The 144,179-nt window shown below is 40.1% G+C and overlaps 6 protein-coding genes across 7 annotated transcripts; 2 read left to right on the top strand and 4 right to left on the bottom strand.

Moving 5' to 3' along the window:
- Window positions 1-228: 228 nt before the first annotated feature.
- On the bottom strand, window positions 229-12,806 carry nomo (nodal modulator). Its single transcript, XM_049721275.2, has 31 exons — window positions 12,575-12,806; window positions 12,211-12,300; window positions 12,088-12,133; window positions 11,877-11,977; window positions 11,538-11,644; window positions 10,940-11,012; window positions 10,401-10,553; window positions 10,172-10,309; window positions 9,996-10,085; window positions 9,795-9,900; window positions 9,549-9,699; window positions 9,254-9,428; window positions 8,634-8,775; window positions 8,402-8,533; window positions 8,012-8,148; window positions 7,855-7,942; window positions 7,657-7,720; window positions 7,488-7,583; window positions 6,900-7,121; window positions 6,497-6,579; window positions 5,793-5,952; window positions 5,144-5,270; window positions 4,909-5,022; window positions 4,554-4,681; window positions 4,319-4,460; window positions 3,851-3,934; window positions 2,997-3,107; window positions 2,790-2,891; window positions 2,063-2,182; window positions 1,884-1,976; window positions 229-1,808 (listed from the first exon to the last, which is right to left on the bottom strand). The coding sequence occupies exons 1-31, from the start codon at window positions 12,728-12,730 to the stop codon at window positions 1,677-1,679; spliced, it is 3,663 nt and encodes a 1,220-aa protein (XP_049577232.1). The 5' UTR covers window positions 12,731-12,806; the 3' UTR covers window positions 229-1,676.
- A 101-nt stretch (window positions 12,807-12,907) lies between these two features.
- LOC125969353 (transmembrane channel-like protein 7) lies at window positions 12,908-18,434 on the bottom strand. Of its 2 annotated transcripts, none has more exons than XM_049721282.1 (16): window positions 18,268-18,434; window positions 17,310-17,574; window positions 17,070-17,218; window positions 16,788-16,943; window positions 16,610-16,695; window positions 16,388-16,533; window positions 16,165-16,312; window positions 15,867-16,043; window positions 15,648-15,793; window positions 15,204-15,312; window positions 15,011-15,108; window positions 14,693-14,876; window positions 14,470-14,600; window positions 14,083-14,238; window positions 13,918-13,996; window positions 12,908-13,557 (listed from the first exon to the last, which is right to left on the bottom strand). In XM_049721282.1, exons 1-16 carry the CDS (start codon window positions 18,281-18,283, stop codon window positions 13,363-13,365), a joined length of 2,241 nt encoding a protein of 746 aa, XP_049577239.1. In that variant the 5' UTR covers window positions 18,284-18,434; the 3' UTR covers window positions 12,908-13,362. The 2 variants fall into 2 exon arrangements, with proteins under 2 accessions (XP_049577239.1, XP_049577237.1); XM_049721280.1 differs by having other exon boundaries at window positions 15,861-16,043.
- A 798-nt stretch (window positions 18,435-19,232) lies between these two features.
- On the top strand, window positions 19,233-27,189 carry tmc5 (transmembrane channel like 5). The gene is made up of 21 exons (XM_049721277.2): window positions 19,233-19,386; window positions 19,907-20,042; window positions 20,561-20,760; window positions 20,850-20,921; window positions 21,415-21,528; window positions 21,665-21,767; window positions 21,913-21,988; window positions 22,091-22,351; window positions 22,652-22,794; window positions 22,883-23,027; window positions 23,801-23,953; window positions 24,170-24,336; window positions 24,719-24,794; window positions 24,866-24,963; window positions 25,040-25,135; window positions 25,261-25,336; window positions 25,671-25,804; window positions 25,935-26,108; window positions 26,179-26,257; window positions 26,337-26,429; window positions 26,503-27,189. Exons 2-21 carry the CDS (start codon window positions 19,972-19,974, stop codon window positions 27,010-27,012), a joined length of 2,841 nt encoding a protein of 946 aa, XP_049577234.2. The 5' UTR covers window positions 19,233-19,386; window positions 19,907-19,971; the 3' UTR covers window positions 27,013-27,189.
- A 151-nt stretch (window positions 27,190-27,340) lies between these two features.
- LOC125969356 (germ cell-specific gene 1-like protein) lies at window positions 27,341-31,860 on the bottom strand. The gene is made up of 5 exons (XM_049721286.2): window positions 31,322-31,860; window positions 29,962-30,009; window positions 29,059-29,211; window positions 28,680-28,791; window positions 27,341-28,033 (listed from the first exon to the last, which is right to left on the bottom strand). The coding sequence occupies exons 1-5, from the start codon at window positions 31,608-31,610 to the stop codon at window positions 27,739-27,741; spliced, it is 897 nt and encodes a 298-aa protein (XP_049577243.1). The 5' UTR covers window positions 31,611-31,860; the 3' UTR covers window positions 27,341-27,738.
- Window positions 31,861-34,550: 2,690 nt separating this feature from the next.
- Window positions 34,551-43,087, bottom strand: sec23b (SEC23 homolog B, coat complex II component). The gene is made up of 19 exons (XM_049721279.1): window positions 42,919-43,087; window positions 41,808-42,035; window positions 41,087-41,144; window positions 40,924-41,010; window positions 40,512-40,748; window positions 40,342-40,424; window positions 40,082-40,226; window positions 39,044-39,202; window positions 38,819-38,934; window positions 38,009-38,132; window positions 37,820-37,900; window positions 37,657-37,746; window positions 37,368-37,474; window positions 36,713-36,866; window positions 36,558-36,635; window positions 36,291-36,452; window positions 36,125-36,211; window positions 35,712-35,933; window positions 34,551-35,198 (listed from the first exon to the last, which is right to left on the bottom strand). Exons 2-19 carry the CDS (start codon window positions 42,026-42,028, stop codon window positions 35,109-35,111), a joined length of 2,301 nt encoding a protein of 766 aa, XP_049577236.1. The 5' UTR covers window positions 42,029-42,035; window positions 42,919-43,087; the 3' UTR covers window positions 34,551-35,108.
- Window positions 43,088-43,729: 642 nt separating this feature from the next.
- On the top strand, window positions 43,730-61,713 carry ccdc85al (coiled-coil domain containing 85A, like). The gene is made up of 4 exons (XM_049721285.2): window positions 43,730-44,401; window positions 45,766-46,849; window positions 58,395-58,452; window positions 60,346-61,713. The coding sequence occupies exons 1-4, from the start codon at window positions 44,156-44,158 to the stop codon at window positions 60,362-60,364; spliced, it is 1,407 nt and encodes a 468-aa protein (XP_049577242.1). The 5' UTR covers window positions 43,730-44,155; the 3' UTR covers window positions 60,365-61,713.
- Window positions 61,714-144,179: the final 82,466 nt, after the last annotated feature.

Raw genomic sequence — 144,179 nt, forward strand, 5'->3', positions numbered from 1 at the left:
TTAAAGTATATTTATGCTCTAATTGAACCAAAAAGCCATTTAGCTTTTAAAATAGAGTGTTGGTAAAAGTGAGGCTGGTTGTAATGTGTACAATATTTTGTCACCCACACAAGAAGTGTGACTAGGATTACATCGCCACCTGGAGGCAACAACATAAAACAGCCAAGTAAATTTTCTTCCAGTTCAATTTTATAATAAATATAAAAAGAACAAATACAAACTGGTTGACAGTCCAATCATCATTATATTCTTGAGAATACATTTCACAATTCAATTTCAAATTTTGGCTTTTTCAATTGGCTATCAACAGGTACTACTTGAGTGAGAAAAAACAATCAAGACTTTTCACTAGAAAGATAAACATTAAATTTGAAGTCTTTTTTATTCAAATTTATGACCAGAGCTATGAATTTACTGTTGAGGGTTCTCGACCTCACCATAGCTCAAGAAGCTTGATTTACACTAATAGAGAACACAGTCACATTTAATCAGTCATATTAATAAATTATTAAAATCTCAGTCCCAGTTAATTCCAAGCACTACCCACCCGACCCCTCTCAAAAAAACAAAACAAAAATTCACACAGAAAGCTACTATCTGCATCTTCATTACCCAAACAAAATAAGTGTGTCTGAATTGCCTGACAGTTAAACAGAGTACAGAATATTTCTGTCAAAACTGTAATGTCTCCTATTTGTGACGATAAGGGGCCACGGGACAAGTTTTATGAACACGCAAGTTTCCACTCGCCACTCACTCGGTTTGCCAATTTCCAGAATTTTCAAAGACAGATACTTTCACAGTGTATATTTGCAGTACTTGCAATAATGTGGTATCTGTATATGTACATTGATTTAATTGAACACAGGCAAAGCAAATAAATACAAACAGCAGCTAAATAGTTACATGAAAAATTAGAAAGTGGAAGAAATCAAATTCATTTGTATTGCATGACAGCATGCAAAACACTAAATTGTCATTGTGTTTGTATATTGTTACAATCGGGCGGAAAACACTATTCAAATTTGGTCAATTTCATTATTATTATTATTATTATTATTGCCATAATTATTTTCACAAATTACTGACCAATTTGGTGTGTTGAAAACGTACAGTTTGACGAAGGAATGTTAATGGCATTCCCATTTAACTTTTAACAAGAGTGTATCCAATTGAATAGTTTCACTTCTTCAGAGTAACATTTCTCGTGGAAAGTTTTCAAAAATTTCCCTTTGCAAGCCGCTCACTGAATAGAAAGAGTATTTTGTGACTTGTGTTACAAAAATAGAAAGGGAGAATTTTGTTGTCTAAGTTGTCACATGACATGCTCAAGTACTTAAGAAACTTAGCTTCCCCAATTCTGGCAGACAATACATAATAAAGTGTTTTTAAATAGCAGAAAATGAATTTGAGTTGACCTAATTACATGTAATTCAATTAATCACAAATGTGTAAAACAATGAAGTGGGGGAAAAAAACAATACTCCAGTGAATTTGAGCAATTAATATGGGTGATTTCTTTTTGGGCTTCTTTTAAATAAATCACATTAACCTAGATAATTCACTAACATGTCAAAGAGTTGAATGCATGGATGGGAACTTGATCTTCACCATTAGATGAAGATTTAGTGCACCTAAAGTGACTTGACAAGTAGTGGCCATGAGGGCACTAGGTTTTATGTCCGTCGGGCCTTCTGCCTCTTGGCCTGACGTTTGGCTTCATCCAAGGCAGCGCTGTCGCCGCTGGCTTGGGCCATGCTCCTGACACCTTGAACACGATTCACCAGCTGCAACAGGAAGGGGATGACCTAGAAAACAATTCAGGATAAGAGTATTTTAATGCAGTTGAGCATGTGGTTGCTGGCGTGTGGCGCTTCACATACCTTTTCATGGTTGTATGCTGCTAACAAGAGTAGCAGAGTGAGAGGAAGAGCAATGTACGAGCCCTGGGCGACATCTTGGTCAGGCACTTTGCGCTGCGTAAAAACACACAGATTAGGACAAAAAAAATGGACGCCGCAATTATTAAAAGGGGGAGGGGGTACTATAACATAATGCTTACTGTTGGGTTGAAGGTGAGGGTGATGTGCTTGTGGTAACCAGTGGAAGTAAAGGAGACATGAGGTAGAGTGAAGTCATACTGTGCGCGGGACAGTGTGGAGTACAGCATCAGAATGTAGCCCTGGAAAAAAATGGGGGGAAATAGAACATTACATGATTAATCGCTGAGGGGAAAATAACATCAGATAACAGTTAAGAAGCGAAAGTTGGCAAAACTCGAAATGCAAGACTTATGTAAAAGTCTATGATTGCGTCCAACCAGACAGCAAATTGGAAAAACAAACAACGTAGATTAAAGATTTTTGACTCAGAGTAAGATCTCCATTAGTTAGAAACAAAAAATGTATGTTAAAAAAACTGGGGTGAGTGACTGATTGTAAATAATGTCAACAATTTTGAGTTTGATTTAACAGTGCCTCTGCTGACTGCAACAAGGTTGTGCTTTTGCCTGATCAACTAGTTTCCCATAACCTACCAAATTCGTATCAATTATCCCCACACATTCTGTGACCTAGGGCTTTATCCATGAACGTTAAAAGAGGAGAAAAATATTGCCCTAAGCATCGGATATCTTGATATGTTGAAATTGTTCTGATCAATGCCAAATATGCGATGTAACTGGGGGAGGCATGGCAGTGAAAGAATTTCAATGTTGGTCTGAACTACTTCTTTAAAGTTCATATTTGAGCTCCATCAATACTTTACAAGACATAAGTGTAGGATGATACCTCTCCATCTCGGTCTAGTGGGGGGAAATGGAAGAAGAGCGACTGTCCCAATGAAACACTGTGGAGCGGGTTGTCCAAGTTGTCACTCCTGTATAGCTTTACCTGAGCAGAGGTATAGGGGGGGCAGTGAAACATTGATGATCTCAAGTTTTGGCCATAATAATATTGTCGGTACTTTAGATAATGTTACTTTACAGATAAACTTACCGATAAAGTTGCAAGATGTTCTGGAGATGTAATGACATTCCCACTTAGGTCAAACTGGTTGATTTGTCGGAAGGCAATAATATTGACTCCCTCAACGTCACTGCTGCCAACCTGAAAAAAAGACAATTTGCAGATGCATCATTGACTCCGACGAGAGATAATGCTGCAAGCGAGTCACATGGTGAGAGAGAATAGCAGGGACTTAACAAAAATTAAGGCCTTTTCAGCCTTGCAAGAGTGAAAGAGAGATTAGCCGGGCTGCATGTCTCAAAAAAGGACAAATTACAAAATGACAGGTTTCCAATTTGCCATGGGATTATCTACGCTTTTGTTTCGGTGTTCAGAATGGAGCCATGAGATACATTGTACTCTTGTTCCCACACTACAAATTTTGTAAGGACAAAAGAAGATAACCTCACTATGACCATGTGAAAATGACTTTTCTCATATAAAACCTGGAACATCACTTGACTGCGACAGAAAAGATAGGGGAAGTCCCCCTTCACACCATAGTTTAGGGCAGTTGGTTTTTCACTTCAAAAGAGTACAACAGTCGCTGCATCCCAAAAGTCATATCAGTCGAAAGAAGACTCACTAATCTCGTGGACATCTCATTTTGAATGAGGAAGTAGGCTGTGCAACGAGCTGAATACCTCAATGTGGAATCTCTGGAGGTACACTTAAAAGTCACACACATGCTTTCTACTCAGAATCCAGGTTTGTAAATGATTTTGCCATTGGCAAAGAGTGGTGTAAAAAGTGAGTAGACCTGTCGTGAATCCAGCGGGTACTTTTTAGTGATGATAGGGAAAATATGAAATAAAAAGCACATAAAAAGTCATTTTGTCACCCACCTCGATAGCTCTTTGTTGTGGTAAAGCTCTCTCTATGTGGTCGTTTCCTTCAGCTCGCAGCTGAATCAGGTACTTGCAACCAGGCTGTTGAGAAATAGTGAATAATGGGCTGAATAATCAACAGATGATATTCAGTAGAAAATTACTTCATTACAAACCAAAACGCAACTAGCCAACCAAGATTACAACAGTAAAGTTACGATGCTGATGCTTTCAGGGCTGTGACTTGATGAGTGACATAAGGAGCTGGAATTGCTGACTGGTTATAGTTCAATGTGAGCATCTGGGTGTGAGCTGTGGCCAACAATGTGCCTGTCTATAGCTCCCTTATTACTCAAATTTTGGCTTGTAACACAAAGCAAATGAACTAAATCAAACAGTGGCCCATAGCTTAAAAAAAGTTCAAAGTTAAGGTACCACCCAAATAATATTAGTGCCTATCTGGACCCAGCTCATTGGCATCCTTACCAGCAGACCTCGAAGTCTGAAGCGACCTTCCTCATCAGTGACAGTGTCCTCGCTGTAGAGGCTACATTCTCCTTGACCCACCGCTTCCACAGCAACGTCTCTCTCTGCATCACCACTCAAAGACTGCACTGCTCCGTAGCAGCTGAAAGTTAAACATCAAATGGATTGAACGTTATATTTTTTGGGATCTGCTTCGTGGTGCTTTATAATCAAAGATTAAGACAATTGGCAGTACCTATATGCAGTCTTGATTCCAATTATATCGATGCTGAGGATTTGACCCTCTTCCACAGTTATCATCTGGGATGTCGGCTCAAAGCGGTATTCTTTCATCATGGGCTTGAAGTAGTACTTACCTGGACTCTGCGGAGGATGAGCAACGTCAACATAAAATGAAAAGCAGACCGCACTATGACACAATTATTAAATTATAGTGAGTTAATTGCTTAGCAAGGATGGATTTAAAGTAACAAACAAAATAATACCCAAATTATTAATACTGTGGACGTACGAAAAACTGATGGATTTATTATGATTTGGTATTAGATTATTAAACTGTGTATCAGTGAAATACAAAATGAGTTCCTAACCAGGTTATTGAATGTGAGGAGGCCGGTGTCCTGTGTCAAGAGGTTGGAGCGAAATTGGCCGCCACTTAGCGACAGGAGGACTCCTGACAGCGGATCACCGTCCTCTGACTTTATCTACAATACAGAGGCACAAAAAAGGATCATGTTATTATAAAACTTCATACTTGTTTGAGATGTTGCACTTGTTTGCGGCAAAAACTAGTGCATGAAAATAAAAGTATAGCTATAAGACAACCTTGAATGTGATTCCAGCCAGCGCAAAAGCCTTGAAATCGCCCTGGGTTCCCTCCACGGGACTCAGAACAAAACCCTCTTTACTGGCACTGATGTCATACTGCCTGTCGCTGTGGAGTGGACCCACACTGCCAAGACATGTGAAGAAAGGATGTGGCATTCGTAACATATTTTCTAAAAGGTTATGACATTTGGCGAGAAAATGTCAGTATTGAAATCAGTTTACTATCAATGCTCAGACAAATGGCAGGGTTGCTTCACAAAAGCATCCTGGCTACACCAAAGTGCGACTTGCCATTGTGACACCAGACAGGGAAGAACCAAACGTCTACTACTATCAAAGCCTAGAATGTATTTTGTATGATAATTGTTAACTGTGATTAAATCCCGTCTTGTGAGAAAGTCAACATTTATTGAGCTTCAGACAGAGTGAAAAATCTGATGATGTACTGAAGTCACAATAGCTCAATAGAGAAGGTGAAATGTTTGCAACACATCTAAGAAGTCGTGGCTCATCTAAAATAACAAAATAAATAAACCATTCAATATCAAAAGTGCCTTGAAATAATACTGTGTTTTGGTGCAAACAGTAAGTCCCTCAGAGACTAACCCTTCTGACCTAAAATTTAACAGTTGTGGGTTTCTTGTACCTGTATGCCCCATTCTCATTGGTGGCCACAGTGATGAGGGGTGCAGCAGCATCTTTTTCACTGATTGATATCTCCACACCTTGCAGCTCCGGTGACACTTTGCCCTCTAGGAAGAGCCCTGCACGGCCTATGATGTCCACCATGCGACCAGGACATGACTCTGGACGACAAGAGATTTAAATGAGGAGTTAGAAATGTGATTGTAAAAAAAATAAACAGACAAACAAATGCTTCTTGTGATTCATTTTTGTTTCAAAACATCAGTATGACCAAACCTTCGTATACATAATGAAAATGATCTTGGGGTGTGGGTATGGGGGAACAGCGCATCTTGTACCTCGAATTTTACTTTTTTGAAAGCATCACAAAGTGTGACTGATGTGGTGTCAATTATGTGTCGTGGCTTGATAACGTGGTGATGTTATTTTATTGTGCACAAATGTGCCATTTCATAATCAAGTTATCAATTGCAATTTTGGAGAATGTCTCTCTTGCACGTTTTAGTGAGCTTTGGTCAGCAACTCGGGTGGAAATGGGGTGAAGTGAGGTTACATTCAAATCTTGTTGCCAATTTACATAACATAAACTCGGCCTTCAACGTTTACTGCAGTACAATTTTGAGAGTAGAAAATTCCCAGTATTAAAAATACCCAAACACATTTGTGGGTCGGAGTTTATTTGATTAGAATTGCCAAGAACCATACCTCCTGTGATGGTGGCCTCCACTTCAGGAGGATAAAAGAGCAGCTCCTTGGAGGAGGGAGTCACCGTAATTTTTTCTCCAGCCCTGTAAAGTACCGTCAATATTAATCATTTGAGTCAAGAGTTAACACTGCTCTGTTTGTTTTAATAGAAAAAGGTTTTCTGTATTCGTAAGAAAAAAGCTCACATCCACTTTTTATATGAACAAAAAACGAGCAGCAGCATTTAAGAATGAGTATATACGGTAAAGCAATAGCTTTTTTAAAACAATGCAAAATAAGCTATTTCTATAGATAGTTTTCTAATACTGAAAAGAAACAGTTGAGGGTTAGAGGCAGGCTAGCAGAGCAAGAGTAATTTAATTTAACGGGACAAGCAACAACAAAGATGTTAAAAGCAAATGACCTGGCCCAGTAGGAGAACTCATAATGGAAGGGGCCTGTCAGCTCATCAGCCTTTTCTTGTATGGGAGGACTATCATCCTTGGCAGGCCCTTCCTCTTCAGCGGCTCGCCGTTCTCGTTCTTGGCGTCGCAACTGTATCTCCTGCAGCTGCTGCTCTTGCCACTGCTCCTCCAGACTCCGCAGGGGCCCAAGAACTAGGGCTGGCTCGCTTTCAATGGATGATCTGACGGGCAACAGCGAGACAGCAAAACAGTGTAAGATGGATATTGTAACAAGCAGCTAAGACCGCATCATTCAGCTGATGTGTATAATATTATGACTGAGGCAAGTCAAGGCATTTAGGGGGTCTGATTGAGTGGCCTCAGTATCGCATCTCTGCTTTTTGTAGGTGATGTGTTACTGTTGTCTTATTAGATCCGTGATGTCCAACTCTCACTGGAGCAGTTGGAATGAAAATCAGCACCTCCAAATCTGAGACTATGGTCCATGGTCATAAAAAGGTGTACTGCCCTCTCCGGGTCATGGATGAGAAAGTAAATTTAGTATGACGGGTGAAAGGATGACTCTCCCACTGATTCATGATTCTTACTTGATGGTGACTGTGACGTCTAGGATCTTGTCGGTGGTGATGAGTCCGGTCATGTGATGGCGCACTGCGGTAAGAGTCAGGATGCTGGGTGCTGAGCTGTTAAGACAAGGGACCATACCACATGACCAAAGTGAAAGCGCGTAGAAAGGGTCTCGGTAGTTCAACTTACGTATCGTAGATGTAAAAATCTTGCTCAAACTGGTGGCAGGAGCGGGGGGTGACTTTGTACACGCCTGGATAAGACATTTTTAGAAGGATTACCCCAAATCGGTAAATCCCGTTACTCTTTAATCGCTTAATTTTTTTTTTTAATTACACAGATTGCTAATTCATACTGTGTATTTGTGTTGAAGATAATGAAGCTAACCGGGTTTGGAGAGGCAAAAACGGTTGACTCCCTTGGAGAGATTGTAAATGCCCACATTCTCAGGTTTGCTGCCATCCTGAAAGAACTCCTGGACACAAATAAACAGGGACTGTAAGATGTCATCACATAGGCCCACTGTGAGTTAGTAGCTACTGACCAAAGTGATGGCATGGGAGAGGGAGCAGCGTAGGATGTAGCCAATCTGTCGGAACTCCACCCCCAAGATGTCTGCATCCACAACCTCGACTTCCATGGATTTATGTTTCCAACACCATTCCTCGTGAGAGATGCTTACTAAGGCATGTAAAATAAAGATTAAGAGAATTTTACAAGTGCATGGGAGGTGCACAAGTCCAAAAGATGAGTGCCTCGTCAAGTGTGGAAAGCAATTCAGCCGTATTTCCGTTAAGCAGTGTTGTTCAGTTATCATCTCGTTTAAATTAAAGTTCAGACCGCGTCGTGATGTCACGCTATTTAATTAGGCACTACATCAACTGTCACAGCACTTACATATGGCTTAGTGTTAAGACTGGTTATAGTTCCTGACCTTTATATTTCCCAGGTAGAACATTGTCAAAAGAGAAGCTGAGGATGTCACTGCTTCCTGTCAAAGGCATCGTCCTTCTCTCTCCTTGGCGGCTTACTGGTTGGAGTGTCACTGACAGGTCATCACAAGATGCTGCAGTTCAAACAAGAGAGTATGTTAGTGGGCGAGGGAGGGGTGGGTTTTGCATACAAATATATAGTAAATAGCAAAGATTTTCAAGAGGCAACTTTACCTAAACAGTAGACCTTTCCAGAGACAGATGCCATAAATTGGGTAAAAAGCAGGTCTGTGAGAGGCTGGTCCACTACTGAGAACTCCAGAGCCTGAGGCTGCAGGGCCAGGCCCGCTTTTACATCAACCTCAGGGAGAGACACCTACACACACACACACAGTGGGCTTAATGGTGTGCACAAGGTCTGTTTTCATTGAAGAGTATATAACTGTCGGCAATGGGCGATGATATGGAAGGGATTTTGCCACTGGGGTTTCTTAATAAAATGCATTGTACGTAGTATGAATGCTACAAATAGTCACCCTTCCTTGGGTTGTCACCTTATTCTGGTGAAGGGGTTTGTGTGTTTCAATAATTGGAGCTCTCTGGGGCTTTATGTCCCTGGCATAATCATTCATGACAAATAAATTCTGAGTGAGGGACCACACAAAACTGCTCAAAAGAACCCTGTTTTAGGTTTCCCTCTATAACAAACCTGATCCAAATGATCAGGATCATTATCAGGCAGGTTGCGTGAGCTAGTGGGAGAGGGAAGTCTGCTACCCCCACAATCTAACCCAGGATAATCAGAATAAAATGAATTGATGGGGACTTCCACTTAAAAAGTCTAACTGTCGTACTTGGACACTGTAGTCACCAGGTTTCGCCTGAAAGCAGAAGGCTCCCTGGGTGTCTGAGTCGGTGGTCCGGCCTGAGGTCTTATCTTGGCCCTGGTGTGTCAGGGTGACCTTGTAGCGACCTTGCTTCATGCCCTCAGGCAGGCGGCTGATGGAGATCATTCCACAAACACTGAACCTGCAAAAGAACAACGCAGCTCCTTAATGCATCATGCACATATGATAAATAGGAAGTTGCTGGCTATCACAAAAATGCTTTCTTTCAGCTAGTAGCTGTTGTTAAATCAACCAGACATACCCCGCTGTGATGATGTCAGGAAGTTGTGGCGTGTTGGGGGCAATTTTCACCGTTACTGGCTCAAAGAACATGAGATCCTTGTGGACACGAATGGTGTAAGTACCGGCTGTCATATTCTCCAGCCTGTAAGAACCATCCTCTTTGCTGACAACTATGAGGAGACATGGGCAAAGAAAGCCACAGCATAAACTAGTAACGTAAATACAATGACGACAAATTAAGCATGACGTCATCTCATAAGCTTACCTTTAATCTGATTGTTGATGGAAACTGCGGCATTAACTACACCTTCCCCATCAACACTATTCAGGACCCGACCAGTCACAGAAAAACCCATGACACGAAAGATGGGCTGTGGATGACAATTGATGAAAATAAAGGCCCAACGTTCGCTGAACTGAATGGATTTGAGCCTTAACATGACACTGAAAGAAAATGTCTATATACCTCAAGTGTCAAACTGTTGTGCTCCACCTTGAAATTCATTCTGGACGGTGCAACATCAAAAGTGATCCGGTCCCCTCTGTAAAAGGGCACCTGAGGAAGAACGGGTCTTAATCAGTTAAAAATCAGTTTTAGAAGTAAAATGCTTTGACTGGGATTGGTTTGCAAAGAAGATTTACCACGGTGTAGTCCCCACTAGATAGTGAGGGGAAGATAAAAGTACCATCCTCCCTGGAGATGGCACTACACAGGTAGATGAGGGAGCTATCCCCAGAGTCTGCACCCTCCACTGGAGAAAAGTTGCAGCCTTTCACATTCTGTGAATCACGACAAAAATGCAGTTTCAATGAACTTTGTGACTGCCATTTTATTCATTACGTGACCATGATCAATTCTGCCTCAATTTACCTCTCTTTTGACTATGGCCGAGTAAAGCAGGAAGGTGACATCTTTCATGGGCTCCCCGTCACTGCGGACTTCGCCTGAGACGTCGTAGCCGCCGACCACTAGATCGTCAGCGGCCGGCGCATTGGCAGTGGAGATGTGCACCGTTGTGGAACTCTGCAGGAAGATGGCACAAGTTGCAATGACGTATGTATTATGATACATAGTAAGGCTAAACTTAACCCTCTTTTTGACACTCAGCTGAGATGTTGTCGGCCTACCTTACCTCTCTGAGCTCGGGTCAGCGGATCAGACACTACTGGAGGGTAGTGACTAAGTGCATGCTAAAAAGGGATCAAGCCTATTCTGTTGGCAGTTCCTGTCTTTGGAATGACCTCACGCTAACATTAGACAAGCTAGATGTACTGCTTTACATAGTTGTTGCTGAAAGAGTTTTGCATGTTTGCATCTCCCTATAAATATGCTGCTAAAGTGAAAACACCTAACTGCTTTTTATTGTTTATATAATAATGGCAGTAAAGTTATTTTCTGAAGCTACTGACCTTCTCCAGAATCCAGGAAGGATGGGAAGCAACGATGTCATAGGTACCAGGGAGAACTTTGTGAAAGTTATACCTGCAATATAAGAATTGCACAGGAAAGACAGGTTAGATTCTGTTAGTTCGGGATGTGCAAACTTCAACATACTACTTTACAAGGATGCCTTTTTGCTCTGTTGATTAATGCAGTTCGTTCTTTAAAAATATAAATAAAATAAAATAAGATGCCAGCGGAGTAACTAGTTAGCCCCAAGGACAACAAGGGAGAAGCCCCAGGTCTGTTATGTAGCTCATCACTTAATGGGACATGTTATTTAGTAATAAGAATTAAAACGGAAGCATTTATTTCAGCTTAAAATGGTAATGTTTCTTAATGAACCAAATATTTTATTTTGTTTAAAAATAAAAAAATGTGATCAGTTGAAAAAATTGATGTTTTTTATTTATCCAAATGAATCAAAATACGACATTGAACAGGTGTAATTTTAATATTGCAATACCGTAACATTTTTGCTTACAGTTACCATACGATCAGAATATGATATTGGCCCATGCCGAGTGTAAAAAAAATTGACTAATTAAAAATGTTGATGCTACGTACGCTCCTCCAGGCTGGGTGATAGCAGTCTGGAGTTTCTCATCAGTTCCAGCTCTGCTCAATTTAACTTCTACTCCAGTTGGACCAAGCAGATGGCCTTTACTCAAAACCTGTGCAATGTAAAGAACAGAGAAAGTAAAACATTCCACTGGACTCGTTTCACCAGCTAATTCAAAGTTCGCGCTTCCACATAAAGACTTCAATGATCATTGTTTAGGTTTATTTCTCCAATAATTATAAGTATTTTTTGTTGTTGCAATTATTAGGACAAACAGGTAAACCAACCAAGTAAATACATACATTTCAATAAATAATTCAATCAAATTAAAATAGAATGCTCACCATTCCCGTGATTGAAAAACCAGTGAAAACGAAGTTGATGTCTTCTTCTTTTTTACATATGTCAGTGACGCCATCGACATGCAGGTCTACACTGGTAGGCTCTGGACAATGTAAAAGAAAATATTTTAAAAGAAAAAAAATAATAAGAAGAAAGACAGAAATTGACTATGTAGATATTGTCTACCTAAATAACTAGCAATGCATAACTTACCAAAGCTCCACCCAAGCGGCGGTTCAATTTTCAAAACAAAATCGCCCTTTGAAGAACAAATCAAACGTGTGAATAAGTATTATCAACAAATAATATCGGTGAATACCATTGTGTAGTTCCTACCTTGTCATAAAGAGGTATCGTAAAGTAGCCATTATTTGGTGCACAATCGGTGTGGTATTTCAAAGAGCCTTGTTTGGTGTAGAGTTTAATCTGTTTAAAAAAAAAAACGTTACTATAAAGATATGACGTTTGTGAACGTGGCAGTCAGTTAGGAGCAGTTAATGTCACTAATTAGCCCAACAGATTATTTTAAAGAGGCTGTGAATGAGCCGATCGGGATTAACGATAGTGTGCTCTGCTCCACGTTCTCCTCCTACACAGATACATTGGAGGGTCAAAAACTACTATCTACTGCACTATAGGAATAATTGGTAAGTTGACGCTTGCAAGTGGCTAAATAGCTTCAAGAAACATTTTCACTCACCTCGATCAATGAGTAATTGATTTCAACATCGGACTTCACAAACCCCCCACATGCAACCACTATTTCATCAGAGGACGCGGTCAAAAACTGAGAATATGTGATCCAAAACAAGACCCAAATAGTACTCAGATCGGCCCTAATCGTGATTCTCAGCATTTTTGCCGGATTTATCCTCTATTGCTCCGTTCAACCGTGAAACTGCACGCTGCTTCCGGTTCCGTACCAGCTGACTCACTGACAATCTACTCAAAAATTGTAACAGCAGTGCCTTCTGCTGGCGTGGAGGCCATAAAGGTCACCTTCCAACCTGAACAGGGCAGCGGACCATGCGAATATATTTAAAAGGTTTATTTTCCCTTTAGAGTCACAGCACCCCGTAGTGTAAAAATAACATGATTTTGAAACACTGCATAAAAAAGAAAAAAATAACATTATACAATTACGAACAGCTTTGCATTGTGTTGTAAATGTATCGGGTTTTGCATAACTACAATGCAAAAATACTGTTATTATCCAATACTTAGCCTTAATCCATATTAAGTGCACAATACAGTACAAAGAGGAGGTTAATAAAGAACTGGTGTTCGTAGTGAAGTCCTTCTCAGAAGGAAAAGACAAAAGTAATATGGAAAAAAAAACACAACAAATTATTTTTTTGCTCATACACAGTAAATATAAAAGTTAATAAAAGTATATTATATTAAAACAAACAGTTTTATTCCATCCAACTGTCGCTTGCTTGTCCAGTGTAGTGTTGGTTTGTTATTCCCTAACTCCTAAATCTTGTTTCACACATTTGTGAAACTGTCTGGAGGAGAATGTGCCAGGAACAACCCTTCTGGAAAATTGTTGGAGAAGCTGGTATGGTAACTGGGACTGCTTCTGCTGGATCGCCGCTGACTTCTGGATCCCGGCGATGCGACAGCAGAGATTTTCTGGGCCTGGCACAGTTTCTGGATCAGGAAATGCTTGTCTCGACCCTCCTGAATAACCAACACACACACAAAGTGTATTCCAGTTAAGCCTTTGACAGTACAACATGGGAGCCGAATAAAAAGCTGCATCAAAAACCTAAAATCACAGAGATAATATTCGGCTCGGTTCTTGACTGTTAACCAAGCGTTACTTTAACAATACGTGTACAATAACTACCATGTATTGTAATTTGGCGCACATGGTCACAGTATGTTTGTGGCTCTTCTCAGTATGGATTAGAATGCGTCAATATAGAAAACAACAGCATTATTCAATGAATCTCTTGTTGAAAATGTCAGTCTCTCTGTAAAGTTGACCAAAGAGGGTGAAATTGCACTGACAGCGTTTAAAAGATTCAAAATACCCACCATGACAAGCTGTTCCCGGAGTTGTTTGATCACCCTCTTGTGTGCTCCAGCTAGTGCGATCACGTAAAACATGGCCAAACTACAGCACAGGAGAGAAGAGCTCAAATCATCACCATTATGTAAGTTCTGCCAATTCCTTCTCAATAAGCTTGAAGTCTCACATACCATGTAACAACAAAGAAGGACACAGCAAAAGCCTCGGATGAGATAGTGAAGAAGAGAGTTTGGACTCCACTGGGGAGCTGGGATATGGCAGTTGGCAGAACCTCCCAGGAGGTGGTGTAATTCACAAATGGGCCACACGCTCGGGAACAGTTTATTCTGCATAGACAGTGGTTGGACGGATGAATATGTTCACAAAATGTAAGAAACAACCTTTATGTCATTCACACTGTTTCAATATTTTTTAAATATTGTGTTTGTATATATTGCAGAATTCAACTATTGGTACCATACATTGTTTTTCTTTTTACCAATCGAGTGACATTTCTGGGACAATCAAGGCACTAAAACAGCTAGGAGACAAAATAATGCAAACATAACATTACTTACTGTGCTACACTAACAATAACAGGCACGCAAGCCAAACTCAAGCCAATCAGTAGAACACCCAGGAAGAAAAAGTTGGAACTTGAAGCTCTGAATGGACGTGTGGCTGGACGACAGTTTTTAATAAGTGACACCTGATAAACAATGAAAAAGAATTATCACTCAATGAAAACAGAACTTCTAATCTGGTTTATGTTAGGGGAAAAATTGTGTTGCAATAAATTACCTTTTTGATGTAAAAAATAAAAAAGTACTTTATGGTGCAGATGGCAGGAAGCATTGGGGAGTGGAATGCACCGATCCAGCAAATTGTCTGGCCGTAGACAATCTCAAGAACATTCTGAGGGATAGCAAACTCCTGCTGACCCCACCACTTAGCAAGGCCACAGTGGCAGTACTTGACTATCAGCCTGCTCAAAGGAAGGAAAGAACATTGTGAGGCTTTAAAAGCAGACCATATATGATAAAGAAATGCAGAACATACTGGAATTAATAGAGTAGAACCCAAATTGAGGCAATGTCATTGATTCTGATTTGGACCTACTTTCGAGGAAACTCCACAAAGATGGTGACTGCCACAATGATAATAAAATCAAAGATGGTGAGTTTGTACATTTCCTGGCCAACACGTGTCTCCCAACACTGTTGGAGGAAATCATATTACATTTAGGGCACAGTGATAATTGCATCCCGTTCACATTTGCTACACGTCAAGGTTTGGAAATGAAGTGACTTACTGGGTAGAGCTCATGGTTATAGCCGCATTTGAATGAATCACATTTAGTGATCTGAGTCCAGAGTGAGAAGAGCAAAACTCCAATGCTGGTCAGTCGCATGAATACACATCTGGGTATTTTAAAAAGAAAGAAAATGAAGAAATGAAACCACTTTGTCACACAGGCATGTCACCATTTCACACTTTGATAAGCATCTGCAGCAAAATCAACTCAAAAATAACAATAGTCATATCTTAGATAACTGTGTAGTTAGCAATTTTCTGAAGCTGAATGACTTTTGCTGCTTAACTCATATTCCACAAACGCAATATTAATCAGAATGCCGTGTTTAGACTAATGGGGGCTCATATCACAGATTATTGTAAAGAACATTTTGTGGTTGACTTCCCTTTTAAGTATCACTGACACATACATTTTATTGTAATGACATGACATTGAATGCACCTTATGAGAGTAAACCGAATCTCGAAAGCAGGCGAATAGTCCTCAAAGTTGATGATGACTGAGAAGACGAGGGGAGTGATGAAGTTGGCTAAAGTGATAACAATTGATGGCAGATACTCATGGATGAGATCCACAATAAAATTTTCCTGCAAAACAAGAAAACGGACTCAGAATGGCTTGATACACAAACAGTTTTTATGTTTATGCATTTACCTTTACCTCCTTCCTCTGTGCTTCCTGGGATAAAATGGTGGCAACGTAAATGCAGTAGAAGCAACCAGCTAATACAGCAATGACAAACAGGTTGAGGATGAAGCGTATGAGATAAATGCGACATTTCTCTTTGCGGGTTCGGTCTGCTATTTTCTGTTTGATCCTTTCTTCCTCCAAATCAGTCTAAAAGGTGAAATAAAACAAAAATGGGAGTATAGGTTCAGAACATAATTCAGGATTGCCGTTTCAACAAAAGAAACTGTCTTGGAAAATTCACATACGGTAACTACTAAATAAATATTACCCTAAGTTCATAAAGCAAACTGCTTCTTTTGAGCTTTGCTGCATTGCCATTGGTGATGCAGAAGTCCCAACCAGCAAATATCTTGTTGCAAAAACTCTGGAAACGGTCTTCATCCTGAATCAGGTTACGTTTGAAACCAGTAGCAGACCTGTGAAAAGAAGGCCTCTGTTGTCAGCAACACCCAAAGCATTTCAAAATAACACTTTAAAGACCTTTTCGGCACCTTTTAACAATCCAGATGAGACTGAGGAAGAGGTAGGCAACAGTGACCAGCAGGTAGGCGAGAGGCAAATTATAGGTGGTCCTGGGGAAGTGGATTTTGTCCACTTTGTAGTAGCCATAAAACAGATAGGTCTGTTCAAGAAAGCCCTACAGAAAACACACACAAGTTGAGAGAAGAACCGGCCATACAGTGTTATTGTTTACTGCAGATAGAAATACTTACTCCGCCAGACAAGAGATCTGTGATGTGCTCGTGAAAAATGACAAGACCTCGGCGAGCACTGCTTGGATAAATACTGCAATTACTACCTGTTGTCAACCAAGGGCAAAAAAACACAAGTTCTTACTAATTTTGAGGGAGACAAAGTGATGAATGTGCTCACAAAGAACCGTTTTCTGACTATAATTCAGGTTGTAGGTGATGTTCCCTGAGGCGTGAGGAGCAATGATGATGGGTAACAAGACGAAGCTGAACATGAGGGTGAAGATAATCAGGTTGAGCATGACAAGGAAGCGTAGAAAGGAAAAGTAGGAAAGAATGCCCGTGCCAAACATTCCTAGACAAACGAGAAAGAAAAACGACAATTGTTATAGACAGTCATAATATATCTCACCAGGCTTTTTTTTTCTTTTTTTTTTTTCAGATATTTGAATATGACATCACATTGCAACATCTCCCTCACCCTCTATCAGGTGGATGTCGCCCCTCCAGAGCTGCAGGGCGGTCAGCCACTCGTGGACACCGTCGAGCAGCCTACGGAGATACCTGTGGGTGCTTTGCCTCCACTGTGTCCAGCTACTGAGTTCTGCAACCTCTTGTAGGCGTAACGCTCTGACACCAAGCACAGTCACTACATTACGACGTGTGCTGGGATATTTATTTTCATTGTATAACTACAGGAGTAAGGAATAACGGTTCATACTTATCTCTGCGTTTCTCAGCCATGGTCTGGGCAAGCTCTCTGGTTGGCTTCTGCTCCAGTTGGTTCTTATGTTTCTCATTGTGTCTATTAAAAAAACTCAGCGTCCATTTCCCACTACCGTGGGAGCCAGCACGACCTCGAGAGCTGCTCCTTCTCTTGGTGCCCGTAAGGGATGACTTCCTGCGGTACAGCAAGGACTGGTAGCTGGGGAGCTGGTCGAGCAGGGGGTTACTGGTGACTTTTCCACTTCGATCGGTGTAAAAGACTGCAAAAGGGTGAAAGGTAAAAATGACGACGTGAATGACGTGCTGACACTTGATTAGATGAAATCATCTTAACACAACATTATTTTTGGAGCACTTGAAAAGTATAAAAATCAAACAAAACATTAAATAGTCATAAAATATCCAGCCTTCCATCCATTTCTTGACTGCTTATATAAAAATATAACAATCATTATTTTAATGTGATCAAGGTTTTTAATATGATTGTTAAAGCTTGTTAAACAGATGGCTGAATATCTATAACAACATATAAGAAGCCCTTCCAAAAGGTGAAAAACCGGCACAGTAGACATGAGACCTTTAGTAATATTTTAAATATTTAAAACTTCATTGCTTCGGTGATGTCAACCAAGTATTTAAAACACATTAATTCTATATTTTAATGAAAGGAAGACTTTGTGTTCGAGTAACAGAACTTCTTAAACAATTGCAAGAAGCAAACACAAATAAGCGAACAAAACATTCCTACTTTTTCCCCACTAGGCAACTCGTAAAACCGAAAAAAACAAACATGTTAACTGCATCTATTTGTGTGTTCTTTCGTGTGTACTCGAAAAATTAATGTGTGTTTGGCTTTTTCGAGACGAATTTATCTAAATTCAACTCTACACACGGCATTAGCTGAAGATGGCGACAGATATCGGCAGACACACATAATACGAAAATAGTTTTACCTGAATCAGCATCCATCGCGCTCTTTTCAGGTGTAGAAAAGCGAAAATTTATTGAACAGTATTATTTTGGACAACTACACAACTGTTTGTTTCAACTGCTGTTCATACTTGACGCTTCAGTGATCAGGTTGAAAACATTTGCATTGGGCTAGGAAGCGACAACTTCCTGAACTCTCCAACACTCCCACAAATGTTTATTTTGTGCATATTTCATTTTTATTTACAAATATTTTTTTTCAACACGACTATCCATGCCAAGAATAGATGGCAATAGCAGTATAAAAAAGAAATGACAAAAAAGAAACGCAGCTTTGCTCAAAACTTTGCGCACTACATTTCCCACAATTCAGTGGAAAGAAATTGCACAAAAGGTTACGTTCATTGAAAACAAGCCAAGTCCATGCAGTTATTGCGAACTCTGATTGGAACTTTCAGACATAATTTTACAAATTTATTACGTTTGTTCGTGCATCTTATTTTGGGGGGGGGATATTAGTAATAACTATCCGTGTAATAGGGTTTATGTTACACAACAACTGTTGTTTTGGATCTCAATTGTGCAAATCTACGTGGTACCTGCATTGTAGCCAATTTTAGGATGATTTTCAAGTGAAAAAAAAAAAAAATACCAACATCACATTTCCCAGAAGTGGTTGACAGTGTGGTACACGTCACCTCTGATATTCAAATCAAATTGTTCATTCAAATTTGATCCCAATAAATTACAGGATCTGTTGCCGTTTTACAATATTTTTTATTATTTGTGCATGTGTAAGAGCAGCACTGTGTACAATAAACTGGGACCCCTGCCGCAAGGTCATAATAAGGATGTTAAAATAAATTATACCTTTGGAATTCATTATTTGTTCACAATAGACATTGTTTACCTGAGACCCACCTGATCTATTCCCAGGCAGTGGACTTTTACCTTTATGACCACCACACACTTCCTGGTTACTCACCTTTTGTGATGGTTATCAACTTGTTACGGGAGTCTCAAGTCTCTTTTGTCTTTTAGTCCGATTAGTATGGAACCCTAGCTCTTTTGTTTTAGTTTTTTTTTTTTTTTCCCAATCAGGCTTCACCTCTAATGGATTTATTTACATTTCCAAACAACAAGTAAGCCGGTCTTATAAATAGTTATGCAGTGTATGTATGCATGTCTGAGCCTTAGCCTGCTAATTATGACTTATGTATACTACATTCTTGTTTTTAATTGAAAAAAAACAACAACCTAATAATACAAAATCAATACTCTTTTGTATTAATGGCAGCTGGTGGATACACAGGTTTCAGCCATCTAATGGAAAGTATGTACATCCCTAGCATTTATAGATGAACAAAGATAAATGAGTAATTTGAAAATAATAACTTTGACACATATTAAGGGAAATTAGATCCTATAGCGATCCTGATTATCTCTCACGGTAAACTAAGGTGCCTTATTGTGAACCTATTTTATAAATTAATGATGAGTCACTGGGGATGGGGCAGGCAGATTAAATGACATACTTTGTTTCGCAAAATGTGAGCGTCGCTTCAAATTTACAACTTAACTTATGGTCTTAGCCTAAAAAGCAAACAACCCATGATACAATGTTTTAATCATATTCTGAACGTTTGCTTTATATTTGAACAGGACTGGAAAATAATTTCATAAATACTCTATCATTGGGTGGAAGGATCAGCAGTTTGTAGACCCTGATGTCAAGTTACAGCAACGGAGGACTTTTCAATCCTGCCTACCATGACAGCGAAACTTTGGAAATTGATAGGTATGTGGTGTTATAAAATGCAGTATCACTCCATTGTCTCTGTCAACATTCACTATTTTACTTAGGTTCACCAATATTTGCGACGACAGCAACGTGATGATGTGATATTTACACATGATACTAGGTGTGCTCAAAGGTTCTTTAAGAGGAGGTTGGAATTTACCCTTGCTCAATAAAATGCTTTTCTTTGAAAACTTGAAGCTCTCTAGGCGCTGGGAAATTGTCAACATGTAATACAGTATGTTTCTGAAAGTGGATTATTGTGCCGTACTTAACCTTTTAACCTGAATGTGGTTTTATCTAAGTGACCTGATTCCAGATAGTAATCATCACATCATGAACTTTAGTTTCGATTGTCATCCTTGAAATGAATTACGTATCTCCTGTACTAAGTTCAACCTCAACACTGTTCTTTTGCTTTCAATTATTTGTTTGTATTTTAGAGGCTTGTTAGCTAAAGCCTTGTGAACTGTATAACGCAACCTGTTGAATATAAACATATTCGGTGTCATATCCAGGTCCTCCAGAAGACCACAGAACACTAACCCATATGTCCGGGAAGAACGGGACTGGTGGAAGGACAGAGAGGACTCAGAGATTGGTCAAAGCAGTAATGCTGTAGTGAGAGTGCCCTGGGTGGGCTGGAGGGGAGCAGAAAGTATTCCTATGGAACTCCAGTCAAGACGCCCACAAAGATCTGTATTCCAGCATGACTTCAGTAAGTGAGGCTATAGAGTGCTAACAACACACAATATTATATTGTATAATTGTATCTAATGTTATACTAACTCACTTATTGTAATGCAGACCACAGTCCATTCCAAATCGAGCATGACTATGATCACTCGCCACCTATCCGACCTCCGTCTGCATCATCAGGTAAAGATTAAGCCAAATTAAGCCAACAACCATCCATCTATTTTCTGAACTGCTTCTCCTCACGAGTAATTCTCTCAAAAGACACACACACACATACACACACACACACACACACACACACACGCACACACACACGCACACACACACAAACACACTATAGTTAAGTAATTAAACTATTTATATGATGCTTTTCACTGCTCAAGGTGACAAACACGATAAGAATAATAAAAATGATTATAAAATGACACACATATACAATAACGACAATAAAGTGCAAGCTAAAAATTTGCAAATTGACAAACATACCAGGGGAAGCTGGAGAAGTCAGGTTAAGGATTTAGTATATCACTTTGAATGCCATGTGATGAATGTAACAAAACAAAAAATGGTGTTTGAAAGTAGTAGTTTTAGTCTAGCAGTAATGCAACATTACATTCCATTATTCATTTTTATCAACAGGCATTGTAGTACTTTTTTAAAATGTTGCTTCCAGGCACAATGACCATGAGATGGAGGGGAGTCGGATTAAGGATGAACATGTTTTCGAGCCAGGATCCTGCTCATCTGGCATTCACAGAGGAGGCCATCAAGACTGAGTTGGAAAATGGTAAGACTCAGGTATTTAGATGTTGAACTCATAGTGCAGATCCTCTTGGAGTGATCAGTGACACACCTCATGCTATTGTTTTAGAATGGTAACTTCATGATTTACAAAAACAAGGCTTTCTTTTCGTGTGTCATAGAGGAGAAGAGTCTGGTCAAAGAACTTGTTGACTTGTCAACACGAGACAGAATCAAGGCCATACGAGACCTTCCGATGAGCTTTGAGGAGAAAAAACATATAAGGTGATTAACAGGCTCATATTCACCATGTACAATTCAATACATTGTACTTCACTGGGTTGCCTTGTAACCCAAGATCTAAACAGAAAACTAATCAGCCTGCTGATAACAGAGTCATGCAAAATAATGGTTTGATTGATCTTCACAGGAGTGAAGTGCTGGCGTTTGAGTCTAAGTCTCGTCGGTTCAGTTGTTGTACAGACTGTTCGGAGAGAGCAGCACTGGTGAGATCGTAATTCTGTATTGCATCGACCCCTTATCATCTTGAAGTCTGCCTTTTGATTATTTGCAGCCCCTTTTGGGTGATATACTTTATGTTCTTGCAGTTTTTTCGCAGGTGTGGCTATAGTATCAGGTCAGCCAGGCAGACCTTGGAACTGTGGCAAGGCATCATGAAAGAGATAGGGGGCAAGTTCGGCACCAGCGTGCTCACCTACTTTCTATTTCTCAAGTGGTTGCTCATATTCAACATATTCTCCTTCCTGGTTAACTTTGGCTTCATCACCATCCCGCTATTGGTTTATGATATCTCCCCCAACTTCCCTCCAAATGTCAGCTTCAGAGGACTGGAGATTCTAACTGGAGCTGTAAGTGTTGGCTCATATTCAGTCAGAGCACCATTGTGTTTGTCACACAATGGGAGCAACTTTATTTCAAACCAGATTATAATGTATTGTTCATTACCACTGATTTTAATCACCAACTACCGTATTTTCCGGACTATAAGGCGCACCTAAAAACCTCAAATTTTCTCAAAAGCCGACAGTGCGCCTTATAGCCAGGTGCGCCTTATAGTCCGGAAAATACGGTAACTAAAATGTGATTAATGTTGAAATAATTTGCATTGTGGTCATGTAAGGACTGTTCATGTGTTTGAACTCCATCAGGGTTACTTCAATTCCACTCTCATGTACTACGGTGGGTACAGCAATGAAACCTTTGTGGAGCTGGTAGAATACAACATTCAACTAGCCTACTTTTTCACAATTGCCATTTACATGGTGTTGTGCGGCATTGCACTAATCACAAGGTGAGTCTAGTTTGCATAGCGTATTTTAAACATTTGAGTGTTTGCAGAACATACATACCTCATAAATGTTTCTTTTTTTCTCCGACAGTATGGCAAACTCTTTCAAAACAAATTACATGCTTGCGGATCAAGTTTCCAACAGTGCATGGCAGCTTTTGTGCAGCTGGGATTTTAACATCACCAATGAGAAAGCAGTGAGACAGCGCAAGAACAACCTAAGAGTACAGCTGAAGGTGAATGTGACTTCATAAGCAGTCTCAATATGAGAACATATGGTGTATTTACCATACAAATGAACTAACTGGGATGTTTTTTGAATCAATCTGGGAAATTTGATCAATCAACCCAACCATCTGTCTGCATTTCCATCTGCCTGTCCGTCCATCCATCCATCCATCCATCCATCCATCCATCCATCCATCCATCCATCCATCCATCCATCCATCCATCCATCCATCCATCCATCCATCCATCCATCCATCCATCCATCCATCCATCCATCCATCCATCCATCCATCCATCCATCCATCCATCCATCCATCCATCCATCCATCCATCCATCCATCCATCCAAGGAATTATAAAACGTGCTCACAAAACATCCCAAGATAATTAAACCCATCTATGAACTCATGGGTGTTACTGTTAAGTAGTCTGGCAAAACAAGGATAAAAACGGTCTGGCTGGATGTCATTGGGATATGCACAACTTATGCCTTTGGAAGTAGGAAGTCAAAATGTAAGCCTTATTGTGGGACTCCTTTCAATTATTTCCTTAATTCCTTCTTCTTGCTGCGTGTGGTGTTGATGTCTGTTACTTGTGATAGTGATGATGTCATCATTTTTTTAAAGTGTTGCTGTCTTTCGTGATTTCGTGGTCCTGTGTTATAATCGTGCCAACTGACATTCTCTTTATTTAAAATGTACCTTCTCACTTTTGCTACTTAATCGAATCAGTCCATATCTCAATGTCTTTTGGCCTCATGTTCACCTCTCGTATCCTTCCAGGAGTCATTGTCAGAGAAGGCCCAAAGAGATCTGTTAACCCTCAATGAAAAGCTCAAGCACATTGCGATTCATCTTGGCTCATGGCTTCTCTCCACCGGTCTGGCTGTTGGCTGTGCCGCCAGTATCTATTTTCTCTGCCAGTATGAAGAGCAGGTACTCAAGTCAAATGTTAGGATGACTAAAACTAAAATAGCACTCCGTAAAGTGTGGTTAATGGAAGGTGATATTTTTTTCTGTCCATTTGTTAATCAGGAGGTTGCACATTGGTTCCTGGCAAATAAAATAATAATAATAATAAATAAAAAATAATGCAAAGGATTTCTGTTAATGACATATTGTTAGACAAGGACTACTTATGTGCTTTTGCAGAACATGACAGATGCTGCAAACTGGTCGCTGCTTCAAGAGGCAGAAACTCTCCTTGTCCCCTTTGTGGTCTCCTTGATGAACCTGATAGTCCCACTTTTCTACTCTTTCTTCAATAAGTTTGAGCAATATTCCAGTCAACGCAGACAGATCTACAGTCTGTTGCTCAGGTTTGAGAGCAGCCTTTGTTTTGCACCGTTCCATGTTCAAATTAGAATAATTGTCATCTTATTGTTATATTGATCCATCCGTTTGGATGTATTTTTTTTTACACCAGTGAAATTGAACTCAGCTTTTCCAAAAATGTGATTAGCCACAGTTAATTGATGTTTTCAAAAGGAAGCCAAATACTTTTTCCACTTAGGGATCATGCTAACAGTACATTATACGCTGTGTTTATACGTATTAAACATTAATGTGAGAATCTAGGCAAAATAAGAATTGAGAAAAGGGTAGGGTAGATTTTCACTGCTCTAGAATCAAGGCATGATATGTTTTGACATGTCCTCTACTGATTTCTGTACACATATGCAATTGTCTTTGTTCTTCCAGGAATGTTTTACTCAAGATGTTTATTCTGGGTGTTTTATGCTACTACTGGATGAATGTGGTAGCTCAGAAGTTTTCGGTATGTTGAGCATAAAACTTTTAAGCATTAATTGCACATCTTCTCTTAACTTTGTGATGATTTTCCCACAGTGTTGGGAGTCGATGGTTGGGCAGGCATTGTACCGCTTGGTCATCTTTGACTTTTTCTTCCTCATGTTGGGATCCTTCTTTGGAGAGTTTCTCAGCAAGTTAGTAATGCAGTCTTAGAAATATTTGAATTTCACCTCAGATGGAACTTTTGTTTAGTTCTGTTATCTGTTACAGTTGCATAGGAAGAACATTCCTACCACGTCTTGGAGTTCCAGAGTTTGACGTTGCCAGAAATGTCCTTGAACTCATCTATGCACAGACTCTAGTCTGGTAAAACACTTTATTTGAATTAATTCATAGCTTAAAACAATGTGTAAATAATGCAGCATTCTTTTATTAAGATCTTTATATTAAGATTTATAAAGAGCCTATTATTGCTGTTCTTCACCTTGCAGGATCGGAATCTACTTCTCGCCACTGTTGCCTGCCATTCAGATTGTCAAGTTTTTCATCTTATTTTTTATAAAAAAGGTAAATATATATACAGAATCCCCCCCCCCTCATGTTTTTCTAGATAGTGTGTCTTTCCTTTGTCTCATCTTATTGCATGTGCAAAGCGTGTTCTCTATGAGCAAAAACCCGTTTTGTTGTGAGGTCATCTAATAGCGCACAATGAATGAACTCAGTAATTGGACCCTGGTTGACTGCGGCATTGCTGAATCTTTTATGCACATTGTGAATGGCCTTTGAGATGACGCTATTCAAACCTCTGAATATGAAGGTCCCTCATGTTTTCCATTACAACGTGAAAATGAAATTGATTGTATTATGATATGTACAATATTTGGCATGTGTTTGTCCCCAGGTCAGCCTGACTCACAACTGTCAGCCTCCACGGCGGACAGGCAGGGCAGCTCAGATGCAAACCATCTTCATCGCTCTCCTCTTCTTCCCCTTCTTTGTGGGGGCCCTGTCAATAGTTGGATACACTGCATGGCGGTACGGTCCATTTACAGCAGACCCTTAAAATACTTAAAAGTGGCGATCTAATGGAAAATGAGTCCACATTTTTGACAAGTGAAAATGATTTTTTCTAAAATCAGTTCCTTTCATTTCATTTTCTTTGTAGACTGACTCCGTCTCAGCAGTGTGGTCCTTTTCGAGGTCTAAATAATACCTTTAGTGTGGTTGGAATCTGGATTGATGGTATGGAAGACATCCCTGGTTCTCAAGGTGCCATCTGGATCTATGAAAATATCATCAAAAGTGAAATTGTTTACTTCCTCGCCACGCTCATAATCTTGTGAGTGCATGACAATTGCACAATGTGTGTGTGTTTCTAATGTACTTGACTCCTGTGCCGTTCTCGTCAGAATTGTCATATATATCTTCTGGCAAGTCTCTCAGGGCCGCAAGCACCTTATTGGTCAACTGAGACAGCAAATCGCAAATGTGAGTGTGTGTTAAACGTTCATATGAGTGTGTTATTTGGGCACCTTTTTGGGTGAAACTAAACCCTAACCCTAACCAGGAGGGGAAAGACAAGTCCTTTTTGTTGGAGAAACTACAGAACCTCCAGAAATCTCACCCAAATAAGAAACACAAACAGAAGAATCCAAAGCAGGTACATTCCATACATGATCATATGCTAACCTCACTTTCTTCAAACACTGTATCTCTGTGTTTTTGCATTTCAGCACCCTAATCGGCGCTTAGATGACAGTTCAACAGGTGTTCAGTCCCACTTGAATGCGACGGTGCCACCTTTACTTATTCGCCAACGAGTTGAGCAAGAAGAGAGCCGTTTCCCAAAAACTGATTATCATCAAATGGATGAGCGTCACCCCTTACATCAGTCGTCCTTCACACTCGGGATGCCCAACAAGTACCGGGGCGAGGATAATGACAGAGATGTATTCTACAGTAGAGCAGAGTTTCCTGAAAACCATCATGACAGCTACACGGATGTAATTCAGGCAAGACAAAAACATGAAGCAGATATCGCCCCAGAAATAGATGGCCCGTCATCTTTCATGTCCAACGCAATGATACAAGTCATGCAAGCAAGACAAAGAGCAGAAAGAGATGAGGGTCTTCATTGGGACCCTGCTTACCCTCTTAATCCACCTCCTGCTAGTTCCAGTGCTCTCATACAAGCTATGTTAGCTCGGCAACAAGACCAGAATGAGTATGATGACGGCTACTAATGCAAAGGTTTCAAGATTTAATACTGAAATGCAAATAAGATGTCGTTCCCGGAACGTGTGGTGAAAATTTTTTTTTTTTTTCAACAAAATCTATACACGAATTTATACAAACTGTGAGTGAATTTATGATGCTATGTATACAGTGGTGTGATTTATAAATCACCTGATTTAACTCTACCTGATTTGAAAATGTATATATACTTTGTTTTGTGGACATACGTATGTCCATCTGAAGCAAGACAAAGACAACCAGATTCCTATTGCACCTTGTAGAAAAAGATCTAATATGCACAAGAATGCACATGCTTTACAACAGCAATTTTATGTCTTTAGGCACAAGATTAGCTGGAAGCATTTTTAATCATGAACTGAAAATCATTGTAAATCTCGTTATACAGACGGCCATTTACATTGATAGATTGTTTACAATGGAAGAAGCATGTTCAGTAAGGCTAAAAGCGTCCGCAACCTTCACTTGAAACATGGGACTATACTGCACTTTCTGTATTACTTTATACTGTTCAACTTTCTTCATCATGTACATTTAACAAAACAATATTTTTTGTTCTCTGCTGGTTTGTTCAACATCTCCCACTTCCAGGGACTAGATTCAATTAAGGCAGTGTCTACAAGTCTAGCTTGAAGTGCTTGTTCTGATCTCACCTTGAACACCACCAGGCCTAAACCATCCTCCAAGCAGCCTTAAATAAAGATGTCATGTGAATTTCAGCACTGCTCCTCCCCCAATGAGGCCCGAATGTCACTCAGGTCTAACGAGTCTGCCGGTATGGGTGTTTTCCTGCCACTCTTTGGGGTCCGGCTGGAATAGACCTCGATGGACTTGGAAATGGAGTGCACGGACGGCTCTTGGAAATATTCAAAAGCCTCTCTTGCGTGTTCCTCTCGAATGCTTTGCTCGAAGGTCTTGCGTTTGTGCCTGAACTCGATGACAGTCTTTGTGTAAGAGTTGAGTGTGGTGACCGATGCTCCCATGCAGCAGGTGAAGGACGCCCAGGCCATACTAATTTAGATCACACACACACAGACACACAGACACACAGACACACACACACACACACACACACACACACACACACGAAGAGAGTTAGTTTCCTGCAACTCATATTCAGTTTTAACCTCTGGGGAAAAAGTGGCGACTGCTCAGAATCCAAATGGCATTTTGCTATTCTCCCAATATTGTCACAGTCTGTTTGCCTAGATTAGTGACAATCCCTTTAAGTCCCTCTGCTCTCCTTAAGTAAAGCGGGTCGTGGATGAGATCAGACAATCAAATCATCATCTCATGTACCGATCGCTTAGGTTGGTCTCATGCCCCTCAAAGGTTAAGAATAGTTTAGGCTCACAGATGAATTTTTCACACTCTGCACATATTGTAAAGGCGTGAAATATCATCCCCTTATGCAATCCCAATCACGCATGTATGAAAGCTTTGGCACCAAAGCCTAATCTTGCACAACATGAGAGCTTTTCTTAAATTTTTTATTTTATGTGACAGTGATTCTGGGGAGAGGTGAGCGTGGAGCAGAGACGCTATTTGAAGTGGCTGCATGGGTTTTTAAGATTCCCTCAATGTTGTAGTTTATTTTAAGGTGTCTGTTATTGTAGAGAAAAAATCCAAAGACAGACTTTTATATGCAGAGTCATACCAGAAAGACCAGCCATAGTCCCAGTTATAAGGCCTCCAATCAGGAGGTCCCAGACTGACAGTGACCTGGAAGACCTGTGTGTACATCACATGAGCCACCATGCCCAGAAGACCTGCAATCAAAGGAAGAAGGTTAGAAACAGGCAACAATTTTGAACTTTTTACAACTTCAGTCATGAACACAACTCAGCTATGTCAAAATGTTCCACAATTAAACCTTAGGTAGAGCTTTTTTGATGTTCACAGATTTTGGTGGCGCAAAAAACACTCATTTTGATGCTGTGCAGTTGTAGACATTAGAAAACAATACTATACTGTTCACATTGTTAAATTTGGTGTATAAACAGTTGCTAAAGTAAATATAAATACACGGTGACAACCTGAGAGCACAGTGAAGACAGCAGCGAATGCATTGAGCTTAAGTCCGTCAATGACGTTGCTGGAATGAACAAGCTCCAAACACATGAGGCTGAATCCCACCAACAGCAGGACTATGTACAGCATCTCCGATACCAGCGACAGCCACAACATCCCTGACGAACAAGACACAATCAACGATGGACATGCTCATATTTGATATTCTCAATCAGAATCATGCAGCGTGGATGACAATCCTGTTTTCAAACCCCATTTTCAAGGTTTTTAATGATTGTATTTTCTATTTGAATATTTAAATATTGTATTGTACTGAACTTATATCATTTAACCAAGGTTTCAAATGAAGTTAAGAAAAATAAAATGTAGCATTATTGACAACTGCTGTCTTTTGTTTATTTAATCACACTGACAATTAGAATCCAGACATTTCTTGAGATTGATCCACATGCACAATGCTTCATTGTTTTATCCTTGTTTTTTTCTTCTTCACAAAACAGCAAACAGAAAATTGGAAAGGGGGAATTGCATTCATCAGGAATAAAGGACATGATGTGCCTCAAGCGGAACAGAGACACTATTTACTCGAAGTACAGACTCACTTTTGTCTCAGACATCTCAAATGAAGCCTAGCCTACAGTTAATTTTTGTCCTATTTTAGTCAGTCTGTCAGTGACTCAAAATTAGATCATCATTTGCCTTCCATTAAAATAGACTGCAGATAAATATTCATAGAAATTAAACATGGTTGCTGCAACCACTCAATTGAAACAATTTAAAAACTCAAGAAAAAAAGGGAAAGAAAAAATTCCTGCCCACAGGTAAGAAAGTTATCATTTTAGGGACCAATGAACTAAAACATTTTACCATGTAATATTTCAAAATACACGATTAAAAAAAAAACTCACCTTTTTCTGACGGAGGAGCCAAATCAATGAAGCTGCGACATCTCTCACCTAGGGACCACGAAGAATAACACAATTAACTTTTTAACTATCCAATTGTAAAACAAAAGAAACAAAATTAAAAGGTAATTAAAGAAACACTTTGCATAAATAAATCAAGACAAAATGAAGAAAACCATATGCCCATTCACCAGAGATGCCGCATCTTTTAAATATAATTTGTCGTAAAGGAACACTTTAATCAGGTAGACGGCTGGCAACATCTGTTTTGAGGAAAAACTCATCAAGGCCGCTGTTACATAATCCTTATTAACTCAAGCTGTCTCAGCTCCCCCTTCATGGTACACCCACTTGATGAGATAGACATGTCCGGGCGATGCCCTCAGGAGAAATTTCAATTAATGTGTTGTTTTCGTTGCTGAACGACACAAAGTCCAACACAGGTCTAAACTGTTACAGATGGTTTTCAACCAAAATGAAATAATGGACTCCACTTGTTATTCCAGATTTAGAAGTAATCTGAGATCAGCTTTGACCTTGTTTGCCATGACCTCCGAATGCCCACATTATCTTCACACTCATCTTCCCTCTTGTTCTTTAAGAACTTGACCTCCAAATGCCCTTTCAACTATTTTTCATACTCCTCGTGTGACAAATAGTTGAGAAAGCATAGTGAATGTGATGTTTTCATTCCAAGTGTTTCATTGCTGTCACCCTTAATGGAAATAATTTTGAATTTTATAATGAAAAAATATGTTGATGTTGTATCCTTTGGTTATTAAATACAAAACTTACATATTCAACATAAAAGCAATTTAACTGAAATACCTACAATACACTTGCAGAGATGAGAAATGAGAATTAATACAATCTTACAAAAATAACAATAACTCTCACTTGCAATCTACACTACTTTAACAACAAGACAGAAAAAAAACTATAGCAGTGATTCTCAACTAGCATCAACCTTAAGAGGTCATCATGTGTACTGCATGAAATGAACCTATTTCACAAAATTGTGACATATATTAATTGACAGTGTTAAAAAAAATGCAGAAACATGAAAACTGCATTCTATCACATCGTGATAGAAAACTACGGGAATATTGTCAAGACAGTAATAATCACTTATATTTGTTAGTCTAAACTTCATTTTAAATTTTTACATGACTTTAATTTCTAGTATATTATACTATATTATACTATTTTATATTATATTATATAGTTTGTATTTTTTGCCACTTCTGATAACAATGGTTTAATAGATATGGTGATTGAAAGTTTATGTTTTGGGTGGGCATGCCCCTACCAAAGCAAGCTCCCAGAACTTTGGCACACACGCGCACACACCTGATGATCTTACTTTCATCGTGGATGTTCTCCTCACACGAGAACCAGATTCCAGTGTGGAATTGTCGGAAGAGAAAGCGATCGTCCCCAGTCTCCCAGCTGTAGACCACCTTGTTGGGGTCGGTCTCATTGACGCCGTAATCGATGCACTGGTGGGTCCGCAGTTTGCTGCACTTGGGCTTGGGCACCCTTTGAGTCCCCACGCACCAGTAAGTGGTGATGAAAGCCGTGATGGCGAAGAGCAAGGCAAAGAAGTTCAAGCTCACCGACAGAAGAGTCCTGCATCTGCGAGTTGTCTTCATTGTCTAGGAGGAGGTAGCTGCCACTTCATGAGTACAAGTGAAAAACAATATGCATCAAATAGTAAGGGCGCAAACGTTCCACTGCTTCCAAAAGTATCCATTTAAAACACGCTGCATCCCCGCCGCCAAGAGTTACTCTGGCGCCTCTATTTGACGCTCGCTGGCAAAAAAGTATCTGATAGGAAGTCACGTTGTCAAAGGATTTGACTGCTGCTTGCATCCAGTGTGGGATTTTCTTATCACCCGCACGCGTTTGCGTCATGACGATGTCTGCCCTCCCTTTTCGATGTGACGTCATCAAGCGTCATAGTAAACTTAGCACACTAAAAGTTCATTTCGGTGTGTGCGTGCGTGCGTGCGTGCGTGTGTCTGTTGCGCGTAGGTGCGCACTTCAGGAGCAATTTTGTAGCAGATAGGATCGTGTCGTTATTTGATTTTCTCAGTCTCCATTTCTAATTTTTTACAGTAAAATATAATGCAACAGGACTGTAAAAGCCGGTGCCCCTAGTTGACTTGATGCTATAATAATCCATCCATCATCCATCCATCCATCCATCCATCCATCCATCCATCCATCCATCCATCCATCCATCCATCCATCCATCCATCCATCCATCCATCCATCCATCCATCCATCCATCCATCCATCCATCCATCCATCCATCCATCCATCCATCCATCCATCCATCCTCCGCACATAAAAAATGAGGCGAGAGAGACCTGACATCTCTCAGCAGCATGCCTTGATCTTCTACCCCCAGGGGCTAAGCTGCCCTCGAACGAGATTCTGACTGGTCAAATCAGGCGAGAGCGCACCAATATGTTCCAAATGTTGTTAAATAAGATGCTACTGAAAAGTGATTGGAAACTTGGCTTGGCTTTTGGAAAAACCTGCATCAGAGGATGCAATCAATCTCATGCTGTGATGAACTGGCAACAGGTTCAGGCTGCCTTATGCCAAAAGTCTGCTTACCCCTAACAACGACAATGATAATAATAGTAATAATAATAATGGTGGGTGTAACACTGGTTAGCACGTCCGCCTCACAGTTAGGAGGGTGCAGGTTCGATTCTACCTCCGACCCTCCTGGTGTGGAGTTTGCATGTTCTCCCCTTGCTCGTGTGGGTTTTCTCCGGGCACTCCTGTTTCCTCCCACATCCCAAAATTCATGCTTGGTAGGCCGATTGAGCACTCCAAATTTCCCCTAAGTGTGAGTACGGATGGTTGTTTGTCTTATTCATGTAAGCATCATGCTTATACAACACAAACTTGATGGACAATTTGTACTATGATAACTAAATTGTCTCAAGGTCTGAATCAGAATTTTTACGCAGTTATGTCGAGTTAAAACTTTGTGATGGGGCGGCAATGTTCCAGACCAGTTCAGTCTTGCGCCTGCCATGTGTTTTGCTCGATCTGCTTTCTGCTAGCTTCCAGGAATAACAAACACATATACTGACGGCACAAAAACATGGTAAAGACTGTTGCGTAATTTCAGAAGAAGTGTTTTCATGGGCCCCGATTGGATTATCAATCAACATAAACCACCCCTCTTGTTCAGAATAAAATCTTGATCGGAATGAGCATTCCAAATGGGGTGTGTACATGAAGTAATTTTATTCCGATCAAGTTTTTAATCCAAATAAATGTTTCAGTGTAAACATAGTCACTGAAAGGCAAAGGACTCTTACTTTTACTTTTTTCCAACACTCTAAAGACAACATACAATGATTGATTGATTTATGTTGGCTGCTATGTACTGTTAAAAGCACTTTGTAATGCAGTGCATTTCTGTATACAGTAATTTTACAGACTGTATTGATCTTGACAGTACCAATTGACTCTTAAATAAATATAATTTAAATATACAGTTTCTTTGGATCCACTGATGACAACAGCACATTAGTATTAATCTATATGCTAGGACACATTCCATATAGACTTCTTGCATAATTCATCAAGGGGCTATATGAGAAATGATCCGTTTGAGTTGATGGGAAATAGTAAAACACACATTTCCTCAAAGCTTTGCCTAAGCTGGTTGGTCATGTGGGCATGAGCATCATGAATGATCATGAAAGAAAAAAAAAGTGGTCAGAAAGACATTGTAATGCTCTTTTGTACTTAATGAGCGCAACTGCTGTCTTTGCATGCATCAACGTCCCAGCAGGAACAAAAAGATTAAAAATACTGGAGAGGGTGGAGGATGCGATTACTGTCCCTTGAGAGGATGATTTCACGTCAATGTACAAAATGGTCCCAAATTCCGTAAATTCAATATGGTACTGCATTTCTCTGGGTAGAAAAATGGTTTTAGGTATTCATGTCAAATGAGATTAAGCGTGGGAACATTGAAAGTTTTTAATTTGGCTTTGAATACTTTGAGCATATGTGGATGCAGAGTGAAACGTTTTAGACCTAAGCTTTTGATAGATACAGCCTTCATTTGTATTTCTGCGGCAACTCGCCCTCAAAGCTGCTAAGAGTAGAATTTTCCGCTAAACAGATAGCCCTTGAGGATTAGTCTTCATAATCTGTGGTTCACTGATCCTCGAAATCATACTGTCTGGGTGCTGGCAAATCAGCTTACAGTGACAGTAGATGGTGTGTGAGTGGTTTTATGGTTGCAGCAGCATGCGGACTCACAGTAGCAACAAAGAAGAATGTCACTGTCATTTAACAGGAGTCATTGGCAGTTCTTCGGCCACCCCACTGGCGAAGGGGAGAACTGCTCCATCCTGCTTCAATGACTATCGCCCCGTGGCTCTGACACCCATCATCATGAAGTGCTTTGAGTGGCTTGTCATGACACACATCAGATCCATTCCCCCCCCAACCCCAGACTTTGAGTTTGAAATGAGTTTGATTACAAAGAAATCTGCACCAACCGGCTGCAATATAACAGATGGTAAAGAAGAACACATGAATGGTCAACAACATTCTAAATCAATGCAAGTGTTTATCATCCAAAACACGACATGGTAATCATCAATTCCTTGCAACAGTAATCTGTTCTGATGGAATTTTCTTAGAAAACACTCAAGGGCAATCCACTGTGCACTTTTGCCCCCGTTGAAATACAGAAGCAGTGCAAAGGGTCTGATCAACATTTAAGAGGGACAGTTACATGTACATACAATACAATTTATAAGACTTTAATTACATTTTCTACACTTAATTTCTTTTGGTGTCAGAAAAAGCAAACATTTGCATTAAGCAGCACATTTATGTGCTGCAACAGACATACTTATGGCTCAAACAAACAAAAACAAACGTACTATTATTATTTGAATCACTTGATGAAAGGTCATATCAAATATGAAATAGAAAGGGAGAATTTTCTATTTGCACACCGGAAAGGTCACACGAGTCGTGACAGAGAAAATACAAGTGAACATTTGGAGGCAAACACTCTTTATGGAAGAGCTGAACTGGAATGGAATGTGTCGTCAATTCCTTGTGTTCTGCCCCAATGGTAAGGTGGGCTCTTGACAGCTCTATGCAGAGCTGGACACAGCCAGTTTTTTCAAGTGGTCCATGAAGACCTGTAGGCTGACATCATCGGTGAGGATTGGTGCTCCCGTCTCCTGTAGTTGCACACCAAACAAAGATAATGAAAACAGAGATGAGGGTGCACCGCCCCCCCTCAACTCACACTATCCAATTTCATTTATGACTATAATCCCTGAATCTCTTTAATAAATGTAAGTGGATTCGTCACAAAGATTAATTTATACGGATGCTCTCGGAAAAATCGCAATCTCAGTCTGCCATTGGCATATTCACCACATCTTCCTTGATTTGGCAAATTGAAGATTAGTTCTATTTCCATCTATCCATGTCTCTATCCATTTTCAACACCCCCTATCCTGTTCAGCGTCACAGGGGGTGCTGGAGCCTATCCCAGCTGACTTTGGGCAAAAGGCAGACTACCCTGAATTGGTTGCCAGCCAAATCCACATATACAGATCCATCCACAGTGACTTCAGTTTTCTTCAGTGACTATGCTTCATTTAGGATAAGCAGTAAGGTTTTCCCATGATATGCGTGGGTTCACAGTAATTACAAAATAATCAAAATAAATAAAAAGTCAAGAGTACCTGTCCCCAGGCGTAGAGGTTGTTGTGAGTCTGAGAAGGGTTGACCTTTGAAAGCAGGAATCGGGCCTGTGAACCTCCATGCTCTGTATCGACATAGCGCGGCATGGGAAAGCGCGTCTGTAGGATCTCCTGCGCGTCATCCAAAGGTGCCCGTAGCAGCTGTTTGAAATTTTCATACTCTGCCATTTCCTGGTATCCTGCCTTTCGCCACTGAGCTATGGTCTGGGGACAAAATCCACATGACATGCTATATTCAGTGTCAAGGACAAATGTCAGGCAACACTAATGAAATCACCTGCCCAAATCAGAGACACTTTGAAATCAGCTAAATTAAACTGATCAAAAGCGCCACCTTTATCATTTTTATGTCTATTGGAATAAATTCAAGCTGAAGAACGCATTCATCCAAATACCTCGCCGTGGTAGATAACAAGCTGGAAGAAGGTGTCCATGAGCAAGATTCGATCTGGAAGGATGCTGCTGCTGTCCAGGAGTACAGGCTGAGGGGGAGGAAAGCGTCGTTATGGTTTTTGTTTTTTCATTGATAAAGATGAAAAGTCTAAAGTGCACAAGGCTGACCTCTGGTGGGCCATGAAAGGAGTACGAGTAAAGGATGGGCTGGATCATGATGAGCGACTGTGTCAGGTCCTGCCTGACAAAGTGGTGCCTGTAATAGGACGACTCATCTGGGCTGTTGTTGAACACTTGCAGGAAGGGCGACCGCCGCAGGTGGAACATAAACTGCAAGTCAGAGACAAGACATGGTTAAATGTCATTTCTGAATTGCGATCAATTTTCTGCATTCTTTCAAGATGCACATTGAGCTTGTAGGTGCGCTTAAGGTACCTGTGGGTAAAGTGACAGTGACTCTGATAGCTTGAAGGATGTAGGATCATCTTTATTGAATTGGCCAAACTTTTGGCACTGCAAAGACATGACAACATACATGAAAACCATATTTCACACATATTTCTAATAAGAGAGTGCAGTGGGACACTCACCAGGCGAATTAGCTGCCTGTCAAGCCAGCGCAAGACATCAGGCCCCTCCTCCGACTCCGCTCGGAAGACTCCCAGTCGAGCCATGAGCACAGCAGCTGCTTCTTGATCAAATGATGACTCGATATGTTGAATTTGGGACTGTGCATCTGCCCAGCTTTGGTGGGGACACAAATTACAAAAGGGACACTTTAGGTACAGTTGAACACAGGTGTTGTGCAGGTTAGGACTGTCACAAAGGCACATTTTTTATGACAATATATATTTTTCATCATAAACGATCGTATAGTTGATTATGCCATTTTTTGTCAATCGTATTACAGCATAATTAGAGTACATCAGTTTAACTGCAACTAAATTCTTAAGAATTGAAACGTAAGATACTCAAATTATGATAGTAAAAATCCCAACTAAACTTTAACATAGAACTACATACATGTAGCGACAGAGTAAAATGTGATCTCCATCTGAATGTCCTCTTTCACTTGTGTACAAGGCTAAAAAGGCTGAGAAATAAGAATTTAATTTTTTTTAAAGAAAATTCCTATTGCCGCAGTATTTATTTAAATGCTGGTTTCAATATTAAGCTACTGACAGACCAGATACGCTGGCAGAAGATTGTCTGTCACACCCACACAGTGATAAATAGTGTTCTTACTTCCTGGCGATTGTGGTGACACGTATCCTCTTCTGAGTGTTGGAGTGCTGGTACTGGGTTACAAATTGGACTGCCCCTCGGCCACCTTGTGGGATCGGTGCGTTGTGCTGCATACACAAAGCAAACGAGATAAGTGAAAGTATAGCTCATTTCCTGTACTCTGCTCCCTATTCTAAGAAACAAAAATGCACACAAGTATGAAATTGCCAGATAACTTAACTAATGTGATGTTCTATTTACTCGATCAGAACAAACTAACGTTCCTGAGGCTAAAGTAAATATGTTCTACCTGATTCACAACTTCAAAATAAATTCCCAAAGTTGTGGAGGGATTGAGACTGCACACTTTCCACTGGCTGGTGCCACCGACGCCCATCTCCTACACAAAACAACAACTTGTTAAGAATGACAGGCATCCCCACAAACAACATCAAGAGAATACAATGCCTTACATTCTCTGATACACAGGAGCCCTTTGAGTTGAGCGATACGCAAGGTCCAATGGCCCCGCAAACCTTCAGTTCTCGTGAAGTCTGCAGAGACAAAGACACAGCTTTGAAATACATGATCATGGAAACATCATTATTATGATTCACTTCAACATTGCTCGCAGCGATAGACTGATTTGTGAACGTATTTACCTTGACCTCCATGATGCCTCCAAAAGCCATGCGAAAGTCGCCATTATAATCTTTGTTGAAAACTCTCTGGAAGGTTTGCTTGAACAATGAGGTATTGAAGGAGTCTCCCATCACTATGTGTCCCCTGAGAATAAGCAGAGACCATGCTCATATTTGCCCTCTTTATACATATGAAAGGCATAGACTAATAGTACGTACTGTTGTGTAATGCAGATTATAAAAGCATAGTGTTTGATTAAATTGTGCATGCTTTTGACATGAATTGACCATCTCCTGTTGTGTAAACTATCAATGCGGCAGACTACAAAGAGCTCAGCAGACTGCGAAGGTTAAGGTGGAAAGTCAAAAACTTGAAGCCTACCATCGACAAAACCATGGAGTTTTCAAATCATTGCAAAAAAACAGAGTAGGAAAGAATAGATTTCAGGATTTCCCTTGGCATATTTTCGAGAGTGCAGATCTAGTAACTAAGTAATTCAGTGTTATATAAGTTGTGCAAATTATCTTGGTGAAAAAAATGACTTTGCACAAGTATACACAGCCAATAAATTCCTGAAATTAGACCTATTGCTTTATCTTGGTCATGGGTTCATATGAACTTACTCATCATTGATCGGGCTGATTATGTAAAGACTACTGATAGGATTCAAGTTACACTATGTCTCAGCATTCACAAAATTTATTTTATAATAATGGATTGCAAAAGAAAGAAAGACTAGAATTTCTGTCTGTTTGTGTAATGCTGTGTACGCAATACTCAAATAAACAATCCCACACCCTCAAGTGTTTGGCTGTCAGCCGCTGACGTACCCAGTGAGATTTGATAAACACTTCATTTCCAGCAGGCCAGTCTGGTCCAATGCGCAGGCATAAATATCAACACTGTGGCCGTTTACTGCTGATCGGTTGGCCAAGGCTTCATAGTACTGCATGATAAAATAAAAAGAACATGAAGGCAGTGAGAATTATTTACTTTACAATATTTATTCCAAAGGAGGTTATCACTGAACACCATTAGCCATATATTTCTCTCACCTTTGTAGCCTTCTTCAAGTGGCGAGCGTTATCCTTCTGGATGTCGTGCCAAGAGCGGATTGGGGTTTTCAGCTCATCTCCCACAACCATTCCGGGGCCTTGAGTTGGGGGCCCTCCAATGAACAGCATCACACGAGCACCCGTATTCGGGAATGTGCCCTGAAAGATTGTTAAAGACTCAGATGCAATAACCAAACCAAACTCAACAGTTAATAATGTCCTGTTAACACTAAGTGCAACTATTAAATCGACAACTACATTCATTTTGAAACGCGAGTATGTACTTTGCAGCCCTAAATTGTCTTTTAGCGACCCTAAAATTTCCAGTGGAAGTGACATGATGAGCGACGGGATTCCCGTTTATACCATTGCGACTGCCAATGCTGAAAGCGAGGGCTTTCGGGAAACCAGTTTAAGCTAAAGCAGCCCTCAGTAAAATGAGAAGTTACAAAAACATGCACTTGCGTGTTAAATTTGGGTCATGTCAGTTTGAATAAAAAGGAGAGCTCATGCTAGAGATTTCTTGCCTTGCTGCCTCACAAGTGTAAGAGTAACATGCCTCCGGACAAACAATTCAGTCTGAAGTCAATGACAAAACCAAATTTAATCTTATCAGGCCTCTTTGCTTGGCTACAGGAGTGGTTGGTTGCACTTGCATAATCATACAGATTACGGGATAATGACGTTTAAGGGGAAAAGACAGAAGGCAAACAGAACTGGCCTTTGAGCTACAGAATTACATGTACGAACTCTGCACCAGATAAAGATTCTGCAGAGTGCATCGCAGCAACATGTGGACGAATCATCACAAAGTTCATAGTACGTGGCCATTCCTTAAAAACAAACCGTTCAGTTGGCATATCAAATGTGATCACTATCTCTTTGACTCCAGCTGAAAATAAGGCACTTTATTATCTAGGAAAGGTTTGTACGCTTGCTTTTTCTGACTTGTCATGAAGCTTTTCTTTTATGGGTCAGTATGTTGTGTATTATTGCAATAATATTCAAATGGTAGCTTTGGTAATTCGGACGTTTTACCTCCAGGAGACCAACAGCAACGGACAGCGCAACCCCAGTAGATCGGAGAGGCCTTTTCCCCTGAGGAACGGGCCAGGGGTCTCGCTGAAGCTCACCCAGTAAATCGGTCAGATTCATATCAACTTTGTGCACAGGCTGAAGGAACCTGAATAGGGATGATTGGACATGAGTTACTTAAAAAAAAAAAAAAGGATGTGATTTTTAGAAAAAGCTGCCATTCACAAACAAAAATCATCATATGTGTTGCTACTCCTTCTTACCTGCAAGAGGCTGCAGCATCTTGAGGTGCTGGAGGGCGTCCTGGCTGTCCTGGGGTAGAAGGCTTTGTCAAACCCAACATCTCCTAAAGAAAAAAAAAAAGAAGACATTTAGCTGATTTTGTTGTTTAGTGAACATCCTAATTTATCATCACTCTCTTAACCCCACCCACCTGAATCTGTTTGGAGGTGAGATCCTTGGTGCCCCTGAACACGTAGCTCTTGGAGATCATCTCACAACTGAGCTCATGAACCTGCACCATGCGTCCAAAAGTGATCAGACCCACTAAAGCATTGGGAGGCAGAAGACTGAGGGACATCTGAAGGGACTCCTTCAAAGCCTGAAGGTCCTCTTCTTCCAAGCACGTGTCTACTACATAGAGGAAGATCAGTGGAGCTGAGGGCCCACGCTGAAAAGCAAAGAAAGTTGCGCAAGATTCAGTGTTGTTTCAGTGTGTGTGATATGCTAATGTCGAAAATAGTGTTTCCGTGGTACACAATGTTCTATCCCCCGGTCCATGCCCGAGGGTGTAGTACAAACATTTCCATGCCTGAGGTTGTAGGACAAACATGTGTTGTATGTACCTGTACTATGTACTCAATTGTGGAAAACTGGGGCATGAGTTCAGCTGGTTGGTTCACTTCGGATATCCCCGCGTAAGAGGGAGGGAACTGCAAACATACCAAGGGGTACATCAACAAAACTAGGAAGACATATGCTTCAAAACATACTGTCGCCAATACTTACTGGATTTCTCTGGAAGCAGAAGTTGCAGGCCCAAATCTTTGCTCTGAAGTCAACTTGACTGTAAAGGATGGATAAATACAAACGTTTGGACAATAACCTTCATTGCTGCCAGATACTGATGACTAATTACGTAAAAATAGTGAACAGTAATAGTAGTAGTGTGATCACCGGCAAAAATATCATGTTTTATAACAAAAGCCAAAACCGAAACCAGTAACCATAGAAGTTTAGCGTGCCACATCTACTCTGTAAAACATGACACTATCCATTTCTCACCAGGCTACCATATGTTTCAGTTGTCACACTGTATTTGACAAGCGTTAACAAGCTGACAGACGAAATTTGTTTTGACCATTTGTAAATTAATTATGTACCTCAACTTCAAGGTTTAAGGTTTAGGAACGCTCCAAAAAAATAACTGCTGTCGTGCATGATGTCAAGTCAGCACACAGCTTATCTCAGGAGAGCGTGAAATGCTTTTCTTTGTTTTGTGACACTTATTCCAAATGTCTCAACAGGTAAAATTTAACAAAAGAACATGATACAGTACATCTGACAAATATACATGAAAGAAACAAGAACCACACACACATTCAATAATTTGCATTTAGGGCCTAATACTACAGATCGCATGTCTATTAGTTAATCTTGTGTGGCTTGTTTCTTTGATAATAAATCAGAAAAGATATAAATAAACAGAATACAACACATGTGTACTCACCACAGTGGATTGAGCACTGCCTTGCAATTGGCCCGGCTGCACATGACAGGCTCATATTGGACTGGCGGTAGGTCAGGCCTCTCCTTGAGCGGCGTGAAGAGGCACGAGACTGGCACCACAAGCCTGGTTGCTTCGAGTCGGCTGGAGGGCCAAAAGTTCCAACTGAATCTCACCCCATCCCTGTCCTCATTCTGTTGGATGAATTCCTGGTAGGTGGCCATCAGCAAGCTTCAGCAGAGAAAAGAGTCAACAGATGAGAATATGAGCAAACCCGGTGTTATCTCGTCTTAAACCAAGAGTAACAGAGTGTTTGAATAACATTTCGGTTAGTAATTTGAAAATATGACGTACAAAATGTCCCAGAGAAACCTGTTTCGCGTATTATGACGATTGAGTGAGTCATTTTCCGTAATGTTTTACTCCACCTTTTTCTTATACGTGTTAGTGAGATATTGTTACGCCTAGAGCAAACAAACAAACAAACCTTCTACTGTGCCAGAGCACATACCGTTGTTTGCAGGCCAATTGTGGAGGAGTAAAAAAAAAAAAAAAAAAAAAATTGTGTTGCCACAACAGTCACTGTTATTTTATTGCCAGGGTTTTACTAAACTTGACACATTTGACTTAAACGTCTTTTAAAACTTATCGAATGCGTGTGCTTATGAAATACATGTCAAAATTACATTTCCTTCACAATACTAGCCCATTCATTCTCTGGATTTGCGCTGCCTATGGAAATTGCCAATATAAATCTCTCTATACACATTCTAACAAATTCTTAAGCCTACTTTGCCATGAAGCAGAAAAGGGGGAATGCTTTTCGAAAATTACAGTCCGGTCTGAACTCTGTATTGTAGACACATTCGACGCCACGTAATGTAGTGGTCGCCATCAGCGTACTCAAAAATGTGACCCAACGCTTCGCCTTCTATTTAAACAAAATACAAAAGTAAGCACGACAGTGGAACGTTTATTGTAAAAGATACACCCAGAATGAGTAAAGTAAAAGAAAACAAATAAGCAAACGAAGATTTAATGTATAGCCCAATTTGCTAGCTAACAAAATTTAGCATTGACAAGCCCTCTAATCCCTCGTGGATGAAATTCCTACCTTTAATATCGGAGTTAATCCGTATCAATTACGTTCAGTGATTATTTTGAAAAAAACAAATCCAACATCAGAAGATTAAAAAATGGTAGACAGGAAAAGCGACACACAAGCAACTACTCTCGATCAGCCGGCTTGTGCTCGCTGTTAAGTGACGTGTTACTCCAAATATCGACGGTTCTGATTGGTTCTGATAGCTATGACGCAAAAAGGGCGTATCCGCTTGGAACAGGAAGTTGCGCTCCACGCAAGGATGCTGCATTTCCTTTATAAGTGAAAGTCAGAATTGCTACTACTTAGTTCATTCAGCAATACTGTGCTGTATTTAAAAGAACGTCCCACTCTTGCTTTTAAGATAAATATTTAAAAGTATATATTTTTGCACGATCTGTTTAGGTAACATCCATCTGGACACACAATGGAAGTTTCACCATTTATCTCTCTCAATAGTTTGTACTTATTTTGCTTTACCTTTAAGTAATACTATTTTAATAATGTTTCTGAATATTTCCGCAATTGTACAGAGTTTGTTGTTGATGCCTTTTGTTGTTGTTCTTGTATAAGACATTTTTTTTTTTTTGCACGTTGCAGTTTTGGGAAATCGTGAATATAATACTGATGGCACATGTACTAGATGGTTTAAAAGTATATCGTTCATTTATTTACTTTTAATAGGACGAAGCAAAAGGAAATGTTATCGAATTAAAAAAAAATCAGTACGTTAGATGGCGCTGCGACTACTTTCATTTTCATTATGCTCGGCCAGAGAGAGAGAGAGAGAGAGAGAGAGAGAGAGAGAGAGAGAGAGAGAGAGAGAGAGAGAGAGGTAGGCATTATACTGACGTTGACCACAGACTCTCCTCCCCGGCTCTCGTTGTGTGAGCGTGTGACCCTGAAGCCTCACCGACTATTTCTCACGTTCTCACGAATTGTAGCTGGAATCGGAATACCAAAGGGACGAAAGGCTTTCGTTCGAACCAAGCCCACCTCAACCATGGGGGTGTTGCAGTGACGGCAGCGCGTCCTCCCAGCACTCAGCCGGCATCATCAGCTGTTGCGCCTGCAGAGTGTGGTGAGCAGCAGACCTGTCGAGAGCAAAGGCGGCGGCGAAGAACTATGCCACGGATGTTTAGCCGATAACCTTTAGTCACGAGTCAGTGGGAGAGCGGATGCGAGCAAAGACTACCAGCAACCCTCTGAGTATATTCCGCCCATTGTCGGTACCGGAGGCGCTGTGCCAATGGAGAAAGCGACTCCACCGCCCCAGCCTCAGGTGCAGCTGTCTATCGCCAAGACCGACAGTCCGGCGGACGACGTTTCCGGCTTGTCCGATGAAGATCTGTTTAAGTGGACCAAGGAGGACCTGGTGAGGCGTCTGAGACGCTCCGAGGCCGACAAGATGAGCGTGATTCTGGACCACGGAAATCTCATCCGAGAGGTCAATCGCAGCTTACAGTTGCACTTGAACGAGATCAGGGGACTAAAGGTGAGGGGGCGAGCATTTGGTGAGGGATGATCTCATGTAGCAGTAGCATATTGGAGCGCACCTGAGTGCGCGCACAGTAGTGGGCGTGATGGGCTGCAAACATTGGGTCAGACTCGAGGTTATCCTGAAGTTCATTGTGTGGGCCTGATCTGGTTCCTTACGCAGATGGCATGAAGCCTACAAACAGTGAACATTGGCAACAGGCCTACTCACTCTCTGGCTTGTCGGTAAAGTTTTATTTTATGTCTATTATAGTGAGGGCGGCATGGTGGTGGTTATTACATCCACAGTTAGAATTAGGGATCTGGCATCCTTTCTGTGCTTGTGAGCATTGTCTCTGGGTACTCCAGCTTCCTCCGACATTCCAAAAACATACCTGTTTGTTTCAGTGAAGATTCTAATTTGTCTTTAGGTCTGTGTGAATGGTGAGTGTGAATGGGATAGGCGCCATTTAATTTACAACCCTAACAGAAATAAGCAGTGTCAGAAATATTTTTATGTTATTTAATTTACTATATATACTATATATATTATTTAATTAACTATATATTTTATTTAATTATTTAATTTACTATTTATATATACTATATATTATTTAATTTACTATATATACTATATATTATTTAATTTACTATATGTATATATACACACACACACACACATATATATATAATTTAATATATATTTATATACATATTATTATATTTAATTTCCAGATGTCTTGTAAAAAAATGCATGCATCTTTGTGCTTACGCTGTGACAAAAGAGGCACAATGTTGACGTTGAAGCAGAAAGCCAGCCCGGTGTAGCATCACGTGAAAATCGTTTGCCTTTCCAGGAGACCTTGTCACCTCCCCACCCGTTCAAGCTACCTAATTACAATGGAAAGAACTGGAGGCTATAGGAAAGCGAGAGAGCAGGAGAGGACGGATTGAGGAGGGTTAAATTGTTGCACAAAGAGGATTGAAGGGGAATCTTTGCTAGAGGTGAGAAGGTTAATTTTAAAAGTATAGTGCTAAGGTTAGATGTTGCCCATCCCGGTTTTAAATCAGAGCTTTCTGATGTACTGTATAATGAATGCCACATGGTGAGTCAGTGCATTGCCGGGGAAGACAGGAAGAATTAAGGTTTCATTTCAATGTCATTTCATTTTGCAGTGGTTGATATAGCAAAGAGAGATGCAAGGGAATTACATTGGAAATCACTGTAGCACTCTGGCAGTGAAAAATAATGTGCATTAAAACACAAACACATTTATGACGTCTTCTGGCTCTTATTAGCATCAACAATGCTGCCAGTCCTTGGGCCGAAGGATCACGTCAATGAATCTGCCTTCCTCACGTGTTTCTATTTCTCCCTGTCAGGACATCAATCAGAAGCTGCAGGAAGACAACCGTGAACTGCGAGACTTGTGCTGCTTCCTGGATGATGATCGGCAAAAAGGAAAGCGTGTGTCCAGGGAGTGGCAGCGCCTGGGCCGATACAGCTCTAGCATTATGCGCAAAGAGGTGACCCTCTATCTCCAAAAACTCAAGGAATTAGAGCTTCGACAGGAGGAGGTCATCCGTGAGAACCTGGAGCTGAAAGAGCTCTGTCTCCTCCTGGATGAGGACAAAGGAATAGTTGGTGGAGGTGGGGGGACGAGTGGGAGTGTTGGAATGGGCGTGGGGTCTCGAAACTCCATAGACAGCCAGAACAGTTTACTGCTGGTTCCTGGGCAGGGTCTTCTAATGAGGGATGTTGGGGATGGGAGCAGCACCTCTAGTGCAGGGAGTGCTGACAGCTCAGATCACCATCAGCATAAGCAAACACACCTAGCTGTGGGAGTGAGCGGCCTTGGAAATTCCAGGGAAAAAGGGAGTCCCGAGCTGGCCCATAAACCTAGATGTAGCAGCATCAGTGCCATAGGAGGAGGAATGACCGACAGGGAGGTGTCTAGCCCCGAGCATCCGGCCGGGCGCAACCGGAGTACAAGCCTGGAGTACCCGTACACTCTGCCCCAGCTCTGCCGACCACGTTGCGGCTCCATATCAGTGCCTGACCACAGCCGGGTCATGCGAGGCTTGAGCCCAGAGAAATACGGAAGGAACATAGGACGGAGTAGTCCAGAGCAGCACCCAAAGCACTACAGCTCTGACCTTCTTTTAGGCCAGAGGCAGCACTACCTGGGTCAAGGTGGCAGCGGTGACCTCTATCAGAGGCACCACCGGAGCAGCATTAGCAGTACTGGTTGTGAGAGCCCTGAGCCTCGCCATGCACATTTAGGGACGGCTGAGCACCTTGAAAAAAGTTGTATAGTCCAAGGGGGCAGTCCTGAGACTCATAGGCACCAATACAGTCTGAGTCCCGACCATGGGAAATTTGGCAGCCCGATTCGAGACGCGCAAAGGAGGTCGGGTGGAGACGAGCTGTCACCACATCATCGGAGCATCTATAACGGGATGAACGGTACGTTTTTATGCGTGTGAATGAATCCTTTGAATATCATGTAATGCATTGTAATTTTGTTGTACAACCTCACAAATGCTGTGTCAGTCTGATTAGCAGATTAGGTTGACGGTAGCTCGACATAAGTAAAAAATCCAAGTGGAATTCCTGAAGTTAATTTAATAATGAACACATGATTGAACAGTTTAACACATGAACCCCGGTGCAGAAGTGTGACTTAGGGGTGGATTTCTTTTTGTGAACGAAGCCTAATGTTAGAATTACAGAAACCACAAACATGCTGCAATTTAAGGCTATCAGATTGTGTGATGAATAACAAAAATAGCCTAGCAAATTGGCCACTGTTAAAATACCCCACAGCGGCTTGTAATCATTTCTGGAGTCCGGGGAAAAAAAAAAGGTGCTGAGTGGCACAGAACTGGCCGACACTAAAGGTTGTCTCAAGGTGAAATGTGTGCGGCAGAGAACATATAAACTGCCCAACCAAATCAAAACACAATGTCATGGAAGATGATTTGTATAAACATAATTGTACTTCTTTTGTATTTCATTATGACACTTTAACTTGCACAGTGGAAATATTGTTCTTTTGGGGGGGGGGCACTAAACTGTATTATAAATCATCTGCTGTTTCTACTGTCACTATTATAGCTATCTTATTTGAGTGCCCTGATGTTATAACATTCCAACCTTAAATTGCTCTGTATTCATTCTGAATTATTTTGCATTAGAGATGATTGTCTGATACAGTTGTAAACATTTCTCCCCTAGTCATTTTGCAATCTCTTGGGATTGCAGCGGATTATTGTAAAGACACACATAACTTTTTATTTGGGTCATCTTTCTGTTTCTTCTTTTTGCTAGTGGCCGAATTGCACTCCGTAATGCTTTATCGTGATACGTTATCTCACTCTTGAACGGTTGTGTTTACACAGGGCGTTGCAGTATTACTTCTTAATTGTAAAATTGAAGTGCAGGGGGCACTCTCTGGCTTTCAGGATTGGTGATTTGCCAAGTGGCAAAGCGGTTGGGAATCTAGCTCAGAGAGAACCAGCAAATACTGTTTATCCAGGTCCATATGGACTTCATTAAGCCTCCTAGCATGAGTTAGTCATTACAGTGGGACGAGTTGTGATAAAGTCATAATGTACTATGGCTATTTGTCAGTCGCTCTGGTGGCTTATCTACCAAGAGCATTGTCCCTCTGGGATTCCTCTGTCGCTGGCCTGACAAAGACACAGCAGCAGACCATAATATTTTCCTTTTTTTTTTTTTTTTGTGACATACAGCCCTGACTAAAAAAAAAAATCCTCTGAAAAATGATGATGAATAAACTACCCCAGTTAACCCTCCACTGTTGGTTTTTAGGTGAAAACTTGAAGCAACAGTCCAAGTGAAAATAAATACTTTGAAAGGCAAATTTGAAAATAAATAAATAAAGGGTCATCTATTAAATATTGCCGTGTCCATGTCTGTGTGTGTCATCCCCTGACCCACTCTTGCATGTTCTTTTTTTGGATGAAGGAATTTAATTCCTATGATGTTGTAGTACATTCCACTTTCTGGGATTATCCCGTAAGCTCTTTGCACAGTATTATTTCAATTTTTATGAACTTGTGTGTGCGTGCTTGTGTTTGTGACATGGCTGTTTCTCTAGCTGTGTTTTTGTTGTTGAAAAATCAAAGTCTCATGTTCATGTGGCACTCAACAGGGCACAAATTTAAGTCTTTTAAATTCGGGACAAAAACAACATTCTGACCTCTGCTCTACTGTTACATCTTCTGTGAGGCGTATCACACACTATTTTTTTATATATTTTTTGCAATAAAAATAATGGAATTCCCCCCCAAATCACTAAAAACACCACTTATGCTCAGTAAACATAAAGGATTATCCTGCTCTCTCATTGGAACACAAGAGACACTCGATTAATGAGGCTTCCGAGGATTTGAGAATTACTAAAGAAGTACGTATTAAAAAAAATGCAGGTCCTTAAGTCAGGAATCACAAAATCAATGTGCACTAAATAACATGAAAATGTGAACGTGTGATATTAGAACATAAGAAACAAGCCTCACTATAAAAGTATCAAATGTTGTATTTTAAATTATTATTATTATTATTACTATTAGAACATAATGCGTCTCACTATAAAGTATAAAATATTGTACTTTAAATTATTATTCCCCGTATAAATAATCATCACTAACTATGCCAAAAGGTTTTATCTTTTATCCGCAGAGGGTCTCTTTCACAAGTGAAGAGACTTAATCATGTTTTCTGCTTCAGCAATCACAAGTTCCACATTAGCTTAAACTGTTGAGATGATCAGTGGAGAAAGAAAGAAAAAAAAAAAGAACCGTGTGCACAAAAGAAATTGGAACAAACCCCTGCCTTTTGTGAGGCAGTGAGTGCTGATAGGATGCACAAATGAGTTTGGAGGATATTATTCAGTTAGACCAAATTAAGAAATGAAGCATGACAGGAATTTGTAATGATCTATATTTTGCAGGCAATTTTTTGTTTTATCACTTATTTGATCATTTAAAGTTATTTGCCCCAACGGAGTACTATTTGCAGTTGTTGGCTCTTTGTAAAATATACTACTAAGCTTTAAGTGAGCTCAGTTATGAGTCAGCCCAGGAATGGGCGTATGTGGGAATTGTGCTTCCCCCTAAAAAAATTAATAATTAATAATTTTCTGTGCTCATCAGTCACATTGAGTCAAAAAATTCGAGCAATAAAATTAATCTGTTTCTTGTAATTATAAGGCCCTGACATGAAACTTTTGATTTTTTATGGTTTTGATCATAAATATGCATCCATAAGCCTGACTAACTCCCTAAATTTGTGAGAATGACCCATGTTTGCCTTGGCTATGGCTGTTTGTATCAACACAGCTCAAACAGCACTCTCAAATGGGCTGTTATAGCAGATCGGTTTGTGATGTCACTCACCCCGCCTCTTTCAGTTTTTGATGCCACTAACTCCGCCTGCACTTTACTCTCATAATTTTTGCCAAAGTTTCTATAGGAACAGCCTCTTCTCCCTACACCTTAGCCACTGAAAGGCTGATGGTTGGACTTTCTTTTTGCAACAAATATGTCTAAACCACTCCCGAAACTTGTGTTAGTTTGTGGCAAACATATTACCGACGACTGCTTGAGAAATTTGGGACAATCTTTTGGGACATATTTCACTTATTTAGAAAAGTTTTGATAGAATACTAGGGTGCCCAAAGTATGGCTGTTATCGTTGCTGCAAAGCCCATGTCGGGCTCCTTTAACACTGCTAATTCCCGTATGTTTGTTAGTGAGCAGGATTATGCAAAGGCATAGGGCAACAGATATTCAGGATTTTTTCTTCTTCACATTTATGTTAAAAAAAGTGAATGTATTGGTGATTTTTAATTTTTTTTAAATAAACTGTTTTAACACAGAATTTCCCTTCTGGGGATCAATAAGGGGATTCAATAGCTTTTCATTTTATTATCCATATTATGAATACTATTGCAGCATTAGTTTAACCTTGTCAAATGTGCTGTAAAATGGAATGATTGCTTTTGGTCTTAGTTAAAATTCAACCTTTTAGCTTTAAGATTTCTCTCCTTGTTCTTTTTCTGTCTTCTTTCCATCGTAATCGGTTTGCCATGTTAAAAACAGCTGTTGGACAGAGATTTTTTACAATTATTGCAAATTATTACAAAGCACTCTTTCTGGAGGATGTACTGATTGGCAGGCTGAGGCAGGGAAAGAGGATTGAATATGAATTTGAGTGGATTACTGGCTACCCCCTCCCCACCCCTCCCGTCCATCTTTCCGCCTTCTTCACTATCTCGTTCTTCTTCCTTCTCCACTCTGTCCACTTCCTCTCCAAGATAAATTCTGGAGTGTCACATCCTTAGCGACTCATGAAGAAACCCAAATGTTTGTCACAGCTGCTCGTATGAAAGGATTTATGGAAACATTTGGCTGCTGTAACTCTAATGGATTAGTATTATTAGCAGAAAGCCTCATCCACTATGTCAGCCTTGCGGTTCACGATGCTTTGAATTTGCAACAGTAGTATGATATTGTCTAGATTGTTTAATCAGGCATATAAAGTTGTGTTTTTATTGCCCATGGTTCTATTTAAAACATATCCACACAGTCTGCTGCAGGTTATTTCCCTTTTAAATTCAATGCGTACTCCCTTTGCATGCAGTAAAGAGAGAGCTTAGCTTCTCAAGGTGGATGTCTATCTAAATGTTACTTTTAACAGCTACCTTGGCATTTGAATTTGTAATCACACCAGAGATGAATTATCCCCAACAACCTTGCCCGTGTGCCATTAAAGCAACCATTAGCCAAGGAGTGGATGATTAGGCATTTTGTTAACTACTTTGGATGCAGATCATTGTCATTTTAAATCGAGATGCAGCTAGCTTCGTCTCTGTAATGCGCTTCCTCGATGCTACCACCGGTTTTACACTGCTTCTTGACTGCATAGTACACAGGTGTCATACTCGAGGCCCGGGGGCCAGATACGGCCCGCCACATCATTTTATGTGGCCCGCGAAGACAAATTGTGCATCAAATTCGTCTGTCATTACTAGAATTACAAATTGTCTTCACTTTTAATATCTTTTTTTTTTTATATTTGACCAGTTTTTACTCGTCTGATTTGAAAACAAGTTATTTGTCAGTTTGTTTTGTACCTTTTACTGTATATACAGTAAAATAAGGTGCTCATACATTTACTTGGGTTGACAGTCATAAGCCCTCTGAAAGAAGCTATGACTACAATGCAGCCCATGGAAAAAATGAGTTTGACACCCCTGGCATAGTAAATACAAATTCCAGACAGCAGCAGTGGCAACTCCGATCAAAGCGTTAAAAGCCCCATAGCAAGAAAGCAAATGTTTTTTTTATTAATCATGGAGGACAGTCAGAACATTATGTTTGCCATTCAAGAACTTAAAAATAAATACATTGAGACTGGCTGTTTGCAGCACAGTGTCAGAGCATCCCATTGGACTGTAAAGATTTGATGGGTGTCGAGAAAATTTGAAAAGACACAATCCATTCATAATTCATACCCTCATTAAGAATAGAATGATTCTTCCAAATATTCTGGCTATTGTAGTAGCTGTTAGTGTCAGCGAGCAGGCAGCTTTTCGTGTACTAGCATCACTCCAGCACAAACCCCTGAGGTATGTGGCAACTGTTCCACAGTAACCCCAGTCATCCGGTAGACACGCAAACCCAGTGGACTGGAGAAGGGTCTTTGTCCTTTTGAGATAGTGCCATTGGGGATATGGCTCAGTGAGCTGAAAGGAAATTAGCTTGCGAGGCCAGGTAATTAACTGGAAGTTTAGACATAGCCGTCATTTAGTAGGGGCACGACTGGGCCGGAGGCAAACTGTCTGTCTGTCCTAACATCACCAGCAGTAACCGTGTTTGTGTGTGTGCCACGTTTAGTTGAGGTGAAGTTGAGTGCCGTCTTGAGAGCTGTCACTCTAGAGCAGGGGTGTCAAACTATTTTTTTTTCGCGGGCCGCATTGTAGTCATTATGACTGTCAACCCAAATAAATGTATGAGCACCTCATATTATATACAGTAAAAGCTACAAAATAAACTGACAAATAACTCGTTTTCAAATCAGACCAGTAAAAACTGGTCAAATATTGAAAAAAAAAGATGTTATTAAAAGTGAAGACAATTTGCTATTCTAGTAATGACACACAAATTTGATGCACAATTTGTCTTCGTGGGCCACATAAAATGATATGGCGGGCCGTATCTGGCCCCCGGGCCTTGAGTTTGACAAATTTTCTCTAGAGGTATCAGATGATAAGATTCAGTGAAGGAAAAGTGGAACTGCAGAGTTGAGTGCTGATTTCATTCTGCACAGTATGTTGATTTTCAGCAGCATAGCAGCTTTTAATTTTAATCTAGACTTCTTTTTGATTTTCTTGAGATATAAACATAAACGTCCATCTGTTCCTCCAGCTATATGACCTGTCTTCATTAATAACATGGAGGGTGAATTGCATTCATGGAGAGGCCAGGTGACCTTAGACCCAACCACGGTCACCCATATGGCACCCATATATACAAAAAAAAACGAATTTACAACTAAGGCAGTGGTTCTTGTATTTGTGAAACTTCAATACATTGTTATGTAGCCAAGTGCATTTAGACCTAGCATTAATACTAGAACAATGCAGTAGAAGTACAAACTCTTCACCTTCCCCATGGCATGGCCTGAATCATGGTTTATTCATTAACAGAGTTGTGTGTTGCTCACATATTAAAATTAAAATAAATAAATGAATAAAGCACTAGTTTATCTAGCCAATGTCTGCTTAAATATTTCATCTCTGCCAATATAACAGACAACATAGTTTGTGTTGAACTTAGTGGTTAATGTAAATCTTGAAAACACACAAGATTGGCACATTTGCTTTTGTGACGCATATCGCAATAAATCTCGCAAAGTATTTAGTTTTAGTGTCCACCTTGCTTCAGCTGTTTTGTTAGAGTATACTTGCAAAGCACGCATCACAACAAATTGCTGATGTTATTCTCTAAGGTACAATTCCACTCGTTCAAACACTAAACAGCAATTGAAAAGGCTTAGAAAATACAGAATTGTGGTATATTCAAATAATAAGTTAACAGTTGCAAGAGAATGGGTTGTTTTTTTGTTTGCTTGCTTCCTTAAAAACACAAAGGCAAAAGGACGTCACACACATAACACACACAATGTTCTCAGGCTTGATCAGCCAACGGGGCTCCAATTATCCAGCTCTACTTCAGTGAGCTTCATGCTCTTAACTCTCTACAGTCTATTTCTACTTCACTGAGAGACAGAACAGAAGAGTAAACATTATTATAACGGATAATGTCCTTTTATTTTGCTATGATGATTGTTTGTATTTTGTTGATTCAACATAACTTGTTTTTTTTAACAATTGACTAAATGTTACAACAATACGATAAACTACAATTTCTCAGATTTAAACTTTGCATTATATCAGTAAGTATATATATTAATCCCATAGAGCTTTTTAAGATATTAATCTTATTTGTAGAAATGCCATGCACTCAATATCATTTGCATGAACTCCGTAGCTTTCAGTTCCTCACATGGCTCCTTCAAAAAATTAATTGCCCTGACTTGCAGTATGGGGCCGCTTAATTGGGCTGATTTAGCACCGTTCTGTTGTGCAGCAGTCCCCAATCTTTTTTGCACCGAGTGCTGCTTTCACATAAGGACATATTTAGACAGACTGTTCAAGCCGCTGCTCGGTGCTGCCCGCGAAGCCTGCCCTCTTGTCTCCGCGTTTACCCAGCGTCATCGCCTGTGAGTGTTGCTGTTTGCAGAGGGCCTTTCTTGTGTGACTCATGCGGGACTGTGGGCAAGCTAGCCAAGTCAAGCCGATCACAAAAATGATTGTCCATACTATGCTATGTGTTGCGAGGGCCAATTTCAAAATAAAAGTAAAGATATACTGTACATGGACAATCAATTACATGCAGAGGCAAGAGGGGGCCTGCCCCCCTCAAATAAATGTTGTGCCCCCTCAACCTGAATCCCCCTTTGGTCCGGTGATGGGTCTGCTCACCAGCAATGGGTGTGGCGGCTGGCTTGACTTTCACTTTTCAACTAAAGGCTGTCATGACCACAGTCAAGCTGACTGGGCTGCATTATGCTTGGTATATGCAGTGACAGAGTCAAATCTGCTGTGCAAATATTTCCAGCTCATGTGCACCTACACATATGTGCATCGACAAATAAAAAATATGCCTCCATAATCATAACATATTGCTGAACAGGATAAGCGGTGTAGAAAATGGATGAATGGATATTCATAAATTTATTCAAATGCAAGTTATTCTATGAGACATTAATGAGCACATATTGTAGAAGTGACTTAATTTATACAGATTGCAACGTTTCAATTTCTGTATGTGTTTTGGTGACTTTAAAGTCTCAATATTATACATTCGGGAATTGTTCTCCATGATCCACCTAAGAATGCTAAGCCAAGTATCTCTCGTACCAGCCAGCCAGTACACCAGACTGACTGACCGATTGCTGGACTGACTGACGTCTAGTCAAATGCAAGGTCACTGATCCATCCTGCATCTCCATGGGCTTTCCTGTCCGGCCTGCCTGAATAATTTATGCAGTACTTTTTCAGAGATCTGAGAAGAGTGGTCATGTGAAATTACCTTGCATTGATCCTGTAAATTGAGAGAACAGCTGAGAGTACTGGTGACGGATAAAAGAGGATTGAGAGATGAGCGACGCATAGTAGCTTCATGTGTTTACTGACTTGATGTAGACGTCAATAACAACTTGATGTCCCAGTTTGACAAACGATTTTCATATGTCAGTCCCCATTCAGTCATCACCTCTTCTCATTCATCTCATTCTTTTTGATAAAACGATAAAAGTCATTTTTTTTCCGGGTGAATGCCTCTGATGAATTGCTAAATTATAGCGTAGGCTAATACACTATGATCCTCGACTACCAAGTAAATAGTAAGTCACCTTCCAAGTTAATCCCGTGTATCTTTTTGTAGAGGAATTTAGAGGGCTATGCTGAGAGGGAGCTTAAGCTTCGTATTATTCTGGGGTAATCACGTTATCTATACACTTGGGCTCTGACCGACACTGAAACCCTTTCCCTTGACACATCTGTCACATCCCATTAAATCTAATTTTGCCATTGACACCCTGCCCATAGCTGAATCCACTTGAGGTTGTTTAAGAAAATAAATCATTTGTACTAACTCTCCTTGCCCATATATGTTGGTTGATAAAAGGCATTGTTTGGTTGAAAGGGATTCTAAGTGTGTAGCTAGTTTGTGTCACAAGGATTTGTCAATAGATAGCAGATTTCAATCTTGTGACGTGCAAAATCATTTTTAGCCAATGGTCCTCCAAGTCAAGTCTGAAGCTGCATTCCAGGAAAACAGGAAATCCAATCCATCCCACTTAGACTGTACCTGATACAGTGGCAGGTAAAAATAAAAAAAAAAACACGTGCAGTCTGCCAAATCCCCAAACATGCAAAAGGAGGCTTGCACCAGCACAAAAATTAAGATACAGCAGTTTTTTTTTTTTTTTTGGTCCAACCGCATGTGCACTGGTTACAAAAATAGAGCCCTTGACCAATTTTCATAAAACTATGATGAGGCGGGAATGTTTTGGGATGTTTCCAACTGATGGTGCACATTTGAGTTAATCTTTGACTCGCTGACTAACACAAGCATCAATTTTTTATTATTTTTTGTTCACAGTATGATTTATTAAATGAGTACATAATTTTTTTGTTTTGTTGTTTATTTTATCTGTACCCTGTGAGAAGTCTTCCACTTCACTTTTTTTGTCCAACACTAAACATCAGTTCATGAACATTTTGATAACTCTACATTTATTTATTTATTTATTTATTTTGAAACACACCATCTGACCACATAATAAATCTTGAACACCTGCATTTATTTTCCTTTATTTAATGATTCCATAACTCTAATAAGGAGAAATAGAAGCATTGATGTATGCTGATGTCTCCCATCATTCATAAGCTTTAGTCATTCATAGTAAGTGCATTGATGTCATTGTTGGGATTGCTTTATTGATCTACCAGACCACCTCAGTCATAGATCTACTCTGCAATATGCATCATACCAAATCAGAACACACCCCTTTAATGTACCTACAGTAGATTTTGCCTGCACGTGTATTTGTGCCTGTGTGTGTGTGTTTGCTAGGATGCCTTTCTAACCAGATTTAAATTTATTGTATTAATTTCAATATTGAATCTCGTTTTATTTTGTGTCTGTGTGTATTAATTTTCTGTGTATGAACTACAGTGTACGCTCCACAAATAAAGCCATCTTGCCTCGTCCTAAAATCGCTCCTCTTTCCAAATGTAAATACCTGCAGGCCCCTGATCTTTCCTCCGCCCCTGCGAAGATCAACAGACGGATGGAAAGGTTCAGTTAGGGGTATTGAAGGTGGCTTGAGGAATCTTTAGCAAACTATGCGGTCACAAGAGTGCAATGAATCTTTAATGGGAGATGTTAGTGAACCAAGGAGTGTGATGAAAACATGATTAAAGACTCACACAGAGATCAAGAGCGAGAGAGAGCGAGAATTTAACATATTGTTTTCTGAAGGGCAACCAACGGCAAAGAGGGACTTCAAGTTTGGACCCATATTTGGGCTCAGAGCCTGGAAATATTGTGCGTGGTGCGAGCAGGGGTGATTTGGGGGTGACATATCCTGCATAATGTATGAAACGGTATAACATTAGGAAATAATTAATGCACCTATACTCAATAACTTCCCATTGTTTATAATTCAAGCAAGTCTGGAAATAATTACATACACATTCAATGTAGTATCACTAACTTGCAGTTAAGGCTACAAGTTGAGTTCAAGATTTCCAACCTTTTATATTATTACTATTCTGAAAGTAGACTTTTAGTTAAGCAACACTATTTTCATTCTGAAAGCAAGTTCAGCATATTGTGCGCATGGCTGGAGTTTTCTTTCTTTCTTGCAGAGCAGACGTGAAACTGTTAACGAAAACATGGCCCTCAGTGGTTTGTGTGCTGGTGAAAGACTTCCATGATGTTTTGCGGATCTTGAGATCCAATTCACCCATCAAATATTAAATGAACAATGGTTGCCAATTGTGAACCTGATTAATGTCACTTAAACAACCTATCATGATCGGCAAAATGATCAAATATGAATTGTCAAGTGAGGCAGGACATCGTAAATAATATGTCAACCTTATATCAGCTGTACACGTTGACTTATTTTTATTGCAATTTCCGTTTCCTCCATAGAGTGCATTCAAGTACATCCCAGACTTCCTGTTCCACATGGATACATTATTACTAACAGGATATCTGATTGCAACCTCAAACTGAGATGGTAATTGTGCGTGTGTGTGTGTGTGTGTCTGTGGGTGCTCATCGATTTTGAGGATGCGCTTCAGTATTTGCTTCCTGAAATACTGAACTGTAAATGCCGTACTACCACCTTAAATCTTTTAATTGATATTTTAGAAATTCAGTTTGTGCACAGAATTAAAAAAATCCAATGCGATGGCAGACGTAATTAGTTGCTTTGAACTAATACATTTTAATCATCTCCCAGTTTGAGCCGAAATCCTTAAACATGAAAGAGTTGTGTTCTTGTCAAAACAGCAAAGAAAGGTATTCCCTTAAAGGACATTCCAGTTGGTGCATTCAGGTTTCATGTTGTAATTATATCTGTCATGTTCCATAAGAAACAAACGCATCAAAAGTACATCCCTTTACACTCTGCTGAAAACTCGTGGCCCAACATCTCTGCATTTTATTTATGAGGTATTTTGCTTTTTATGGCACTTCAAACACATGCCATATATAAATCATAAGATTAATGAGGCGTTACTCCCATGTCAAAGAAACATTCATGAACCTATTTTTTTTCTTCCGTCACTTCTCCCCTCTTGTTCCCTCTGCTGTCTTCTTCCCCTTTTCTTTTGTCACAGCTTTGATATCAGCCGGCTGCTGCACCAACAACTGCAGAAATGTCAAGCTATGGGACAGGTAAGAACTTTCCTCTTTGTCCCCCTTCTTGATAATGTCCTTTGCATGAATCAGAGAAGAAGAAGAATGGCAAATGAAGGTCACTTACTGTTCTTTTCCACAAGGGTCCATAATCCTGTAATTAGATGCCATTCCTTCAACTGGCTTTCTTCAAAACTATTCAGATTGAACTAAGGCCTTGCAGCGCTTTGCATTGACTTTGCCCGCTGTAAGTGGATCAAATGTCACCTTACTTTTAAAATAGGTTTTCTTCATGATAATCTCTATGATAGGGTGTTTAAAGTAATCTAGTTTATTTATTCCAAATTATTTTTAAATAGGTATAATCACAGCAGGATGACATAGTTGGAGGTGACTATTTTATATTTTCAATCAGACCCCAGTGAGTGGCAGGGTTAGATGGCTGTGTTAATATTTAATGACTGCGAGACAATAAGGCATATTCTCCCTCAAAGGCTGAAAGGCCCCTCTGGCCCCTCCTATCTCACCAAAGCACCCACGCATGGCCGTGTATAATTACAGACACACATTGCACACATTCCTTTTCTCTCACTTTATGCAATAGAACAAGCACATGATCCTGCATCCTTTGCATCTTGCATAAAAATATCAGGTACTTAGGTACGGAAAATAAGAATGTGTTCTTGAGGAGAAAAGATGATTTTTGAACTGTCAAAAGCATCAAAATTGAAGCTAGCTGCAAGCCGTTCCTTAGGTCTGGTGCAGGCTGGAGCTGGAGGATCAGTCTCTGGCAAACTCAAAAAAAGAAACAAAACGTTTTTGCCATGCTATATATTCTTTTGCTTCTATTGATATCCAGTTCTTTATTTGACTATTTTCCCTAAACTATCATTTATAAATCCACTGATATGGCAAGTCTTAAAGTAATGCCTTAAAAAAGTGTCACCACCAAAATCCTGCCGTATGATCTTAAAAAAAACAAAAATCTTAAAATGATCTGACAAGAAGATGGTTTGTCATGGTGTAAAAAAGAACTTTGGAATCATTTCACATTGTGTTTTCCTCTGTTTTGGTAGACTGGGCGTAAAAATGATGTTGATGTTTCAACAGATAACCATTGAAATCAATTGCTTGGCATGTTGCTGCTTACAGTACTGAAGAAAAGAGTTGAAATACAGCATAACATTCCAAGTGTTTTGCGCAAAGTACCATGCAAGTGATGTATTTCATACAGTAGTTCTACTTGCCTAAATAACTTTTAGGTGTGAGTCCCATATGAAAGTTGCACAATTTAGCAATGCATGAATATTGTAATTTGCTCCAAGTGAAAACATGGTTTTATTACACTAATTTTGATGCCTTAATTGGAATTTACATTCAGACCATGATGTACGCTACTCATAAGCAAAATACGAGAGGACCAAAGAAAATGTGCATATAGCTCTTACATACTGTTACAACCATTCAAGTAACGTATCTTTTTATCTCAATTAATTACCATAAAATATCACAAAAAGAATGAAACATTACAAAGTAGTTGTCACAGTGTACAAGGTTGGATATGATGGACTAAAAGTTTCACATGCAAAATTACAGTCACAGTGGAAAATATTAAAATAAAATATAAAGGTAATCATGTTCAGTTCTGACTGACGTTGTCAGTGGTGTTAATTTATTTTTATGTTTATTATTGTGGTTGCACAACTTGTTTTCCAGTATTTTGGTTACCATGTTTTCCAGTAATTTATATGTAAACAAATCATATTGATTGTTGGTAATTGTGCATTGTCAAAAAGACAAAAACAGTAGTTCACAAAATTTCTCCATATGATCTGCAAATGTATAAATCATCATGTGGATGCTTTATATTTTTCTTTTCAATATCAGTCAAATAATACATCTTTCTGCCATTCCTTTTCAATTATTGTCTAGCTTCGATGCCTCATCTTGACCTCATTGTCGCCAGCCTAGCTCCTTGGAAGCAAAAAGTGGTAGAGCCTTCTTGCGTCCACGTTCTTGATAGCTGCAAAGGATTCTGTCCAAGGCACCAGATGGTCTGATGTCCATCCACGACCTCATTCATGTCTACAGCGCCTGAAAACAGCCTGCCTTCATCTTCTCATCTCCACTACGCTTATTGAGTGAGCACTTTGGGGAGTTGTGTTTATAAAACTATGCTGCAGATAAAATGACTAGGATGGAGGTCTCTCCCTGCCAATCCAAGAGAGAAGTCAGAGAGATGCATGCATGCTGGGAGATTTGAATGACTCTGCTGTGTTATATAGTGTGTTTAATGAGAATTTAGAAGGAAGTTGTACAGAAAGTGAAACTCTAGATGTTCAAAATGGACTATTTTCCTGCAATATGAACATCACTGTGCCTGCACAACCTCCATGTGGTGGAGGATACAACCGCAGTGAATAAACAGAAAGCTCGTCCTATTGCAACACACGCTACAGGCCATGCTCTTTGGAAATGTTTTTTTTTTTTGCCTCCATTTGTGTTTTGCTTTTGGGTTTGTCTTTTATTTTCATTCAAAATAAATAAGCAGCAAATGTAAAACAAACCTTGTCGAGTAACCGCCAAATTGTGACAGCTTCATGATTAATTGTTTTTATAATTACAAAGCCTATTTTTATGTGCAAAATCGTACTAAATTCTCAGACCAACAGGCTCGTGTGCGTGTTGCCTTCCATCTGTTTACAAACACAACTCATTGATGGAGAAGCACATCATTCACCATCCCATGTTCTTCTTTTCCCTTTACCTTAAACTTCGGAAGGTCTCTGATTCCATTGTCTCCCTTCTCCCTTTAACATTTTTTGAAAGTGTGGAATTAAGAGTTGTGTAATCTGATGTTCAGTTTAGCAATGTCTACCATCACCATTTTGTTCTTGTCATTCTTGTTAAACCTAACGTGTTGGGGGGAAAACAAATCTAGATATTCAAGCAAAGACAACATATTTTCCTGTGTCTTAAACAAAGAAGATCTTATAGCTGCTGGAAAAGTTGTAGTTGTATAAAATGCAATGTCCAGGTGTCATTTTATTTTGTATTAACATCTCCGATAAAGCACCTAGATTGAAGCGAAGATGTTTTGTTTTTTTCTCTTTTTTATAAGAAAACAAAGTCCAAGTTATTATAGATTATTGGATTAGTTTTCTATATATATATATACATATATCAATGTATATGAATATATTATGACCATTATTTTTGACTTCCAGGTATTAGAACTATATATCAAAATGTATAGGATATATATATCAAATAATAAACAGATTTCTGTATTTAAATGTACATTTGTGCAATTCTTTCAGTTTGCCAGGATGCATAATTTGAGTGTGAATGCCAAGATATTTTTCAGAATTTTTGTCAATACATTTTTTATACTATATTTTAAATATTTTTACGAAATCCATATAAATCCAAAATGGGAATCCACATTACACAGAATATCTGAAGTTTAATTTCAGCTGTTTGAATGTACTTTATTACTCGTCGTGTTTCAATGGACGGTGTTTCAATGTACGGTAAATATGATCTCATCATCTGAACCAGTTTGATCCTTCCTTCCAAGTGGAAAACAACACAGTCGGCCGGATTTCCTCTGAAATAATGGAACTCAAGCTCTCCTTCCTGTGTGGCTATCACCTTCCATTACATCCTGTCGAAACAATTGGCGCTTACCATCTGTATCCTGGGATATCTGATGCAAAGTTCATACACTGGCCACTTCATTAGGAGTACTGATAAAATATAATGCAACAAAAAAACAGTAATGCTATCTTTTATGAGCGTGGTTATTGCTGCAATGGAAAGTTAGTATGTATAATGATAATAATCCTTATTACAGAAGCTGGGGATGTTTATTTATTTAACTGCATTCAGAATGATTCTTTGAATGAAGGGGCTTATGTGAGAGGAAGTCTTTTTGTGTTTAAGAGGAAGACACAATCCGGGAACAAATCGAGGAACAACTTTTAGAGCGGAGGCCGTTCATAGTAACTGTGTGTTCATTGCGTATTAGTGGGAGTGAGCAGGTATTTTTGTTGTTTTGGCGTGTTAATGATGTGGCCATTTTGCCTTAGAATGCAGCTTGCAATGTTTAGCGAGGATATTTTTCTTTTATGAATTAAGTCAATTGCTACATAACTATGCTGCTGTAAAAATAATAAGGCCAATGGTTTAAAAATTTAAGATTTAAATAGAGGACACATTGGGCCCCACCACTTACCAGAACTGGAAGGAATTTTGTTTTTCCCAATGTGGAACTAATACTTTAAAGTCCCAATGATCATCGTCACACACACATCTGGGTGTGGTGAAATTTGTCCTCTGCATTTAACCCATCCCCATTTGATTTTAATCCATCCCCTGGGGGAGAGGGGAGCAGTGAGCAGCAGCGGTGCCGCGCTCGGGAATCATTTGGTGATCTAACCCCCCAATTCCAACCCTTAATGCTGAGTGTTTTAAAATTCATAAAAACTTAATTTATCATGAATTCATTTGCTTTGAAATGTGATATGTACTAACTTATTTAAACCTAAATCTGATCACATTATAAATTTGATGGTGTTTTGGGATTGTCACTAATGTGGTGGAACCTATACAAACCCCAATTTCACTTAAGTTGGGGCATTTTGTGAAACGTATACAACAATGCGGGACAATGATTTGCAAATATTTTCTACCTAAATGCAGTTCAATATTTTACAAAAACAAGATATTTGATATTCAAACTGATGAACGTGATTTTCTTCATCATCGAGTGCATAGGTGTCAAACTCAAGGCCCAGGGGCCAGATACGGCCCACCACATCATTTTATGTGGCCCGCGAAGACAAATTGTGCATTGAATACAAATTGTCTTCACTTTAAAAAATAGAGCTATTGCCGGTGATTTTTATTATCATTCACCTTTTTAAAATATTTGAACCATTTTTACTAGTCTACGATCCGGCACTAGACAAAAATGAGTTTGACACCCCTGATCTAGTAAGATTGACACACACTTTTTTGGGAATTTGGACCACAACAAATATTATATGTATAAGTCTTGTTAATTTTTGTATTTCTTATTTTTTTAAATTTTCTCATCAAAATTGTATTACAATAAGCAATTGTCAGAACTGCGCTTTCTTTTGTATGTACTGTTCAATAAGCAATCATTTTGAATCCCTCCATGCGTAACTATTCATACAGCATTACAGGTATTTGCTTTGTGGAATTGCTGTGTTAAATGTGTGTAAGTGAGCAACCAGCAGTGTGTTTGTTTTTGTGTGTGTGTGCATGCATCGGCACTGATCCGCTTTGGTGCATTGCAGCATGTTTTGCATCACGAGGTCGCCGTCGTCGCTGAGCAGGGCACTCCTCCAAGGTCACAGCAGGTCAATCCTGCCCATCTGCATTGCCAGCCATTGCGAGGTTAAATCCTAAACACCCTCCCAAATCTCAACAGGACATCAGTGAGGCATAGAGCAAGAGGAAAGTATAATCTGACTAGTCACAATTGTGTATGCACTCAAAAATAAGGCACATAATCGACAGGCATGACGACCAATATAGTGATGACATCCAACTCAATTGTGGAGTAAGTGACCAGTTTCCAAATCATAAGACAGTAGGGACACTCAAATTCTCAGTTTCCACTACTTGAGTGCAGTTGAACATACATGAAAAAAAAAAAAAAAAGGAGAAATAGAGTACTTGTATTTAGCTTAGATAACATAGCAGACATACACCCCACCCTCTCCTCTGCAAATAAAACCCCCAAAACATGTCGGTGTGAAAATTCACGAGATACTGCAAGTCCTAACTTCAAGAGCGTAAACGAAACACAGTCCAATTCTTTTCAGTCATTGGGAAAAAAATCTGTATTGATAGATGATGATGGATGAGCTTATGGGATCTTGGCATAAAGTATAACTTTTGCCATCATGTTTGAGCCACTAATGTGTCACTGTGATAGATGTATACAAAAGGGAATCTTGGGTGTGTGAACTCTACTTTCTACCTTTATTACTCACTGAAATGTGGTGAACAGCAGCTTTGAATTTGCGCCAGCATTTCTCCCTTTTCGTGACACTGCAGGTACATAAGGTCGAAAAAAAATCTGAACTCAAAATTTAAAATTGTTTAAACTGATTTTCTACATAAAAGCAAAACATTTGACAGTGTTTACTTCAGCAAATGTACCATAGCCTTATCATGCGCCAGCTAACTGTCAAATGTCTCTTATATAACTTTGTTTATTTGTTGGGGAGGAAACCTCCTGATTTGATTTTACTCAAACTTAGCTTTTAACTCAATTCACTTGTATCTCAAATTGTGAGACATGTGATGATGGGCGTATACTGCACTGTTCCAGGGTCAGCTCCAAGATTTTTTTTCTCTCCAGGGTCTGAAGGGGACTTGACAGATACAAAGTGGAGTTGAGAGAATCATTTATAAATATATTCTAGAATATCAAATAAAATGGTGGAGGGGCTTATCTAGGGCTACACAGGCTACACAACCCCCCAGCCCGGTGTAGCGCCATCCCTGCGGTGTTCAGTGCCACCATCCAGCAGTGACAGATATAAAGCTTGCTCCTACTAAATAAATAAATGAATAAATAAATAAATAAATACATAAATAAATAAATAAATAAATAAATAAATAAATAAATAAATGAATGAATGAATGAATGAATAATGAATAAATAAATAAATAAATAAATAAATAAATAAATAAATAAATAAATAAATAAATGAACAAACAAATAGATAGATAAATAAATGAACGAATGAAAAAAAAAAGATAAATAAATAAATAAATAAATAAATAAATAAATAAATAAATAAATAAATACATAAATAAATAAATAAAACAGAGCAAATGCTTGGAACTTGGAATCCTCTTAGAGTTGGTGGACTTCAAAGGTACCACTGAACTTTTAAAAACTGACACGCAATGACCCATATTGAAAAAGGTTTCAGATAGTTTTACAGATTCTATTTACAGTGGCTATTCAATTGGTTCCACTGCATGTCGTTCCATCACAATTGTGTTATTAATAATAGGACATTAAATGTTTTTGAGGTCAAGGAGATTTATTCACATCTGTATTTAAAATTAAATTATTTCTCTCAAGATCAGAATCAGAATCAGCTTTATTGGCCAAGTTTGTGCATGCCAAACAAGGAATTTGACTCTCGTTGATCTCGGCCTCTGTACAACATTTAAGTGACTAACAACATCACCGTCTAGTCCTGTGTAAACAATTGTAATGTATATAATAACATTACAATTATAATAGTAGTATAGAATATAATCCATGCATGACCAACCAGCATTTCACTAGTAATAGGAGAAAAACACCCATTACATAAGATATTGTCTCTGCAATGTGACTTTGTGTATTTGGGTGGCTTTTGTTATGCTACAGTGACTTGAATAGATGCATTCATGTGTGACATTCACGCAAGATATTATTGTTTTCTACGTATATCTATGACTCATAAAAGGCGAGTTTAGCCAATAAAAAAACCTTCTATGACACAAGCTGAATCTGCATGTAGAGTGTGACGACAATGTGAATTTTAAACAAACTGTGTCTCTAAGTAGCATCAACAAACAAGTTTAAATCCTTATTCTAAGTAGGTCACAGTCAGAAGCTAAGAAAATCACATCAGTGCGACATGCTTCTCATTTTAATATTATACGAGTTAATTACATTGGCTAATGACTTCACAGACTAAGGCTAATGGCCAACAGAGATAAACGATCTCTCATTACCCTCTTTCACATATCTTGGTTGAAATGGAAGACTTATTAAAGCAACTTTTCCCACTTTATTGGAGGTACACTTGTCACATTGATGTAACTCCTGTGAGAAAAACTGGATTGATGATTTTTCAATCTTCTTATGTGAGCCGGGTGCTCTTAATGAAAACCAATACCAGCACATCCAAATGTGATGAGGGAAGCGGCAACTACAACCTTATATTATTTCAGTTGCGTGTGTACACGTCCAGGAATGTGCGAGCTGATATGCGGTGGCAGCAGTGGAAATAGTCAGAGATGGAGTCGGAACTGAACTCAAACTCTGGACTGATTAGTGGAGACAGGCCAGACGATGAGATGCCAAACCTTTGAAACTACTCCAAAGCCTGTGATTCATTTTGGTTCTTTTCTTTGTGCTTTTTTTTTTTTTCTTCTTAGTTTTATTTGAAGTGGTGAAGCGCAGCAAAGTCAGTCTTCTCTTCCAAGGGTAGAAGACTTTGCAGTAGTAATCTTGACCAGCCATTTAACAAATTTGGTTGGAAAGATTGAACTAAAATGCAGGTGGATAAAGTTTTGGGAAAATTCAAAGGGATCATCCAGTCATTTCTTACTAACCAGTTTAGTTTATGTATTTTTTTTACCAGGAAATTGAAAAGATTTCATTTTCTATTCAATCCATTTCAGAGAAATAAAGAAACGACTACTGTGTTGAAAACACCCAATCAATTTTAATGAGGAATACGGCCACGACCCCTTATTATTTTTCATTTTGAAGAGTAATAAAGCCTACAATATTAACTTTTTAATATGTAAATGACGTATGACATACCACAATGAAAAATACTATAATTTCTGTAAAAAAAAAAGTCAACATTAAATTTCTAACTTGTTTTAATTCAAAGCCTAGCCTGATCTGTGACTCCGAAGAGCAAACAAACATAAGAAGAACACACCGGTGTGTTACAAAAGGAAAAAAAAATGTCAGGATGCTGTAAGTAGAGGCTGACATGTGAGGAGCTTTGGGACAACATCCTGACAGCCAGAAACGAACCGGAACAAGCGCACTGTTGCCCAGCTGGCTTCGGCCTCATTAGAATCAAAAGTAGTTTGATGTGCCGATGTGAGCGTGTGTGTGAGTGTGTGTGTGTGTGTGTGTGTGTGTGTGTGTGTGTGTGTGTGTGTGTGTGTTTGCACTAGCTGGGAGGCCCATTGGGCAAAAGCAGATGCTTCATCCTCAAATTTCCCCAACGGACTGTGTTCTCTCCATGTGTATTTTTTTTACATTGGCTCCATGTCTTCCCCTCGTTGTCCTTTGTACCTTCTAAATACGCTTTCCAAACATTTCTTTGGGTGCTAAATATCCAGAAAGACAGTAACAGTAAAATCTGAGCACTATTAAAAAAAACAAAAAAAACAACAACAACAACATGATATTCTACTAATAAAATTTTGTGGCTAACTTTACTTTCAAATTGTTTATTCCTACAAGGAGCACACTACACATTCCTGCGCTCAGCTTGAATAAACACTTGATTGCACTGCATGCAAATTCCACGGCTGTTTTGCAATGCCATAGCATGCCAAGCATTTCCAAGTTCATCTGTGTTTGCCATGCGTGCTCACAGCAAAGTCTTGTTCACTGACCCTTGATAATATGGTTGACAATCCCTGCTCTCGTATGCTCATTATTTTCAAAAACGCCACATTATTCACTCATTGCAGTGTATCACTGGCATTGTTACTTTTATTCTAATACGGGTCATCTGATAAGAGTATCAGTTGTTTACTTTATCTTGACATGCAAACTGAAAAAAAATATTATGACTACAGACAGTGCAGTGTTGTGACAGGACCTGGTATTTTTGTGGGACAATGCAGGGAAGTAGTCTATTTCAGACATACAGTAACTTACTGATTTTTTTTGTGTGTCTACGGCACATGTGTCAAACTCAGATACGGCCAGCCACATCATTTTATGTGGCCCGCGAAGACAAATTGTGCAACAAATTCGTGTGTCATTACTAGAATTGCAAATTGTCTAAATGTGCCCTGTGATTGACTGGCCACGTGTCCATAGTGTACTCACACCTCTCACCCAAAGTCTGCTGGAGAAGGCTTAACCTCAGCTGCAACCCTAGAACGGTTAAGCGGTGTAGAAAATGGTAAGATGCCCAATCATTAGTAATTCAATAGCAAGAAGCGCATTCATACCCATATACACCCATCAGTGTGTTGGCCCTGCCCCAAGACTCCATTACGTCTGATTTAGAGCCACATGAATGAGATACAGATACAAACAGGATCAACGTACAATGAGTGTTTGCATTGTCCATTGTCTTTTTAACATAAAGTAAACATCCCGGGATGGTTTCTCATCAATGATATTGGTTTCTCTGAGACACAGTGATTACATTAAAAACATCCGTTGTGTGTACTATGTGTCCTCCCTCAAAGGAGAGCTCAGCTGAGTCCATTCCGTTTGACTATGAAGGAGGCAGGGTGCATCTCATACTAGTCTACGACCAATCGCCAGCAAATGTATTTGACATAAATTGGCTAACTCTGATGAGACACAATATTTCACTGAAAAAACACAAGATGGATTCAATGTTCTTATTTGGATCCAATACTGATGGCAGATTTTAGGCCGAGATTATAGAGATGCTTTCTTTCTTTTCAATTTCTTTCTTAAGGGTCACAAAAGTGGGCCAAGCTGCTCTTAAAGTGCCCACCCGGGTGGGGGCTTTATCACACCACCCGCAGACCTGTAAAATGACATAATTTGCTCCCTTTCCACTATACTTAAACTTGTCTCATTTGGGGCATATTATTTATTATGGTACACTCACTGCATACTTTATAGTCTTAAAAAGTGCACTGCCTGGTTTTTGGAATTTGATAAGTTGTCATAGTCAACCATTTGCACATGAGGCATTTGCATAAGTACGATTCATCTTATGCTATATATTTTATTTTTTGTAATCCCTCAAGAGAAAATCAATTTACACACTGCTCTATCTGTTGTAATAAATAAAAAACTAAAAAAAACAAAAAAAATAAAAAAAGACATGAATAAATAAATAAATAAATAAATAAATAAATAAATAAATAAATAAATAAATAAACAAAATTGGCAAACAGGTAAAGAAACAACACCAGTTCATATTACAGTATATACTTCACCTGTTGTCAACAGATTGCTTGTCCTGAATAATTACAAAACGTCAGAATATCAGTCTGACATGTTATGAAACCCATTTGTCTGCTCACATTTTGTTCAAATGTCCCCTTCAGTTCTGAGCCCACAAGGGTGAACTTTAGGCAAATGAAGCCCGAGCTGCAGTGTTTTTCAGTAATATACAACAAAGCTTGTCTTGAGGAGTGTCAGGTTTTGTTTAGCTCACAAGGTATCCTGGAGGATAAGATGTACAGCAATAGTTACTGCATGGCTGCAGGCAAGAGAGCTCTCCACTTGCTGCTAATGTTGCTTCAAATACAAATTATTTTTCAAACTGGCAAAAAGTGAGCCTTGAGATAGTATTGAGAGTAATAAGACACGATGACAAGATGATTGTCACCTAATGAGACAGGGCTCAAATATTTTCAAGTTTGATGCTGCCTATTACTACAGTGCAGTAGTTTTTAATACTGATTGCAAAGTTTAAAAAAAAGGGTGTGAAAATGAGTGACAGAGTAGAACAGTGATGCATTTTTTTTACTAATGACGAAGCACTTTCCTCTGTAATAGTGAAAGGAAACTTGCCAGTGTAAAGGGAACAACAACCGCAGCAGCAACCAAACTGTGGCCAGAATCTCTAATGAGATGTCTCGAGAGATAATTGATGCTACTCCTAAATGTGCTTACCATGGACCTGGGACACTTGCATTTAATGATAATTAAAGATTCAAAAGCAATGCATTTTACATTACAAAAACACAAGAGGCAAGCGCAGAACAAGAAGGAAAACAGCCATGGCTGGATATGTTTTGTTTCTTTGTTTAGTTTGTCTACAATAACAGATTAAAATGCAATCAAGCTGTCATTATACAGTAATGAGATTGGAATCAATTCCAGCATTAATTATAAGTATTGTTTTTTTCCCTCTTCAAAAACTAATCTACCATTGTCTGGTTGTTACAAATACTGTTTTAGTAATTTGGACCTAACCCTGTATTACATGCCAAGCAATCACAGGGCACGTAACTTTAGTGGCTTCAATTAAATTCAAGGAATGGAATAAGTAATAATACTACTACTACTACTCATAATAATAATTATAATAACAACAACATCAATAATAATAATAATAATAATAATAATAATAATAATAATAATAATAATAATAATAATAATAATAATAATATCAGTACGTAAATACGGGTATGCAAACTCCACACGAGTATGCCAGAGCCCGGATTTGAAACCCCACTTTAGAAGGCTGAGGCGGATGTTCTCAGCACTCTCTTCACACAAAGTCAAACAAGGAGGAGAGACGTAGCACAAGGAGAAGATGTACAGGCGGAAGTAAGAGGAAAGATGCCATAACAATCAGCACCCTGCAGACAGATGCATGCTACCTTGCACTGTGGGGGAACAGTGATGACATCAAAAACAGCAGGAGCCGGTTGTTGACTGAGGAATTTTCACCGCACTGTGTATATAGTGACAATGTGTTACAGAATATTTTAATTATTTTTGATATGAAGGGAACCCTACCTTGCTCAGTCAACACAACATAACTCAAGAATGTTCTTTCCTGTATCATATGACCTATTTATATATATGACTACATTAGATGCTTCTACAACCATGAAAATAATTTCCGAGCAAATTAACAAATGAGTCCAAATTACTCTAGAGACCTGTCTGATCCCACTTTTTGAGAGATAATTCCCCTGATGTAATCATCTTAATGTGATTAATAGAGAGGTCAGAGGGGTGACTTTTGTTAACCTTTCATGGGTATTTCCCTCTAGATTAGCTTTAAGAGGCTTGACTATTGTCTGCTTCACCACCGTGGCCAATAATCTGTGAGATTGATACATTTGGATGACGTATTGGTTCTTCCAAAGGGAGGGGAAAGAAACTCCATGCAGTCAATCCCATTTCCCAGCAAGCACATGAAAATAGCATACTCAAGAGAATGTTTGGGAGGTTTGGTGTGATATGAACAAAATGAAGATGTTTTGAAGACATACGACACAGTGTCCATGTTCAAAGAACATTTTTGGAAAGATTTGCCTCCCAGCTCCAATGAAAACTTGAAAGGTGGCGAGATTTGAGCAAATCTTATGAGACTTCGGTTTAATGAGCATCTAGTGTGTTACATGAGTCTGCCGAGTGTCTTCTAAAGTTGAGAAGTTTTACGGCACTGTGTTTTGCTATAAAATGGGAAACTTCGCTTTATAATTGAATCCTATAGGATGAATAAAAGACTTTACGATGGTTGTTAACCAGTCATCAAAAGACAACATCAAAACAACACTTTATCTCTATCTTTCTTGACAAAACCCTGATCCATGTTTCTCAATCAAATTAAAGGGAAACACAGACTGTGCAAGGTAATTAGTGGGGCTGCAGTTCTCGAGTTAAGGAGAAATTGGGTTAGGGTTAGGCCACTGGGCTGGAGGAGCTCTTTAGTCTCACTATCCGGTAAGATCTACGAGCTGGATGGTTCCTCCATGCGGTTCCTCTCATGTTCACGTATAGTAGACTCAATGACATAAACATGAGAGGGACCACGTTGAGGAACGAGTAGTCGCTGATTTGTGCGGGAGAAATTTCACATCGTTATGCTTTTTGGAAATTATTTTCAGATAATAATAATAATAATAATAATTGCTCTTCTACCATGAATCCCACTAGTACGTTATGTGTTTAGGTAGTGTCATTTTGTCATGTTTATTTAATTTCAAGGTCTTTTTTGTCCTTTAAATGTCTGCCTCATGTCAAGTAGTTGACTGAAATGGGAGATTTGCATATTGTAGAAATGTAATGTGTTTTAATGAATGAAAAAAATGCAGAACGGTTTTGTTTTTAATTATACTGGATCTACCTCATATGCCGACGTCGGACTTCTTGTCTGACTTGTGTATTTTCTTCAGCTTCATGAAAATATGCAATAAACAAAAAACCTTACGGAGCTCCGTACACAGTCTGCATATGGATACCCACCACAGCTCGTGTGAACTGACATGCTTTCTTTCCCTTGCACCGTTCGTACGGAGGTCGCAACGCATCCGTTCAGCAGTCGGTGTGAATTAGGTGTAAGTCAACTGGTCATCCTCTGGGGTCAGGCCTGACACACTTCTCCCACAGCCTGAGAGTGATTTCCCTTGTGGACTGTTATTCAGCTGCCTTTCTGAACGCACAACAGTGTACACACGCACACAAACACAAACACACACACACACATATACAATCTGCACCTGCAGGTCTTTTTCCAACACTGTATGCTGTAACTGTATAGCTGGTTTCACTATTCAAATTTCAACAGGTTGGATTACCAAAAAGGTGAGACAGCAGATAATAATAATATCTTTAACTTTAGAATAGCTAGTTTGACAATGGAAGTTTGTGTGGGATGAAAATTACTCCTGGACAAATCCATACAATGCAGACCTGCATGATGAGCCCGTTGTCTAAACACCAATGGCCTCATGTATGCAAAGTCTTGCGTGGCTTGAAACACAGCATACGGCTAAAACCTAGAGAATGCGGCACGCACAAAAAGATCCAGAATCTGTCTGTACGCACGAATCCAGGCACATTCCTTTCAAACATCTCAATCAATGCGGAATTGTTGGCGTACCAGACTTCTCCCTCTCTACGTTCCCATATAAATATGCAAATGAGGATAAACAGGGCCTGCTGGTGGGAATGAATGATCTCTCTGCATGATCAGATAACCAGATTATCGAGCCATGAGGCACAAGTGAAATGAGGAACTTTACAAATGTGAGCTAGAGAAGCTGGTAAATGAAGGTGAGGCCGAAAAATAACCAGATTGTTTTTGTGCTGTCCACACAACAACCCATAATGAACATGACAAAGAAATGTCCGTCTGCCGTTCCTCAACCCCAAACAAGTGTTCACAACTCAAGGCAATTTAGTTTTCAATCAACCCTATTGATCATGTGGAAGGAAGCTGGAAAAACTCACACAACTATGGAGAACATGCTAAATCTACGCAGGAACGCCGGAGTTCAGTCAGTGGTCAGAGTATCACTCTGATGAAGGCGGAAGTGATAGCCGAAACATGTCAGGTAATGAAACCTAAATAATTTGTTTGTGATAAAAGAACCATTAAAATAATTGACAATTGAAAACAAGATGAACATAGTACAACTAATATGGCTACTTTCAATTCCTAGATGTTCCAGGTCAGCTTTTAAATGATATAAAACAGTTTGCTCTGACCAAGCTCTCACGACATACTACTATTTAAATGGCATAAAAACTACACTCAGTTATAAACACACCGTGACACCCTCACAAAATCAGTTAAAGTGATAAATGAAACACATCCCACAACTGTGGGCAATCCTGAATCTGAAAAACAAAAAGAATACGAAAATGTTACCATCATGTCAGTTAGAGGTCAATAAGAGACTTTCTGTTATAATAAACATATTCCCAGAAGGAATAAAGTTTAGGATTTGCTACTATATTATCCAAACACTTTGTCAGATGTAGGCTACACAGAATTACACAGCTGAACTAAAAAAAACATAGAAAGTCAGATGACACAAGCAACAAGTAAACAAATACAGTATATTCCTTACTGCAGGGAATTTTATGAAATAATTGTAAACACACATATGCACATGCACACACAAACACACACTAACAGCAATACATATGTGATGAGTCAATACCGTCCTGACTGGAGGGAGATTCAGTATGTGCGGTACACAGAAGAAAAATCTTTAAATGAGTGGGTGGAAATACTTTTCTTCAAGCAAAAGGTGAAGACATCGGATAATGATGTCTTACAAAAGCGTTTGAATTTTTATTAGTTTCTCATGTACAGTTCACAGATAGTGTCACAACATGCAACCTCGAGCCTCCCGCTGGATCAGTGAGGAGATGACAAGTGACGCAGGATGCTTCAAAAGTCCCACTCACCATGACTCATCTCTGACTGCCCCTAAGGCTTGCAAGACTGTCACTCAAAGTGCTTTCCAATCAATTCAACCTCTGCAGAGAGTTGATTATTGTTTTAATGAGAGAGCCCTGATTGATTACCATTAGTTTATCACAGGCCTGGATGCTACAGGGATTTGGTTTAATTTCCGTGGTATCCATTTACCCCAAAAGACAGGCCATAAGATGCCACTTATTGGTAAGTCATTGCTGGCGTCAATGAATTGGACTAATATGATTACCTCTGGTGGTAATAGTTGTTGCTAAGCAATGTGCCATATAATGTCATTTGATTGTGCATGGGAAATCAAATTTAAGTCTCTTTGTTACCCCTAAGTGTCTCAAGCACAACACACTCACGCTTTTATATACTGTACAGCTTATGCAATCCTGTTTTCAATTTAACTTTAATTATTTGACATCCAATAAAATGATACTGCTGCCCCTAAAGCGTAATTATTGTTACTGTTAAAGTGTCAATGCTCCACTGCTAAACAGTTTAAACTAATTAAGCAGCCATGTGAATGAAAAAGATTAAGGATGCAGTGCAGACAACATTAGCGAGCACATCGCAGATTTTTGGTTGGTTTCAAGTAGTACATTAATTGTCGGTGATCTGATTGCTATGTTTATTATTACATCACAGCCAATCACATAGTTAGTGTTGTTTTGTGCATCCACTTTTCCCATGTTTTGTACCCTTTATGGCACCTGAAAATGGATGAACCAAGACTTTCCATTTTTATTATCATTATCTCAGTCCGCATGCATTCATGCATTGCATCATGACTTGGCTTTCCCTTTGGGTCTTACCTTGTCACACGAGGTCAAAATCTGAAAACGCTATCCTCGGTCCAACATGTATCGAAATGTCCATCCATCCATCCATCCATCCATCCATCCATCCATCCATCCATCCATCCATCCATCCATCCATCCATCCATCCATCCATCCATCCATCCATCCATCCATCCATCCATCCATCCATCCATCCATCCATCCATCATCCATCCATCCATCCATTTTCAACTCCGCTGTTTAGTTTTAATTACCTGTGTGTATATATATATATATATATATATATATATATATATATATATATATTCCCCTGCAGTCACCTCTCCTTCCCCTCCTGAATGACGGTGTGAGCAATAACGCACAGATCATCTTCTGTCACTACTGTGCTCTTCCTTCCAAGGAGACGCCACTCGTACTCTGGTTATGTGCAGAACATGATCATACTGTATGTAATATTTATGTATGACATGCTTTTATGCAGCATATAGAGTAGGTGTCATTTGCATGCCTTTATGCTAGTGCTGCCAGTAATATCAGGCTTACAGAAAGACTTCCGGGCTGCCAGCCTCCCCGTTTACTGTCCATAAGAGCCAAAATGGATGGCTGTGAATTTTTTCCCTACCCTTGGATTTATTGAAGTGATATACGATCTTGTGCTCCCGGCACAGGTTTTAAGACTGCATCTGGTTTCATATAAATATTTTACAGTTGGACAGCTTAGGAGAACGTACTTGTTGCAGTACTACCTGTCTGCAATTTTAGCAGAGCGCAGTGGTAGGATTTAGAAACACTCTAAGACTTACACATTTTGATCACTGCACTTGTGTTTTCAGTTGATGACAAATGTTGCTAAAAAGCATTCAGGATGAAAAATAAAGGATCTCACACAACTATATTAAAAACCCAAGAGACCCATTCCTGTGTCTTGAGAATGATGCATGACCTTTTCATTCAGTTATTTACATATAACCTTAAGGTTCACCGCTACACCTACCATAGGTGGTTTATGCTTGGATGATAGAAAGCTCAGAGTATGGAATTAAGGAGGTCATTTTGTCAAGGTTCTGGAAGCTTGCAAATATAGCTTCACCCAGCATGAGCTCTAACACAAATAAACATATCTATATTGTAAAAATATTAAAAGACTAATTGTATCATTGTAAAAAGAACTCTAATTGACATAATTGACCCTAGTTTCGAATCTTTAACATTACTCAGCTATATTCATATGCTATGCTCCCGATCTCATTTACCTCTCAATAAATCCTAAATACTCTGATTTCCCGTCAACTAGTCGAGGATACAACTCGCTTCTCAAAGTGTAGTCAGCTTTGATAGGCTCGCCTGCGACTCAAATGTGAACAAGTGGTATGCAAAATGAATAGATGGAGGAATTTGAGGAATTTGTTTTCGTTTCAATGTTTATTATAAGGTGTCGTAGTAGATTCACCTGACTTTGGCATAGGTAGTGAAGGTGCAGTTCTTACTCAGTGATGGTGTAAATGTGAGTATCTGTATGTGCACCATGTCCAACAAAGTAAACATTTTTACTTGAGCAACTGGAAATTGTTTTTTGGATCATTATGAGTATTGCACTGGGTTGCACGTCCGCCTCACAGTTAGGAGGGTGCGGGTTCGATTCCACCTCCAGCCCTCCCTGTGTGGAGTTTGTATGTTCTCCCCGGGCCTGCGTGGGTTTTCTCCAGGCACTCCGGTTTCCTCCCACATCCCAAAGACGTGCTTGGTAGGCCGAATGAAGACTGCAAATTGTCCCTAGGTGTGAGTGCGAATGGTTGTTTGTCTCTGTGTGCCCTGCGATTGGCTGGCAACCGGTTCAGGGTGTCCCCCGCCTACTGCCTGATGATGGCTGGGATAGGCTCCAGCACACCCGCGACCCCCGTGGGGACTAAGCGGTTCAGAAAATGGATGGATGAGTATTGTCATTGCGATGAAATGCCAATTGTTACTTGGTATCTTCAGTGAAGCAACCTTTAATCTTAAAAGTTGTCAAAGTTATTCCAACTCTGTACTTTTAGATGTTTCTTTGGTGTCCAAACCCTTCGTCTTTAACTTTTTTTTTTTTTACAAAAGCTTGAGATGTTGAGGAGAATGTTATGCTCTCTGTGACAACTAGAGGACAACGACGACCCCATCTGCAATGACCATCTGACCAGTCTTAGCCAATCAGAGATTAGGTTGGGGTGAGGACTACTTCCTGATTGCCTGTCCAGTGCAATCAAGGTTCTGATACTTGCACTCAGCCAACCTTGACCATTCCTATCCTCCTCCGCCTGCTTAAATCAGTCTGATAACATCCCATCATCTGCCGAATCCTGCTAAAGGGGAAGAAGTGGAAATCGTGTATTACATATTGTATATTATTATCTACACGTTTTTATAGATTAACACAGCACACTTTTGTATAACTGCATCTAGCAAGAATGATTATTCTTGACGTGAGAATTAATCAAAGATAAGACCAAGCTCAAAATGTAATCATTTTAAGACTTCTACCTGTCAGATAAACCAGTAGTTGTCAAACATTTTACACTAAGTGTCTGTCAGGATCGGAATGGAGCAGGGCGACCAAATGCAGCTTGGACCCGGGTTTATTTAAGGAAAAATGGTTGGAAGGGAGGATGAGGAGAACAAGACCAACAGAACCAGCAAACTAACATAACTTAACGGACCTACCGACAGACTGGCTAACCGAAACAGATCTGACAAAGAGAGGAACCAAGAAACAAGAACAATCCGAAAGGGGACCGAGGGGCAGACAGGACTTAAATAGGAGACAGGTAACGAGAGGCAGGTGACTGTGATTAGTACATTGATTGTGAGTAGACACAGGAAGGGAGGGGCGAGTACACAAACGCGGACAGAAACCATGACAACCTACACATAATAATACAACAAGGGATGAGTCGTAACAGTGTCAGCTCAAAATTCATTCAATTTATTCATCTATTACTCCAAGGTTGGCAAATGAAACAAAGTTTCTTATTTATTAACCAAATTCCAAAGTTGTTCCGTGCAAATGGAATGACTCATTTCGACCTAAAAAAATGTGTGTTGGTGTGTGTGTGTGTGTGTGTGTGTGTGTGTGAGTGTGTGTGCGTGAGAGAGCGTGTGTGTGTGTGTATGTTTGTGTGTGTGTGTGTGTCTTTGAGGGCATCAGACCTTTGAGAAAAAGTCCAAAAAATAAATAAATAAATACTTCTGACACAAGAGGTAGACTTACAAGCAACATGACATAAACCGTGACAAGGACAATGAATCGAACACGAGTGAACAGGAATCAAGAACTAAATACAAAATACTGCCGAAACAATTCGGCACACCTGTATAAGACATGGAAATGCGGCTTGAGATAGAAAGAGGGCCATAGGGCAAAGCTTGTACCCACTGGGTACCAATCCAAATAATTGGTATCGGCATTTTCGGAATTTTTTTCCCTGGATTTTCTTTCCACATTTCCATCTCTTTCCTGTGGGGAAAGTACCTCGGAACTTTATGAAAAAATTCCAAGAAATGGGAAAAGCAATGCCTGACATTAGTGTGCATTACAAAATATTAAAAACCATTTGGCATGATAGGCAGAAATGTTCAGGACAATTCTAAAGCATAGATACGGCCTATTAGAAGAATGTGACTGTCCTGTTTCAATGACGATACAGTCATTCAACTATCCATGTGTTGAACTCTTGACTGCAGAACAATGTTATAATTTCCTTACCTTATTCATGGTTTTCTGAATAACACAGTGAGTTGCTACCAAGGTCCCCTTAGGCTGTATTGATTTTTATTTTATTAGGTGAGGGAGAGTTAACCCTTACAAAATGAATGTTCAACAAAGCAATGTGTGGTCAGAAGGAAAGGCCTGATATGGAACAAAGATTGGCCTCAACCCTGAAGTAGTTTTACACCTCAGTAAAAGAACGTCATGTTCAATTTCAAAGTAATTCACAACTTTCCTAGAATCGTGTTTCTAAAATTTAATACAAACAGAAAAAAGCTGAAGTGAAAGATTTTTTCCAGTGTTGGAAAAGCATGAGTAATATATGAGGGGCTTTTCACCTTGGTTCCTGTATACGCTGTACGAGAACTTCAAATAGTCACATAAATCTCACATAAGGTTTTTCATTTCTCAATTTCCTAACTAATTTGCTTCCTTCATATGGGTGACTAACTAATGACAATGTTGGGACATAGTATTCATGGGTATCATGAAATCTGCTGTGGTTAAAAAAAAGAAGACTTGTTGGATCGGATAACTGCCTGCTCCTCTTCAGACTTGACTCGACTTGACTTGACTTGAATGATCTATACCAGAGCCCCAATTCTTCCTTGACAAAAGTTATACAAAGAGCGGAGTTACACAACAGAACATGAATGTATGATGAGGTAAAATACATTTTTGCAAGAAATTATGACATTACAATGAAAAATTCATGACTATCCTCTCACTGTCTCCTCTGCTCCTTCTTTCATCGTGATCCAACACTTGAATGGAGGAAGCAGTGTGCATTCTTCAGATCTGCAAACACCAATTGATCCTGACACACACAAACACAGCCTAGCCATTGCAGTGTAGAGGACTTACTCTACTCAACACTCCACAAGCCAGTAATCCAACAACGCTGCAAATTGAAATGTCAGCTTCATTTTTCCTCAAAGGCAATGTCAGTTTGGTATAAGACTGGGATTTAAAAGTCAGTTAATTACTGTTGACGAATCCTTGTAGTTAGTTTGTGTGAACAACACAGACATTGCAAGGCACAGCCTAAGGATGACCAAACACACATATAATATATCTATATAGTATATAATTACATGCATATATATATGATTATATAATATATAATTGCAATGGCCATATTTGTCCATATCCTCCCTAATAAATAAATGTAAGTGAGCATCATTTGCTCACACGTGGATTATTAGGCTCCACATTACCTCAACACTGTATCTTTGCAGACACTGCAGCATACAGGTGATGAAATTTGGACTCGCACATAATCGTATTATAGCTGCTCTTGCCTGCTCTGGATCAAGGCCAAAACACATATTACACTAATAAAACAAGGGAGCGACAGACCAGAGCGAAGTGCTTGTGATAACCTCTGGCTCTCATGTAGCTCTGTCACCAACCGCCTCCTCACTAGGATGAAAGATTGTCCTTGGCATCTTCAGTGGACATCATGGAGTCTCAATATTTGAAATTCCTCAATTGACAGGGTTGAATTCGACACGGGGTTGCATAATTGATTTGTTTTGAATTCATGAAAGCAATAGTTCTCACTAACGTTTGATCCAATCATACAAAACAGTGCTCAATGACATCGTTAGACCAATACATTAAGTTTTCAAACAAAGATTTATAAAATAAATCTGTTCTGGAATATTCCTCTTAATCCTCACCACATGGATCAAACTACTTTTGGCTCTGCATGGTACCTCAGCATACTCCTCACAATATTTTAAAGCTGCCAACATTTTTTGGCAGCTCCACAATTTATTACTTCAGGTCATCTGAAAGAAATCAAGAACCACTGAATATAGATCAAGGTAGAAAAAAAAACATCTCCGTCCCTGCAAGACTAAGCAAACATATTTGACGAGATGCATCAACACAATCAATTGCACAGGATTTAAAATCCACTCTTTTGGATTTTGTGCATGATTCTGATTCAACTGGAGACCGAGTCTAAAACAGACACAATAGCAGAGCAGGTGCACCCACGTGGAACATCATGAAACAAAGAAAGTGGAAAAACACAAACACACAAAAGAGGCTTTGGCCAGATGGACAGTAAGAAAGGTGAAAAGACCGAGGTGACTTTATAAATTTACAATGACGTCCAAATATCATCCTCTGAGGTTTTTGGAGCAATGCAGGCAGCAGCAGTCGACGGGTTTGATCACAGCTTAATCTGTCCGGGTTCCAGGAGGTGTCACTTGCAGGGAGCGGCCATTTGTTATCACGCTCCTAATGGAGATCAGGGCCACATGGCAGTCATAAATTACCATTACTCATCCCTTTCTTTCCTCACATCCATTCAATTCCCACTTTGATCCTGTTGCTTTCATCCCTTATCTCCACTTGTAGGTACTATCCAGATTTTTTTTCCCCAACCCTTTTTATTTCTTTTACCAAGCATTTTTCCTTTTTTATGAATGTATAGTTTATCATTTTTATCAATCATCTGCTCTCATACATCAACAAAAACAAAAGCATGCATTATAATAGAAAGTCAAATCATTTTTGCTCACCTTTTTGACAAACATTCTACAATCGCATTCATATTGTAACGATGAGAGGCCGTTTTGAGGCTGCCATAAAACATGTTCAAGAACTGTTATGCTGCGTGTAGGCTACATCCATCTGTGAGTGTACTTATGTGTTGATAAGTCAAATGGGAATTCTAACCTGGAGATAATTTTGCTATCGTAGGCGCGTTTTGGTGTGAGAGACTGCTTTGCTCTGGTGTGTGTAGGATTTCAAATGAGCAGAGTATGAATCATGGTCCAGCAGTCAGGTCGATTAACCCTGTGTAAGTCTGCAAGCGATGCATTGAGATAGACAAGACAGTGTGCTGCTGCTTAACGCTATATATAGCTTTTTTTACGGGGAGTCGGGCAGGCAGATGACTGGTGGCATAATTTTACCTGTTATGTGCATGAATTAGTCAAGGGAAAATAATGCGAAACCTTGAAGCATTCTAGTCCAAGATGCGATGGTCTGAATCATAAAAAATTGACTGGGCTGAATTTGAAAGAAAACATGACAGAATTGCTTGAAAATTGATTTCTTTAATGCCTGATTGAATTCAAAACTAAAAAAAAAATCCAACAACTTGTGTACAATGAACAGGTTCGGTTTACATTGGACTTCCTAATTGGGCACATTTAAGGAGAGTAAGAATACCCAAATATCCCAAACTCTAAGTGACCAGGAAATACTTTTTACCTGATTTTTTTGCCTGAATGAAAGATAAAATAACTTCAGGATAAAAGAAGAGAATCCAAACAGTCCCGAAATAGAAAATGATGTCATCTAAGCCTCAACGCAAGTACTGCATACAGAAACCAGGAGAAAAGAAAAGGTCAAACCAAAAAGCATATCTGACATACAAACAGAACAAACTACAAGGGATTTCTGTACAAATAAAATTCAATAATAAAATAAAACTTTGAAGATCAATGTGCCGTCGGTGTTTAAATCTCACCAAGGCTCTCATACATTTTTGTCACGTACTAATTTTGCTATTATGAGTCTGAAAAAAATAACCCCACAGGTATCATGGACTTCCACTTTCATTTGCCACTGGTTCCAGCTGTCCCAAAACTTTTGGCCATACAACAGTCTACTCTACTTGCTACCTATTCAAATGAAGAGCCTGGGTGCAATTGTTTTGTGACAATTTTACTGCATCATCGTACATGCAGTGCAGAGGTCCCGCTGAATTGGATCGTCAGTCATTCTGACTGAGCGGCTCACATTTACATGCAGCAAGGCCGACACGCTTACACTGCAGCCGAGTCATTCCCGAGAAGAGGTATCGTTCACTCTGTCTAGTTGGAGTTTGAGCTCTCCAGGGATCTGACATTAGGTACGGACAACAAATCGGATCTTTGCCTCATATTGTCTGTTAACACGATAAATATCATTTAATAGAATCGTATCACGCTCCATCCATTAATAAAGATTATCCATCCTTTTGCTGTTTAGAAGTGGGTGTTTCTAGTGATTTGTGATTGATTGTCAGTCCAGCATGCACACCTACTGTGTGTATCCTCGAAAGATTTGGTAGGTAAGCATATTCAGGGCTGCTTGTCTTGACCTTTGCACAGTCATTAAGAGACTGTGCTCACCAAAAATTCTGCAAGATGCTGCAGTGCATCTTAGTGAGGAAGCAGATTTTTGACTCAGTTTGTTACCGGTGAGTGGGAATGTTCTTTGACAAGGCGAACATACAATCCAAACCAAGGGCAGCGTTTTTTATTTTTGTTGTTGCTCTATTAAGTTCAGTCTGTTCAAAGAAAACACTATAAGAGTCGAATGAAGGAATGTTTAATTCCATTAAGAAGCAAAAGTGAAAATCTTTGCAATGAATGTGGAAAATGGATTGTTGGCTGGGTGGCTAGATGGATGGACGGATGGATTTGGTAGTGTCAATCTGGAATCTGTGGTAATGATGACAGCCGGAAATGGTTAATTTGACTCCTCTGTTGCTACTCCAACAGATGTAATGCTTCCACAAATGCATGAGCGTGTTTTACACTCATTCATGCCGACCCTTATGAGGAACATCCAAGAAACCAAGAAATCAAGTAGATGCACTGGGTAGCACGTCCGCCTCACAGTTAGGAGGGTGCGGGTTCGATTCCACCTCCGGCCCTCCCTGTGCTGAGTTTGCATGTTCTCCCCGAGCCCGCGTGGGTTTTCTCCGGGCACTCCGGTTTCCTCCCACATCCCAAAAACATGCTTGGTAGGCCGATTGATCACTCCAAATTGTCCCTAGGTGTGAGTGCGAGTGCGAATGGTTGTTTGTCTCTGTGTGCCCTGCGATTGGCTGGCAACCGGTTCAGGGTGTCCCCCGCCTACTGCCCGATGACGTCTGGGATAGGCTCCAGCACGCCCGCGACCCCCGTGGGGACTAAGCGGTTCAGAAAATGGATGGATGGATGGATGGATGGATGGATGGATGGATTCTTTTTTTTTTTTTTTTAAAGAATATACACCAATTGGCCACATTAGTTACTATCTGCGGTTTAATGGTCCATCCATCCATCCATTTTCTGAACCGCTTAGTCCCCACGGGGGTCGCGGGCGTGCTGGAGCCTATCCCAGCCGTCATCGGGCAGTAGGCGGGGGACACCCTGAACTGGTTGCCAGCCAATCACAGGGCACACAGAGACAGACAACCAATCTCACTCACACTCACACCTAGGGACAATTTTGGAGTCTTCAATCGGCCTACCAAGCATGTTTTTGGAATGTGGGAGGAAACCGGAGTGCCCGGAGAAAACCCACGCGGGCCGGGGAGAACATGCAAACTCCACACAGGGAGGGCCGGAGGTGGAATCGAACCCGCACCCTCCTAACTGTGAGGCGGACGTGCTACCCAGTGCGCCACCGAGCCGCCCCGGTTTAATGGTGTTTAATATATTTATTTATATACTTTGAAGATAAATTATCAACGGAAAATAAGGTTGATTCGTGCCTCTTTTGACTTATTTTTAAATGTGACTTTTGCCTCTACTCATACTGTAAGTTTGAACCAGCAGCCATAGCTCAGGGTACACCTAAACAGTAAGAAAATTTGCATATTGAGAGGAATTTACCTTTCCAACATTGCCAATTAGAATTCAGCATTTCATTTGTAGATACAGAACATGTACAGTTGCTGATCCTAGTGAGACCACTAGACAAGAGCTGTAGCAAAAACAAAATGCCCTGAAATATTCCATATAAATACTAAGTATATTGTTAAAAGATTCTTCTTTGAAATGTTGCCATCGTTTTGGCCAAAGGAACATTTTTGATACACCTTCATACACACTTGAGACAAAGCAAAAGGACCTTTTGGGGGCCACCTTTGTATATTTATGAAATCAACATTCATTATATCTTCCGTGGACAGTTAAGTTGCGAGGGAGAATGCAAATGTTGAGTTATTTGTGTCCAAATATGAGCCAGTAGTCTTTAGCAACATTTTAACAGCTAATCTCCTGGAGTGAGATGCAAGATATGAGAAAGGAGGTAAGTGCATTATTAGTCTCCATCTTTGTGACTGGTTGGATATCTGAACATGATCGCCCGCCAATGAGAGTTAGCGACCTTGGAGGACTACGTAGGGGCAACAGATCCACTACTTGCATTGATTTTTCATTTTCATGGCTGAGTTATTTGGATGTTTGCCCTCCAGATGCATCCAGGTTAAAGTCAGCTGGGGTCGGAATTTATCTAAATTATTCTCACCCTGGGAGATGATGTGACTTTATCTGCTGTTGCGCTCAGAAAAATGTTCAAATTATCACAGAAAAAAAGTGTTTTCCTTTCAGTGTCAGATTTATGGTCACAGCACCCTGAGATCCGTGGGTTTAATTCGAATATAGTGTAATAAGTGTGTGTCGTAAGTGTAGCAAGGAAGATGAACTACCTTTCACCTTGTGCCTTCTATTGAGAGTGACCAGCATTAAACCGGCAAGATTTCCCCATCCCCCACTTGTGTGACCACTTGGGTCCAACCTCGATGGTGCATCATAATAAAAAAAACTGCCTCAGGGCAAGTCTGTAGAGCTAAGAAAAGATCAGAGAACAAACTGTACCAGCATACACAGAATACCTATTGTAAAAAAAATATTATTTTTGGACCTCAAAGCACACTGGCTGGGTCTGATAATATGTTCAAAGTCAATAATACTGTATACACAAATGCGAACGTGTTTAAACTTTGGGTATGTAAGGATTTGCATGATGTTTTTTAATTTTTTGATTACCTCACCCAGTCCCATTACCGTATTTTCCGGACTATAAGGCGCACCTAAAAACCTAAAATTGTCTCAAAAGCCGACAGTGCGCCTTATAGTCCGGTGCGCCTTATATATGGACCGAATTCCTAAATTTAAACTGGCCCGAAGCATTGCATCATGAAATCAATCATAAGTGGCCCGCTGAAGACTATGAATCATGAATCAAAAAGACTATGGATCATTATTTTGTGATTATAAAGTAATTTGTTGCATCTGAAGTTGAAATAAAAAAGATAAAATGGAGAATGATTTGATTTGGATTAAAAATCTGACATGCTGCATTAATGGTGCGCCCTATAGTCCGGTGTGCCTTATATAAGGACAAAGTTTTAAAATGGGCCATTCATTGAAGGTGCGCCTCATAGTCCGGATAATACGGTACATTTTAATATTACATACATCAATTCCAAGTGGCAATGACTACTTTTACAATACCAATTTTTGGTGTTGGATTAAAACACATTTAAACTGCAAATGATGTGAATTCAAACATTGATGTTTCTGAGTGGGGTGAAATGAACCACTTGTGAAAATAATGACTTTGTGCTTTGAGGTTCATTGTTATTCTTGTCAATATTAGCACAGCGTGAATTGAAATGACGCCCCACGTTTGAACCATTAAAATGGAACAGGGAAATCTGGCATAATAAACAGAGTGTTCCTATTTCTTTTTATAAAAATAAAATTTCCCCATTCAGGGAAGACAATAAAAATAATTATGCCCTCATTTTTGTGTTCTTTACTTACATTTCCCAGACACCAATAGCCATGGTCGGCTTGTTATTGGGCAAATACCTAGCACTGAAGTTTAGTTTAGTTTAGTTTAGTTTTGTATGACTGAATTGACAAATTGCACGCATGTGTGTATATGTGTTGTTTGTGTTTTTGTCTGTGCATGTTCGGAAAGTGGAAGTCCTAATTGACAGTTTTACGGATTAGCCGCAAACCCCACCGCAACATATCTGTAATGCTCATGAGAAGAATGTGACTGATTACATATTAATAAGAAAGTCTTATTTTCACTTCTATCTGACCACTGCCGAATTGTTTAACATAACTTATTGATCGATAATCTGTTCTTTATGAGCAGAAATAGAAAAACAAAAGAATGATGGCAGGGTGAAGGCAATGCCACCCTGTCCCCTCCCATGCATATGAGTAGTTTAAAAAAAAAAAGAGTAACAATAACCTAATAATTACTACATTAAAATATTTTTTACTTTAGTTCTATGGTAGATGTTTTAGATAGATTTTGGTCTTCAATCTAATAAAGTCAATGATTTCATTAATTTGCTTTTCTAGCCAAATACACAGGCGAGAAGCGGGTCTCTATGACGACAAATTAAAAGACCTTTATGGTGCATAAAAGTTGAGGACTGCTCATCCAGAAATGATGAAACTCCAAATATTCCTTCCATCATAAACTCAGTAATATGAGTAAATTAAATTCACAGGCTTTACGCCAAACAGAAAAAACAAAACAAAAACATGCTCTCCTTCAAAAGCGGTCCACACATCCCAATTGGCTGAAAACAAACTGCATTTTCAAATTTAAAGTGTGCTTTCTCTTTTTCATCATGACACTAGTTTCAGAGAAACGTCATCCCCTATGATTTACATCCATCCTCAGAATTTAATGAATCACACCTCTTTTAGTGCTTGTGCACTCATTTCCATTTTACAGTGGGTGTGTCACAAATCTGGGGCTATGCACTTAATTAGATGAAAAGTCTGCAAGCCTAGGCACATAAAACATATTTATGTGCGAACAGGAAACGAAAACCCCAGGAGAGACCACAATAAAATCCATAACGAAATGTAGACACTGAAATGTCTGGTGATGTCACAGATTTGATACAATTATGCAGGAAAACATTATTCACTGTCTTCTTTATGATAATATGATTTGCGCACCTAAAATGTTGTGTTTCATTCAAAATAATGTGTGGAAATAAAAGCTAAATTCTGTTGATCTTTTCTCAGGGGAATTTCATCCCTTCATTAATTTAATGTTTAAATAATAAATTAAACATGTTTAAAAAATACTTTAAAGAGGAAGCGTAAACCGTCCGACAATCTATCTAGCCAAAATCCTTTTGGCTTTGAGGCCAATGCGATTGCTACGCTACTGCTAGCCTTTGAAGACATGTTTGTGGTGATTTGCATACGAGAAGAGGCATCAGCCATGCAAGATGTGCTATGTCAGGCTTCTGAGGGCAGGGTCAGTTTCTCCCACAGGAGTTCACCAGCTCGGTGGTGCTAAAGACACTTAGCGCCATCTAGTGGACTAGACTAGATGGTGATGTAATGCTATTAATGATGGTGATCATTGTGTGTCATGATGACACTGTGTTCAACACTCGAGACTAGATTTACCTATTTTTTTTTTTTTTTGCAGTACATATAGGAAGAAAGAAATATACTGTGTATACTGTATGGGAATGAATTGCATATTAGATCTGATATTCAAAATTGAAATATTGTAATACTAAAAGTATTACTCAAAAATCATCATAAGAGATGATTGCTGCAGTGACAGCACTTGATATCAATTCAGAGGGATGCACCAGCAATCTTCTGAAGACTGATTTGACATGTCATCCACAATTCACCACAATCAGACGTGAGAAGGAAACAAGGCGAAGGTTGTTATGTTGTTGATTGGTTGACTTCGTGGCACAAAGTTGCTTCTTCTCATTAGCTGGGAATGTCTGTCTCCAGTCACTGTCTAGACTTTGTCACCAAGGGAGACTCAGAGGCAGCATCATCTCACACTGTGACAACACCGGGGCACTCAGACAGCTTCGCTGAACGCAGATGATTGATTGATTGATTGATTGATTTTCTTGAACATATAAATACATTACACAATGAAAGTAAACATTTCTAAGAAAGAAAAAAAAGAATCAACAGTCCAAATCAACATAGTTCAAAGCAGTTTACACGTTCAAAGGCAGTGGGAAGAAGACACACCATTATATACTATATTACTCATAAAATGTTACACAAGCAGGTTATTTGTTTATAAAAATGATCGTAAAGTAAATGCAAAAGCAAACAAAACAATACACACTCCTATGAACACAACTATAATCATGCATTCAAACACACTATATATGAAAACAAAGTAAAACAAACTAGATCCATATATAAGATGTACTGAATAGTTTATCAGTGAACTATACAAATATAACAAATTCACATATAATAATTAAATGTGTAAATATGTAGATTATTTATATCTGATTTTTTATATTTTCTTCAATCTTTTTAAACCTTTGAACAAAACTAAAAATTCAAACTTTTCCAATTCATTATCATAGTTATTCCATAAATTAGCACCTTTAACAGAGACACGTATTTGTTTATCTTAGTTCTCACTGTTATTTTTTAAAATCTCTTCTTAAATAACGGTAACCCTCATTGATTTCAGGTCAAGGAGAAATTTGGTATGCTGTGCTTGATTTCACAAAGCTTAAAGAGAAATCCAAGGACACCTTGCAGAAACACTAAGACATTGACTGAGAGCCTGATATTGATGGCTCAGAGATGGTACAGATCATGACCCTTCCTTAGCTGCCTCGGAGCTGTTGTCCTTTTTCCATAGCAATCATTTCCATAAACAGTTTTCCAAATCTCTGTTTTGTCTTCCGCATTGCAGCAACACTCCTTATTTCAGTTGCCTATCCTGAAAGGCACATATGCATGTTCACTTATTCCAGTTTATATTATTATTATTATTATTATTTTTTTAATTATATTTTCAAGTATAAACCAAAGGTAAAGATTGACAACGTCATTTTTTATCATGAAGTATTGTAAGTCCTCAATACGGGCACTAGATGGAACTGTTTATCTTTCCTTTTACTAGGTTCACTTGAGGCCCCAAATCATGATGGAGCTTCTGGACTTAGCGTGACAATTCTTGTTACTTCCAGGAGTAACTTCGGAAATGGCTTGTAATGAATGCTGTAACTGATACAATTATTTAAATCATTTTATCAGTGAACTGCTATTCACTTAGTCTCCATTTATATTTGAATACATTAACAGAAATGAACAGAAAAATACAATTATTAAATAGAATTTGTCCATAATTTGGCAGAATTCAGCATTTGGTGATTGGTATTTTATACCTCGTTTGTGCACGTCAGAGCATGTAGGTAGCTACTCATGTAGATCATGCTATAAATGCAACAATAAAATTAAAATACTCTTCAGTGAATGTAATGCAGATCTGTCAGAGTTCAAGGGTGAAAAGTAGCTAACTGTAGCTTACTAGATTTTTGCAGTCCACATAATACAAAAGTGTGACAGAACTGCCAAAAACAACACAAAACTGTACTGATAGCAAAAATACCGTCGTGTGTTATAGGTGAAATTAAGTTAATCATGTACAATATTAATTGCACTTTGACTAATTTTGAGTCTAAAATAGATTGCATAAATGTGAGCAGTATGTACTGACAGTAAAATATATTAAGATCAGAATAAAAAAAAATTCCACACGCTGTCACGACTCATCCCCGGTTGTTTTATTATATGTAGGTTGTCATGGTTTCTGTCCGCATCTGTGTACTCGCCCCTCCCTTCCTGTGTCTACTCACAATCAATGTACTAATCACAGTCACTTGCCTCTCATACCTGTCCCCTTTCGAATCGTTCTTGTTTCTTGTTCTTGGTTCCTGTCTTTGTCAGTTCTGTTTCGGTTAGCCAGTCTGTCGGTCGGTCCGTTAAGTTATGTTAGTTTGCCGGTTCTGTTGGTCTTATTCCCCTCATCCTCCCTTCCAACTACCTTTCCCCTCAATAAACCCTGGTCCAAGCTGCATTTGGTCACCCTGCTCCATTCCGATCCTGACACATGCAAAGGGCACTGCTCCATCCAGTATTTTTTTCCCCCTTGATCGGCACTCACTTCCTAATACTTTATGTTACTCTCTTTTTCTTCCTAAAAGTGAGCAATGGGTCAGTTGGTCTTCCCTTCACTTTACTCTATTTACTGCGACTGCTGTTATTTAAAACTGTGAAAATCTCTATGCTGCTAACTAGTGTTGCAGGTGAGCTACAGCCTATCCCAACTGACTTCGAGGTACTCACTAGATTGCTCGCAATTTGGACACATAAGCAACCATCCACACTTGCACAGATTTGCACAATTTCCACAGTTTTCACTTAGCATGCGTATTTTTGATACATGCAAAAAAGCAGGAGTACATGGAGCAAAAAAAACACAAGCACAGGAAAAATGCAAACTCCACACAGCAGAAGGGCCGGAGCTGAGATTCAAACGTGAGAAATGTGAGGCTGTCGCTTCAACCTTTAGTGGGCCATTCTATCTGTGAATACATGTGTAGGACACATGAGAGTAGCCTCTTTACGGATTCCTGAAACTGGACATGACACTGTCAGTGCTTGTGCCGATTAGTAGCCTGTGATGCTTAAGTGAAGAGGATGGACTCTGCAAAGAGTGGTGCACGTGTGTTAGTGGTTGTGCATGGGTGTGTGTTTGTGCGAGTATATTTGTAGTACCGTATTTTCCGGACTATAAGTCGCTCCGGAGTATAAGTCGCACCAGCCATAAAATGCCCCAAAAAGTGAAAAAAAACATATATAAGTCGCTCCGGAGTATAAGTCGCATTTTGGGGGCAATTTATTCGACAAAATCCCACACCAAAAACAGTCATGAACGAGCAACAACAGGCTAAACGATAGCAACAACAGGCTAAACGATAGGTATGCTAACGTGACAAACACAAACAAAGAGCTGAGAACGGGCCTGACGTAACATATAGAGTGATTAAGGACAACTATTACATGAATAACATGTTTATAAAACCATCAGTGTCACTCCAATTCATTAAATAGCAACAACAGGCTAAACGATAGGTATGCTAACGTGACAAACTCAAACAAAGAGCTGAGAACGGGCCTGACGTAACATATAGAGTGATTAAGGACAACTATTACATGAATAACATGTTTATAAAACCATCGGTGTCACTCCAATTCATTAAATCCATCGATCGTTCTTTGTCAACAATGGGTGCGCGCGACTGAGGGCGCTTGCACTTCAAAATATTCCACAGGCTCATATAACGATAGATAAACTATATTTCAAATAACTATAATATAAGCCAATAATATTATCAAACCATCCGTGCACTTTAAATCCATTAAATCCATCGGTCAAATTCCTCGTCCTTTGTCAACATCGCCGCGCGTGCGCCCTGACGTCAGCCTCGTCTTTATTCCACAGATCTAGTATATAACTATATTGTAGCGTTAACAAAGTACAAGGATAGACGTGGGTTTGGTATACGGCTCTTTATTAAACAAAACAAACTTCCAAGCGTGTGGCGGCGTGGACTTCCAGACACGAGAGCTCCATGGCATAGGACCGGGCGTGCGTAATGGCCATGTCCGAGCCCCGCGCACCGTTCAGCGGACAGCCACTCGGCCGAGCGTCGGCCCCCGACTCAGTAGAGACCGGGCGTGCGTAAAAGCCATAATAGTTTTTCAAACCTTCTATGTCACTCCAAATCCTTAATTCCTTCAAACTCTTTGTCCTCCGTGTCACTTAGAAATGATCACCGCTAATGATGGTAGTCCTTGTGTGGCACGTTTGTATGTAAACAACCGGCGCGCCGCGCTACTGACGTCACTTGAAATAGTAATCCATTGGTACATCATGGTTCTCCAAACTTTCTTTCTGCTGCTCGATTACTGTTTTCAGCTGCATATTTTACAACTTGAAGTTTGTAACCTGCAAAATATGAGTTTCTTTTTGGTGCCATTTTTCTTAAGCCCACCCAGTTGATGAGTCACGGCCAACGGTAAAATTTAGAGCGCCCTCATCCAGTTTCGTCTGAAAATATAATTTTTTTTGGTTGTTTTATCAAAGTCAAAGTCTGCTTTATCGTCGATATATTTTTTTATATACTAAGACACACAAAGAGATTGAAATTACATTTCCACTATCCCTCGGTGAGATAGTACACATATGCATACAAGCAACACAAAAAAACCCCAAGAAGGCACTAACAATGAATAAATAAGAGTATTGAATAAATGATAAATAAACAAATAATAATAAATAATAATAATAAATATAAGAGGAGCAAAAATGGAGCAAGTGTACATACAGCAGACAGTGGACTTGGATATGGTGCTTTAAAGTGTTAATTGCTTTATTTGATGTTTTCTCTATTTTTTATGTTTTGAATATGTTCAAGATAAAGAAATAAAAGCATGTGAAGTGATCAACTATACTAAAAATAACATGGGAAGTGGTCAACTATACTTGTAAGTGATGTCTTAATGATCAAGTAAAAATTTGTGAAAAAAAAACATATATAAGTCGCTCCTGAGTATAAGTCGCCCCCCCACCCAAACTATGAAAAAAACCGCGACTTATAGTCCGGAAATTACGGTAATGCAGCACAGGGTTGGTGAGGGCAGCACGGTCACAGGTGACTGTCATGTTTAATAATGATTATCACCATGCACCTGCGCCCCCACACTAATTAACTGAACGCATATGCAAATGAGGCTAGGGATTTGATGGAAAAAAAAAAAAAACTGTTCATGCAATGGCAGTGTGCTTGGATGCACGAGTGGTGGTAGGAAGAAGTGAGATAAAAGGAATGGAGGATATTAGGGTGAGAGGGGAGGATGCAAGGAGGAGGAAAAGAGAGAAAGAGATCACCGAGGTAACATAATGGGAACAGGTGGACGAGTGGCCTGTTGACTGAGGTAATAAGACGAAGGATGGAGGAGGGGGGGGGGGGGGGGGTTGTTTGCGGGCTTTAATGTGACCCTTGTTTGCATGATGCAGGAAAATTATTCATGTTGTTTGGCATAAAATACATATCCCATGAACACTCGTGGGCAACATTAGCTGCACAATTTATCCAATGCGAGCATTGTTGTCATACAATAATGGGAATATTACATCACTTTTAATGTGATCTAATATAGTTCTGCACCACTGCAAACTGCAACCAGAATAATTAACTAGTTCATTTATTAAATATGGACCAACAATTCTAGTTATGATCCAAATTATACACTTGCATGTATTTATTATATAATATTGAATAATTGCTATTATTTGAAAAAAAACTCAGTATTAAAACTGCACTAGTTGTGTATGTGCAGCAATCGTGGAACCCCAAAACGCTCCACCCTGAATAAAACTGGGGAGTAAGCGAGAGAAGACAGCCTTTGAACTTCACTTATTTATTCAGACGTATTCCAAACACGCATTCTATATGTCCGTACTCGGTCCAGGGGCCACGCATGCATATACAGCTACCTTCAACAAAGCAAATTGAAGTTCATTCAACTCGATGGCCCCAATCTTATTCAGGGGAGGCAGGCTCGTCACTCACACAGATAAGGGTGAATTAGGGTCTCACTCAGGGTTTTACATTTCAATTTAGCCTCCGGCTTCAGAGCCATTAAGGGCCTAATCTAAAGCTCGGCCCACAGAGTTCTCCTTCGCAACCCATCGCAATATTGTTTTATTAACTTGCAGCAACCTATTCTGGAATACAACTCGAAGAGATTCATTATTCTGCATTAAAATCATATTAGGGTTACTTGTAGGAAGACCTGTGGTTTAAGAATATGCAAGCAATCACTGTAATGCAGTCCAGCACTATCTCCAGCTGGTTCATTTGGGCAAGTAGTACAGAGGGGCTAATTGCACGTTGATGATGTGCCCGGGCATGCACAATGACCAAGTTGGCTCTAGGCAACCAAGGACAGATGAGAGAGGAAATGCTTTCCTGTCTCTCAGGTGTAATGCCAAATTGGTATTGTTCCTCCTTCAACACGTGGGACTGAAAAAAAAAATGTGCATGATGCATAACAGATAAATATGTACCAAGTGATGAGGATGATTAAGAATTTTGAATCCAAATCAGGCAAGACGTTGCCGACGTAGTTTGCACGTTTTCCTCACAGCTCGAGCAGGTCCCTTTGCGGTTCTTTGCCCTGTATCCATCCTCATATCAAGAACAAGTGGGTTTAACTGAAGATTTGAAAATTCCCAGAGTGTAATTTGTGTGAATGATTGTTTTTCTAGATGTTCCCTGGCAACTGGCACCAGTCAGCTTTGGGCTCACTTGTGATCCCAATTTGGATAAGTAATATAGAAAATGGAATTACGGTAGCAATAAAAGCTAAGCTATAGAGCATCTTAATTGATTATTTGGAACACAGCACAACACAGCAGGTCGTTTAATTTTTTCCACCGGCAAAAGTTGTCAAATCTTTTGCTAAAAGAAATAAACATATGAATAAAACTTGGTTGTTTCGCAGGTAATTCACATATCAAAAAAAGTGAATAATTTGTTCTCAGAGCTGGCTGGATTCTCTGTTTTTTTCTTCTTCTAAGATCGCCAAAGAGAATCAATGTAAGAGATTTTTTAAGAACCCTGTCAAATTTGAATGGTTTAAAAAAACACCAAGTACTGCATATAAATGTATTCTTCAATCAATCAATGAAAGTATTCAGTTTTTTTTTATTTTTGATACCTGTGGCGAGCGACAACAGTAAACAGCCTTCTGTCTTTCTCTTTGTCATCAATGTTGAAATCAATCAATCACCTTTTGACCGCTCACCTAAGAAATTATCTATTTAACTATACCTATGAAAAATTTGTACTACAATTTTACCTCTCACCACAAATACAATGATTCATTAAATGAATCCTTTAAAAGTACAATGGGAGATGATTATGAGTTTTCATGACATTCATCATAATCCCCACCAAATTTTTCTTGCATTGGTTATGTTTCTTTACCTTGCTTTTGGACTTTTGATATAGTTTGTGTTCGTGGTTTCAGCTTCAGTAATGGTGGCAACGGATGCGTGCCAACAACACTGTGCATGCTTGTGTGTGTGTGTTCGAGTAGGTGTGTGTGTGTCTCAGAAGAGAGAAAGAAAAAGGGGGGAACATGTGGAAGCAATCTAGTTGTTTTACTGTCTGGCTCTGGTGGTGAAAGTGTTGGGCAGGGGCTATGAGCGGTCTGGATCGTGTCAGAAGCCGCCGGAGTCAGGTTACCTTGACAGACCAAGCTGGAGGAGAGCTAGGTTTGGATAAAGGCGATGAGAAATGAGGGGTAAACAAAAGTCGAAGAGATACAATCGAGACAGTGAGAATCTTCGGAATTGTTCTGTCCTCCCCAGTATGTTTTAGTGTGTGTGTGTGTGTGTCTGTGTGTGTGTGCTTGTGTGAACCTGGGCCAGAGGGCTCCAAAAGACGGCCACTTGAACTAGCCCCAGCTGAGAAAACAAACGACCTCAAATCTGTCTCTCCCCTATCCTATCTTCTCCACTTCTCCCCTTATCCAATTTTCAACTTTTTTTTTTTTCCACAACGATGGGCATTTAATCAAGTAAGGGAGCTAATCAAAGCCAGAGAAAGGCTCCCGAACCCTCAGCTATCTCCTCCCTAATCCAAAAGCTCTGCTTCTCATTTGACATTGACCTAGAGAAACAGACGCGTTCATAGAACACAACGTGGGGACATATGGGGGGAGGTCGTTGGTTAGTTTTGTAGCGTTGAGTACAAGGTTAGAGCCGGGGCCTTAACCACGTGGCACGGGGGCCTTTTGTGGACTGCAGGATGATATTTTCCGGCCCCCTACTTGACATTAAAGTTTAATGTTAGTGCGGCCCCCACATTTTTGGGCCTGTCGTCGCCCTTGGCATTTTGTGTGTGTGCGTGCTTTGTTCTTCATCACTTGTGGGCTACCGTAGCTAAGTTTCATGACAGCTTTCGGAAAAACGTAATTCTTATGTGACACCTAGAGGACAGAAAATATGTTTTGTCAACCATTCTTTTTCAAAACCTGCCGTGAAGAGAAAGATTGTCAATGTGAACTTGCCTGTTTCAAGAAAAACAGGAGACAGAATTATTTTTGCTGACCACGGGGGCACCTAGACTTTTCTTGAATGCACAGAGAAAGTTTCAGCGGTGAAGAAATCATATGTCATAATTCAACTAGACATGCTAAGGAGTATGCAAAATAACAATGAGGTGAGGGAGAGGACCAGGTCACCACCCTTATTTGCGTTCTAAAGAACTGCTAATGTTTGATCTGTTATTAATAAAGATTGAGAAGACTGGATTAGTTGTACTACCGTGGAATATTTGAGCCCTTTTTTGTATACTTGATTCGGCTCGGACACACTTCGTCTCTATCCCCAGTTACCACCACATTAGTTGAGTTTGACACCCCTGGATGAAGGTATGTGTGTCACAGACAGCATAATAAATCCATATTCTGTGCCGCAGTCAAATGAAATGTCAACATCTTCAAGTTGGAAACTTGCAATGGCTGAGGTGAAGCAAGTGGGGGAGCGAAGAGGAATGAGAAGGAAAGGACGGCGGAGGCACAAGAGGTCATTGAGGTTGTGTTGATAAGTCGCCTGCGGGGGAATTAATAGGGAGCAGATGGAGCTACCTTTACTTAATGTAAAGTTGTATATACAAGGAGAGAGATTTATCAGTCTATATGAGAATGGCGTCTGACAATGACTGCTGGGACCACTCCTCCACCCGAGGAGGATTTAGGACATTCTTGTCTCACTGTGAACTGTGAGGTGTCTGAGGTTTAGCATGTCGAAAGAGATTCAGAAGAGCTGGACTTATGTTGTAAAATAATATTGAAACAAGGGTTATATGGAAATTATTTTAATTTAGCAAGAATTTAAAATCTTAAATAATATATACAGATGCCATTTGAAGAATAGTAGTTTTGTGAATAAGGATGATTTGATCATTTGTATTTTGATCAAACAGACAACAAACCGATTACACTCTTTTATCAAAACAAATGTAAAATTGTAACAAGTTACTGGTCACAAACTCGCAGCATGGTGAAGTAGTAGTGATAATGCAGCCTCACAATTCTGAAGTTTGTGGATCTCGGCTCTGGCCTTCCTGTATGGCGGTTGCGTGTTGCATGATGTTCTCCCTGTGCTTATGTGGAAGGAAACTGAAGTTTTCCGAGAAACCCCCACATATTTATTTATTTATTTATTTATTTATTTATTTATTTATTTATTTATTTATTACAATGAAAATTTGATATGGTAGCGAATAAAAAAGGGCAGATATGGAAGCGGCACAGAAAAATAATCTCTGAAAGTTTACTTACAAATTTGGTGACCAGCAAAACACAGATTTTCAGTACATTTTTGTAAGTGCATTATTTTTTATTTAGGTATTTTTTTTTAAAAATTGAATTTCTTAACTTGTAAATGGTGTAAAGTAGGGGTTTTCAACTGGTTTTGTCCAATGGCCCACCCTTATAACCAAGAAGCAACTCAGGGACTAGTGCTTTGGTGAAATATTATTTTATTTTGCACCGAAGGAGGATAGACTTATACAGGCTATCTATTTGCATCTCTATGTCTATTTTGGGAATCTCAGCTGTATTTGACATAATTTGTATGGGTAAATGATTCACAAAATCGTCTATATGAAGTCTAAATAATAAATATTTTTAAAAATGTTACAATTATCTTCCATTTCCAATTTTGCAGACAACCTGCAATCCCCCCACGGACAACCAGAGAGCCGTGGACCACCGGTTGACAATCGTAAAGTAAGGAAATTAACTAGGTGGTAGTGAGCGAACGTATTTTTCTCACGATAATCCAATCACATTTTCCCAAAGTGTAATATAATGAACCTCTCCGTTCACCTATCAACATGGCAGAAATAGTAGACGTGTCTACGATTTTTAATCTCTATACCACATGACCGATGTATAAACTGTTTACTTGACTTGAACTGTTGCAGTGATTTTTGAACCATGATGAGTTTTCATCAACTTGACCTAGTGACAATTATTTCTATGGACACGGCCAAAGAAGCAGAGTAACATGAGTGGGCCTATCACTCTTATCACTTCACTGATAATGGCCGTCACATAAAAGATGACCTGGTGAACTCCTCAAATGCCAAAGTGGCCCAATTAGCCACTATGCATTTCATACAATTTGCAAAGGGCAAATGTTCCCAAGCTGTAATTATGTACTCACATTGCCCACCTTGAGTGACCTTCCAACCAGTCTTGACGTCCATCTGTTGTAGAAGTAGCCATGACAGCACTGAGAAAAAAAAGAAGTAGTGGTCTGGTCTATCATTGTGTCTGTAATTGGTCAAGTAGCGCTTGTTACCTGCTATACATAGAAAATGTCACAGTGGGTGATGAACATGGTGATGGATTGGATGCTGTTTCTCATATTATTATTGCTACAGTGAAGCAATTGTCATCTTAGAGCCAAAATCATTTTTCTATGTGTTTTCGATGTAAAGCTGCTCCTCATGTGCTGTCACAATGTTAATCTTTCTATCCGTCCACATGCACGCCATACATGCACATGACAAACGTAGATTAGGTTCTGTCCTAGGACAAATAACTTTTTGTTTTGCTGAGGTCTGGACACTGACATGGTCATTTGACTTAAGATGAGAGGCTTTACATGGGTTTGTTTTATTCTAATGCACAATGTACAGAACTGTGGATTTAAATTTCTGGAAACTCAGGAGTGAATGCTTTTGATTGAAATGGTGCAAAATTGAACTGAAACGGAACAGTGAAAAAGTAGTAACTTTGCGTGTGTATCTCACATTTTTGAAGTTTGAAGCTCTGCTATCTAGTGTGTCATGAACTCTGTGCTTCTTTGAGTACACATAAAGTCAACTGAAGACTTGAATTAAGGATAGAAAACGGATCGTTAGAAATGAATCTCCTAATTAAACAATGTATTGCAGTTTCAATCGTCACTGAGGTCCAGCTGACTTCAGTGTATACTGCTGCGAGGTTGGCCCTCACTAATGTCTCCATTGCCGGCACCTGACCCCAGGAGCCAGCGGTGGCCAAATTTAGTTTGGAAACCTGCCACCATGGGAGAGCCGACAGACCCATTAATCAGCAGGAGTCCCCCCACCCCCCGTCCCCAACCTATGGTGCAGGTCAGAGAAGGAGCAACACACACACACGCACACACGCACACATGCACACACTGCCCAAAACAAATGATGGCTGGAACTTGAAAATAACTCTGACAGCGTTGTCCGCTCTTCCTTCGACACCGCATCTCCTAAATCCTCCATCACCTGCTTTCCACGGGCTTGCACCTGGCCATGGCTTTCCATCACTCTCTGTCTGGTCCTAGTTTGCTTCTCTCTGTCTGCGCCAGGTTGTCTGTCAGCCTGGGGCCTCTGGTCGTGGGGGTTATTTACACACCTCTAGCCTTGGCTCATGCTCTCTCCAGGCATTAAGTGCAGAGTTAAAACACACAAAGAGGCAGACACTCACACTGACCTAGATGACCTAAACATTAATGTTAATTTTGATGGATTGATCTGTTAGACTGGGAGCATCTTGGAAGATCTGATGAATGCGTACTGGTGGAAAAAAAATACTACATAGTGAGAGGCCAAATTGAATTTGACATTTACTATCATGTCTTGGATGAACTCGTAATGCTCTCGCATCTGTGAAGATGTGCAGCAGACAGCTAAGAAGTCTTTGTCTTGTGATGTTTTTTTTTTTCTTCCCACCCCTTTCCGACTTCTGGTTTTGGATGGAAACTGCAACCGCAAATGTCTAACAGTTAATTGACTTGCAATCAGTGTTTACTATCTTGCAATTATTACTCCAAGAAGAGATCAGAGGATGTGACACCAACAGAAGGCATCTCATGGGCAATATCCCTGAGGTGAGGAAAGAAGCCAGCGAGTAACCAGAGAGAATCTATCTGATAACCAACCGCTCTGCATTTATATGCAGTGTCACTGGTACACTTATCCTTTCTAATGTGAAACTCTGCTGGGAGATGAATGGTGGAATTGAGCTAGATTAATGAAGGTTACCAAAGTCCCAAATGTTTCTGCGGTAATTAGAGGCATTTGTTTATCAGGCAAACAAGTCACATCAAGAGCAAAGCTTTCATTATAATTTTTCATCATCTTAATAATTCAAGTGTAGCTGCTTCATTTTGTTCCCAATTTATCTTGCTAATGTTTTGAATACATCTGCGTAATTTTAACACTGATTACTGGAACCGTTTGTAACAGACGCGTTTAATTCAGCTTTGCTTACGCAAAATGTTGATGTTGTTTGTGTGTATGTCGTAAGAGTGCAACAAATCACAGGGTCAAAGTTCATCGAGCAATTATCATGTACCATTTTAGTCTGCCTGAATATTTCAGTTATTTTTATTTTTTTTCCATTTCATTTTGTCATTCAGGAGAAACTCATCAACTTTTAAAGAAGCCCGGCCACTTGAAGCAGCACAATGTTAAATGTCCTCTGGACTGATGATATCACATTAATGAGGGGTTTGCAGGAAATAGCTTCTCTCACCCAACAGAGTTCACAAAAAGTTAATAGATGACATATTATGCTCATTTCCACTACCTTATCTTTATAAGAGACTTCTCCAACAGGGAAGAAGGAGAGAAAAAAGATATATTAACTGTAAAATCCCATCCTGCAAGAAATCAGTGGTTAATAAACTCAAAGATGTTGCAGCATTAAACAGAGCACATGTTCTGTCCTCCATCATTTATAAAAGCAGTTGTGGCGACAACAACAACACAATATTTGTAGCTACTACGAGTAAAGCAAATGACACTTCTGAAACTTCATACATGCATGACCACTGAATCTCTTTCTCCCTCAATAATCTCAGAACCAGCCTCGAGTTATATGTTAACGCGACCCGTCTTTCTTTCAGTCCGATGCATATTGACTGATTGTGTAAAATAAATCATGTCCAATAAAATTATTGCATAATTCAAAGTTTATTTAAATTTGGAGCCCATCTTAATATGAAGCTAATTTTCTTTTAGGAAATATGACAGCAAAATGTCACAGCTGTTCTTCTCAGAAGTTGGATTTTTTGGACTGCATTGTTAACTTGTTTTGCATGATTATGGATTCCCAAATGCCTCATAAGAAACGTGTGAGATGCTTGCTACAGTAAAATAAGGCCATGGGAGATAGTGGAAAGATTGTTTGGAATTTTAATGATGACCACTGAGGCTTCGGCATTTCGTACAATCCAAACAGCACAGGTGTAAATTGAAGGCACATATTCAACAAAAGCTAGGAATGCTTTTACACATATCAATGAAAGCATTTTTCAAGGCCAAGTATTTCAAACTGTAGGTATTCAACGAAGAGCATGATGATGGACAAATCTCAAATAACTAAGCATATTGGTGATCGAGCTGTGCCAAGTAGATTGCCACTGGCCCTGAAGGTTCGGAAATATTGATTTTTTCCTTTTTTTGTTGTTGTTATTTGTTGGATGAGTCTAGCGTATGCCAGGAGAACTTGTCTTGCATGCTGTGCCAACTGTTTGATGCAAGGGGACTGTTGGTATTTTCTCACCTTGATGCTTTGAACAATGATATAAGTCAACTTCACCTTTGACTTTAATGACCATCTCTCATCATTGGACCGTTTGCTTTATGTTGCATTTAAGTGTAGGCTGGACAGTACGTGGCCACAAGTTGTCTTGCCCCACTTCCCTTAATCCGAAATCAATTCCAGATCAAAATGTGGCTTTGCAATTGGAGGTCAGTCTACACTACAATATAAATATTTCATCTCGGACTCACGTCAAGGGGCTTTTAAAGATGTGTGCTGGACCATGCTCCCCTCTTGCTGCCCTCTGAAAGTGACAGGGCTTGCGTTTTAGCCCACTTAAGGGCCAGGTTAAATCAATTAAAATCTATTATTCATATGGCAGTGCAGTGACCTCACTGAAAGCTCCTATAATTTCAGATTTGAAAAGAGAACAGGCCTTGGCAGTGAACTTTGGCTTCTCCGGTTTTCAAGAGAATACAGGAAACAAGTGACCTTGTTTTAAAGCTGAAGCCTTGGAAATAAGATTGGCGCTCGTAACATAATGTTCCAAGATAGGGTCTGAGTCACAGGCCTGGGCAAACCATGAATGCGGGATTGTATTAAAATGGCTCTGATAATTTGGACCTTGTGTGCATGTGCACCAGTGGCCCCGTGCATATTTTGAAGAAAATTGGCAGCACATTTTGGATTGCAGATAAATACAGCCGCGCTTTCAGTGGGGCATATCATCTTTGCATCCGAGCTTAAAATCACCTTCACGAGATCACTCTGAATGGACGAATCTGCTCTCGTGTAAAGTGCAACTATTCTCATTGTAAGGAAGAAATTCAGTCGGATGAGACCCCCGTGCATGGCCGATTGCTATTTAGTCTGATAATAAGTGAAGAGGAGTCCAAAGGAGAGAAGTCATTAAGACCTGCTCACATGTAATCATCCCATTGCCATTCCCATCTCTTGATCTGTATTTTATTCTGAACATCTGCACTCCATCCCCTTTTCATTTGAAAGGACAGAATCTGCTCGCACGAAGAAAGAAAATGAGGGCTTCGAAATGATGATTTGTTACATTAGTGAACTGTATTTTTAAGAAAATGGCACATTAAATGAGGATTGCGAAAAAATTATTTTGGATGAAAAAAAAAATACGGTGACGAATGAGAACAGAAGAGAGGGAAAGTTAAAGGGACGGACAAATTTCCAAGGAATCATTTCTCTTCTTTTATTTTGGATTGTCTTTTTCTAGTTCAGGTTCAGTAAGTCTGTCCTATGAGTTTGTTTGTTTCGTAGGGTAATTCAATTACAATTTATTCGGAGAAATGTAATCGGGGTCACTGCGAAAAGCATGCACGTTAACAATGCAATGCAACGATTAACATGCAATCGGGTCAATGTATTCGATTCGTAATGTGACGGAAAGAGTTATCGGCATTTTTTAACTGTCCCTTTACGATGATGTTATTGATAGTGTAACACAAAAGAGATTTTGTCTGATGTTTCTTTTTTGACACCATTGTTTCAAAACTCACTTCATTTACTTCGCAAACACACATTTTCACTTCAACCACAGCTCCCATATTCACTTTGCTTTAGACATAGACAAGCAGCTCACTCTTATGGTGTTTTAATAAATGTACTTAATGACAATTACTGTGAATAACACTCATCATTTGCAAGTACATTCAAACATATTTTCAAGAACGTTCTTGTCGGCTTCATCTTTCCCCATGATTCCACGAGGTATCAACTTGCGCATGCTTTTATGATTCAGCTTCAGTTTTTTTTAAGAATAATGTGACACAAATCTGGGCTAAATCAATTGATGAAAAGAGGAGTCCCCCATTTTCTTCAGCTAAAAACTCATTGCTGATTACAGCGATGTGTTAGTGTCGAGAGACCTGAGCACGTTGACACATCTTGTAACACATCTCTTTACACGCAGGTGTGTTTTAGTCTCGCATGACCAATGATTGATGACTATGGCTATCTTTTCGGGTGGTGTAGCGCATTCACCAGTCACACGATCCCAACCTCTTCATACTTTATGGCTTCAGCTGGTGCCGTTCTTATGGGAGCAGAGTAGCCATTTACACAAACATACACAATGTCCGTGGACACCACCGTCATATGGCTCGAGGGCAATTAAGGAATGTCAAAGATGGCTTCAACGCCTTTGTATCTGGCCTCTTTTGCCAACACTGTACGCCGGTGCTTCTATGTGGTTCCAGACTGTGATGGCCCAGAAACGCGCTGCAAGTGACTAAAATATAATAAGGCCACCCACCCTACGGGTAGAATCAAATGGTGATAAAACGCGGATGGCTTTGAAGTCCGAGTTTGTCTTTCAAATTGCTAGAAAAGATAAAATATCACTTCTCTGAAGGAGAATTCAGACAAGTATCAGATTCACAACCTTATTTATTCGGAGCCTAAAACTATTCGACTTAAAAGGTACTATCCACTTACTCCAGTAGAGTGAGCATGTTGTTTCTATCTAATTGACACTAAGCTCATGGCTATTACCATGTCAACACTGGATTACTGCTGCCTTTGAGCTTGTGGAGTGGTCGACTTGGCCCATATTCAGGCCTTGTTTTCCTTTCCACTCTTGTCCTCCACTGCTTGCACACTTCTGGTCAGGCGAGCTCATGTGCGCTCCTATAAAGACACACACAGTTGAAACACATGGAAACGCTCTTTGTCTCACATTTCTGTCTTTCCACCCCATCTTTTTCCCCTCATCTCCCTTACACAAACCATGTTCCAGCAACGGCCGATAATTCCAAGGCCAATTTCACCATCACTGTAAAGTCCCCCCTTTCACAGGATCCCCTTGGTTCAGAGACGAATGATTGGACAGTCAGAAGCTGGATATGTTGGTGACTGGCCAAAACATGGCCTCTGGTGAACAGAGACAATAATTAGCACACGGCAACCATTAACAAACACAGATTAGAGCTGAACCAGCGTGGCATGCTGCCATCACTGTGGCGTATGTGTGCGTGTGAAAATAGATATTCACTAGTGAACTTCATTTAAGCGCTTTGTATTTTTTTGCTGCTTTTTCCCCTTAACAGAGGTAGAAGTTATGTATTTATCTGTTTTGTACTGAAAGCCTTATGAATGGGTGTGTCAGGGGCCAGGGAATATATATATGTATATATGTATATATATATATATATACCGTATTTTCCGGACTATAAGTCGCTCCGGAGTATAAGTCGCACCAGCCATAAAATGCCCCAAAAAGTGAAAAAAAACATATATAAGTCGCTTCGGAGTATAAGTCGCATTTTGGGGGCAATTTATTCGACAAAATCCCACACCAAAAACAGTCATGAACGAGCAACAACAGGCTAAACGATAGCAACAACAGGCTAAACGATAGGTATGCTAACGTGACAAACACAAACAAAGAGCTGAGAACGGGCCTGACGTAACATATAGAGGGATTAAGGACAACTATTACATGAATAACATGTTTATAAAACCATCAGTGTCACTCCAATTCATTAAATAGCAACAACAGGCTAAACGATAGGTATGCTAACGTGACAAACTCAAACAAAGAGCTGAGAACGGGCCTGACGTAACATATAGAGTGATTAAGGACAACTATTACATGAATAACATGTTTATAAAACCATCGGTGTCACTCCAATTCATTAAATAGCAACAACAGGCTAAACGATAGGTATGCTAACGTGACAAACAAAAACAAAGAGCTGAGAACGGGCCTGACGTAACATATAGAGTGATTAAGGACAACTATTACATGAATAACAAGTTTATAAAACCATCGGTGTCACTCCAATTCATTAAATCCATCGATCGTTCTTTGTCAACAATGGGTGCGCACGGCTGAGGGCGCTTGCGCTTCAAAATATTCCACAGGCTCATATAACGATAGATAAACTATATTTTAAATAACTATAATACAAGCCAATAATATGATCAAACCATCCGTGCACTTTAATTCCATTAAATCCATCGATCAAATTCCTCGTCCTTTGTCAACATCGCCGCGCGTGCGCCCTGACGTCAGCCTCGTCTTTATTCCACAGATCTACTATATAACTATATTGTAGCGTTAACAAAGTACAAGGATAGACGTAGGTTTGGTAAACGGCTCTTTATTAAACAAAACAAACTTCCAAGCGTGTGGCGGCGTGGACTTCCAGACAGACCGGGCGTGCGTAATGGCCATGTCCGAGCCCCGCGCACCGTTCGCGGACAGCCACTCGGCCGAGCGTCGGCCCCCGACTCAGTAGAGACCGGGCGTGCGTAAAAGCCATAATAGTTTTTCAAACCTTCTATGTCACTCCAAATCCTTAATTCCTTCAAACTCTTTGTCCTCCGTGTCACTTAGAAATGATCACCGCGAATGATGCCGGTCGTCCTTGTGTGGGCACGTTTGTATGTAAACAACCGGCGCGCCGCGCTACTGACGTCACTTGAAATAGTAATCCATTGGTACATCACGGTTCTCCAAACTTTCTTTCTGCTGCTCGATTACTGTTTTCAGCTGCATATTTTACAACTTGAAGTTTGTAACCTGCAAAATATGAGTTTCTTTTTGGTGCCATTTTTCTTAAGCCCACCCAGTTGATGAGTCACGGCCAACGGTAAAATTTAGAGCGCCCTCATCCAGTTTCGTCTGAAAATATAATTTTTCTTGGTTGTTTTATCAAAGTCAAAGTCTGCTTTATCGTCGATATATTTTTTTATATACTAAGACACACAAAGAGATTGAAATTACATTTCCACTATCCCTCGGTGAGATAGTACACATATGCATACAAGCAACACAAAAAAAACCAAGAAGGCACTAACAATGAATAAATAAGAGTATTGAATAAATGATAAATAAACAAATAATAATAAATAATAATAATAAATATAAGAGGAGCAGGGCGGCTCGGTGGCGCACTGGGTAGCACGTCCGCCTCACAGTTAGGAGGGTGCGGGTTCGATTCCACCTCCGGCCCTCCCTGTGTGGAGTTTGCATGTTCTCCCCTGGCCCGCGTGGGTTTTCTCCGGGCGCTCCGGTTTCCTCCCACATTCCAAAAACATGCTTGGTAGGCCGATTGAAGACTCCAAATTGTCCCTAGGTGTGAGTGTGAGTGTGAATGGTTGTCTGTCTCTGTGTGCCCTGCGATTGGCTGGCAACTGGTTCAGGGTGTCCCCCGCCTACTGCCCGATGACGGCTGGGATAGGCTCCAGCACGCCCGCGACCCCCGTGGGGACTAAGCGGTTCAGAAAATGGATGGATGGATAAGAGGAGCAAAAATGGAGCAAGTGTACATACAGCAGACAGTGGACTTGGATATGGTGCTTTATAGTGTTAATTGCTTTATTTGATGTTTTCTCTATTTTTTATGTTTTGAATATGTTCAAGATAAAGAAATAAAAGCATGTGAAGTGATCAACTATACTAAAAATAACATGGGAAGTGGTCAACTATACTTGTAAGTGATGTCTTAATGATCAAGTAAAAATTTGTGAAAAAAAACATATATAAGTCGCTCCTGAGTATAAGTCGCCCCCCCACCCAAACTATGAAAAAAACCGCGACTTATAGTCCGGAAATTACGGTATGTATATATATATATATATATATATATATGTTGTGATGTTTCTAATGTACTGAAGCTCTATCTGCCTGCAGCATAAAACAGTTTGAGGACCCCTTTGTTGTGGGTGTATATTATTGTAAACTGGGCAAAAAGCGTATAAAATTTGACTTCCCCTCTTTATTTATTCACACAGTATACCGTATGTCTTTGTGCTTGTGCGTTTATGTTCAGCCTCATTTCCTCAGTGCCTGCTGGTCACTTTTGGCATTTGGTGAAAAAGATGCTTTTCATTCCCCAAGGCTCGTTCACTTCCAGCACTGTGTGAGATGGGGCTGTGATATGTGGAAATTATTTTTTAACCGCTATAAATCGCTGATTCCCTCCCTCTTTTTTTTCTCTCTCCCTCTTCCTCCCTCCATATTCCTCCCCCATAGCTGGTGAATCTGCCCTGCTGTGTGCGCTTAATGAAAGATAAGAAGGGGCCTCCACCACTGACACTGAGCCACGGACCCTCAGAGGACCGCGCTAATCTGCTTGGCTCCTAATGGAGGCCACTTTGTGTCTGCCGAGGATCATTTCATATCAAACAAATTGTGTCCTGTGAAACCCATTACATTTTGGGGCCTTTAGAGATGCTTCACCCTTAGCTGACACATAGAGGACATTCTCAGCCTGACTTCTGATGCAGTAAACATTCCCAAAGATGTTCCTCTATGGAGCAGCCCTTTGCCAGTTCAAAGAGAGGCTTTGCGCATGGTTAAAACCTGTTCAAGCTTACATTAGATAGAAAAAAAAGAGTTCTTGCAATGAAATGAGGACACGTGAATAAAAGAGACCAGAGTGGGATATTAAGTGACTGACAAAGGGTTAATAATGTTTCATCTTTGTCATCTTAAATGTATTCAGATGACTTTTCTCTGCTTGGATTGTAGTCGCATGTGTCCGAAAGATTGGACACTTTTTAGAAGAAAAAGCATACCCACATGTTATGATTGTTGTATTTAATGGATGCAACAAAAAGCCACAGCTGGGGTCACAAATTTTGCAACACGGCCACACCATATGCCTCTAAAAAATCTGATGTTACTTGCTGGAGTAGGAAAAGTGGACTGAAATAGCCGCAGTGAGTCAGATTTGAAAACACTATCACAGACAACATGTTCCTAATACATCTCCAGTCACCCTGCACAACACAACTGTCACGGTAAGCGGCAGGCGCAGCAGCGAAACATGTTGAGTAAATTTCTATTTGTATTGACAATAGTGTAATCTGCTGGGACAGTGTCACCCCTTGTGCAGGCCATCACTCTTAATGTTTATGTTATGTGTCTGTTCGCTGTGTGTATTAATGTGTATGTTTTCTTGTGTGCGTTTCATCGCATGCTCGTGTGTCTATGTGTATGCCATCAGTTCTGCTGGAGAAAAAAAAAAAAAACAGGGAGGGGTTGGGAGTTGAAAATGATCTGGGGCCGATACATATGAAATAGGAGGGCTCATACATAAACATAGCACCAAGGCCCCGGGGCCAGGCAATCTACGAGGCAAATTGCTCACCAGTCAGCCATGGAGGCCGCACTGTTTACTATGCATGAGGTCTTGTGACATGCTTTAAAGCCGCCCCTAAAACTGGATGACTGGGCTTGTGCTACTGAAAAGCAACTTTTTCCATTGCTATTATACGATTTCCTATGAAATACTGTACACTGTATGCAGTGGGCAGAGCACAGACCGGCATATTAACTATATGGAGCTGTTGCACAATGCAATGTAGGTGATATGGTGTCGTTGACAACAAACATTTTTGATGCAACAAACATTTTTGATGCAGCAAGTTATTCTCACAACTGTGCTGAGTACTGAATATTGTATTGGTTCACGATAACAACGGAAAGGTGACTAGGTTTGTCAAACAAGCGCTTCACACTGGGTACCATGTTATAAATTTACCACTCATGCTAGTTTATGATGTTTAAGAAGGGCATTTGACATTTTTACTTTTTTTTATTTAGGGAAAAAAATATTATAACATAATAAAAATCATACATTTGTTAAACTTACAAATATACACTCTTTGGGGCTGTTATTTACTGTAATTCAGCCCAGGTTTAAATGAACATAAAGAAGTCAACTGAACAACCATAATGGAGCATGAAGCAATGAGGACATTTAAACAAGCTACTGGACCACAGCTGCACTTACTAGCCCGGAATCCCAGGGGGAGCACTCTTCAATTCAATTCCAATCTGTGACCCCTAGGGCCCAAGTTCAAGTTCAAAGTCAGGCAACCATGGTGCCATCAGCAGAGTTGCCCACCCACATGTCCCAGAGTTAACTATAGACCGACTCTAGATCAGGTCAGGACAAATTGAACAGGAGATCTATTAAAACGTCCCTTTGTGTGCAAGTGCGTGCGTGTGTGTGTGTGTGTGTGTGTGTGTGTGTGTGTGTGTGTGTGTGTGTGTGTGTGTGTGTGTGTGTGTGTGTGTGTGTGTGTGTGTGTGTGTGGAGGAGGGGTGTCAAACAGGGATGACAGTCACATTGCAAACACCTTTGCTTCCCCTCTGTCTTTCTTTTTCTGTCCATCTGCATTTTCTCTCCCTCGCCCTCTCCCAGGCTATAATTATGCTAATAGTAAGTATATAGCAGTGGCCCCAGAGGCTTGGGGCATATTGAAGGCTCCCAGGTCTTTCTCTCCTGTAACAGTATTAGGGTGCTATTGAAAAGCAGACGGCGGGTGAGAAGGGGGGCAGGATAGAGAGATAGCACGTGGTGGCAAATGGGACATGACCACCGTGCTCTCTGTCACGCCGCCGCCCATTGTCTGGCCAAAGAAAAGGGCCTCCGTCACCAGCGGGACGATAATAAAGAAGAAAGAATGGGCTGCGCATATTAAACAACACAACGGACCATGCAGACCAACCTGCATGGGTACGCTGACGGGAAAAGCACGTGAAATGGGCCGATAGGGTGCTGGTTTAATGGGAGAGGGAGGGACTGAGGGAGTGAAACTGAGAAAAGGTTGCATCGTGTGGAAAAGGCACAAAGAGGGCGAGACAAACACTGATAACTGTAAAGTACGTGTTTGTTTTTCTTTCAAGACACCTGCTAATGTCAAAGGCCCAGTCGATGTAGGATAAAGGCCATTTTCCCACAAGCTGTTCATCATTGTTCTTCATCTAATTGTGTCAATTGTTTAAAATGAGCCAATTATGAAATCATATTTTAATTGAATTTTATATTCAATAATAGATAGTTTGAAAACTTTATCACCACCATGAGATTGTTTTTAACTGTCCAGGCAATAATTTCAATGCGATGTTTACAACTGTCAGGTTATCAAATAAAAATGTAAATGTCTGGTTCATTGGTCTGACTGTAAAAACAAAACAAAACATTGTTAATAAATATTAAAACCATGTATACAACACCAGGAACTATCACAACACAATTTTTATCCCCGTGAGCTGAAGAAATAAATTTTATACACAGTGAATTTCAGGGAGTTCGAACAACAGTAATAGCAGAACAGTCAAATCACCATAGGGCCAATAAAATATTTTCTATGCCATCATGCCATTTACCTGATCTAAAGGAGGAAATCCCCAAAGTTTTTTTTATAGTCTTCTAATCCACTCTTAGATGTGCCAGTAAAGCATTTTTAGCTTTGGGGGATTCTCAAGACCAATTTGATGGCCACTGTCAGATAGGGACCATTAAGAACAACCACTAAGTGTGCTCGTCCTTTGCTTCTACTGTGATGCCAACTCAACTCACAGTCCCAAGTTCAAGGGTTTTGCCAGTCTGCTAACCCGCCCCCAGCCATTGCCATTCCCCTCCGTGCCCTCCTCTGTCTTTGCCTGAGTATGTTGAGAGGTGTCAACAGTGGAGGCATGGGTGTGGAAGGCTCGAGCATGGTTCACGGCTATCGCATGTGGCCCGCCAGCTATGCAGCGTGGCAACCATCTGTCCACATGTCACACAGTGAGTTGCTCTCTCGCTTTCTCCCATGCTCACTCTCTCACTTCCTGCCCTCTTTCCATTTTTCCTCATCTTCTGCAAGAGGTTAGTACCCCATTAAAGGAGCAAAGAGGGAGGTGGTGAAAAGCAGTGACAACTCTTTGCTCTTTAGGAAACAAGCAGGCTGCACACTGTAACATTTTACACACAATGCAAGCTATTACAATCTATTTACAAGGCTGAATCAAAAAGTCGATCAAGCATGATAATGCTCACGTGTCTTATTTTAAGAAAAAAGATGTAGTAGTTGAGTATTGCGCAAACTCCTACTGTTTTTGATTCAATTTTGTGTGAGTACATTTTTTTGTAAGACAAAAAGGTAGCACCATTCACAGACCAGCGAGTGGCAGTGTGTCACAGTTGCAGCAGACCACCTCCAAGCATCCACTGAGATTGCATATACAGTAAGTGTGTACATCTCTCGGCCTGCCCAGCTTGAGTGCCCTTGAGTCTGAAGTGAATTTCCAAACATCCTTGTAATATACATGTTTTTGTTTGTTGAACTTAACATGTGTTTTAGAGGTATGTGTTGAATTGTCTTCACCATATGGACAGCCACAAAGAAAGTCGTGGTAACAAACCAACTCTAATATTGTCATCAACGATTCCACCAGTAGAGTTATGACCTTAAATACCTGGAAATGTTCAAAGATCGAGACTATTCATCCCATAATTTCCTCTCTGAGCATTAAACCTGCTGTGTTGTTCTTGGCAGTCCACAGACGGACCAGATCATCTCATGGACACTGATACTTTCCTCTGGGATCCATTCTCCTCTCAAATTGATGGAAGCCAAAAGAGGCCTTTGGCCAGAAAGGTCCCATTATGTTTTGGGGGTGAAAAACACTTCAGATCACCTCTGGGTTCAAGCAGGATGACATATGCCATGTTCAGCAATTAACATTTCTAGGTTATACTTTGAAGTAATTTTCTGCTGCCCCAAAACTTTACAATGCATTTCCCTTTGGATTGGATACCGAACGTGTGGTCTATATAAACTATCTCATTAGCTAGCAATCAAAATCTTTGCTTTCTTCAGCTCTAATGTGTACAGTGCGCCAAAATGATTCCTGAGTCCAGAGCCCACATTGCTCCCTGTCACATTCCCACCTCATGACCTCATGGCTGCATGTATGCATTAAACAGATGTGGGCTGGCTATGAGAGGCCTGAAACAGGATAGGGCAGCCTATAGCCTTTAGGCTGGTCTTTTCTGGCCTCGGAGCCAGGGGCCTGAGGGTGCAGAGGGCAGGAAAAACAGGATAGATCTCTGTGCGTGTGCAGGGGGTGTTTATGAAAGGGAAACGGCAAGAAAGAAAGACCCGCCCCTTCCCATGTGCTACCCATAATGTTCAGGCAGGCTTCCATGTCAGCATGATGTGAGAACAGTGAGTCCATTTTATGCTGGTGCACAGCAAAAAAAAAAAAAAAACAACAACAATGCAACATGTTGGTCACTCAGTACAATTTATTACAAGTGATGGGCCTCTGCAGATTTTCTAAACTCATTCCAATGGTTCAGAGCATATTCTATTATCCTCAAGGCAGTCACCAAAATATCACAGTTGACTTGCATGATCTGACAATGCACATTAAGCATAATGTTTATTAGCCAGATGTCAACGGTGGTGCTACTGGGATTGTTGTCATTTTGTAATATTTATTTATTTATTTATTTATTTATTTATTTATTTATTTATTTATTTATTCGCTCGTTCGTTCGTTCGTTCATTCATTCATTCATTCGAGTATTGACTACAAAATGTGCTGATATCTTAATAAGGTTGTTAGAAACCACTTCTAGGAAATGAAGAAGGATGATTCTGATCAAGGGGGTTTTTGCATTGCTGAGCAAATGTGTACCGGATGACAGAATTACCTAGATTCACTGCAGTTGATTGATAGCCCACTGCATTGTTTGCATGTAACACAGCCACACACTGCGTCTCACTGCAGCGGTGCATGGAGAGCCACCATTAGTGAGACTGACATCCACCAAGGCGAAACACTCTAACTAGCCCAGAGCCTCAGACCCATCTATTCTCAATATGCCACATTCTTATTCATTTTTCCCCCAAACCTGACACTGCAATCTGATGATGAACCAGCCCCATTATTTTTGTAGGAAGTAGGAAGAGATAGAGCTCATAATGTTGAGCCATGCTACAACCAACATTATCCCTCTATGTCAGAGGTTGGTAATATCCAAGCAGTCTCGGAATCCAGGGGTGCATACGGAATGATGTCATTAATCCTCCAGGGCAATCTCTGCCTCTTTTTTTCCCCAAGACTAGATGCACCAAATTCCGAGCCACATTTGCATGCTGCATAAGATACCAGATGGCTCGCTGGGCTTTGGGTACGAATTTGATTTATTTTTTATTGCTTCATTCTTCTTCTTTTGATTCTTACTTTTCGAGCCAAGGTCTCAGTGGATGGACTGGTGAACAAGATGTCTGAAACGAGAGGCTCAGAGTGGATGTCGCTAATGAGTAGGGTTGGTTTTGTCCTACATTGGTATGAAAGCAAAGCAAATTACTCATAGTCTTTGCAGCAAAGACCCACATTGGTTACACTTTCAGTGCGACCCAGCGATAAGAATCTAATGACGGTCAGCAAAACATTATCTAAAGTGGAGGGCCATTCCCACCAAACCATTACTTGGTTAACTTGTTCAGTACAGTTACTTGGAAACCCTTGTGTCATTGTCAGTTTTTCAGAGGGTATCAAAGTAACTGAAACCTACCTCAACACATTTTAACACCTTGTAATTTCTTGCATAGGTTCCTCACTTAAATGTGCAAGGTCATCTCAAAGAATGTAAATACCAGACAACCAAAGTAAACATGAAATGCAGTTTTTAATTGTGATTTTATTTATTAGGCAAAAAAACATTACACTCCTATTTTTCCAATAATAATTAAAACCATCATTTTAAAAATGTATGTTGTGTTTTTTCCCTGGATGTTGGCAGGGTTATATCTGCCTCCCTTGCATCCTTGCAAGTGATGTGAATAAAGCCACAATCTCATGGAACCCAATGAGACAATGGTGTCCATTTGAGTCTGTCTATGCACTCATGCAAGTGTGCTTGATCTTGTGTTTTTCACGGATATCACGAAGAAGAGCCAGAATATATTGTCAGCCCCTGGCTCGTTTGGCCAAAATTCAACATTCCTCTACCATTGATCCGTCGCTTCAATTAACGCTGAGGTTTGTCTCCAATCAATTCTTATCCCACCCCCTGTCCTTTGGTTCTCTATCTATCCAGCTCTGCCTTTCTTCATTTTTCACATCATCCCCTTGTGTCCCTGGATGGCTGCCCCTCCTCACCATGCTCCTACCTCACACCAAAAGGTCTTGGGGGTCAGTGCCTCCAAGGTGATTCATAAACAGTCGCTTGTGAAAAAAAATCAATACTTTATCAACAAGCCACAAGAGGCTTTTACACTTACCCAGTATGATCTTTGTGGTAAAGGCCTGCGAGCAACCATCTCCTCCTCTGGTCCACTCTGAGCTTTCTTGCGAAGATAATCAGAAGCAAAGGAGAGGTTGGGGGTTTAGAAAGAGGAGGGGCCAGTCGAGGCAAGGAGGCAAAAGCAAAGTAGAAAGGATTGTGCAGGGTCTAGAGGCTCGCCGATAGAAGAGGGATTTGCTGCTCCGTTGCTTTTAGCTTGATCTGCATCTGATTAAGGAGAGAGGGCAGAGTGTTGTCCTTCACCCCAGTGCTCCCCAGTCCCACCATTATGTACCCTGGCACTGAGATCCATCATCCACCTACCACAGGCCTTCCTGCCATAGCTTGGGGACTTATTAGACTAACCCTGCCACTGTTCGACACAACCTCACTCTGCATACGGTACATACTGTACGTACACTGCGTCGTCCATGCATCCCAATGCCCAAGATGAAGTACATGAATAGATACACATATACAGATATGAATAAATCAACCGAAAAGCTTCTCCACATACACGCACGCACGCACACACGCAATTTTAGGCGGACTTCCATAGACAGTTGATGCAGACTTGAAGAATAAATTATGAGATTCTGCAGTCATTCAAAGCATCCTCCCCAACTCAATAAATTCCCAGAGTCATCTTTGGCCTCTGAGGTCTTTTCACATCTTGTCCTGTAAGCTTTCATGCAACACACCAAGATGTGAGTGAAATTGGAAGAACCTGACACGAACTAACATCAATCCTAAAGTTCCAGCCTCAGTGTCGTCATGACCTTGGGTTGGAATGACATCTATTTGCTGGCTGGCTGCACACATCTTTTTTTGCAAATTGTATGGGCCAGGCTAATTTGTTTTTATGCACGTTTAGTCAAGAATGTGATGCCACGTTAGCTTTTGGGAGCGGCGCCAATGTAGCTTGAGGATCTGAGTGACAGACAGAAACAGGGTGATTGAGAATGATTGTTCTGCCAGTTGTTTTGATCTATGAAAAGAGCCAGCCACTGAGCGCATCCTGGAATGAGTTCACGGACATATAGAAGTCCTTCTGGGACTACCTAAAGCTGAATATCATCATCTGTACACAGAAAAAGGCAATGACCGTTCAAGCTCAAATGAGAAAAGATGATCTTTGAATCAGCACACCTTAAACATAAATAAGTTATTGAGGATTATAGACACTTGTTAAATTTGTATGCGTAGCTTTTCATTCTCTTGACCCCGCAGCAAAACGATTGCAAGCCTTTACTAAACTGAAACATAAACGCGATTCATCCAAGAAAATATTTGCAGTCCTCAATGTTGACTTGACCTCTTTGCTGCAGACAACTGTAAGCTGTTGTTGCATTATCTCTTCAGCTGAGAGCACAACACAATCGAGTCTCAGCTTCAGACGCACACTCCTTTACTTGTAAAGAAGAATAAAAAACAAACAAATGTGATGACGCACAGTGCACCAAGCGCACACTCAATAGATTAAATAAACACACACAACTGTTCACGCACACTTCACCCCAAGGAGCTCCATAAGATGATGATTCTAAGTGACCATGGCTGACAATCCTTCCAAAATAGTATAATTTTTCCACATTGAAATGGTGGGATCCATAGCGATATCTTTTCACAGGATCTTAAACCCCCTGCCAGTACCCGTGCCCCTCAGGCACCCACAAGTCCTTCTGACAAGCGGCAGTCTTCACGTTACGTGACAGAAATAGTCTCTATGACCTGCACATATACATTCTGCAGTGTGCAGGTTCATATTCAATCATATATCGTCCTTAACCCGAGATGTCTTCTTTTTCACACGCTCTGCACATACTCACTGGACAACACAGAATGTTGAGGTGGAAAGGTCCTCGCGCTGTTACGGACCCCTGCTCAGTCTTCAGCTTTCATACGCACACACACACACATGCACGCACGCAAACACACATTGGCGTACTGTACCCGCAGGGTCATGTCTGCAAAGGTCACATTCCTTAGATGCAGTTCACATATGTCTTCATGATATATATATATGAGGGAGGTATGTTCTCCCCTCAACATACTTCACACTGTAGCCGCAAATCAGATGAACAAAAAAATGAGCAAAGGGCAAAGAGTTTATTTGCCAGTGTTTACCCGGTTTTGGTCTTTAGAAGTCTTCTGCCGTTTCATCTTGTCATATACTGTGATAATTTTGTTTGACTGAACGTGGAAATGTCATCAATTTCATATTCCTAAATTGGAGAAAAAAAAAATCTTTTTGTCGTCAAACATGAAACTAGGTGCCGTGTGTATTTAATTTAATTATATGTTTTGATGTAATTATTTTATTAATAAAATCAAGAGCCGTGAAAATTGAAGATTGCGTGTGCAGCGTATGGTCTGTTCTCTTCCTTTTCATCCACGATACATGATTGAATTTGTTCACTTTATGTATTCATTTCCCATTTGGCCGCGTCCCCGAGCGGTAATGAGGTTGATGCAATATAACAAGTCCTCATCTACTGGTAGCATAATGGCAGTCAATCAAATCGATTGAAAATCCAAACCAACATCCATAAATAGCCTGCTGCCACAAAACATAATGCTCACACTACCAATTTGACTGATAATAAAAACTAAACAATGAGAGTCGTTTGAACTTTCTGGAATTAATACAATAAAGAAGAGTAGGTCAGTGGCCATATTTACTGCAAGTGTTTTTTTCTACAGGATATTTGATGATAATTCTGCAGACGAACGTGCATAGTATAGAAAATTCTAACAATTTTGCTATCTTAATTGCATCTCACATCTTAAAACCGCTAATTTAATACCTTTCTCCAACCCAGCAATGTTAGTTAATGTATGTGTAAACAAAAAAAGCCTGCAGAAAATAGATGAGTTTCATGTAAATGTGTCCACTGTGATCTCATAAACCTTGACAAGAAGAATGCAACGTTTTATGCATTATTTAAGGGTTCAAACCAAGGTAAGGTGCCTATGGGCGATGATATTTCAGTCCCACAACAGCACTTGTGACAACACACCAAACAAGTCTATTGCATGATATTGTCAGAGCGCAAAGGCGAGAAGGATTGTTTTGATCATCGCTTATTGGTTTGTTATGATGATAAAAAAATAATAATAATAATTCTCACCTCTTTGGTCCAAATTGTTTATGTCATCCACATAAACTAGAAAATAACCTGCTAAATAATAAACTATCAAATACGCATATTTCCATAATTCCAAGATTTTTTGTTCTGCATTTGAGACACAATGGAGCAGTTACAGTTGCCACAGAATAAAAAAAATGCTATGCTGCCAGTCTAACATGATTAAGAAAAATGAAAAAACGACTTTCAACAGTTCACCCATTGAAGTTTTCTGTGCTTAAAACTGCCACAACAACCTGAATAGACAATGTAGTAAATGGGGCAAGATTTTGAATCAATTTAAATCCTCTTGCGCTTGTGACGTTTGACTATAATAGTTGTGCTTTCATGCACAGGACATTTGATATCCACAATCTGACCTCTCAGCCGCCCTTACCTTCTCCTCGACCACATCAAGTAAAGTGTTCAACCAACAATTGATTGAAACTGGAATGAAGCAATGCAGGAGCATGTGATATGGCTTCGGGGATGGAGTGCAGTTTCGACACAATCTCACAGTCAGAGTGATATCAGTAATATCAAGTATGCTTGTATAGCTTGAGGTTATTCTGTGGGATTAGAAATGGCATTATCTCCTCGCGCTGGGTTTCAGTTTGTGTCAGTCAAAGCAAAGTCACGCATGCCATCCGGCAAAGGCTATCAAAAACATCACATGGGCTGGTGCTCCTCATTCAAAGGAAGGCCTCACGCAAAAATACAATTTGCATAAATATTCACTGCATGATTCAACACCTAAATCAATGTGTCTGATGAATTCACTAACATGGTACCTGCTGGAGGATGCTTTTGATAATGAAAGGGGAACTACATTTGCCTTTGTAAACAGCAGGCGAGTCAGTGTAACCGCTAAGACTGCTTGTGTGTAGATTTGCATACAAATACAAGTAAAAGGCAGCTTTTTGTTTTTATTTATTAGTTGAAATATAGTCGATTAGGAGTGTAAACATACACTTGCATTTTGCACCATGCTCCCACGTCCACATTTACCAGAACATCAAGTCTGATTCATCCCCAATTGTGAAAGCTCAAAGGTCATTGCCCAAAAACCCGCAGATGCATACAATACAGCTGCATACATATTCTCACTTCCCTTAATATCTCTTTAGTGACACGCAGACCTCCCATCCTTTCGTCTGCATTTACATAAAATAAAATAACAATAAGCACTAAAAAACTGATTAGCCAGCTCAAATTTTATTCCTTCACTTCAGTTTTGTCATCAATAGTTATTAAAAATGTCCATGTTTTTCAGCAGAACATTTGTATAGTTACATGATTTACGCTTAATGATACGTACACACTACACTAGTAAAAAATATTATTATTATTATTATTATTATTATTATTATTATTATTATTATTATTATTATTATTATTATTATTATTATTATGACCATTGCACTGCATATTTGTTGTTTATTTTCTCAAATGGATATTGTTTGATTAGGTGGGTGGACCTAATTATGCGTGTGAGTATTCAACTATTAACTTTGTTTTCAGGTTAACGATAGCTACATAAAATGAATCAACTATTTACGAGAAGTGGTTTAACAGCGTGTATGTTCTCTTGAAATTATTGAAATTGGTTTAATCTCCAAGAAAACAGAGAAAGTGACCAAGTAAAAACAAAAGCAAAACATTGAAATCCTTTTAAACCAAAGAGTAAAAAGATTAAATTATTGATTTTATCTGAGAACAAACATCCACTGTCTATTTCAGTTTCAGCTAAACATGGCACTTATTGTGTATTTCAGTCAAACACACACATTGACACACATACACATTCATATGTAGGTCAAAGGAGCAAGGGGGTAATAGGAAAAAGCCAGAGGCATATCTGGGAGGCAAATGATCTCATAAAATGATTAAAAGGAGATTTTTGCCTACTGAATCCATATAAAAAGGAAACATATTTTATAGTGCTTTGTAGGTTTATGTGTAGGTGCATGCATGTATTTTGTATGTGTTGGTGTTATTCTGACTCAACCATCTAAAGCAGAGAGCAGGCAATGCAAGAGACAGGGATGAGAAGAGGTTGGTGACAATCTCCAAAGATAAATCCAATATCCTTGTTCTATTGAAGGCTTTCAACCAGACAATAAAGTGAAACCGCTGCTCTTTACATCACCCACCATCAGCGTCTCAGACGAGGAGGACCTTGCAGAGTAAATTGATGTTAATTGTTGAGTTTCAAACCCATATGACAGAGATACTGTAAATGTATTTCTGTCTTGTGATATAAAGACAACTTACACTCTACTTTGCCGAACTGTGGTAAGTCTTCACATGGTGACAATGACATGTTTACTATAGATTTTACCGCTCACACGCATAGAACATAACACAGGACAGCTCAGCATTGGGGCCTCAGTCACCACATGAAAGAGGAATGCATCCTAAACCGCTTTCCCTGTAATAATGTTTTTGTATTTTTTTTGGTGCGAAAAAAAAATAAAATACATATACCGTATTTTCCGCACTATAAGGCACACCTAAAAACCTCCAATTTTCTCAAAAGCCGACAGTGCGCCTTATGATCCGGTGCACCTTATATATGGACCAATATGGATTCGTGGATGTGGACTAACTTATTAAAGTAAGATTTACGTGTTTATTTTGTGTGTTGTGTGATATTAACGTTTGAGCAACGTTGAGTTATTGATATATTGTTATTGTTTTCACTGTAGGGCGGCTCGGTGGCGCACTGGGTAGCACGTCCGCCTCACAGTTAGGAGGGTGCGGGTTCGATTCCACCTCCAGCCCTCCCTGTGCGGAGTTTGCATGTTCTCCCCGAGCCCGCGTGGGTTTTCTCCGGGCACTCCGGTTTCCTCCCACATCCCAAAAACATGCTTGGGATGTGGGAGGATTGATCACTCCAAATTGTCCCTAGGTGTGAGTGCGAGTGCGAATGGTTGTTTGTCTCTGTGTGCCCTGCAATTGGCTGGCAACCGGTTCAGGGTGTCCCCCGCCTACTGCCCGATGACAGCTGGGATAGGCTCCAGCACGCCCGCGACCCCCGTGGGGACTAAGCGGTTCAGAAAATGGATGGATGGATGGATGTTTTCACTGTTTCGAGTGTTACTATATTGTGAGTGCATTAACGTTTGAGCCACGTTGAGTTATTTATTCGATGCGCTTTATAACCCGGTGCGCCTTATATATGGACAAAGTTTTAAAACGGGCCATTTATTGAAGGTGCGCCTTATAACCCGGTGCGCCTTATAGTGCGGAAAATACGGTACAGAGAGAGAGAGAGAGAGAGAGAGAGAGAGAGAGAGTGAGAGAGAGATGCATCCATTTTCTACCCAATCTGTACTCACTTGTTTAAATGGAGCAGAAGACAGTCTCCAATTAAGCAACGTGTTGATGAACGCTAACTTTATGTGCAAAGAGAAAGGTGTTGATTAGTCGCTTTAGCGTGGTCAAACCCGACCCACCGTGATTAGTTATGGCACACATCCTTGGCCCAGCCTGGGAAACCTCTGTCTGCTCTCTAAAAATCTCCACTGCCCCAGCTGTCCTGACTGCGGAGATGTTCACGTTTTCCCCTGGGCGGCTTTTTGGGCTGGGAGGGTGGCTGAACCATGGATAAATGAGAACTTTTTGGACAGCGGTGAAGTGACCCGCATGTTCTTTGGTCATCTTTACATCTCTGCTCTTGTCCTCTCTTGTTTTGCTCCATTTCCCCCACAGGGCATGGCTCTGCCTCACTCTCATCCCTTTTGCTGCTGCACTAATGACAACAGCCTGCACCATTAGTGTTGCTATGATGACAGCACACAGATGTTTGGTGCCACTTGTACAAAGAAGAAAAACAGGACAGGAAGTCAAGTCCACTCATGCAAATGCGTCTACCGATAGAACACATGGACAACTAAGTGACAGCTGCACCATGCTGGGTCTTTCTGAGTGAATCTCCTTCTGATATGCAAAGCACCTCACGCATAATACTCTATACATCACAAGCACAGATACACACCTATATATCGTTTTCATTCCTCGTATTAGAAGAGATCAGCTTTGTAGTCATACCTGATGTCAAAGGATCATCCACACCACAGATGACAAACAGGCATAATCAGCTCTCCTGAGATTCATCCTCCTGCATCCACACTTATTACAGCCGGACTAATACACACATCAAACAATCAGGGGGCATTGGCCTGTTCATACACACACACATATACTACAACATATTTGCACACACGCCGAATTGTATTCGCATAATTGCACGCACTGCCAACACTCATTGTCATCACATCAACACCTAGTGTATCTCATATCAAAGGAATTGTCCCTTTGACCCTCTGTGGCACATAGACACTAATAATAAAATCAACTCCAAACTAGAAAGTGATATACATATTCAAACGACTGCTTGAGCTTAGCTGTCATTCCATCAGAGTGGATTTGCATTTGTGTGATGTAGTTATTACTACTTCCCATGTCTGGTCCACCACACTGCACCATAATAACACAGCATGCATATGAAGCTGTGGCAGACCAGGAGCTGATTTATCATCTTACCCTGGCTGGAGGCTCCGTCTGGCCTGTTTGAAGTGACACCAGAGTGTCAGTGCGACCAAATAGATGCACAGAGATACAGATATAGGTGTTTATGCATGTGTCTGCGGGGGTGGGTGTGTGCAGGCCTGTATGTGTGTGTGCGTGTGTGCACTTGTGTGTCTGGGGGCTCACCCGAATGATGCATGTCGTCTAGACAACATTTGTGCCCTGCGTCCGAAAGGGGTGATTGTCTTATGCAAATGAGGCCACGCTAGCTGTGACATTCTGTCCAGCATGTGGGTCATGTGATGAGAGGGAACAACGCAAAGTGGTGACGGTTTGCTTATCATCTATGTGGCCATTATTCATCACAATCTCTATGGGCAGTGAATAGTCCAAAAAGGAGAAAAGCCTTTTATTTTCATTTGCAGCAAGATGGTCAGCATGGTGGACGAATACAATTCAAATACACATCATCTTTATTTTTTCCATCTATTGAAAATGAGGAACAATAGAAAACCAATTTGTTAACGTTTTCACACATGCAGGAAAATGTCAACATGATTTAAATGAAATGAAATTTTCATGTTGGAATAGAAGTAGTAATGATATATGTACATATTTCATTCAGTTTTCGAAGAATGAAGAATGAATTATAATCAACAGGCTAAAAATACAGTTTACTATGTGGAAACAGAAATGGCACTGGCAGGGCAAAAAAATCTTATTTAAGTTTCATTTTATTTTTTTGAATTTATGTAAATTAATTTTGTCAAGTAGTTGCATGAAATAAAATCATCTGGATCCAAATATATTTTTAAGCAGCCACAGTTTTTAGGTTAATAACATTAATAATATATACTAATAATTACTTTAATTTTAAGGAGATAGTGTAAAATTGCCCAATTATATAAATATATATAAGAGCAAAATGTGTGCACATACTGTAGGTATTAAATCATTGCACAGTTCATTGTGGGTGGAAGGTACATAAAAACGTTCTGCACTGACAAGTGACAAGTGAAAGAAAAATCTGAGGATGCAACCTCTCTGGTGATCTGACATTGTGGCTATTAACACAGTACTACAGCAAAGATGTTAAATATGTATGTCATCTTCTTTGACAGCATGCCTTTAAAAAAAGTACACACAGGTAAGACGACGCCTTGTAGATGACCAGCCAACCTTTACCTATAACTCACAGAGGTGCTTGAAGCTGTCTTGTGCAATAAATTGAGGGGGCGATCAATTTCATCCGGTGCTTTAAGAGTAACGCTGGCTGAACGACAGCATACGGCCGAAATAGAAATATTATTTGAAATGTCTGTATTTACTACGCATTGTCAAAATGAAAAATTACAGGGTGTGTAATATCGTCAAACTATAAACAGCAGTTTTAGTATCACCAATCAAATATGTGTGCCAAGTTTACATCTGTTGGTGCAATTGCATGCTTTGTATTTTTAAAGAGTCAATAATAACTTTTAAACTAATTGCAGTGTGTTGAAAAATAAAAAAATTTATGCCAGACCAATTATGTTTTTAATTATTTTAAAGGCTGCAAGATGTGTGATGAATAATTATATTATCATGTCAGGGTGTCTTTGACGTTGATGATGTATTGCAGCCTAAATTATGCAGTGTAATACGAATGGTGGTCTGAATGGCTTTGTTTATTAGATCTCTACAAAAAACATAGGATAGCCAATGTCGACAACTGTTGACTCTACAAACGAACTCCAACTTGCTCACTCAGAATTATTTTAAATTTGAAGCATAGCAATCTGCCTGCAACTCTTCTTTACATGTGGATCATTTTGAGGCTACGATGCATTCACACAGTCACGTCTGAGAAATGAGCACGACCAGACAAAACAATCACACACAAGCTAAAAATCTAACTTAAGATCAAATGGAACATTATGCTCTAATCTTGATCCTTGTACTAGTTTGGCAAAAAGCATGTCATGACATAACCCCTGGAAACTGTTTTTGATAAAAAAGCACGATATGTCTTCTTTAAGTCCTGCTTTCTATGTCTTTAATGTGTTTAAAGATCTCAAAAAGAGAAAGAAAATAAAAATAAACATCCACATGACTCTGCTATTGCATCCTTGGATGAGTTTGGCGTGAATGTCTCCAATGCCTCCTGACCTCAAATTATTAAATTGACAGAAAATTGAACAAACACAACATAGTATTATGGAAAGCCTTCTCAGAAGTCAGTAGTAACCTTTTCCTCCATGTCCACTTCCTGTAAGAGTAATAGCCAACATTTTCATGTAACATTTGGTATCTCGGGAACTCTAAAAGGGAACTCAGCGAGAGTGATTGGTTGCGACCAGTCCGGGGCATTCGCCTGAAGTCAGATGGGATAAGCTCCAGGTTCCTGCAATCCTGCACAAAGAGGAAACGATGCATATTTTGACATATGTCCCCTCAAAGTTGACTTCCATACATTTCTCTGCTGTCCATGACAAGGTGTGAGCAGCATCGGAGAAGATAATGACAAGGTCAGACACCGCACTGTGGGATACAACTCCTCTGCAGCCCATCACACTGCCCTAACCTTTTCAATGAAATGTGGCAGCCATTTTCTTTTAGCTCCCAGTCAAATGCCTTCTTTAATTATGGAAAGCCACAAAGGGTTGCGGTGGAGAAGGAAAACACTGTAAGGGAGAGCGCATGGAGGAGGAAGGGGGGGCACTATGGTGTGGGGACGTATGGAATTGACAACCCAGGGCCGAATAGTGTAAATGGATTTCAAAACAGATGACCTGCATGCTGATCTCATGATCTGTGCCTTCCAGTCTTTCCTAAATGCAACCTTTTTATTTCTCATCTCTCATCATTTGGCTTCTTTCTTGAATTGAACCTCCACGCCCCTTAAGACAGACACAGACCGCATGCACACACACAAACGCACACATTATAGCCAAGGGTATTAACATAGAATATGTCCAGAGGTCCATGTTGGCCTTTCACCCTGGTCTCTGGGATAGAAGGGGGCCCTGCTCAGTGCCGGAACATAAAAAGTGGCGGGGGCAGCAGCAGTATTGTTGGCGGAGGCTGTTGACTGACAGGTCATTTTTCACCCATTGTTTTTTATTTTAAACAGCAATTTTAGCTTGCAAAGTAATTCCTCGGCAACCGTGAAAAGAGGAGCTTCAGTGGGCTTGTTATTGTTAAGTGATGATCCAAGTATAAAAAGAACCGAGATTGTTCTCCAGGGTATTTCATCATGGATTATGCTTTTTAAATATGAACAGTACTTACTTAATTTAGCTTGTGTTTTAATGGGAATGATAATCATTTTTCAAATTGTGGTTAAACACATGAAAATAGTCATTTGGGAATCCAAATAGAAAATAACCTGAGCACCGACAGCGCGTTAGTACAGGTTTGTTTATTTATTTTATTTATTCTTTTATTTGTGTTTACAACCTGTGAGACTCTAAAATGTTTCAATCACTCAGTAGCTGTGGATTCCCATTTGCTGTTTGTATCTGGCTCTGTATCAAAGAAGAGGAACGAGACGCGCTCCAAGTTTTAAATTGAATTTCATGCTGGATTAGTGGCAGTCCTCAGAAATGCATGTGAGCCTCCCCCAATGACGCGCTCATCTTCACACTCCAGAGGCGTTATATGGATGTGTGTCTCTCCTTTAATTAGTACACCTCTAGTAGCACACAGTGTTGCCGTATAAGTGGAATTGCTTCGTTAGTTTATGTCCGTTACTAGACTCTACATTTTAAGACAAGGAATGGTTCAACTCATTCATTTAATCGAAAGGAATGCTTATCAGTGCTCCTCACTCAAATCAATAATCAAGAAATTACCTCAGTAAACTATAAAGGCTACAAAGAATAAACACACACAAACACAAGCACCTCTTGTGTGCTCTGTCTTTCAGGGCTTTCTTCCATCCCATAGTTTCTGGCCAGGTCTGATGGGGTCCAGGCAGCCTTGGGTCTATCTGTCCTTTGCCATGTCTCCTCTTTAGCACTGACCCATGCTAGAGGAGCAAGGACTGGGGCCTGGGGGATGAGGTGGAAGTACGTGTGTCAGTTTGTGTATGTGTGTGCGTATGAGGAAGAGGAGGGGGTGGCCCCTGCTAGCGGCAATGGGTGAGCAGAGGGCAAGAGCGTGGGGGTTGAATGAAAGCCATGCAAGCCTCTCCTTTTCTCCCCACACTCGTGATCCCGGCCCATGACATGGATGAATAACAGAGATGTGCGGTCCTACAAACCGCACTCATGCTGACCCTGCCAGGCCACTCTGTCTCTCTATATATATATGAAAATAATATAATATATAATGAAAAGATAAATAAATTGGACTGAAAACCAAACAGCCAATTTTTATGGTGCAGTAGAATCATTGAATATTTTGTTGCATAACCTTTTGAGGCAGTCAGTCGTTGCAATGAAATAATTGTCTCAATGAAATTTGCGGTCCTGTTATTTTGGCTCACTGCCCGTGAGAATCTGCCCGCACCTGTCTCAGGTGTGTGTTCTTCAGACACACCTTCCTACTCCCGCTGCAGATGTTTGATTGAATTTAGATCGCAATTTATAGCCATTTGTGGGGATGTGTAAGTGTACCAACAATCCAGTTATTATGTCACAACGTAATACAAGCATTGTACGCATTTGGTTACATTGTAACTGAGTTGTCTTTGCATCCATGCAGACATCTTTGTAAGTGTTTGGGTTCCAAAGTGTGGTGAGGAAATTTGCAGCAGGGGAAAATAAACAATGTACTTTCTGTGTCAAAGCCAGACCTCCAGGCTAAGGAATATAGTCCAGGACGCAGCTCAACCCAGTATGAAATCTAGTAAGGTTCCACTGGTTGGGGCATGTGCTGTTGTGTGGTGTGTGTGTGTGGATTTGCACGTGTGTTTTTCTCCCAATAAGCTTGATGACGTTGATGATGATATTCTACTTTAACAGCAGTGTGAGTCTTTAATTCACACAAGGTTAGGGTTACAATAACAAGAAGTACATCGACAAAATGTGAACGTGTAAAGAAATTATTTGTAACCTCGATGGGGTGACCCATTTTAGTAATTATATTTTGTTTTGCATGATGGCATTTACACAGAGAATACTGAATTTGAAACCGCATTTCATCAGCTAATGACTACTTATTCCACTTTTAGACTACTAATCTTTAACTGTTCTATAGCTGCTTGTGGAAGGCAAACAACTTCACAGAAGGATATGTCAAGTTGTCAATTGTAACCGTCAGGGTTTGCTGAGGCCATATTCGAAAGCTACTGTTTGAGCTTCATCGTGCATTGGATATCGTAAATGATGAAATACTATGGTTATTTAATCGTTGCCATTTTATTTTGAACCAATGTCTAAGTCTATAAAAGTTGTTACTGTAGCTACCATCTGCTACAAACTACTATCGTGTAAAGTGACTGTGGTGACTATCAATTCATTTTTTATTATATTTGCAATACTGTAACATAAAATGTATTTTTTAGATTCTGTTTAACTGCCTGCTAATGGGTGTTATCACCTTACTGTGTGATCTGGTGACTAATGGCACAATAAAGAAAGACATTTCCGACAACTGCACTGGCATGTGCTGTAATAACGTTGCTATGCAAATGTACGGCAATCAATCTTGGCAGAGAAGTGGTTAAGTTTCAAAGGGAGGTGGAACAAAAAGCCAGCCAGCCAGCCAGCCATATTGGCAGCGTAGCGTGCCAAGTGGTAGTCATGGCCCCTGCCCAGCCCTCCTATTACGAGGCTGGCAGTAAGTTGGCCTGCCAGCTTGGGAAAACAGGGCACTGACACCAGGAACATATGCAGCAACACCTGAATGCCGGGTTGCGGCATTGGACCTGCTGCCACATAGATCCAACCCAACAGTAACAAACAATTGTTAAGCGATAAAATTGGCTTGACCAACCATCAAAATGTAACATACCTGACTGTCTATAGCTACAGCCTAAATGACATTTCCAAAACTCCCCAACTATCACACTCAGACAAGTACCGGCATGTGCACTGACTCAAGAGAGCAAAGCCACTGGGGATTCATTTCCTAATTCAGTGAGAGGATATGCCAAGCTTGGCTTGTGTGCCAGTCGCCCGCGGTGCACCACACGCCACCATGCTGCGCCAGCAAACAACACTGATGCCCTCCATTTGCAGTGTCACATATATCAAATGCATGCTGCTATCACTTAGCTCTCACTTGTCTCAACCCGGCCTGCCTCGCATATAAGAATGCATGTTCACCATCTGCTCTCATCCGCTGCAATGTGCTTCAACTGGTGTAGCGTGTGACTGACCACACGAAGGTAGCTATGATTGATTGGGAGAATTAGTGTATTGGGGAAGAGTAGGTACACACTCTCTTCTCTTTGCCTCAAAACAAATTGATATATCTTGCTGATATTTTAATTTCCAAGTGACAGGGTTAAGCTGATGGATGGATGGATGGATGGATGGATGGATGGATGGATGGATGGATGGATGGATGGATGGATGGATGGATGGATGGATGGATGGATGGATGGATGGATGGATGGATGGATGGATGGATGGATGGATGGATGGATGGCCATCATAAACATCATTTTAAAAACACTTGATTTGGTACAACTTCACTTTAAGACAAATTAAGAGCTGTATTTATTTTTTGGATCAACTTTGCCGTATAAAGTATGACTTTGACATCTTATTTTTTTGTAATTTGCCCTATAGTCGTGTTTCTAATATTTTAACACGTCTACAACAGAGAAACTTTTTTTTTTTTTTTTGCTGAATGTTTACTCTTTTATACAGTTCTTGTACTGGAATAATATTGGTGTACCCAATGCTGTGGGAGAAAATAAGGATGGGTAGAAAAGTTAAAAGTCTCGCAAGAAAATGAGTGAGGCAAATGGAGCTGATATTTACAGACTCTGTATTGTCCGCAGTTTCTGCAAAGGTTTAACTCTTGTTCATGGACATGTTTTGAGCCACTTGTGACCCTACAGGTGTATCTGCTCTCTAAACGTGTTCCCAGACTCTTAACCGGTGGCCCCCAAGCCCGCTACTGCTGACCCCTGATCCCAGAGACCCTAAGACATATGGGTAATAGGAAGCCTGTTAATAAAGTCCAGGGTCACTAAAAGGCTGGCTTTGTTCTGTGATGTCAGCTACCAAAAAAGGAAAAAGTAACCCTTGGTCCTTATGGTGGACCATTCAAATGAATGGGTGCATTTAATTGTAAGCCTAGCAGCTTTCTCACTCCCTCTCATGCCCTCGTCATGTTCCATCTCCTCGCCTAGCTCTTCTTATTTTTAACTCTAAAGAGGTGCTTGTGTGCTGGTTTAAAAGGTCTTAATGTGCTTGCATTCAGGGAGGCAGAGCAAAGAGGGCTGTTTTAACCCTGTTTATGGCCTTGCATCCATTTGGCCAGGAGTCCTTCACTCCGTGTACCTCCCCCTCTTCATATTTCTTGCCATTTTTCTACCTCCTTCACTCTCTCTTGCTCTTTCTCTCTTCCGCCCACATCCCAATTCTTTTGTGATAGGATGTGAATGCACTTTGCTAGTTGATAATTACACTCTCCTTCCATGCCCTCCTCTCTCTGACAGTGAGATCCACAGGCAGTCCTTATTCAGCCAGTAATTTGCCTGTCCTCCCATTCATTGAGAAGGTACAAATTATCCCGCACACAGGCACGGGCTATTCTGCCTCGTTGCCAGTGCCATGACGGCTACACTAAGAAGAAAATAACCAAGAAAACGCATCTGCAGCGAAGCGTAATCTAAAGCAAGAGAGATTGGTGTGTCATTCAGAAACTATAGCTTTTTACTACTTAATGAAGCCTGGAAAGTATGAAAAGTTATAAGAAAATCCTGATATTTATGAACTCACACTCAATGATGAGGTTACGCTGATACAGTTATCCCAGTGAAATCGATTCGAAAGTGACAAATGTTTTAACAATACCAAGATGAAAGAAGGCAATTAAAGTCGGAATCCCATCAATTAGGCTCTTCGCTGGCATTTAAGTGCTGCACGCGAAGATTTGAACCCGTGCTATTCATTCCCGTCGTCTCATCAACACCCATTGCTAAACATTGGCCATAACCCAACTTTGTTTAAGGCTCATCCAAAATAGGCTGAGGGACAAACCGCAAATGACAGGATTCCACGACAAATTACTTAGAGTTCTCCTGGTGAGCATATGTGACTGCAGCCACTTATACAGCTTTTATGAGCGAATAGCTTTGTCAGGATGTGTATGAATCACTAGCTGTATATCACCCTGTGTTTGGAGTCGTTTGACAGGGTTGGTTTATTTCAGCATATCTGTGTGAATTTAATTAGAAGGTCTTTGCTAAGCGGCACTGTCCATTTTGGTAATATATCGGTGAGACGCGTTGACTTCAGGAACCTCATTGGCTGGATGCAGAGTTTAAGCAGCTGGTGGCAATTACAGGCCCAACACAACCACTGGACAGAGACGGAATGGTTGGGAAGTCAACAGGAAATGCTTTTTCCATAGTCCATGTTTTGTCAAGTAAGTACAGAAGAAAGAAAATATTATAAATACCTTAAATGCTTGCGGCCATGAATGGACAATGTATTGTAACTGTATACAACAAGGCTCGATGATCAGGGAGGAGCACAGAGGCTCCCATTGTTCCTATACATAGCTCATTAGCCGCAGTTTCTTGAGATTAAAGAGATGGATATGAGCTCTGGAGTCAAGGCCCGGGGTTAGAACTGGGGGTGAAAATCGACAGTCTGCCACGGCAGAGATGATCCCTCTCCCGAGTCCCTGACCCCACAGTGAGCTCCAGCCTTTGATTCGGCTCTTTCTCTTTTCTTGCTGCATCAAGAACACATGTCGTCTCATCTCTTTGCATATTATCTGACTCCACCCGGCTCGTTTCTGATAAATTTGTCTTATTATCCCCGATCCTCCCTCCACAACTGTTGTTACCCTACTCTCTGGAAGGGGTCGGTAATTGATGGATCACATTGAAGGATGGAGGTGCTGTACGTATATCTGCCAAAAGCACCACGCATTGATATTCACCCCCAGGCAATGGAAGAGAAAGAGAGGGAGACAGTGAGAAAGAGAGAGGTGACCCTGCTGGCTGAGTGGCAGTGGCCATCATGCATAGCATCTCTAAAATGGAGAAGAGGGGGCGGGGTGTGGGGGGTGAATGTCACTTTCAAGTGTCTCCTAGGCACTCTCCCTTAATGAGAGATGGGTTCTGCTCCACAGACAGCCAAGGAGACCAAGGAGGGACCCCTCCCCGCCTCCTCCACATTCCTCCCCGCCACCCCTCAGATCTGCAATCCTCCAAGGGGCTGACAGCTCGGAGCTCTGCGTGCCTGCATCCCCTCCACCTGCACAACCTCATTTCCCCGTCATAGCAACAACAACAAAGGTAGTATTTGTGTTTACCAGGATTGTGCCTCTTGCCACAGGCTGCTCGCATCACTCTCACAGAGGCCTTTTCATATTGTTATTGAACTGCTTCATATATTGCACGTGTACTATTATGCCGGTTTCTTCGTTCATGCTATTTAGATAGCCCTGCTATAGTGATTCATTCATTCCAGCAGAAAGAAAAGGTGAGAGGAGAGATCTCGCAGGACTTCTTACAGCCCCCCCATCTGTCAGACACACCCGGACCACCGATTTACATTTACCACCAGGATTTATGAGATTCCTGCCGCAAAACGAGTCGAAACAGCAAGAATCATGGGTTGAGAGATAGAGTGGGGAAATTATTCAAAGCAGTGATTATTTTGGGACGGCCATTACGCATGCACACCTGATCAGGGGGTGTCACCCATGACTCCCCCCATCCACCATGATGGAGAGGGGTCTCATCTGTGTCACGCTTTTATTTTACCTGGCTTGCATGGAAGAGAATTCTCTCAGGCACCAGGAGAGCCTATATGGCTAAATTAGGCCCCCGGACAGGCAAGGAGACGGGAGAGAGGGGCAGATGAGACAGTTATATATACGCACGGGGGATTGTGATGAGGGATACTGGTCAAATTCACTATCAATCTTCAACCAACACGGCCTTTATTACACTATTGTGTATTTGCTGCTTTGAATGCAGTTATGTGTTTTACAACAATAGTTGTTATGGGTTTGCTTTAATTGCAATTTTGTTTGATATCTTTAGGCTAAATATTAAAACAATCAGTTATCAAATTGTTTTAGTCAGAAATTGTTTTAAGATTACTTAAAAATATATACGTATGTAGTCCTTTTGCTGTATTTGCATTAGTGTCCACATTTTGGAGGAATATTCCATGTCCAAAATATATATTTTTTTTATACAGCCATGTCCAATGCTACAAATGTATCCTTGCTTATCTCTAGACCATAAAAATGTAATTTACTGTAGACAAAGTACACATAATTGCCTAACATCAGTCTTTTCACATGTTGTTGTTACCCAGTCACCAAATTAATATTCACTCTACTTCAAAGGTTAGGCAAAGTATGAATAATTCTTAACAGAACTTCACAGTAATGGTTATTAGAGTAATAATAATAACCTGAACAGACAAAAAGTAGTCATGGCTGAAAATGATGGATCAGTCAAGATTATGCAAGAAAAAGAAAACTTGGCAAAGATCTTTCACTATTAGGCTACACGTTTTTTGTCAGATCAAATTAAAATATTCTAAGATTTCCCTTATGAAATTACATATGTTGTAAAAATGATGCCTTAAAGTCACCTTCCGAATGTCAGTCACTAATCCACCTGTTTGCAGTGTACCGGTAATTCAGAAGCTCAGAAAATGTCACAGTGACAGCTTTCCATTCAACATGGCTCTTAAAGCCGTGCTCACCTTCAGTGAGGATCATCACTTTCAGTCATTACTTACAGCACTTTGCAGTCGGGATGTGAAAAAGGTGAGTGTTGCCAAGTTGGAGCACATGCTCCTGTGCTGTAGCATTACAGCAGAGGTCAGCCCAACAGCGACTCCCGGTCCCTCTCCTTCGCCAAATTCATTATCAGTGGCCGCCAGGAACGACCCGATTATAATTCAGACGCACTTTGTTCAATTACCTTAACGGGGAGCAGTTGATTATTCTCTTCCACAATCACGCTAATAATATATTAGTACTTAATAATGCCTATTTCACTTCATTTGTTTCTTACACCGTCTTTCACTTCCTGAGACATGTTACAAATATTTGGGTGGTGTCAGAGCTCAGAAGAAATGTGATGATTAGCCAATAGCAATTTACTGACTTGAAGATAAATAGAGCAAGGATGCGATCTTGCTTGTAGTGATGAGGCCAACATAAGTGACCTCTTAGACATAGGTTTTGACCTCAGCCTGACAGATATGACAAATCTGCTTTGAATGATGAGCAGACAGCCAACCTGTAAATACATAGCAGACGTGAGCAAATGTTCAAAATATTGTACCACATGATCAATTTCCTCTTATCATATTTGATATTCAAATGTGCTTAAAGAAGTGCTGAAAACGTGTTCAATGAATTTACGTAGTAGTGGATTGTTGACATGTTTGCATTTTTGATCACGTTCTCATTTGTCTGGATTTTTGGGGCTTAGCCAAAAACAGACTCGAGTGATGCCATGGAGTCACCCCTTCCCCACTATATATGTATTAAGTGCTGAGTACAGGAGGGAAAGTTAATTGTTTATCAAATTTGGCCCGTGAGTTAATGAGCTAGCAAGCTAACGAGCTTACTCGACCGCGGCAGGGTCGTCCAGTATGTCACTCTGTGTTGTATGTTGGTTCCCTCATAAGAGAGATGCTTGTGGGGAGAGTTAATTACTAAATCCAGCGACGCATACTTTTCAGCCTGCAGCTGACTATAGACACTTTAGCACATATTGTACAAACAAACATGTTTGACGGACAGGTGAAGTTTGTGTTTCCAATGCCTTCAGCATACCCACACAATCTTATAGGAGGAAGGAGGGCTCTATTTTTCATGATATATGACAAAGACGAGATGAGCTATAGCACAGGTGTCAAACTCACGGCCCGGGGGCCAGATACGGCCCGCCACATCATTTTATGTGGCCCGTGAAGACAAATTGTGCATCAAATTTGTGTCATTACTAGAATTGCAAATTGTCTTGACTTTTAATAATATCTTTTGTTTTTAAATATTTGAACAGTTTTTACTCGTCTGATTTGAAAACGAGTTATTTGTCAGTTTATTTTGTAGCTTTTACTGTATATAATATGAGGTGCTCATACATTTATTTGGGTTGACGGTCATAATGGCCCTCCAAAAGAAGCTATGACTACAATGTGGCCCGTGGAAAAAAAAAGGAGTTTGACAGCCCTGAGCTATAGTATTTTCATCAAAAACTTTTGTTCTTTGGTTTTTCGTCTGTGCTGGAGAGATTGGGGTGTTTTATCATGTATTTTGGCTGAGGGTGTGATCCCACAAGCCCCCGGCCACCCAAGTCCTAAGATACATTTACAGACATTAAAGAAATGGACAGAGCTCAACACCAAGCACAGTAATATTTCACTACACTTTTTTCCTTCTTAATCTGCTGCATGACTGCTGTATGTGCCTTCAGGAATTAAAAGCAGATTGAGACTTAGTATTTGAACCTGTTTCAAAGAGTCTTACGCATTCTATAATTGTCTTTTTTCCTGGCAGTGCATGGTCAGCTCACTAAAAATGGCTTGCTCTTTCTGTAGGCTGTTCCTGAGATGATGTGCCTTTCCAAAGGAAAGTTGATTCTTCCCCAAAATATACAATCTTTTGTCTTGTACTTTTATTGAAGATGGAATATGAGGTAGCCACTATTAACTTTAGACGGTTTGTGCCATAGTAAGGAGAAAGTGTGTGTTGCTAGCAGCACGATGACAATGATTTATTTCTACCTAAGCCTTTGCTGTTGTGTATAATAATAATAACAGCAACAACAGTATTAGTAGTAATAATAATGATAATCATCATCATCATCATCATCATCATCATCATCATATTATTATTATTATTATTATTATTATTATTATTATTATTATTATTATTATTATCATGAAACCAAAGAAATCAGAAACTTTGAGAAATAAAGGACATTCTCAAAATACAACTACTAATTAGGACATGTTTGATGAATTTCATAAATCTTAATCAAATCGGGCAATTTAAAATAAATGTGTCTAAGGAGTGCAGTTAGGGACCATATTACTCATCTGCCATTGCTAACGTGAGCTACTGTACAGCATAAAATGGTGACGAGAGGAACACATGAGAACAGGACAGGCTGTACTACATGGGCAGATTAGGATCATCAAGATAACTCGGAGGGAGGATGTTATGATGGAAGAACCTGATCCGTGTAATATTCTTAAACTTTGCCTCTGATTTATTCTGAAAATGACTGTGGAAGTAACACTTGACATAACCAACGAAAAGTTGAAGAGAACACAATTGGACACTTTACCGGCACTGTTTGATGAAAAACAATAATGGCTTTTAATCATAACTTGCACTCGAGCAAATACCAACAACCCTCATTGTCTTTGTGCTCCTACCAGTCTGGCGGACATGGTGAAGCTGGATATGTGGCATAAAATATGTGGGAAATATTCTAAGGCTTTTGTGTCCTGGTAGGGAACCATCTAATCTTTTGGCTATAGCTCTGCCTCAGATAGCAGGTCTGAAAGGCTGTTAAGCAGAAAAGGACAAAAGAGACTCTTAATTTCCAATACGGATCTGTCGGTTGTCAAAACAATTATCATATCAGGAGGTATCAGACAACTGTCAGAGCACAACCCCAGGACAAAGCCACTATTGTGTCTTAAGGAAATCGACATGCTCTTGGTCATAGAGGCAGGGAGGAGTAGGTAGAGTCCATCATGCGGTTGTAAAGAAGTATGGTAAATTTTCATCCCACTGGTTAGAACGTGGGGTGTTTTTTCACAGTCCGCATGTTCTCATCATTTTGTCACTCAGATGTGCGGCAGCACGCCCCTGACAGTATTCTCCACCGATTTGCACTTGCGTTGAGATTAAGTGCTGGTGACAAAGAAAGATGCCTGCAGGACTCTTCAAATAGCCATCCTCACACAACGTGATATGGACAATACTGGGAGCAGCTAGGAGATGATATGCCAGTCTAAGCATATGTTACACAGGGACAAAAGGCAAAGAGTCTGGGCTTGGGCAAGATGGTGAAGCAAAGTGGGCAAGCATGATAAGTATGACAAATGGACAGACAAGCAGAGGGTAGGAGAGTGGCTGAGAGAAAGAAGAACCAGACAGGAGGGAGGGCAATGAGATGTTGAAAGGGATGAGGAGGCCGTGCATGAAAGGGCGGATGGAACAAGAGGGGGACGGGCTGGGGCCAGTGAGGGGTTGAAGGGGTGACGAGGGGAAGTTTGAAGTAAAACTGTTGGGACATGTGTGACATTAGGACGTTGGGGCACAGGCAGGAGTTGTGTCATTGGTTCTTTGACTGGTGCCGAGCCCGGGAGAAGTAACGCGTTGTAACAGTGGCGGAATGGTCACTGTATGTCACTGCCCTTTCCATCAGATGCCCTGTAATGACATGTCAAAACAGTTAAAGAGGCCGCCTGTTGAAATGTTGCCGATGACTAAATGTCCCCTGGCTGACATCGAAGGCTGTTTTGGTCAAGACTTCATTTCATCATTTAAATAAAACCCTATTTAACAGGAAAGAAAACGTCTAAGCCAAGCTTGAAAAACATAACAAGTGTCTTTGTGACAAGGCCCAGTGTTTGGTGGCTATAGGCTGTTGAGACAAAGCAGCATCCCTGGGCCATATAAACAAAATCCCTACGAGGAAAAAAATGCCAGTGTACCCCAGACGTTCCTTCCAAGAAATGTGACGTGACAAGAAACAGATGCAGGTTCAAGCCGTGGCCTTTCAGGCCTTGCTGAATTCTTCACCAATCCATAAAACACAGAGTGGTTGAGAAACGTTGACAGGTTTCCTTCTTTGCACCAGAAAGTAAAATTAATCATTTCTAAAAAATCATTTATATTATCACATAAAGATACATGCTTACCTGACAAATGTAAAAATTTACTGGAGCAATGCGAATAAAAAATGAACAATGTAATAAATCAACCAAAAAATGGTTGTCTTCAAACTTAAAATAAATATAACAAATGAATATAATATAATAAAATAGATACACTTAGCAGCCATTATGTGGATGCAACCCTAACCTGTGGAATATAATGAGATCCAATGCAACTTTTTCATTTATAAAAATTCTTCTTTTCTGTGATACTTAGTTTTGTATTATTTTTTGTAGCTGTGTACAACAGTGACAAACCGCACTGCAACACAGCGATTGATATTTTGAATTGCCTTCATTGCCTGTCTTATTAATAAGGTCATAAAAATGGTTAAACAAGTACTGTGATCAAATTTGACGCATTGAATAAAACAATAAAGGACTTGCCATGTTGGTAAAGATATTTTGGTAGTGCTATATTACAATGTCAATCACACTTTGACACAAAAGATCGGGTGGATCTGTGATCATCCTGGCTAACTTTACAATATCCACCTGTGTGGATCTGCCTGCTAAACATACTGTCTGTCTAGCAATCCAATTTCTGCTTCTGCACGGTAACAATTCTGTTAAATCGAGTCTGTATATTAGGCAGCATCAAAACCTGTGTTGTGCATGACACACAAACCGACAGCAGACAATAAGTGAGACTTGCTAAACCCAATGTCGCCCAAGCACAACTGTTTGAATCGTAAACTGGCCTTGGGTCACACAGTTAACTGTGGTATTTATCCTTCAGACTTAAATATGGAGTTAAGGGGGGTTGGCGGTGGGAGGAATGTGGAAAACTGATAAAAGAAGACATTTCGAACTTTATTAACTATCGCACTCGCTGCTGGCCTTCGCGGGGATTAAGTCTTTGTTCTCCAAACACTTAACAATCTATAATGATCAGGGCCAGACATGTTTATGCACAGACGGCTCAAATGCTGCTCAAAAGGAGAAAAAAGAACAGAGACCCCTATTCACTTCTCTCTGCATCTTTGAGGGCCTTTTGCTATTTGTGTGTCTGTTCCTTAATCTGGTCCGCATTCAAGCAGCTCATCTTGAAGGAGACACATTTTTGAGGTCTGGGAGTGTTTTTACGAACGTGCATCGAGGTGAGTTCAGGTCATCTACTTGATGGATTGCGAAATAAACAATGTTGCCTGATTAACAACACGACAATTGATTTCAATCATTTATTGGCACCATAGCAAAGCAAAGGTCATATGTCAGCGAAACACTTTATTACTGCAAATAAGAGACTGCACAAAAGACGCGTTTGCCCTCGCAATTCCGAGGCTCCCTTTCCACTCGTAAGGCTCCGACAAATACCAATCTTAGCAACATATCAAATTGTTTGGAATATGAGGGCCAGGGGAGAAAAACAGTTTCCTTCTTGAACTCCATGTCCTCCTTCCTCCCTCCCGATGGTGGACTCCCACAGTCCTGAGGCCTTTGTGTCTGTCTCCTCTTTATGAATAGAGGCTTAAAGATGGCCTGAAGCAATGCAATGCGTCTTCTGCTCCCTCATTGATAGCCAATGCATAATTCATTTATTTTCATCACTTCATCAGATGTGCATAAGCCTTACCCGTTATTTCTTCGGGGTGGGGGGACATTTATTATGTTTTCGCCATCATTACTTGTCTATGCTCATACAAAACATATTTGCTCTATTCAAGTCATTTGTGGCCTCTCAACTTTATCAAGGATGCCTCTGAGATGAAAGCCAGCCTTCATTATTGATTATCAGAGGGATTATCTCTCAGTGAAAGTTAAGGTTATCCCCTCCCTCCCCATGTTACCAGTCCATGGAAGGGAGCCCCATCCTTTTTATCAGATGTGTCATCTCACGCTATATGTTGCTTAGAGGCTTTTGTGCGGAACCAAAGACATGACAACTAATGTTGGATTCCTACATTATGTTCTTATCGTCATATATTTGCTTTGTCTCTTTCAAACTAATATATCAGCCACCCAAACCCCCACTTATGAAAAAAAAGCTTCTTTTGTGACCCATATGCAAGAGGCAGGACAAAGAATTGGAAATTCTATATCCTGCGTCCACATCCCTGTGTGTAAGTCAGAGCCCCTGGTCCAATTATCTATTGCTCTCTCCCCTACCTTTCGCTACTTTAAATGAAAGACAAACAAAAAAGCCCAAAAGCAGCTGGCTCGCCGTGCACTTCTTGTTGAAAAAGCAGCTCTCCCAACCTGCTCTTCACCCATTGCCCGCAAGTCTCCAGTTTTGACCGTACATTATCTTCCACACTCAATGTTCCTCTTCCTTCACTCTCCTTCCCTCATCTCCCCCTCGCTCTACCTCACCAAGAATAAAGCAGTCCTAATGACTGCGGGCTCTCAAGGGCCTGCTGGTGCCCGGGTGCTCGAAAATGCGGCATTGTGGTAAAAGGGGGGCATATCCTCCTTCTTTTCCTCCACTTTTATCACAGGTGAGAATAAAAGGTCAAGAGGGGTTAATGTGCTGCTGTTGCACAGAGATTTGGGCTATTGCCATGACTGCAAGCAGGCCAAATACCATGGTACAAATACTTCCACCAAAAAGTGTTGATTTGTTTGTTTGACCGCTGGGTTTTTTTTTATATTCAAAATTCAGAGGTTCAACTTTGACTATTCAATCTCCTGAGGTTACCAACTGATGTATCCAATCTGAAACTTGCTACAGATGTGCCTGTGTTTATAGAAAGATTCAGAACTTGAGATGTGCCGTTTGATTTTTTTTTTTGAACAGTCTTAAAAGTACAATAAGGTTTAATTACGAGGGAGTAACAAATAAAATTTACAGAAATAATGCAGACATATCATCGATATAATACAGATCTCGCGCATATACAGTACAGATTTTTTGTGATTGTGGCTGGCTTGCAAGTTCTTCACATTTTTCTCAGAAGGATAGTGCAAAGTAAATGCGTCTGTTCCGTCTGTTGCCATCAAGAAAGTTTACATGCATGTTTTAAGTCACAGTTTAATGCTCTTCAAGGATAATGAACTAGTACTCAAACTAAACTAAACAAAAAAGTAAACCTACTCCATTCACATTGTAGTCCAGGACACAACATGAAACTGAGTTCCCCACCACCCTCAAGTCCAAAGCAACCATCCAAAACAGAATTTTTCCAATGAAAACAATTTCTTTATAACTGCTTTAACGTTTTGTTTTTTTCAACTTAACTAAACGAAAAGGATTTTGTTTGAGCCAAGGCCAAAATAACAATACTGACTTGAAAAGTAAAGTTTGTAATGTACATCCTTAAAAACGCTGCATTAAAAATTGGATTTACCCAGGAAGTTGGATTAATTTGACCCAATTTTGGACTGTTTGCAAAAAGAAAAAAAAGAAGAAAGAAGAAGTTGGGTTTTTTTGTACTGAAAAAAAAGAAAGAAAGAAAAAAGAAGAAGTTGGGTTGTTTTGTACTGAGCAAGAAAGTGACAACAAATACCAAGGAATAAATTTAAAAATTGTTAAATCTGTTTAAAGTGTGTTAGCAGCTGTGTGGCAGGAGTAATGATTTCATATGATGTTTTTATATCACAGATTTTGACCTATTGAAGATGGGTCTGGGATGTATCCCTGCGAATGGGAGATCACTAATTGGCTTGACGAAAATTTGATTATATATTACTCATATAAAACCGAGAAGCAAAAATGTTGTTTGATGAGTTTTGGTGCATTCATTCGACTTGGAGGTTTTACTGTACGCTTTCATCATGAAAAGCAGAGCAACTGTCCAACAAACGTACATTCTGCAGAACTGACCAAATCAATCATTTATATATACCCTGCAAAGCTTCATGGGTTGTTGTTGTTTTTTAAATCCTACTTCAACAATAAATGAATTTGTTTCTGTTTCACCGACAACTTGGACAACTGCAGGCGAGTTTAAAGTAATTAATTTCAAAGGCTGAGAGTTAATGACAAATTATTTTCTTACGTAATTTGCATTTCGATAAGTTCAATTTTTTTCGTTAACATCGCACTGGCTTTACTCAACATTCTCACTTTAATATCAATGTGGATCAAAACCATTTCATTAAGCTTTTCTGCAGTCCTTCCAGCGTTGTTGAGGCTCCGAGGACAACAACAAAGTGATTTCCCCCACCCCAGCACCAGGTTAGCGCAGAAAAAAAGTGCAGTTATTCCTGCGCTAAGTTCACATCAAACACAAGGGGCTCCAAGTGAGAGAAGATGAAAGAAGCAGGCCTGACCCGGAAGATTAGACCAACACTGCTGCCAGCTCTGCGGCACCCAGGGGCCATTCTCACTACGGGATTCTACCCCTCCTCTTCATAAAACACAATAGACTTTAGCATAGAACAAGCCTGGAAAAAGAGGGTAAAATATGAGGAAAGAAGGAGATAAAGACGCAGGCGGGGGAGGAACCGAGACACGTTGTAAAGGAGCAGAATGAGGTGGACAAAGAAGGAAGGGAGAAGGATGAGCTGAAAAGACCAAGGAAGAATAATGCAGCATAATTTCCACAATGCAAAACTGGTGCAAGACTACCCCAACCTACTTTTTTCCCATCCTCTGACAGATAGCAGTGAGGCGAGGAATAAGGCTGATTATCATAATTGCTTAAAGTGTGTGTGAATATTCATGATTTTTACAGCCTTATTATAGCAACAAATCCACACCACAATGAATGTAAATGCATTGTGATATTTAACGCAGCGCAATGCCCTCAATCCTTGTCTGTGCGTGTGTGTGGGGGTGTGTGTGCGCGTGTGTGTGCGTGCGTGTGTGTGTGTGTCCGTGTGTGTGTGTGTGGACTGCAGCTGTGGGTGTCAAGGTTGGGTGCTATCTCTAACCGGCCCTCATCAGATGGCTGAGCTGTTCCCATGCGTCACACACGTAGGAGAGAAAGGAGAACGTTAGAGGGAAGTACAGGAATAAAACGACAATAGCCACACTGGGAAAAGAAAAAATCAATCAGCCGAGAGGGCGAGGAGAATAATTTGTGGGAAAGTGATTAAAAAAAAAAAATAGGTCATTTATGCTCAAAAAAACATAACTTTTCTTATCACAAGTTATGTGTCTAGAAAGGGAGGCTCAAAACATTTTGCATGTCAAAATTAGACTTAGGAAACTTACTGCACATAAAATATCCAAGACACATATTGACCAAACTTCTGAGACATACTTCTCGATTACATTTAGTTCCCCCGAATATTAATTTTCAGCCAACAAAGACATATTTAACAACTTCAGGGAAAGTTTCTAGATACATGATGGCATGAGTGGAGTAATTTGGCATGTGTGAGCCTTCAGCCCCATCAAGCACCTTGAACTTCTCGAAACAGCGAGCCAACGTCAGAGACCACATCATTTTTTTCTTGATGACATAAATTTCCACAGATACGCTCCAAAGTCCTGTACAAGGTCTTCCCAGAAGAATGGAAGCTGTTAAAAGGGGGGGGGCGAACCGACATTAATTTTCAATTCCTTTGGTTATAATATACATCTGTCTCAATACTTTTGTCGATATTTTTGAAGTTGTATAAAAAAAAATAAAAAAAATACCCTCCCCACTAAAAATACAACACACACAAAGGCCCCCCTCCTCCTGACGTGCCCATGCATCTGAGGTGCCAGATGGCACAGGACAAGCCCTCCGGAGGGGAAGACAGTGTGGTGACCCCCCCGCCCCCTCCCTCTCTCACCCACACTTTCTCACACACTCAAGCGCGAGTGGGGGAGTGGACGTTATCAGTGATGCCCGTCAAAGCATTCACACATAGACTACGTACTGACTGACACTGAAGATGCAGCGATATCAAGGCATGTCTTAACATATTTGGAGGCAGGCGAAGAATTTGAATGGCCCTTGGGCCTGTTGCACCACTGTACGGACATTGCCCAACATCAAACATTGACTTTGTCTCACGATCCATCCTCTCCGACATGATGATGCTATCTCATCTCCACCTGCACGCTATAACGCTGACCCGCACCGAGACCTGCGCTGTGCGGCAACAGGACCCGTGAATGCTGTCCAAAACCATTCACGGGGGGGAGTGGTGGCTGTTTTGGGTGAATAGTTCAAAAGAGAGGAGTTTTCCATTGGGGGAAGAGTTGAAGCATGTCATTTGAATCAAAATGTCATGGTATAGAAAGTATATAGTTGTAAAAGCAAAGCTCAAAATGAGCGGTTTGTGAGTGAAAATTTTGAATTTTTAATCTAACTAAAACACATTGAGGCGGCACGGTGGCCCACTGGTTAAGCACGTCCATCCCACAGTTCAGAGGTGCAGGGTTTGATTCCGGCTCTGGTCTTTCTGTGTGGAGTTTGAATGTCTGTGCCCCAAGCCGTCATATGAGGAAATGCGGAGTAAAAGTCAAGTTGACTGAATTTG

Source organism: Syngnathus scovelli, chromosome 5 (assembly GCF_024217435.2).
Source record: "Syngnathus scovelli strain Florida chromosome 5, RoL_Ssco_1.2, whole genome shotgun sequence".
NCBI classification, from domain to species: Eukaryota; Metazoa; Chordata; class Actinopteri; order Syngnathiformes; family Syngnathidae; genus Syngnathus; species Syngnathus scovelli.

Excerpts from the sequence above, each read along its gene's own strand:
- nomo (XM_049721275.2), bottom strand. The coding sequence starts at position 12,730 with ATGCTGAGAATCACGATTAGGGCCGATCTGAGTACTATTTGGGTCTTG. Across the intron at positions 10,554-10,939 it reads CTTCCTGGATTCTGGAGAAG|AGTTCCACAACGGTGCACAT; the intron begins GTCAGTAGCTTC and ends ATCTTCCTGCAG. Across the intron at positions 2,183-2,789 it reads CACTAGACCGAGATGGAGAG|GGCTACATTCTGATGCTGTA; the intron begins GTATCATCCTAC and ends ATTTTTTTCCAG.
- LOC125969353 (XM_049721280.1), bottom strand. Across the intron at positions 14,877-15,010 it reads TTTGTGGAGTTTCCTCGAAA|GCTGATAGTCAAGTACTGCC; the intron begins GTAGGTCCAAAT and ends TCCTTTGAGCAG. Across the intron at positions 14,601-14,692 it reads TTATTTTTTACATCAAAAAG|GTGTCACTTATTAAAAACTG; the intron begins GTAATTTATTGC and ends ATTGTTTATCAG.
- tmc5 (XM_049721277.2), top strand. The coding sequence starts at position 19,972 with ATGTCAAGTTACAGCAACGGAGGACTTTTCAATCCTGCCTACCATGAC. Across the intron at positions 22,352-22,651 it reads TGGAGATTCTAACTGGAGCT|GGTTACTTCAATTCCACTCT; the intron begins GTAAGTGTTGGC and ends GAACTCCATCAG. Across the intron at positions 24,795-24,865 it reads TGGTAGCTCAGAAGTTTTCG|TGTTGGGAGTCGATGGTTGG; the intron begins GTATGTTGAGCA and ends ATTTTCCCACAG.
- LOC125969356 (XM_049721286.2), bottom strand. The coding sequence starts at position 31,610 with ATGAAGACAACTCGCAGATGCAGGACTCTTCTGTCGGTGAGCTTGAAC. Across the intron at positions 30,010-31,321 it reads GGAGAACATCCACGATGAAA|GTGAGAGATGTCGCAGCTTC; the intron begins GTAAGATCATCA and ends CGTGGTCCCTAG. Across the intron at positions 28,792-29,058 it reads TGTCTTCACTGTGCTCTCAG|GTCTTCTGGGCATGGTGGCT; the intron begins GTTGTCACCGTG and ends CTTTGATTGCAG.
- sec23b (XM_049721279.1), bottom strand. The coding sequence starts at position 42,028 with ATGGCCACCTACCAGGAATTCATCCAACAGAATGAGGACAGGGATGGG. Across the intron at positions 40,425-40,511 it reads TCACCTCCAAACAGATTCAG|GAGATGTTGGGTTTGACAAA; the intron begins GTGGGTGGGGTT and ends TTTTTTCTTTAG. Across the intron at positions 37,475-37,656 it reads ATTTTGAAGTTGTGAATCAG|CACAACGCACCGATCCCACA; the intron begins GTAGAACATATT and ends TTGTGTATGCAG.
- ccdc85al (XM_049721285.2), top strand. The coding sequence starts at position 44,156 with ATGGAGAAAGCGACTCCACCGCCCCAGCCTCAGGTGCAGCTGTCTATC. Across the intron at positions 44,402-45,765 it reads ACGAGATCAGGGGACTAAAG|GACATCAATCAGAAGCTGCA; the intron begins GTGAGGGGGCGA and ends TCTCCCTGTCAG. Across the intron at positions 46,850-58,394 it reads CATCTATAACGGGATGAACG|CTTTGATATCAGCCGGCTGC; the intron begins GTACGTTTTTAT and ends CTTTTGTCACAG.